This window comes from Sciurus vulgaris (assembly GCF_902686455.1).
Source record: "Sciurus vulgaris genome assembly, chromosome: 7".
In the NCBI taxonomy this organism is placed as follows: domain Eukaryota; kingdom Metazoa; phylum Chordata; class Mammalia; order Rodentia; family Sciuridae; genus Sciurus; species Sciurus vulgaris.
In genome coordinates, this window is record NC_136467.1 from 139,714,809 (window position 1) to 139,858,987 (window position 144,179).

At 40.8% G+C, this 144,179-nt stretch overlaps 2 protein-coding genes across 3 annotated transcripts; both read left to right on the forward strand.

The window, feature by feature from the left end:
• The first annotated feature begins 11,554 nt into the window (after window positions 1-11,554).
• On the forward strand, window positions 11,555-58,087 carry DSP (desmoplakin). 2 transcript variants are annotated; one of them, XM_079148804.1, is made up of 24 exons: window positions 11,555-12,108; window positions 24,782-24,884; window positions 27,561-27,709; window positions 28,589-28,763; window positions 31,874-32,002; window positions 32,894-32,944; window positions 34,036-34,197; window positions 35,592-35,696; window positions 36,788-36,883; window positions 37,611-37,736; window positions 38,295-38,447; window positions 39,870-40,024; window positions 41,103-41,229; window positions 42,194-42,395; window positions 43,074-43,300; window positions 44,235-44,401; window positions 44,827-44,965; window positions 45,973-46,166; window positions 47,879-48,041; window positions 48,564-48,647; window positions 49,142-49,249; window positions 49,858-49,956; window positions 51,081-53,375; window positions 54,759-58,087. In XM_079148804.1, exons 1-24 carry the CDS (start codon window positions 11,912-11,914, stop codon window positions 57,996-57,998), a joined length of 8,646 nt encoding a protein of 2,881 aa, XP_079004930.1. In that variant the 5' UTR covers window positions 11,555-11,911; the 3' UTR covers window positions 57,999-58,087. The 2 variants fall into 2 exon arrangements, with proteins under 2 accessions (XP_079004930.1, XP_079004931.1); XM_079148805.1 differs by having other exon boundaries at window positions 11,560-12,108; window positions 51,081-51,578.
• A 4,361-nt stretch (window positions 58,088-62,448) lies between these two features.
• SNRNP48 (small nuclear ribonucleoprotein U11/U12 subunit 48) lies at window positions 62,449-81,101 on the forward strand. Its single transcript, XM_079146691.1, has 9 exons — window positions 62,449-62,648; window positions 65,891-66,004; window positions 66,298-66,358; window positions 67,372-67,446; window positions 72,390-72,578; window positions 73,244-73,365; window positions 77,216-77,304; window positions 77,823-77,987; window positions 80,112-81,101. Exons 1-9 carry the CDS (start codon window positions 62,493-62,495, stop codon window positions 80,158-80,160), a joined length of 1,020 nt encoding a protein of 339 aa, XP_079002817.1. The 5' UTR covers window positions 62,449-62,492; the 3' UTR covers window positions 80,161-81,101.
• Window positions 81,102-144,179: the final 63,078 nt, after the last annotated feature.

Genomic DNA, 144,179 nt, shown 5'->3' on the forward strand with positions numbered 1-144,179 from the left:
CAGCTTTTCAGATAGAGTGCAGGCTAAGTGGACAGAGGAATGGAGAGATGTATTATTAGGGTTTATCATCCAGTGCTTGGCAGGATAATCAGTGCTATCAAGTTCTGCCCTCCTGCCCCCAGGACTTTCCAGCCTGTTCTGGACAAACAAAACAATGAGCAAGGCGTCCAATCTGAATTATATATCACAGCTGTGGAATCCATTGTTTTTATTGTATTTTTCTGACTCTAAAGTTATTGTAAATCAAATGTTTTGACTAAGTTTTTTCCCAGCAATTAGGTCATCGCAAAGACAAAAATTTGGAAAATACAGAGAAGTATAAAGAATCTGTTCATTATTCCCAGACCCAGAGGTAATCATTGTTAACCTTCTGGAGCAATTACCTCTGTAGATTAGCATAAGATGAGAACCTGGGAACTACCCCACTGTATATTTGCAGACCAAGGTCACATAGCAAAATGGTTCACAGCACTGTTCTTGGAGTGAGACAGAACTGTATTTGAACCCTAGCCTTGGTCAGACCCCCTTGGAAAGTCAGTCGCCCTCCCCGTGCCTCAGATGTGTCCCGGTAACACCTGGGTTTGTTCTGAGGCTTAATTCAGGAAGAACAATTAGCAATTCCAGTGTCTGTGGTACTATAAGCAGGTGCTTGGTTTGAGGCAGGGATCTTCATTTAGCTCAAAGGTGGGGACTTGGAAAAGCACCCAAAGAACAGCAGTGGGGATTCCAGGGTCATGAACGTGGAAGGGAAGATGCCATTTTTGACCTGAAGACAACCCGGTGTATGACTTCTGGTGTGTGACAGCTGGAGCTTGCCCTGGAGGTCTGGGGAGCCCTGGAAAGTAAGCATCTGCCTGTCCTTTCAGCGGGATAGGAGGTTTATTTATCCTTTTCCAGCAGGGAAAAAAAAAATGCCTTTAACATGAGACAAGGACGGGTAATTGTGACAATGACAGTGAACAGACATTGTTATCTTAGGAACCTTCATCTTGGCCGCAGCAACTCTCTGGGAAGAATGGCATTCTCTTTCTCCCGCACTGATGACCCAGCCAGAAGGGCACTTATTTGAATTCCCCAAATTTCTGTTTCAAAAATGATGGGGCTGGAGATGTCGGTCAGCGGTGGAGGGCTTGCTTAGCATGTGTGAGGTGCTGGGTTTCATCCCTAGCACTGAAGGGGTTAAAAAAAAAAAAATATATATATATATATATATATATTTTTTTTTTACATGCTGATGACTGCAGGTTTTGTAAAATGCACAGACAACCAGAGTGACTTGGCTTCCATTCTCCAAAGCAATGCTGAAGATGAAAGGAAGCAGAGCTTCCAACAATCTGAGGCACAATGATCTGCTGGCTAGAATTCTCTATATATCTGGTGAAATGAACGATGAAGTGTGCAGTGGAATAGGAACACGTTCAAACACAAATGCAAAAAGTTGGCCTCCCATTGCTAGTGTTCTCGGTCAAGTTGGTGGATGATGTAATGCCACTAAAATGAGAGCATAGGCCAGGCGCGGTCAGGAGGCTGGGGAGGCTGAGGCTCGGGAGGCTGAGGTAGGAGAATCGGCGCAGGTTCAAAGCCAGCCTCAGCAACTTGGTGAGGCTCTAAGCAACTTAGTGAGACCCTGTCCCAAAGTAAAACATAAAAAAGGGGCTGGGTATGTGACTCAGTGGTTAGGAGTCCCTGGGTTCAATCCCTGGTACCAAAAAAAAAAAAAAAAAAAAAAAAAAGAGGATTGACAGAAAATGAAAGTCATTGGACCCAGAAAACAGAAGGTCCAACCCACGCATGGCAGGCAAAGGAGGTGAAGGTAAAGGGAGATCCCACAAGAGCTGAGAAGCTCACCTGGCGAGCACTCAGTTCACATTAGAGTAAGCCAGAAGATTCTAGGAATGATTTCTTTGAGCAACAAAATTAATATAATAACTGATGTGAATGTTTGTATTGAGAAGATAATTACTCAACTAGGGGAGAGTTGAGGTAAATTAATGATAATAACAGAAACTAAGTAAAAAATAGGGCAATAGTTATAACTCTGGGGGATGGGGAAGTTGTAAAGGAAAGGAAAAGCTTATATGATAAATTTACTACTTAAAAACAAACTAGCAGCATTGTTTACCATAGTTAACAGATGAAAGCAATCCAAATGTCTGTCAAGGGATGAAAGGATAAACAAAATGTGGTGTGTACCGACAATGGAATATCATTCGGTCTTTAGGAAAGAAAATCTGACATATGGTATAGCCAAGAATGAATAAATGGAATGGCATCAAATTAAAAAGCTTCTGCACAGCAAAGGAAACAACTAGGAACATAAAGAGAAGCTACAGAATGGGAGAAAATCTGCCAGCTACTCTTCTGACAGAGGATTAATATCTGGAATATGCAAAGAACTCAAAAAACTTCACACCAAAAATCGTATAACCCAAATAATAAATGGGCAAATGGATTACACAGACACTTCTCAAAAGAAGAAATACAAATGGCTGAAAAATATATGAAAAAATGTTCAACATCATTAGTTATTAGGGAAATGCAAACCAAAACTAGACCAAGATTTCATCTCACATCAGACCAAATGGCAGTCATCAAGAATACAAATAATAATAAATGCGGGAGAGGATGTGGAGGAAAAGGAACAGTTTTACACTGTTGGTGGGATTGTAAATTAGTCTAAGCACTATGGAGGTTCCTCAAAAGACAAGGCATGCAAACACCATATGACCCAAGTATTTATCCTAAAGAATAAAATAATCTTACTATAGTGGTACATGCATACCCATGTTTATAGCAGCACAATTTACAATAGACAACTATGAAACCAGCCAAGGTATCCATCAACGGATGAATGGATAAAGAAAATGTGGTATATATACACAATGGAGGTTTATGCATCTGTAAAGAAAAATGAAATCATGTCATTTGCAGGAACATGGAGGAAACTAGACACCATTAAGTGAAATAGGTCAGACTCAGAAGGTCAAGGGTTGTGTGTTTTATCTCCTATGTGGAACCTAGAGAAGAAATGGAAAAGAAAGTTCGGGGTGAATCTCCTGAAAACCCAAGGAAGATCAGTAGAGGGAGATCTGGGTCTGAGAGGTGGGGAGGGAGGGGAAAAGTGTTGGGGAGTGATAATGACCAAATAATATTGTTATATTGTGTGCATGCACAAATATGAAACAACAAATCCCATCATTGTGTACAACTATAATGCACCAATTAAAGATATGGAAAAATGATTGAAAATTTATATTATGTTATGTGTACTTTGCCACAATAAAAAAAATCTTTTAAAAAATCAAACAAAAATGTCCTGTAATGTGCTCTACAAATGAATGAAATTATAATTATTTTTATCATAGTGATAAATACCAGATTAATGACTCAGAAGTTAGGGAATCTCACCTTTATTTTCAAAACCTGCTATGAAAACTACCTTTTTCTTACAAGACTGCATTTTTTTTTTTTTTTTTTAAGTACTGGGGATTGAACTCAGGGGTACTTGGCCACTGAGCCACATCCCCAGGCCTATTTTGTATTTTATTTTTTATGTTTTAAAAAATTTTGTGCTTAAATCTTTTAAAAAATTTTTGCACATTTTTATTTTAAAAGTATCATACATTTACACTTGAACAATAAGCCTTCTGTATATTAATCTTCCAGCAAATAATTTCTAAGCCTGAAGATCACTTCATAAGTTTTTAAAAAAATATTTTTAATATAAAGAAATCTAACCATGCTGTATACATGGCTTAAAAATTGCCTTCTGATAAAACTTTATATTTTACCTTCTTTTCATATAAACACACATTTTATTAACATTTATTTGTAATAATTCTGAAATCGAGAAATATTTCATGTTAATATAAGCTCCTCTATAGTTAGACAAGCTCCTCAGTAGTTAAAAAGGAAGACTGAAAAAAACCTCTTTTTGTATATTAAGGAAACATTTGATGCAAATATCAATTTTTGTTTTAAAAAGACAGCAATGCCTATTTTAAACCATGAGATTATTGTCTCCCTATTGAGTAAAGCACAATCAGAGGCTGTTTAGAGATGACAGATGACGTTTCCTCTGCGTGCCTTGGTGGGAAAGGACTTGAAGATGCTTTGTTCAAGTCCACCTGAAGCCAAACTGCTAAGCAGTTAAAACTCAGGAGCTGCCAGACAGGTTTAACGAGAATGACCGTACCTCTCCACACCCGCCTCTGCAAGACAGAACTGCTTCACAGGTTCGTTGAAACTGCTGTGGAATGGAGCGATAACTTCTTCCTATATTTGAAATATTTCTGACTTGTGATGCCATGATTTAAATGTTTGACGACAATCACGTATCGAATGCACTTGGATATACTGTGCTGGGCATGAAGGGCTAGTCCTTTGGTCTCTCTTGATTTGCATCACTTTTTCTGAACTTGAACTCTTGCTAAAGGAACACTCTTTTCTTTGGAGGCTAGCAATCGATTCACTTCAATTCGAGGAGCTCGTTAAAGAAACCCAAGTAGCCCAGTTCTCTTAGAGCTTCCTAAGTACGAAAGGTCTATGGATTCCTGACGTTTCAGAAAGCAACTCTCTCTTGTCTCTTGCGGCCTTATGGCTGAGAGCAACTGAAGGATTGCTGGGAAGACCCTACAAGGAAATACCTGCATTCCTTGAGCAGGTCTGGTTTCCTGAACATGGTCACTGGTGATTGTAGCAGCTTTCCACTAAGCGATTGCTCACTGCCTCACCCCTCCTGTTTTCTCATCCATGGTGAATGCTATTTGCCATTGATGTGAAAAATTCTTAAGCAAAGGTGGATAATTCCCATGGAAAGCTCCAAGATCTGTGTTTTGCCACTTTCAAAGAGTCTTAAGCAAAACAAACAAAAAATGCCACCAGAAAATATTAAGTACCTTTTCAAGCAAATCAGACGAGGTGTTTTAAATGAGATTGGGAAATTGCTCATTATATAATGCTAAAATATGGAATGGTATATGTAATCTCATATCATTCAGGTAAAATATTCATTGGAGGAGAAACAAACAAAAACCTGGAGGGAAATCTAACAAAAATGCCTGGTATAATCGTAGATGAAAGTTTTCGTAGCTTCTTTCTTTTTTTTTGCAGGTATTTTACACACAATCACACACACACAGAAAGGGGGTGTGGAGAGATTTATTATCAGGAGGAAAAAAGTCTCCAGCTTTGAGTTCATCCTTCTAAGCAAAGCTCAAGCAAAGTGAGCTCTTGACTCTAATTTGGGTTTTGCTCCTCCTGGGCTGGGACATTGGCCAGTAAATGCAAACCTTTCTCAGGGTTTCAGTTTTCTTTGTGTAGGATGAGGTGGAGAGTTTGCGTAGGGTTTCTTTCCTGTGATCTGTGATCTTACCAAATCTCTGACCAAAAAAAAAAAAAAGGTTTGGGGGACCCTAGATTAATAGTCACTTGAAACTGAAGATGGTTTTTATTGTCAGCTGCTGCTCTATTTAAATGATCACTTTTTATGTTTTATTAATTCTGCTGATTGGTTGTTTCATATTCTGTCTCCTGCTTTAGAAACTAAGATCATTGGAGTTAGGAATTTGGACATTTTCCTTCGTCTTTAATCTTGTGTTGATATTTCTCTCTGCAGCAGGGAAGCAATGTATGTGCAATAAATACTTCATGATAAAGACTGTGGGAACTTGTCATTGCCTACAAATGTCTAGAATTTTGAAAGATGATCACTTAAGAAACTAGGTTACATTTCACTTGCCTTAGATGTCAGATTATTTATGGCTTAGTTTCTGGTCTGATTGTGTGTGGTTCCATATATCAATCCCCAATTTCACTTTTTCTAAACAATGGTGTTTGTTTAAAACAAAACAAACCAAAACAAACAAAAAACAAATACAGTCTCTCTATAAGAATGGGGCATTAATTCCAGGACATACCTTGAATTGCAAAATTCATGGATGTTCAAGTTCTTTTACATAAAGTGGCATAGTATTTTCATGTAACCCCTGCACATCTCCTCCTTATTTTAAGTCATCCAGGTTACATATAATGCCTAATGCAATGTATGTGTTCTGTAAGTCGATATTATACTGTATTTTTAGGGGATAATGACAAAAGATGAAAGTCTCTGCATATTTAATATAGACACATTTATTTTCACCCAGTATGTGCTTGGTTGAATCTGCACATGTAGAACCAGGGGTTCAAGTGGGGTTACAGAGCAGGCACTGCTACTTGAGGACACCAAGAAAAACAATCACCTAACCTTTAGGAACATGACTAAAAATAATAAGAGAAATTATTTTCAGTGTGACTTCTGCAAAGCAGGTTTATTACTTTATAGTAGCTGCATATCCAGATAGCCCATGCACCTAGTGTAGGAAAATAACAATTAATAGGATAGTTCCTTGGTTTCAAGTTGATCCCAAATTATTGCTTAGAAATGTGTTCTTTCATGCCTGATTAGACAAGAATTTTGGCATAATGGAAAGGGCTGAGATTAGAAACAGAATTCTGATATTTTAAATATTGTGTAACTCAGGCATGTGTCTAACCTCTTTAGGACTCACTATTTTCGTTTAAAGTGTGGATTTGATGTATTATGGTGCTTCTGCTAGGAGAATGCTTTTGAGGCAGAGCATCAGAGGACAGGGTCCAGGTTTAGTGTTGGGGGGTGACAAATCCCACCACCATGATCTGTTTCTATTGCTGGCTGTCATCTTGGGGTTTCATTTGTGGAAACAGGTCTGAGGCTGTAAAAGTTTTGAAAACAAGTGACATAGGGGCTTGGGACTAATTCAGTGGCAGGGAGCATGTGCGAGGTCCTGGAGTCAATCTTCAGCACCAAGAAAAAAAAAGAAAAAACCAAAACCCAAACAACTGGCATAAAGTTTCTTTCATAAAATTTTTTAAAATTTAATTTTTAATTGTAGATGGACACAATACCTTTATTTTATTTTATTTATATATATGGTGCTAAGAAGTGAACTCAGTGCCCCCACACATGAGAGGCAAATGCTCTACCACTGAGCCACAACCCCAGCCTGGCATAAAGGTTCTTGAAAGCAGTTTTCACTTCCAAAACTCTCTATATAGAATATAAACTTTGAATTCCTTCAGTAAGGACTGAAGAGCTCATCATGATCTTTTATGCAACTACTAGCACATGCTGCATCTGTGTGACATTTGCTGACATCTGGGTTTACCAGCAATAATCTGCATCCTGATGTTATATTTATAGAAGTTTGAGTAACTGTCCCAATTCCAGCAGGTTAGCCAGGCTGGCAGATCCTCACAATCATGATGAGCTTAGGAAATTGGTTTATGAGTATATTAAAAGGGTCAATTATTTGACTCCTGAATTATACTTATGGTCTATGTGGCTTGCCCACTAAAATATTATTTAGTCTGGTGGGTTAGAAGTCACTCAGCCAAGGGTGTGGGTGGCCCTGTGGGGTCCATACCTGAGCTGCCATCTTTGCACCCTTGACCTTTAGCTTCTCATCTTACAAACTGGGACTCTTCATTAAAAAGAGATTAAGACTGGAAAGTATGGATGAGTCCAACATCCTTGTTACCCAATGATAGGCATTCCAAAAAATACAGTACTCTTAAAACATAGAAGGTAAGCCCAATGTGTTAGGTATTACCTGTGCAAAAATAAAAAACGTGTCAACATTTACAGAAAAATCTCTTCACTGTAGTGACAGAAAATGTATTTGAGATGTTCTTCTCAGTTTTCTAAAACGTAAACCACCATCCTCTGGCAAATAAATATTTTCCTGTTACTAAGGAGGCTTAAACAAAGGCAAAGTCAGACAGTTTTGGACTGATGTATATGCCTTACAAACATTTCTCTATTTCTGAAGTTCTCTTTATATTGTTTGTTAAATTGCTTTCTTCACAAAAAGCTTTGAATAGTTTCAACAACTTTAGGAGAGATCAATTTTATTTCTGTAATAGTGACATCCCAAATTTCACGATTTCTAGAGGATTCTAATTTGTTCACATAAATGAAAGAGTAAGCAAGGGTATACATATTCATACAAATATGTGTATATATTCTTTTTTGGGGGGTCAGTGCTGGGGATAGAACCCAGGGTCCCGAGCATGGCAGGCAAGTGCTTTGCCACTGAGCTACACCCTTGACCACTATATATTTTCTTACTAAAAAAAAATCGCCTGCCTTTTAAATAGACATTTTCTTTACTTCACATTACATTTCATTCCTAGTTTCTATCTGTGGTTCTGATTTACTAAAATACCACTACTCTGGCAGGCAGACTGCCTGTTTTAACTCACAAGCCGTAAATCGTTCTGTGACAAAGGGATATCATTTACCAACAAAGAGATAAGGGAGTTTCCATGGAATTTTGAGCAAGTAAATGATTCTTACTTTCATTGAAATCAAGGTGTTTTGCTAAGTTAAAAAAAAAAAAATCTGCTTAGGATGTGGCTGATGACTTTTTCTAAACTGCAAGGTCATTTCTAAGATCAGCCAGCAAGAAGGTTGCCTGTCAGTGATCTCTCTCTATCAGTACAGGGGAGGTATGTATAAGTGGCAGGGAAAAAATAGCTGACCTTATTCAGGTCAGCTGGTGAAGACTGCCAGACTTTGGATCCTGAATTTTTTAAACCTGGTTTAAGAAATAAACTGCTTTTAGACTCATGCATTGTGCTCCCAGGATTCTGTAAATACACCTTTATTATAACTCGTCTAAAGCAATTGTTTTCCTAATGCAGATTTTGACACCCTATGAGGAGTGTCAGCCTTATTCACATTCCTGTGTCCAGCATTGAGCCTATTAGGTGGCTCAATAAATATTAATATGGATTTTTAAATGAATCAATATTGAGCATCTCCAAGTGGGAGGTTTACTGATTTATAAGTGGGATACAGATGGAGATATTATTAACACTTAAAATTTCGCATTTAGCCAAGAGTTTTTGGGTTAATGGTTGGTACCTTAAGCTTTATGTAATATTTCACAGTTTTCAAGAATGATCACATCTTTGATCTCATCTGATACTCACTGTTGTTCCGGAAGGTTGAAAGAATGAGTACTATTATTTCCATTTTGTAGATGAAGAAGCTGAGCTCTTCCCCAAGTAAACTGTAGCAGAAAAATCAGAAATATGGTCTCTTGGAATGTTCAAACTTTACCATCAGATGAGCCAACCTAGACAACTAATATTGTGTGCACATCTGGATTCCATCTTCCTAGTGTGTCAATCTAGTTACTCCATCCTTTCATCTTCCTGTATCACCCTTAGAGAGAATTGAAATTCATGGTTTTCTTAGACTTGACTTGTTTGGTTAGTTGGAAGTCCTTTGTGTTCAAGGAGGGCAGGACACAACAGGGTATTTAGGAAGGAGTGGTAGACAGGTAATTGGTGAACTGTGCTTTTCACCTCTAACCATTTGTAAGCAGACTCAAGAGCTGAGTCTGGGTGTTGCCTGGGACTGTGCAGAGCCGGGTTCCTGAATATCCAACATAAACTCTCAGAGGTGCTTCTTAGCTTTTGACTTCCTAGGAGGTGATTCACAACCATGAATCTTATTTTAAAGGAGAATTCTACTGTGCAATTGCATGCCCTTTTTATTGCACATTATTGGAAAAGGGGAATCCCTGAAATGTTTAAAGTTTTACTATGACGTTTTTAAGGGCTGTACCTTACTCATTTGTCTTTTGCAGAGTCTAGTATTGACCCTTGCATATAGCAGGTTATTATTATTTGCTGAATAAATGAGATGCATAGAAGGAAATCATCCTACATCAAATTTTGTGTAGTGTTCACTAACACCGGAAATGTCCTTTCTCCTCTCCAACCAATGGATATTATGGGCTGGTTATACTGAGGCTGACTTACAGCCATTCATTATATTTCAGGAGAAACACTGCATTCTATCCATTAGTGTTACTGTAATCATTTGAATGCTTGATTGCATTTACCTTTATTAAAAATGAGAGAAAATTGAGAAGATGCCAACAGGGTTAAACAGTGCTAAACTTTTATCTCATTGAAAGGGGAGTGCTATGTCCATGCCTCATCCCTAGTTCCTTTTAAAAATGTTTTATTTTGAGAAAGGATCTTGTTAAGTTAGTGAGGCTGGTCTGGAATTTACTCTCCTACTGCTTTAGCCTCCCCAGTTGATGGGATTACAGGCCTGCACCACTGAGGGGCTCCTTGTATGTTTGATTACTTGGATTTAAGCTGGTTAGCTCTGATCAACTGTGAAGAAAAAGAGCAAGATATTTGGTTGAAAGTTGTGTCTAAAAGGTTTAAGTGTCTAGAGGTACAAACAGAAAACTTCAAAAATTCTCTTCCACTTCCTTTAGAATATACGAATGTAGTAATATATACATAAATGTATATTTAGGTATATGTATATATACACACATATGTATACAGTGTGTACATTTTTTTGGTTTCTTTTTTCCAGTTCATAAACATTTCAGAAATATATTGTTTAATAAGGCAAATTAGCTGGCACTGTTTGTGAAGATAAGAAATATTTATTATAAGGCTCTTTAAATGGTGTTTATTAAAGAGTAGAACAGTTTTCCAAATGATACAAACAGCTTTTTATTGATGGTGTGACCAGGGCTATATCTAAACCTGGTTGGTGGAGACCACGGTGTAGTTAACACTCATCTACCAACTGGGAGTGGCCCTGGAACAAGTCGTTGGAATGTTCTGGCTCAGAGTTACTCATCTGTACCAAGTGGATTGGTATCTGTCCAGGGTTCTCCGTCGCCCTCAGGCTCAAGTTCCAGCAGGGCCTCTGCCACTCGCTTGTTCGCAAAGATTCAAGGAACAGGGGCTGTGGAGGAGATGTGCAGGGGCACATGTGATACAAGCAAATCCAAGGTTCTTTTACAAAAATTGGAAACCGAGTATTGAGGTTGAAGTCTGCACAATTTCTTGTTGAAAGTGACCATTAAAAGGGGAAATAAAGAAATCGCAACGTATACTTTCATATTATCCAACGAAAAGCAGCTGTAGTATCTTCCTCTTCATGCTAAATAAATTATTATTTTTGATGAAGATTTTTCCATAAAGAGGTGGTAGTTTGTAAAAGTAGTTTTTACACGTTGGAAATCAGACGCAATTTCCTGGATTACTGGAGTAAAGGAAAACTTTTAAAAAAAAAGTCTCTGGACAAAATCCCATCATCTATGGGTTCCCTTTTGAATTGTGTTTCTATTCAAAGCTTGGTTGGTATCGTTTCCAGGGATGAGCAAAAGTAAATGTTTAATCACTAATTGTCCAATTGAATGGCTCTTCCATTCCATTTTATTTTCAAGCTGGAGACGGAGGAAATCCTCAAAAGCTAAAAGCCTGTTTTCTGGGCCAGTGTGATCCGAACCCTACGCGCCACAGCCCCGTGAGAGCACCTCCTTCCCGGGGTCGCCGCGCCTGGGGCAGTCAGGTCGCCGGGACCCCGCCCCGCCTCGCGTTACTCAGGTCTTGGTGGCGCAGGGCGGAGCCGCGGGTCGGCGGGCGCAGGTGGGGAGGGGCGGCCCGAGCGCGTCCGTGACACCCGCCGGGGGCGGGGGAGGCGCGGCGGCCGCACCCCGCCCTGGGAAGAAACCGGCCAGGTGTGGCTTCGGCGCCGGGTGCCAGCGGGGAGGAGACTTGCTCCCCCGCCGACCAACACCAACACCCAGCCCCGACCCAGCTCCTCTGCGCCTTCGCCGCCCTCCGAGCCACAGCTCTTCCTCCCGCTCCTGCTTTGGGCCAGTCGCCGTCCCCGCTCTCGCTGCGGCCGGGACGGTCCTGGTGGAGAGGAGGGTCCTCGCGACACTCCTGCGCTCCGCCACCCGTTTCCCGTAGCCCGCCTTTCCTCGGGCCCCCTTCACCTTCTCCGAGCGGCCCGCCTCGCTTATGCCTCGGCGCTGAGCCACTCTCCTGAGTGTCCGCCGACATGAGTTGCAACGGGGGCTCCCACCCGCGGATCAACACCCTGGGCCGCATGACCCGAGCCGAGTCCGGCCCCGACCTGCGCTACGAGATGACCTGTGGCGGCGGCGGCGGCGGCGGCGGGGGCGGCGGCGGGGGCACCAGCAGGATGTACTACTCGCGGCGCTGCACAGTCAACGACCAGAACTCGGACGGCTACTGGTGGGTACCCGCCCCGAGCGGGAGCGCGGGGCTCGGGGTCCGGCTCGGGGCGCCCACCTTTTAGCAAAATCCTGGGACTTTGAGACTGGGAGGCACCGTTCTCAAGTGACCGACCAGGAAACCCAGGTTTAGAAGGAGAAAAATGTTTGCCGGAGGTCACATAAGCACTTGATGGCCGCGCTGGGAGCTGGCCCCAAGCGTCCTGACGCCCAGTGCTGCCACTCCGATCCAGGTGTGCGTGCCTGCAGGGAGAGGGGCGTTTCTTTCCTGCCTACTGGGACTTGATCCCACCTTTCACCCCCTGCAAGCGGGACTGGAGGCCAGAGGGGGCGTCATACCCAGCTTCTCCGCCCTGACAGGCGTGCGCACCAGTAGGGGCGCAGCGCGCGGCCCTCTACTGTCTGGGGGCTGCCACCTAAGTAACCCGGCTCGGTCGCAGTGGCCTTTGTTCCCGCCAGCTGGTGGGAGGTCAGGGGAGGCGGGGCTGCGACCACAAAACCCAAGTTTAATTGTAATCAAAAGTAAAATGGTAACGAAGTGGGACCCCCCCGGGCGCTATCTGGTGGCCGCGATCGACTCCAGGCTCCACCGTCTGTACTGATGTACCCCAAATTCCTCGTCACTTCAGGATCACAACCGCAGTGGCGCCTGGGCTACTCGGCCACCCGTTGGCATTTGTATGGAAGGTGAGCGTTTTGGGGCGCTGGGTCAGGTCCCTAAGAGGCCCCGCCTCGGACGACTCTGTTCCCTCCAAATGAAGCTTCTCTGCTGGGGCGGCAGCTAGTTGGCAACACTCGACTGGGACACGTCTGATCCCTCCGGTTGGCCACGCCGTAGCACCTGTGGCTTAGGGCCTGGGCCCTTTGTTTCTCCTTAAAAAAAAAAAAAAAAAAAAAAAAAAGACGAACTTCCCCAGTGCCTTGGTCGCATAGCGGGCTCAGATTCTGCCCTTTGATCTGCAATGTGGGCTGGGAGCTGGGGGGCGACCCTGGCTTGAGTGGCACCCGGCTTTTTTCTCCCTGGAGAGGCCCCACTGGCAAGAGGGCTGTGACGACCTCGCCTGATCGTCACGGAAGTGCACCGACAAGGTCTTTGTTATACTTGGGGAAAAGTAATGGATAGATTTTCTACCCAGTCCGGAGAGTAGAGTAGGACTCTGGATGCCCACGTGAGTCGTGAGAGTTTTGCCGCCCGCCCCCTCCCCGCCCCCTCCCCGCCCCCTGCCAGCCCTTCCCACATCGGATTTTTGGGAACGAGGCCTGAGTGCTAGATCAGTGCTAGATTATTTACCCCGCGTTGAGGCCTTGGGCAGAGGAGGAGCAACCTCAATCCGCTCCAGCGGAGTTTTGTTTTTGCAAGCGGATTTGAAAGCTGGACTATGCGAGTTGCAACCTGTTTTCTACTTCTGCTTAGACTTGTTTCCGGAGCATCTTCATACTTTTTTTCTTTTTTTTTTTTTTTTTTGAGTTAGCAAAGAATTATCTCAGTCTTGGAGCTCTTTGTTTTCTGAACAAAATGTTTCTGGGGATTTCCATTTAAAATGTGCCAAACGATAGGAGGAATAAAAATTTGGACTTTTAAGTTTGTTTAAAAAATTCTCCATCATTTATATCTGAAATTATACTTTTCTGTTGAGTCTTCCAGGATTTGGAAGGCACATTCTTTGCAATGTGTGAATCACACACACAAACACACAGTTTAAATCCAAGTCAGAATATGCAAGGATTTTCAGACATTTTATGAATTAAGTATTTATTTTCCCCGTTACTTAATATGCTTCTATTATCCGGAATTTCTTTCTTTCTCCCTCCCTCCCTCCCTCCCCCCCCCCCCCTTTCTTTCTCTTTCTTCTTCTTCTTTTTTTTTTTTTTTTTTGTGGTGCTGGGGATCAAATCCTGGGCCTCGCTTGCTTGCACTTAGGAACGTGCTGTATCACTGAATTACACCCCTGCCTCTTGTCTTTTAAATTGACAATGATCAGTACCTATTAATTGAATATTTTACTCTCTTGGCCTCTTATACACGTTTTAGAGAAGTAAAATTTTATTTAATTCATTCATTGGTTAATGAACAGCATAACGACACATGTTTTATTAAGATTCCTCCCCGTTTACTTTGGGGAGGATCAATGTTTTTTTTTATAAGATAGTATTTCTGCATTCTGTTTTTACAACTAAAAGCCTGTTTATAAACCTGTCAAGTGTTACATCCAGGAAAAACAGATCCAAGTGAAAAAGTGACCTTACTCGGAGGAAGGGTGTTTTTTTCCGCGGGTGGGTGTTGATCCGCCGCTCAGCGGGGCGTCGGGCCTGGTGGCTTGAGCCAGCCGGCTGTCATTCTTTCTCCCGACCCAGGTAATGGAGTTTCCCCCAAGCCTGTCCCTGCCTGTAGTGGTGCATCTGAATACGAAATAGCCCGTAAATGCTGACTTCTGCATTTTCAAATAATGGCGACTGTCTGGGCAGAGTCAGGCTGAGCACCCGTACCTGTTTTCCTGGTGGCGTTATAGTTGTGTGTGGAGGAATCTGTTCGCCCTTGGCTTGGGCTTTGTTGAACTAGGAAGCCCTGTCTGCCCTGGAGGGCCATTGCTCTCTGCTCAGGGAAGGACGATTAAGAATTTAATAATTAGTTTTCTGACCAAAGATTTTCCCCCCCTGTATGTTTCTTTTTTTCTTTCATTCTTTTAGCACAAAATGCTATGAGAACTACTGATTGAATTTAAACTCGTTTATTTCAAAAACTGCTGGTTTATTTACTAAATAGATTGGTGAAGTTGGTGATCTTTCTTCTTTTTCTTTCTTTTTTTTGGTACTGGGGATTGAACCCAGGGCCTCCCATATATACTGGGCAAGTGCTTTACTGCTGAGCTACACCCCTTGTTTTTTAAAATTTTATTTTGAAACAGAACCTCTCCTTAAATTGCTGAGGCCGGCCTTGAACTTGTGATCCTCCTGTATTGGCTGGGACTATAGGCATGCCTGCCTCCCCATACCTGGTTTAGATCCATGATTTTTCAAATAAGTGTATTTATCCCTTTCTTATGTAAACTAATTTGAGTAATTTGAGTGGAGAGACCCAATTTTATTTTCTCTTTAAAACGATTTTAAAACATCCCCTAACTGTTCTTTTCCAGTACTAATACTTGCCCATTTTTATGGCAGTTTAGGTCACTTTTACTTTGTAATTCTCTCTCCTTCCCCCATTATGCACCTGCTCTGTGTTATTTTAGGTTGGGTGGAATCTACAACTATGTTATTTAATTTCTTGTGTTCTATGTATTATTTCATTAAGGTTTAGTAAATTTTAAATACTTGATAATATAATAGGCAGAGCTTTGAAAATGTAAACTTTGGATCTTTCTTGTATAAAACATTATATTGACACTGTTTTCAATTACAGCAGAATTTCTATTATCTTTTTCTTGTAGTTAAAACAAAGCACTAATCTGTAGTGAAATTTGTCTACAGAGTAAGCCAATCTCACAGTTAGATCTTTTACCAAAGTGTGGATTTTGTAGGAGGATTAAAAGCAGAACATAGTAATTAAGCTTCAGAAGTATGTGGTTACATTAATGCTTACTTTTATTCAGATCTCATGATTTCAAAACTAGATAGGAGTTGGGGGTGTCATTCAGTGGTAGAGCACTTGCCTAGCATGGGAAACCGTGGGTTCAATGTTCAGCACCAAAACAAACCAACAAAACCCCCAAACATGTGATCACTACTTAATATGCTTTTTAAGGTTTATTTTTACATTACCTTTTAAAAGAAGCCTTTTCCTTTGCATGAGATGAACACCATTTGCACTGAATTGCAGAACAGGAAGGACAACTAAGGGTTACCTAGTGGGCAGAAATCCCACTTTCCCATGGTGGGGATAGAAGCTAAAGACTTGCCCAAATCCTAGAGCCCTTTCCTGACTGGGTGGGCTGGGTTGGTTGACACAAGAACCCAAGGCTCCTCACTTTGATCCTTCCCATGCCTTTGCAGCTCAACTTTTAGACTGGGCAGACCAGTAATTAAATGACTGTATCTCAAATTCATTTCAGCATTGAATGCGTTTTTCATTTATTCAAGTATTTACTGAACACTTGCATGCATGTGTTAGGTGTCAAAGACTTGAAATTCAAAGACTTGAAAGGAGTGTACTCAGACATACGCAAGTACTGTAATACAGAAGGATTGGGGGGGGGGTGCTGTAGCTCAGTGATAGAGCACTTGCTTAACACTCAGGGAGGCCCTGGGTTCGATCCTCAGCACTGCAAATAGAGAAAAATAAAAAAATAAAAGAAACACCAAGGGTTTAGGGCTGGAGAGATGTAAATGACTTCAGAATCTTCACAAGAAGACAGGGTAATAGAGATAACAACTGTGAGGGGGAACATTATAAAGGAAATAGTGTTGAATTGTCTTTGGAGTATTTCTTTTGGTAAAGATGAGTGGGCAGAGAAGAAGATGGGGAAAGTTCAAGAGGCCTAAAAAGTGCTGTCCTTTTTGAGCATCTGGTTTAAAGTGAAGACGCCATAAGAAGACATTTGGAAGGATCTTCGGAATGCCATGGAGAGGGATTTGGCTAGACAGAGTGCAGCCATGGCAGGTTTTCACTGAAGCCAGTGGAAATCTCTTCCACTGAGGGAGCCAGGAAATAAGATGGTCACAACAGAGCTTTAGGACTGCGTCTGCAGCAGCACTGTGCAGGTGGCATGAAATGGAGAGAGACACCGGGAGGAATCCATGTGGGAAAGGCCATTGCCCCAGTGAAGGAGGGAGGTAATGAAAGTCGGAGTGTGGGCTGTGGCAGTGGAAAGCAGGTGCTGGCCAGGCGGAGTGACAGCTTCAGCTAAGAGCTGCATGCAAGAGTCTGGGAAAACAGGCTCAGAGCTTGGGTGACTCATTGAATGAATATCCTTGATCTTTATTTTGGGAAATGATGGTCGAGGAAGATTCAGGTTAACTTAATATATGGCAGATAACATTCACATGTGGTTAAATGTGGGGGAAGTTGTGTTATTTTATAAAAAGCAGATCAATGGTTAATAATCCTTCCCATAACCTGGCAGACAACTGTGATGTGCCAGGTATATTATGTATGCTATCTCAAGTCTCACAACACTCCTCCCAGTCTACAGATGGGAAACGGAGGCTATAATAAAGATTATGCAGCTAGTAAGTGGCCGAGCTGGGTTTGAATCCCCGATACCACAGGCCCCAAGAAACAATCCAGCCTTTGTTGTTAGAATCCGTCTTTTCTACTTGTAAACTCTTTTCTGACTTCTTTAATTTTTTGCTTCTTTTTAATTGGTTGTGGTCCTGTGAAATATATATTTCACAACCATTTTTTTCCCATTAATACTCTTGTGGCGTTTCCATCTGCTTAGAAAAAAGAAAAAATACTCAACATGATTCTGCATGAAGCAGACTAATTGTTTATTCTGTATTAAGCCATCTAATTGTTATATAATGGGACCAAAAAGACAGGCTTTCAACACTAGTTAATTTTTTCTCTAAATATGGGCATGATTTCATTGTTCAGGAGACTGAAATGCCTTGGGAAGAAAAGAATCTGCTGATGTCTCTGATACCTCAGTGCTGACTTCTTAGGGTGGAGCAAAGGAGGGCTTGGGTGTGACTGGGGGAGTCTAACTTGACTCTCAGCTAACCAGTCTTTCCAGATGGGGAGGTTCTAGAAGGTTCTAGAAGGAGCGCTTCAGTCTGGAAGCCTTACTGTTCACAGAGTTCTGCTCCTCCCTTGGCTTTTCTTCTTCTGTCTCCTCCTGGGCTGTACTGGCTCTTGAAAACAGTCAGATGTGGCTTCTGATGTTGAAGCCAGAGCACCACAGCCCAGAAGACCCAGACCATGAGCCATTCATTCTAAGTAATATCTTTTAAAATACAAGTGCATCCCGTAATTACACCTCATCACCAGCACTTGAAGAGTCTACCGTCCTTCCAAATCTCATGAAAGTGAAATCTATATATCTTGAAGAAAATGGGGACTTTTAGTGAAATGCCAGAACAAACAGGTTTAATAAGGTTTTGCTTGGAATTAAAAATTTTCAGACATTCCTTGTGTTGTCTGGCATCTGAGAGATAAATTGACTTCTTCATGGATAACCGACAACTTGTGAAGAGTTTTTCAGGATTCTGTCAAATAAATGTAAATTTTTGCCTGGGGAAATAATTCAAAATGGAAATCCCTATTTTGGCATTGAATTTGTAGGAACCGAATATCTTCTTAGTAAAATAAATAAAGACAGATTTCTCTGAATTTTCATGTTCCTTCTGTTAAAATGTATCATTCTTGTTGAATTGTTACCTGTGAGTCTTGTAGGTCATCTAAGAACTAGAAATGTTTTGCACATAACACCTAATCCATTTTTTCTTTCTCCTCGGTTCCTTGTTTAATTTACATTTATTTTAGCTGCTAAATAAAAGCACAAAACTCGTGCATATTTTTGGGAACCATGTGATGTTCCTCTGCAGATATACATACTCCCCTTTTGTCTTATCCCCAATCTTCTGCACAGTGTTCTTCACATTATAGACAGGGACAAAGACAAAAGATGCAAAAAGGATATTTCAGAACCATGTCATAACAACAGGTCAACCTCCTGCTATTAAGAGAAGAATTAGTTTCTGCAGCACCCTGGGGCCTTTACTGACCCCTCTCAGCCTCACTCCCACACCAAGAGGGTGGTTCCTACCTGCACAGCTGCAGAAACTCCAGCTCCCTGAGTGCGTCACTCCAACCTGCTCAGAGTCACAAGCTGTATGTACAGCTGACAGGCACTGAGCTGGGACTGGGCTCTCACGGGCGACCTCAACGTCTTTATGAAGCCAGTGTAAGTGATCAGTCCTCTTCCTCCCTGTCTCAACGCAATCCATACGCACACAGGTAAAAGCGAAGAGCGAACCACTCAGAAAAGAAGTGGCACTTATGTTAGAGAAATGCCTCCTGGCTGGGGACAGCATGAAGGACCAGAGGAGGCCCTCTTTCTGAAGTCTGGAGGAAGAAAGCCTGCTTTTTACTCCCCTGTTGAGTTGGGAATGGCTCCTTAGGATAGATGCGTTCCTTGGCTGATCTCGTGAGGCTGGGGTAATGCATGGTAACATCCTTAGGTCAGTCACAGATTTGTCTTCGTTTGTGCTCTGCTTTTCTTAGCTAAACAAACGCATATTAAGGCCTTCTGTATGCAAACCCTGTGTTGTCAGGTGCACGTAGGAGTCAAGATGACTAAGATATGGGACTTTGCTCTCCAGGAGCAAGGCAGCCAGGTGTGTAAACACCGAAAGTTGAAGTGGGAGCAGAGGTGTGAAGAGGTGAGTTCCACCCAGCAGGCAGCATTTGATCTGTAACTCCAGAGGGATGGACAGGGACATTTCACCTGTTTAGCGAGTCTTGGAGGTAGTGAGGTATCATCCTCAAATGAAAAAGTAAAATTATATATTTTTTCCTTTTATTTAAGATCCTTAAAAGAAACTCAAACAATGTAGTATGTGGGGAAAATGCTTTGATAATGAATGATAAAGAGCTAAACAAATAGGTCTTAAGATATTAATATACTATATAATTGTCTTTTTCAATGCACATATGTGAAGCAATTATTCCATGAATCTGAATACAGAAAGACATAAGACTTTGTTTCAGGCATGTATCCAAGATTGTGTGTTGATGGAACAAACGAAAGAGGAGAGAGAGGAGGAGAGAGATGGAAAGAGGAAGAAAGAAAAAAGGAATTCAATGGGAGAGAAAATATATGCACAAAACCAGATGAGAGTCTATGGCATGGATATCTAATGAGCAGTTAAATTTCTATAGAATAATTTTTGTAAAACAGAGAGCAACCATTTAAAAATATTTTTACTTTGTAATGTTATCTGCACCTTTTTAAAATGTTTCTTTTGTATTTTCTTTCTCTAACATTCTGACAATGAGTGTTAGACTAATGCCCCAAGACAACTAATTTTGTATTCTTACTTTTTAAAGAAAAGAATGTTATTTGACCGTAGTAAGGCAAAACACAACTCTATGGTATTGCTGACATCTTTATGTGGGATTAAACTTTAGACCATGTTTTCCTTTAATCCATTGACAAAGGGATCTTTATAAAAATGCTTGGAACCATTACTTGTTTGAACAAGTTTTAGAATGAACTTTAAAAAAGAAAAGTCTGTAGCCTGATGGGGTTGTGCACACCTGTAATCCCAGCAATTTGGGAGACTAAGGCAAGAGGATTATAAGTTTGAGGCCAGCCTCAGCAATTTAGTGAGGCCCAAAGCAATTTAGCAAGATCATGTCTCAAAATAAAAACTAAAAAGAGTTGGGTTATAGCTCAGTGCTAAGACACCCCCCACACCCTTTTTTGGTACTGCATTCAACCCCCAGTATCTGCCCCCCCCCCCGCAAAAAAAAAAAAAAAAAAAAGTTCGTGCAGGCAACTGCTTTGTAGTATGAATCATTTGTCTTTGTGAGTTTGAAGATAAAGCAATTTCAAAAAAGTTAAAAGTTTGAAGGATGAATTTGCTTTTTTCAAGGACAGTTGTCAATTTTTATTTAGGGGGCTGGGGTTGTGGCTCAGTGGTAGCTTGCTTGCCTAGCACACATGAGACCCTGTGTTTGATCCTCAGCATCACATAAACATAAAATGAGGGTATTGTGTCCACCTATAACTAGAAATATATTTTTAAAATTTTTATTTGGAAGAAAAGTCTTTTAATTGATTTGATGCAAATTGATTTACTTATTTTTTTTTTCCCCAAAGAAGCATATGATGTCTTCCATCTGAAATGAGATTTAAAGATGGAAACTTGAGGTTTCTTAAATCAGTTCCTGACATGGTTTATAATGCTTCCCCATATGTATTAATGTTTAATTTTTTTGAGGCTAGAGATTATTAAAATCCTATGCACTTGTCGAATGAGTACATTTATTTAAAAACTATTTCCTCTTATGTGATAAAATTTTGCATTTTCCCAAAATCCATTGCTGCATGTGTGACAGGTGAACATCTCACATTGGACAGTGTCGATGGATTAAAATCCTTTCTACCTACAATTCCTTCTTGATTTAAGCACATCCAGTTTGATGTGGTTTCTTCATTGGAGGAACGAGCAAACTGAAAGGTCATGGTGGATTCTTTCTTCCCCAGTCACTGAACCTTGGTTGGCCTCAGTCTGTCTTTCGTGATGGTCTGAGCCAATCACCAGGCACACAGCTGGTTCCCTGTCTCACCGACCTGTGTTTTCAAAGGGTGTTTTGGCCACACCTCAGGTGGAAGTGGGACAGAGTAAGTGGACTTGGTTTAGGATCGGATGCGGTCTTGAGAAGTTACATATCATAGCTCCCCTCCCCCCACCTCCATGGATTTGCTTTCTGTGGTTTCGGTACCTACTGTCCACCACAGTCCAAAAATATTAAATGGGAAATTCTAGGAGTAAACAATTCAAAAGTTTTAAATACCTCTTATTACACATATTGTCGTAATTGTTCTATTATTGTTAATTCCGTTATCACACCTAATATTTAAATTAAACTATCATGTGTGAACAGGAAAAAGACAGTATATTTAAGGTTCAGTACTATGCAAGATTTCAGGCATCCACTGGGGGTCTTGAAACATCTGCTTGCATTAGGAGGGATACTATAAAAGGTGAAATTTGGTTAATGAGATTATAAGATTATACTTTCCTATAGCAAGTAACAGTATCAGAGATATTTACTTTCATTATCTCAACAAATTAGGTTTTCATCTTTTTGACCCTTAAAGAAATCTGATTTCTATGCATTCCTCTTTTCCATACAGTTGTTAATGTATTTACTGAAATGCAAAGAGTGTAACATGGTGAACTTATGCAAGTCTTTCAGTGAAGTGTGAATTTTTGAGTAGTATTAACAGCATATGGAGTTACTTTTTATTTTTTTTTTAAAGTTCAGACATGTGGGAGTGAGGGGGAGGATAAGGAGCCTTGTTTTTATGGGAATGCCCGTCCATCTTTAGAAGTAGGAAATGTCTCCTAAAACTTGGAGGTGGGAATAAAAAAAAATAGAGAAAGACCACCAATGTTTTAATCCAGTTTTTAATTGCTTCACCTCCCTTTTTCTTGAATGCAACTCCTTTCTGGATACATTTATTCACAATGGAGTTTGACCTCCATATGTGTGTGTGTGTGTGTGTGTGTGTGTGTGTGTGTGTGTGTGTGTGTGCTTGTGCTAGGATTTGCACCCAGGGCTTTTTGCATGCTAAGGATGCACTCTACCATTAAGCTACACCCTAAGACCTTTTCTCTTTTAATACATTTTTATTTTGGAATAGTTTTATATCTACAGAAAAGTTGCCAAGATAAGTCCAAAGTTCTTGTATATGCCTTACCCAACTTCCCTGATCTTCCTCTGACAGCTCAGTCCATGCTAGTTTTTACAGTGGCACACCTTTTTAAATGTTGAAGAAACTCTGGCTTTCATTTTATATGCTTGGGACTGGCCTTCTTCATGGGAATCACCCTCAGAACCAAATTGCTGAACAGAATTTCCAAACATTTCCAAAGAAAAGTGCTCTGATCCTGCCTCAATAGAGAGAACAGATGTACTTACATTCTATTCCTTAGTGGGATTCTGTGTGAGTTTTAAAGTTCTTTCCTTTGTCGCTTGAGTTTCTTTCCTCTATATTCTAGCAGGTACATTGGGAAAGTGTCCTAAGACATTTGGAATTTTGTGCAAGTTAGGACAATAGATAACAGTTTTGTCTGTGTCTTAACAGTTCAAAACAATGTGCCAGATTTCCTTTGCAGTTCTGAGTGAAAGAAAGACTGGTTGCTTTCATGAAGGAGGAGTGGGGAGGCCATCCTGGTTTTGATAGGTTGGGCCTTTCAGCAGCACATTGTCTGGGCCTGCCTGGAAGGACTGGCATCATCATTTGGGAGTGGTTCCCAGGGAGGGTTGGGCTCCTCACCCACATTCAGCTAGTGCTGACTTGTTGGGGAGCTTGCTTGCAGGGAGGGACCCCAAATCAGTGGCAGTTAAAGAAAGAAAGTGCTTCCGTATGGTGGATGATGCATAGTCAGGAGTCCTGGGAGACGTTCTCACACTTTTGTGATTCTACTGTGCATAGTACAACCATTGTTTTTAAAATTTTTTTTTTTTTTTTTTTTTTTTTTGGTGGTGCTGGGGGGTGGAACCCAGGGCCTCATGCTTGCTAGGCAAGCGCTCCACCACTGAGGTACACCTTGCAGCCAAAACTGTTTTTTTTTTTTTTTTTTAAAGAGTGAAGTTCTTTCTTTAAAACATGGGGGGGACACAGGAACACACACAGAGGAAAGTCCAGTTTGTCAGAGAGACCGCAAACAGAAGCAGGTGCAAACTGGTCCTAACTGAAGGACCAGACACCTCTGAAGCCCTCTGAGGAGCACATCTTGTCTCATAGCATACTTATGAAGCCTTTTCATGAACATCAAGCAATAATGTGACATGCTTTAAATCTCTCCCCCCTTTTTTTTTTGGCGGTGCTGGGGATTGAACCCAGGGCCTTATTTGAGACAAGCACCCTACCAACTGAGCTACATCCCCAGCCCTCTCCCTCTTTTTCTATTTTGCAGTGCTGGGAGTCCAACCCAAGGCCTCGCATGTGCTAAATCTCTGACACTAAACCATACTAGGCAGTGGTGTGGCATGATGTATCTTGGCAAATTAAAAAGTGAGACTCTTTGGTTACACTGTGCTTTTGAATGGATTCATTTATGTTGTGGAGCAAATTAAATTTCTCTAGTCTATTTCTTTAAAGTGTGGACAATCTATGACAGTTTTTTTTTTTTTTGTTTTTTTTTTGTTTTTTTTTTTCCAACATCACCCTCATTTTAAGGTCTCTGCCACTTGTCTCCAGAAAAGTACCTCATTTGAAATGTATACTGAAGGAGCCTTATTGTTGAGAAAAATATTGATTCTAGGAGCATCTTGCAAAAAAAGGGTCATTAAAAATACTTAAAATTTCCATCATTTCCTTACCGTCATTGTCTTTAAGTGTGACTGCAGAAGGTACTTTTGTACAATTAGCTTCTCTCGTCTCTTGCTTTTTTCTTTGGCCGGATTTGCTGGTGACATCTCCATGCTTACTGTCTGATGCTGTGAGGTCTTCCTGCAGAGGAACTGAAGGTGTTGGGGACATGGCGATATCAATGGCTGTGAGCTGAATTGGGAGGGGGTGATAAATAGACAGAAATAGCTCCCTGTCAAGACCAGAAATATGTTTTTACATTTCAAAGGCATATTCTGGATGGAATCATAGACCTGGGAGAAAAAGTGCTGTGAAGGACATTAGAAAAGTTGAAAAGTTCCCTGGATTAGAAAATAGTATTATATCCATTTGAATTTCCCTGATTTTAATAATTGTTCTGTGGTTTTATAAGTGAATGTCTTTATTCTTAGGAAATATGTGATGATATAATTGAGGGTCAAAAGGCATGATTATTCTCACATGATTCATGAAAAATATATACATAAATAAATGCACACATACAGACAGGGGAGAAGGAAATACAGCAAAATGTTAGTACTTGGGGAGTCTGGGGGAAGAGGCTCACAGGAATGTTTTTGTCGTGTGTCAACAACTTTTCTGAACATTTTGAATTTTTTCAAAATTGAAGCTATTGTATGTCAGATTTCTTTGTGTTCACCTCCTCAGTCAAACCGGCACCATGTCCAGGCACCAGAACCAGAACACCATCCAGGATCTCCTGCAGAACTGCTCCGACTGTCTGATGCGGGCAGAGCTGATCGTGCAGCCGGTAAGCATCCTGTTCTCCCCACTTTCCTGCAGTGGGTTCCCCGCTGGGCTTAGGCTCTCCTGGTGCTGACCTGCACCTCCCTGTTCTCTGACCTGTTGTCCCTACTATGCAGTTAGAGGTGGTGGTTTTCAGGACAGGCTCGCGAGGGACATAGCCTTAGTCTGTTTTCTGTTGCTAATAATACAGTGCCACAGACTGGGGAAAATTATAAAGAAGAGAGGTTTATTTTGACCCCCAGTTCTGGTCCATGGTCAAAGCGGGTCACACGTGGTGATGAATCCTGGGGCAGTGTGGACATCACATGGAAGAAACAGAGAACCTGCAATCTGGCTTTTATAACAGACCCACTCTGAAGATAGCCCATTAAACGATTAATCCATTAATCACTTGAATGGATTAATTACCTCTTAAAGTTCCGCCTCTCCGTATTTCATCATGGGGATCGGACCTCAGCAGATGTTGACACTACCGATGGCCACCTTTCTGGAATTGCCGCATCCTATTGCCGTTTGTGTGACTTGGCCATCTTTTCTCTTCCTAGAAATGAAACCTGTTGTGTTGCTGTCCTGGAATTGAGATAGATTGTCATAGGCACCAGCAAGTTAATGAGATTACTTTTTAAGGGAATGTGACCATGCCGGAACCATACTCAGTTCTATTCGAGAAACATAGAAATATGAAAAAATAAACAATTGTGAAAATTGAGGGAAAGGGGTGTCATCTGTGAGAACCTTGTGCTCGCTCTTACGATAACTGAGGTCTCTTAGTTCTCACTGAATAGGGGTTAGAAGTCATGACTTCTGTGATATTTGCTGGGTAAAGTCTTCATTTAAAAATGCCGTAGCATTCTCATTTGCTCCAAGTTTCTGAAGAACAGACTAGAAAATGATGGGGAAGTAGCTACCTTTTCTCTTCTTTTTCCAAATGATTCTTTTCAACAATATAATCAAGTTCCAGTCTCCCCAGGCCAGCACTAATGTTGGGGTTAAATCTGGACCCTACCTTATCACAGTAGTGCCCCTATTAAATGGTCTATATTTGAAACAGAGATTTATAACAAGCAAATTTATGGCTTCTTCTATTTGAAGAATATCGCAATATTCTAATTTCCTACTTTAGATATAATGTGGATTCTTGTTCTGTTTTTTTTTGTCCAATTTAAAAAAAAAATCTTTATGGCAGAGTACAGTGGCACATGCCCATAATCCCAGCAACTCAGGGGGCTGAGGCAGGAGGATGGAAAGTTTGAGGCCAGCCTCAGCAATTTAACCAGGCTCTAAGTAACTTAGTGAGATCCTGTGATGTGATCCTGCAATATGTATAATAAGAAAAATGTTCTCACATTCTATTTATGTATGATCTATTATAATGTATAAATGTATTCTACTGTCATGTACAACTAATTAGAACAAATAAAATTTTTAAAAAATAATAAAATAAAAACTTAAAAGAACTGGGAATTAAGCTCTGTGGTAAAGTGCCCACAGATACTGGGCTCAATCCCCAGTACCAAAAAAAAAAGAAAAAAAAAAATCTTTGCTTAGTCTATGTAAAAATAGATTTGGGGATCAGCAAACCAGCTTGGTCCTGGTTCTGGTTATTTCAGGCCTCTGGTTTAAAACATACTCCCATCAATGCTCCTCACCATGCCCAGATTCCTTTACACAAAGCTAAACAGGAGGTGTCAGTGACAGCAAGGAGCATATACTCCAGCCCTGGACGTGTAGTGACTGTGGTTATGTTTTACACATAGTTCTAGAAATATATATGGTTCACGTTCTGAGTTTATTTCTACTTACATGCTTTGAAGTGCAAAAGAAATGGCAGGGAAATGATATCGTATTTACCAACATTGCTGCAAAGGTGAAATTCTAGAGAAAGCTCCTGTGTGGCCCTGAAGCAGCAGGGGAAATTTCCTCTTTAAAACAAAACAAAACAAAAAAACCCAACTTTTATTTTGAGATAGTTGTAGATGCATAAGAAGTTGCAAGAAGAGTTCAGGGTAGGGCTGGGGGTGTAGTTCGGTGACGGAGTGTTTGCCTAGGCCCAGGGTTCAATCCCCAGTATCATAGCAACAAGAAGAAATACATAATAGTACAGAGCAACCTTGTGTGTCCCTTCCCCTGTTGCTGACATCTTAGAGAACAGAGAGCTTCCTCAAAACCAGACGTGGATTGGCCCAGTACAGTTAACCAGACAGAAGCTTTATTTTTAAGATCTGGAAAAGTCTTGTTCTTATAAAATGAAAAACAAAACAAAATAAAACAAAATTTTAAAAAAGCAAAACAACCTCAACTGGTGTGTAAAAGACCCTATGTGGTAAAATGGCAATGTTCTTACCACTGTGAAATTCTAATAAATGAGAGTTCCAGGTCAATATGAAAGATTGACATTCAACATTGAAGCAAGGGGAAGATGAGCGTTCTGTCAATTTACCTTTAAAATCCAAGTGCAAATGTAAAAGACAACCCGCAAATTGTAGTTCATGAATCTCCCCCTGTTTACTTCCCCGTCTCAAATGGATAAGATCTTTTTTTCAGTTAAAAATGTTTGTACTTCCGGTGGGGTGCTTTGTATTTGCTATATTTACTGTAGGTGATTTTGCTTTGCTTAATGCGCATGAAGCCTTTCTTTCTGGTCACGTGTGTTGTCCTTCCCGTGAATTCTGTCTTTTAGGAACTGAAGTATGGAGATGGAATACAGCTGGCTCGCAGTAGAGAACTGGATGAATGTTTTGCGCAGGCCAATGACCAGATGGAAATCACGGACAGCTTGATCCGGGAGATGCGGCAGATGGGCCAGCCCTGTGAGGCTTATCAGAAAAGGTATTGTCCACAGAGCACGGATCAGGCAGGCGCCACACACCCTGTTATGATCAGTCCCCATGAGCGGGTCTTCCTCTGAAGGAAGCAGACACCTGCCCGAGGAGAACCTACCTTCCTTAGCCATTTGTACCTTCACGATCTGCAGTACAAATGGACCCAAACGCTGCCTTCATCTTTTGCGCCATCACAAAGTTGCCGTGAGAAGAATTATCAGACCATTGTGTGACCTTTCGAAATTCTAGATCTTATTTTGAAGCACCGAGTTCATTAAATGTCAACTGCATTTCCATCTAGAGGACAGCATAGCCCTCTGGTCCAGCATCTGACTTTTTAAAAGATTCTCATATCAAGTTTGGTTTAATGAATATGAAAGTGAGAATCTTGGACTTGGATGTGAAGCTGGGATGTATAGTCTGAACTTGTTCCCAGGCCACTTGGGGTCCAGGGTAGTAGGAAAATCCCCAGGACAAAACTCATGAGAAATCGAAAGGTGCTAAACCAGGTTTGCCAAAGACAGTGACACGTACCAAGATGTTTCAGGCTTTGAATATCTTCCTAGGACTTAAAATTATTTTTAAGTTTTTTAAAATTTTGGAACAGGGTTTCTCCAAGTGCTGCGGGTGGCCTCGAATTTGCTATCCACCTGCTTCAGCCTCTCAAGTTGCTGGGATTACAGGTGGGTGCCACCACGGCTGGCTGCACTTAATATTTTTGTATGTGATGAAGTTTTAAGTCATGGGATAAAGAAAAACAATCTTCACATTAAACATCGGTGGCCTTCACGTTGACCCCCGGGAGATGCAGAGGAGGGGAATTTGTTCGGATGTGTTTTCATAGGCTGCTTCCCGGCATGAAATCGTTATTTTCCTTTCCTTTCAGGCTGCTACAGCTCCAGGAGCAAATGCGAGCCCTTTACAAAGCCATCAGTGTCCCTCGAGTCCGAAGGGCCAGCTCCAAGGGTGGAGGAGGATACACTTGTCAGAGCGGCTCCGGGTGGGATGAATTCACCAAGCGTCTCACTGGAGAATGTTTGGGATGGATGAGACAACAAAGGGTGAGCAGTGCCCGGGGGACAGTGTTGGTCCTTAGACCCCCAAACCTGGGTAGCCTAGGTGTGTAAAGGGTGGCAGGCGAGGACTTCGGTGACAATGACCGCTTGCTGCCATATGCTAAATGACATCATTGTTCTACGGATGTAACTGACCTCATCTCTATTGCAGATAGCTATTTAAAAAAAAAAATATTGTGGTGGTTCATTTAAAATATTCACAAATTGGAAGCACTGGGAATGGTCAAACTGGATGTTCTGGTTTGGGCTCCTCGGTTGCCTGCCTCATGGTTTTGAAGTGTCAGCTGTCTGATCGGGCAATCATCCCGTCACTGGTGTGGGAGTGAATTGAAGTAGTGGCAGCAGAAGTATGTGCTGATCCTTTCCCTCGAACTGGGGTTTCTCCAATGTCTATTTCAATGCTAATTATTGTTTTGTTGTTTTATGTACTAATTATCGCCCTATAATGAACAGGTGGCAGGAGAACTACGCCATAATCATGGAGATGGGAATTTTATAATGAAAACCTACTCCTAATGAACCATCTTTCTCTTGAGAAGGTGGATATGTTAGAATGATACCTTGTGGAGAGATTGTTATGCAACAGCCTTGTGGTTCCAAGAGCTTGATTAGTTGGTGGACCATTTCAGCCCTGGTTCAAAAGCGTCTCAGCCACAGTGTTGCTTTTTCTTTATTTGACACTAAGGTCTCACAGTGTCTCCAGGCTGGTCTCCAATTCCTGGGCTCAGACAGTCCTTTGGCCTCAGCCTCCCGAGTAGCCAGAACCATTGCACACTCTACTACACCTGGCCTTTTAGAATTTGGATGTTTGTTCTTTCCTAAGGGCTTTTTTTTTTTTTTTAACTGAACATTCATTCACTCATTCATTCATTCAGTTAACCTTGTCTCTTATTTTTATAAAGGCCATAACTATTCGAGAAGGTGGTGTATAGACAGGAGAAAAGCTAGGAATAATCTCAGAAACTTAAATACAACCTGTCAGTGTGTTTTCAAATTCTCATCAAATCTTTGGATGCACATGCCTTGAGGATTTTATGTATTCACTGTGCCAGAAATGAAGGACTCAAAAATTATGATTCGTAGTCCCGAGGATGAAAATTGTTGAGGAAAATAAGGTACCCCCAAATGCTAAATTGTTGCCATGTGAGAGCTGTAGTAACTTTTTGCTTAGTTGGGGGTCAGTGGTGTCCCAGTGGCAGAAGAGTTGATGGGGTTTGAACCACACCTTAAGGATCCTGAATGGCAGGCCAAACAGCCTCTGAACCAAATTAATTATGAAACATCACAAAGCCTCATGTCTTCCAAGTCAGTAACGACAGTTGTGTAAAACAACAGCTCACACTCTGCCATTTTCTGTATTCACGTTGGGCATTGGGGGCTGCTTTGGAAGAATATTTCATAGCAAAGGCTCAACATTTTTAAATTTCAGAAAAGGCATGATGGCATGGACTGAGTTTGATGTCATTTTCTGAGTCAGTGATGAGTGATGCTTTCAGATCAGGCAGGTGGCCCTCGTCCCCTACAAAGCAAAAGTCGATCATTTAACTGCAAGTTCACCCAGGGATTCCCTCCAGCCCTTTTCCTCCCAGGCCTTCTTCCCACTCACATAGCCTGCATTCCTCACTCACTCCTGGGAGACCCAGCTGCAGGCCCTGCTGATAAGGGAGCCTCTTCCCCAGCAGCTCAGTGGGAGACAGCCAGGATTGTGTTGCTTCCCTGACTTGTGTTTCTGCTGATGGACGAGCCAGATACCATGCAACTGGTCAGTAGAGAACAGCATGAGCTGGAGCCCAGTCGCTTTGCTAACTTCCTGGCACACGCACCTGCTATTTCTGTTGTAAAAGCCAGGACAGCCGAGGGAGATAAGGGTCGAAGTCCCGGGGGAAGGGGACCTTCATTGATCTCACTTGGAAATGGCTCCCCTTTCTGACACCTTGCCAAGTGCACTGGAATATGGATGTGACTTAGAACAATGTGCATTATGTTCCTGCTGACATGCCAGGCTGGGATGTTTGCCTGTGGCATGCCCGGGAGATGGTACAGGTGATTTGAAAATTTACATGTACTTATGCAAAAGAAAGTTGAGCTAATAGACTTGTGCCAGAATGAACCCTGTGGAATGATGCGTTTGATATTTTTTCTATATTTTATGCAGCCTTTTTACGTAGTAATAAATCTAGAGAGGTTTAATTTTTAAAAGAGCTAGCATACACCCACAATCTTAATTTTACCAACATTAATTGAAGACTTTGAGTTTATATAGTAACTTCCTTTTGAAATGGGCCATAGGGAATTTTACATCTTGAAAGAGAATGATAAATGCTGGACTTCTAAGTCAACAATAAACATTAGTCAAAGCAATTTAGTGCTGGGTTGTCACTCAGTGGTAGGGTGGTTGTGTAGTTATGTGCAAGTCCGTGGGTTTTACCCACAGCACTGCAAAAAACCAACAAAACTTAATTTAAAGAATTAAACAATGACAGATGCTTTTAGGTTAGCTACTTAGCTTGGGAAGCGCTGCACAATTATGCTTCATTAATGATATTTGATGTACACTTAAAATTTCTGAATAAAGAAACGTGGATATTTTATAACTTCATTATATCATACACATGTGTATACACATGCTAATATCTAGTCACAAATGAACTTGCATGTATACACATAGATTTTTTTTTTTTCCCTTTGGAAGTCATGATACAGGTTTCGAGGAACCCATTTCTGACTTTCTTCCTTAGTCCAAATAAGTTGAGGAATGTATTTGGCAATCCCTGTTGTTAGGAAATCTTGAACCTTTAATAAATATTTTGACTTCAAACACACTTGATATTTACATCTTTAGTTTTGCTTTTTTTTTTTTTTTTTTTCCTTTCCTTTTGGAGACGGGGTCCTGCTCTGTCGCCCTGACTGGCCTTGAATGCTTAGGCTTAAGGGATCCTCCTGCCTCGGCCTCCCAAGTAGCTGAGTATTTTCAGTTTCATCTGAAACAGAGCTATGTTTGTCCCTTGGTACTTTGCCCCTGATACCATAGAACACTCAAGTCAGTTGCAAACAAGAGACGTTGATGGGCACCTCTCTTCTCCTTCCCTCTGCAGGCAGAGATGGACTTGATGGCCTGGGGGGTGGATCTGGCCTCGGTGGAGCAGCACATCAACAGCCACAGGAGCATCCACAATGCCATCGGAGACTACCGCTGGCAGCTGGACAAGATTAAAGCCGACCTGGTACTTTTCATTGTTCCATTTTAGAATCTTTAAAAAAACAAAACAACAAACCCGAAGGATTGTGTAATTTCCTTCACAGGCAATTTTATCTGAAACAGGCTTCTTATTCTATTTTTCCCAAGAGACTGGAAATTTTTAAAAATCCCATTTCTTCAGGGGAAGGGAAACCAGATAGTCCTACTGGATCTCGAGGAGGAGTGGACAAGGGCATGAGAACACTCATGTGTTCGCAGTTCGTAAACAAGTGTTCCCTGGGGGAACGTGGGGCGGTGGTCTGTTTCTGCAGAAAGCAGAGCATCCCTTCTAATTGAGAAAACGTGATGATCGTACGGTTCATATCCTTGGCAGATCCTTTGCTAGGTGGATTTCCTGACACCTCTCCAGTGCTGGAAAAAAGTTAGACTTACAGCTGGGTCAAGAATGACCCCATAAGATATTAATCTGATCTGAGGTGCTCAGTCTCCTCCTAGATCTCTACACTTTTAAATCACTAATTTTCCACGTAGATCAAAGCTGTTCATCCTCATTTCTTCTTCCGCCACCTCCTTTTTTTTGCCTTATTTTTTTCCACTTGAGGACCTGATCAACTTTCTCCCCTTCTTTCTCTAAGATCTAGAACATTCTACATCATAATTTTAGACTTAAAAAAAGGTGTAAGAAGTAAGTCTCTAAATGGCAGAGGTCAGGCCTTGCTCTGTGGCCTCACTGCGAGGCCACTAAGGGTCAAACACCTGAGAGAAGGTCCCCAGGGGTAAAAGACCTCATAGAGCAAACGCTTCTTTTCACTGGGACCCGAGGCCAGTATAGACAGAAAGGAGGTTTAGAAGGGCAGCTCCTTCTCTACAGACCCGAGGAGAATTAAATAACGACTTGCTGTTTGTCATCTTTTAGCGTGAGAAGTCCGCAATCTACCAGTTGGAAGAGGAATATGAAAACCTGCTGGTAAGTGGACTTATTTCTGAACTGCATGTAGTCTCTGTTTTTAGTTCAATTAAAGTTAAATACTGTTCACTTCCTGGGGTGAGGCACCTGCTCAGTGTCCCACAGAAGGCTCGGGAAGGACTCTTACTCCCCTGCTCATGGATGCTAATTTCATTGCCACAGCCAAGTTTCCTTTAGAAGCATTTTAAAAGTCTTTTCTTTTTTCCGCAGACAGTGCCAACAACTGTTCTATTTTCAAGTTGTGTCACCTAAATGATGCTTGTTAATAAATACTTGTAGCTGAAGTAGTAAAGTGTCGCCATTTTGAATCACAGATTTTAGAAGTATTAGCAAAAATAAGGTGTATTTTCTTCAGATAGGTTTCCCATCAGATAGGTGATCCCCATCTTTTGACGGATTCTGTATCAGTCACCTGATTGATAAACAGAGAGATTTCTATTCTACCTGTTTGTGTCACTTTATTTTCACTTTTCCAATATTTTCTATTTGGCAGCAATACTTTTTAAGTAATGTGGCTAGGTAATAGAACAATGTTGCTCTTGGGGCTGAGTTGGCATCTTGGATTTTGCAGGGGAAGGTGAGAGTAGGAAAAACTATTATTGTTTAAAACTATCATGGGCTGGGGAGATAGCTCAGTTGGTAGAGTGCTTGCCTAGCAAGCACAAGGCCCTGGGTTCAATCCCCAGCACCGCAAAAAAAAAAAAAAAAGTATTAAAACTATCAAATGCAAACATTGGTATCTAAATCAAGACCCTTTAAGGGTTGGGGGTGAAGGTCAGTGGTAGAGTGTTTGACTGGCATTCATAAGGCCCTGGGTTTGATCCTTAGTACCATAAGAAAAGACAAAGAAGGAGGAAAAAAAGATCCTCAGGGATTAGACTGCTTGAGTCTGATTTTGTCTCATTCATCACAAGTTTGGACTGGTCCCCTTCCTATGCGAGGTGGCCAGGGAACCCATCAGGTTTATAGGTTTTACCTGGTCTCAGAAAAATTTTGGTGAAGAAACTATCCAGGCTCATCTGTGAAGTCTGCAGAGACCACTCTTCATCTGCTAGTGTCATTCTAATGCTTCTTTTGAACTTGTCCTGCAGAAAGCGTCCTTCGAGAGGATGGATCACCTGCGACAGCTGCAGAGCATCATCCAGGCCACCTCCAAAGAGATCATGTGGATCAATGACTGCGAGGAGGAGGAGCTGCTGTATGACTGGAGCGACAAGAACACCAACATCGCTCAGAAACAGGAGGCCTTCTCTGTAAGCTGCCTGGGTAGCTGTGGGCACTGCCTCCGGGCTGGTGCGCTGGGAGCTGTGGGTGGGGAGAGTGGCCTTTTAATAACTTAATCAGCCACTTGTAACTTGGCCTCAGACAACTATTCCTTTCCTGAAAACTATTCATTGAAGTAAGAGGGGCAATACACTTGTTGTTCATTTATATCTTAAGAGGCAGGGTCTTCTTATGTTGCCCAGGTTGGTCACAAACTCTTGGACCAAAGCGATCCTCCTTCCTGGGCCTCTTGAGTAGCTGGGACCACAAGTGCACACTACTGCTCTGGCTAAATAACTTTTCCACCAATAAATGGTTTAATATCCCAGAAGATAGTAAGTAGTTCATTAGGTAGGGTGAGAATTCATTCACTCAGATAACCTAGGGTAGGGTAGCACCGTACTGTTTTAGATTAAAACTGGAAATCAAGAATTAGAACAGGTTGAGCATCCTTCATTCAAAAATCTGAAATGGGGGGTATGAGAAGTCATAGGATGAGACAGACATCATTACCCTATGTACACGTATGATTACGTGAATGGTAGGAATCTACATCATGTACAACCAGAGAAACGAAATGATGTACCCCATTTGTGTCCAGTGAATCAAAATGCAGTCTATAAAAAAAAAAAATTAAAAAAATAATTAAAGAAAAAAATCTGAAATCCCAAGTGCTGTAAAATTGGAAACTTTCATAGTGACCACATGATGCCCTCAGTGGAAAATTCCACACCTGATCTCATGTGAAAGGTGGCAGACAAAACCCAGGCACATGAAAAAATATCATAGAAAATTACTTTCAGGGGGCTGGGGCTAGGGCTCAGTGGCGGAGCACTTGCCTAGTGTGTGTGAGGCACTGGCTTCAATTCTCAGCACCACGTAAAAATTAATGAATAAAATAAAGGCAATGTGTTCATCTACAACTAAAAATATTTCTAAAAAATTACTTTCAGCCTATGTATACAAGGTGCGTATAAGTATGTAAGTGGATTTTGTGTTCAGTTTTGTGTCTTGTCCTTAGGATAGTTCATTAGATATATGTCAGTATTCTAAAATCTGAAAAAAATGCAAAATCAGAAACACTTTTGGTCCCAAGCATTTTGGGTAAAGGACACTTGACTGGTATTCATTGCAGCTCTGTCACCCCAACAGCATGATCTTGGACAGGGAATGTCACCAATCTGATGCCTTGGTCACATATCATCCTATCATAAACATGCTACCAGCCTTAAAAATGCTGTGATTCTTGAGGAAAACCGAACATGATTCTTTGATGCTGTTCATTTGCAAAAAGCAGTATCGTGCTTCTCCTGCTCTAAATGTTCAGGCGTGAGAGAGGCCTGATGGCGACTTGTTCTAAAAATGTGTTCTTCTCTTTCCATAGATTCGCATGAGTCAACTGGAAGTCAAGGAAAAAGAGCTCAATAAGCTTAAACAAGAAAGCGACCAGCTTGTCCTCAACCAGCATCCAGCCTCCGACAAAATTGAGGTCAGCTCCATGAGATTTAAATTTTAGGGAGATATTAAATAAAAATATAAATAAAATTTTATAACATTTTAAAACTAAAAATTGTATGAAATATACTTTAAAAATATTTATAATATAAAAATATTATAAAATAAAATTTATATTTCAGGGAAAAAGGGAAACTTTTTTTTTTTTTTTTCTTTTTGCGGTGCTGGGGATGGAACCCAGGGTCTTGTGCTTGCAAGGCAAGCACTCTACCAACTGAGCTATGTCCCCAGCCCTGAGGGAAACTTTTAAAGCATGACTTTCTAGATGCATGGTTCTTCTCTATCATAAAGCTCTGCCAACTTTTTTCTATTTTGGGATCCATACTCTAGGCCTGGGGTTTGAACACTTTTTCTGGAAAAAATGGATAATAAGTGTTTCAGATTTGTGGACCATGTGATCTCTGGCACAATTCCTCGACTCTGCATTGTCTTGCAAAAGCAGCCGGAGGCAGTATGTAAATGAGCTTGGCTGTGTTCCAATGAAACCTTGTTTACAGAACCAGGCAGTGGGCCCTGTCGACTTGGGCTATAGATTGCTGAGGTCTTCCAGAGACAGCTATCCATGGGCTGTGCTCAAGGCTGATATTAGGTGGGAGCTCTGATATATGGCCATGTGGGTTGTTAAATCGAAGCTTCCATGTTGGTGGTTGGTTAGAGTGTCTGCCTTAAATCCCTGGTTCTCCTGCTGGCTGCCTGCACCTCCCCATGATCTAGCACTTGTACAGGAACAGGGCTTAATGTGGCAGAAGGACCTCACTCCAGTGCTATCCCCATTGTCTGTTTTAATTGGTCAGTACCTGTTCCATTCCGGCAAGACCCATTTTGACTAATAGTCCCAGTGGTAGCTACTTGTGAAAACTAACTTTAAAATTTTATTTCTCCCATACCAAGAGTTCTCTAGTGGGAAATTCTATTTTCAATCAGTAGACAATGTTTGATAGACAGGTAGAATTAGACAAAAAGGTATTTCATAGCTTTTGCAGAATCACACACCTCTGCAGGAATAGGCACCTTTACCTCTGTACTGCAGAGAGGGGAAAGATAGCTGATGTTTTCTCCTTTCAGGCGTACATGGACACTCTCCAGACGCAGTGGAGTTGGATTCTGCAGATCACCAAATGCATTGATGTTCATCTCAAAGAAAATGCTGCCTACTTTCAGGTTTTTATAATTAATAATTCCATTGACCTTTTTAGGTCTTACTACCTTATCTTTTGAGTATGTTTTAAAAAGCCCCAAAAATAACCTTGAAAATATTGCATAAATTCTATGTATTTGTTGTCAGTTTACAGAAGCATAATTTGTAACCTGGGCACCAGTCACTGAGTCTCCTGCTATCACATACATAAATACTTAATGTTCTAATTCTTTCCTTTAGCCACTTACCAAGGAGAGGCTTAGGGATGATAGTGCTTGAAACATAACTACTAAATGATTGTATTAGTCAGCTTTCCATCACTATCACAGAATACCCAAGATCATTAATTTATAAAGAGAAAAGGTTTATTTTGGTTCATAATTTTGGAGGTACCAATCCATGATTGATGGGTCCTGTTACTTTGGGCCTGTGATGGAGGCAGCTTGTCATGGTGGGGAGCATGTGGTGGGGCAAGACACTTATGTACTAGCCAGGGAGCAAAGGGAGGAAGAGGAAGGGCTCAGGGTCCCACAGTCCCCTTCAAGGTCATGCCTGCAAATGACCTAAATACCTCCCAGCAGGCCCCATCTCCTGAAGATTCCCTCAGCACCCAATAGCACCACCCTGGGAATCATGCCTTCAAAATATGGGCATCGAAAGGCCATTTGAGATCCAAATTATAGCCATAATATTGCTTATGAAGTCATTTTCCATTTAGTCACTTATGAGACTCACTCTCATCTCTAACAGTTTTTTGAAGAGGCCCAGTCTACTGAAGCCTACCTGAAGGGCCTACAAGACTCCATCAGGAAGAAGTACCCCTGTGACAAGAACATGCCCCTGCAGCACCTGCTGGAACAGATCAAGGAGCTGGAGGTACCGTTTCAGAATTTAGCAGCTACACCCAGGGGAGATGAATGCACCCAGTCGCAGCCCACACTGTTGATGGGTCTTGTTGTCCAGTGCACACCTAGAGCTCAAGCTAGCATCTTGCAGTGGCTTTTCTCAAAATGAACTTTGCATGCTCAGTTGCTGTTGAGAGTGTCATTTGCCTCTGAATCTGGATTATTTGCTGAAAATAAAAGCCTAAAAGGTACTGGTTACTTCCTACGAAATAACCAAGTTCCCAGAACTTCCTTTTTCTTTTCTACTTTCCTTTTGGGAAAACACTTCAAATTCCATCACTATGGTCCCTTCACTCAGGGATATTCTTTCCTGCCTGCTTAATTCTTGGTTACTTTTATAAGCCTCCTAGAGAGGCTTATAAAAAGTTCTCCTGTTCCCTGCAGACAAATTTGTGGCTTATTACAGCTAATGCAATTACAGTGACATTTAATTAGTAACATCTTGGAAGCTATATTAATGTCATTTGAAGATCTCCTGTAATAATTTCAGGGTATCTATGCTGAAGGATAATTTGATTTGCAATTGCAGAAAGAACGAGAGAAAATTCTTGAATACAAGCGTCAGGTGCAGAACTTGGTAAACAAGTCCAAGAAGATTGTACAGCTGAAACCGAGGAACCCAGACTACAGGAGCAATAAACCCATTATCCTCAGGGCTCTCTGTGACTACAAACAAGACCAGGTGCGTACACAGTTATTCAAAATGATACAAAGCTTTTCTTTTTCTTTTCATAAGATTTTTGTCAATCAAGAAGAAAATTTAATCTCACTTTCAATAAGCAGCATAGTCGTGTCTTTATATATAAAGCTGCAACCTATTGAACAAATGCAGTGGCTCTTTTGAGTCAGCTGATAGTTGCCAATAATTAGGACAATAGTTCTTTCCTTCTTTCTTCTTTTTTTCTTTTGGTGCTGGCATTGGATGCAGAGCCCATGTTGTGCTAAACACGTGATCCACCACTGAGCTAGCTCTGTTTTCTTATAAAATCATGGAGGATGTTAGAAACATAAAATATCAGATAAACTTTATCAGACATTGAAGTCTGTTCTGCTATGTGTTATATTTTAAGAATTTGTGTGGTGAGAGAAGGAAGAAGGAAATTTGAGTGGTGACTAAAATACACAAAAATCGTTTCTTTTTTTTGCAACTTTTAGTTTTTTTTTTTATTTTTACAGACTGCATTTTTTTTATTTTTTATTTATTTATTTTAAAAATTTTTACAGACTGCATTTTGATTCATTGTACACAAATGAGGTACATCTTTTTGTTTCTATGGGTGTACAGATGTAGATTCGTACCATTTGTGTAATCACACATGTACATAGGTTAATGATGTCTGTCTCATTCCACCATTTAAAATCAAGTTTTACCAGTTGAGATAGTTGTCATATTTTAAGTAGCCTGGGTGGGGTGGGGGAGTGGTAAGGGGTGCTGGGGATTGAACCCAGGGCCTCTGTATGCTAGGCAAATGCTGTACTATCGGGCTATACTCCCAGCCCTTAAATAGCCATTTTGAGAAGCTATGTAGATACGGGAGCTACTTTATAAATGTAGCTAGCTATTTAGAGGCTGGTGTTAATTTATAAAAGAAGCAGTTTAGATGCTGGGGTTAATTTTAAAAGTTATTTTTCTGGACACCAATACCATAATGTGTTTTCGTTTCTATGTTTAGATTTTCGGAGCAAATGAGTGAGCCCTCCTGCCAATATTAAATCCTTAATATTAAAATATTAAATACTATTAAAGTCTAGTATACAAAACATGAACTCACAAAATGGAAACACACAGGGTCAAGTTTTGCTTCACCAAAGGAGTTCTCATGTTACTGGTGACTTCCCCATTTCCCCAGATTATCCATGGAACGTCACTTTCCCTAATTCACCTGCAATGCAACTCACTTTCTAAATGCAACTTCTGGGCTCACATGAATTATTTAAAGCATCCATATTGTTGGGTTTTATAACGATTGGCTTCATTGGAAGGGGAAAAAAAAACGAGAGTGTCCAGAGTTGACACGCTTTCATCTCTGTTTCTTAACTTTGAGAAAAAAGATGGAGATGTGTTCTGAAGAGCAGAGCTGAGGTGCTGGCTGTTTCCTTACAGAAAATCGTGCACAAGGGGGACGAATGCATCCTGAAGGACAACAACGAGCGCAGCAAGTGGTACGTGACGGGCCCGGGCGGCGTGGACATGCTGGTCCCTTCCGTGGGGCTGATCATTCCTCCTCCGAATCCGCTGGCGGTGGACCTCTCTTCCAAGTAAGTTGTCAGAGATCCTGGTAGCCCGGCCTGTGTGCAAGTGTGTGTGTGTGTGTGAGAGAAAGAGAGAGAGAGAGAGAGAGAGAGATGGGGTGGAGGTTGGTGAGGGGTTGGGGGGGCGGCATATACTGATCAGCATTTTTTTTAAATCATAATTGCTTCCCAGAAAAGGAACCATGTGAAGTCACCTTTACTTTGTCTTGGAATTTTATGTTGAAGACTCTATGGTTATTATTGGAGAAGTAAACAAAAAATTCTAGCCGGGTGCACTGGCACACACCTGTAAAACCCAGTGGCTCGGGAGGCTGAGGCAGGAGGATCACAAATTCAAAGGCCAGCCTCGACAACTTAGGGAAGCCCTAAACAACTTAGCAAGACCCTGTCTCAAAATAAAATATAAAAAGGGCTGGGGATGTGCCTCAGGGACTTAGTGCCCCTGGGTTCAATCCCTGGTAGGGAAAAAAAAAAAAGAAAAAAAAAAAAATTGACCATGTAGGGGTCACAATGAATCATACTTGTCACATATTTCAAAGTTGTTGCTTCGAGGTTCCTCTTTCCTTATTAGCAAATCAGTCATTTTGCATGTAGTCACAAATGTAAAATGGCTTTAATAGCAGTATTTGCTCATCAATAGACAGGATATTTTACAGATTGTCCAGAGCAGATTCTCTTAAACCTTTCAGTATGGAAATCTGCAACCATACATGGAATAGAGAGAGTAGCTCAATGAGTCCCCATGTCCTCATGAACAGACTTTGGCTGTCATCAGCATCAGGTGCACCTGCCCTGCTGCCTCAGACCTCTGTCCATCAAAAAGTTGCTGGCAAACAACTCAACCACCAAAATCGTATTGCATGTTTCATCCAGGATGATTTGGAGGAGCTATTATAATGTAGATGAAGTAGAGAATGTATCTGTAGGGAGTCGATGAGTCCAAATCCATCGAAATGCAGACAGTGTTAAAAATTGAACATGTACCTGCTACTTTGTAAGGGATGCATTCAGCGGTGTAAACACATCTGTTGGGGTTGAGGTGTGAAAGTCCTACCCTAGCCCGTTTCTCCCTTGCGCCTCCCAGGATTGAGCAGTACTACGAAGCCATCTTGGCTCTGTGGAACCAGCTGTACATCAACATGAAGAGCCTGGTGTCCTGGCACTACTGCATGATTGACATCGAGAAAATCAGGGCCATGACTATCGCCAAGGTATGTCCCCAGGACCATTTGGGCTACCTGGAGGGAGCACTCTGCTGCTCACTGCAGTGCCCTTTCTACCAGGCAATATTTATTTTCAGTCCTGGGTATCGAACCCAAGGCCTTGTGCACACTAAGGAAGCACTTAGCACGGAGCTACGCCCCCAGTCTCCCAGTCAAACCTTGGAGCTGGAAGTTAACGCTTTTGCATCTCATCAAGAGAGGATGCTCAGCCTTCCGTAGAGGTTCTGATCTGTCTGGTGTAGAATAGGAGGGGCTGGTGGTGTGGCTCAGGGCTAGAGCTCTTACCCAGCATGCACGGGGCCCCGGGATCATCCCTGGCACTGTGGGAAAACCAAACAAATCAAAAGCAGCCAGGAGAAGTGAGCATATGGTAGCTTATGAGACAATCAGAAATGTTGATCAAAGAAACCGATGAACTAGAAATGCCCATGGAAAAGGCATTGTAAGGTTCTGGAGCCTGTTCTCTGGTGAACTGAATATCACAGAAGTCAAGGGCAGGATGGAACTCTTAGAAGAACACTGAAAACATTAGTTACTCCATATCAGGGGGTTTTATGTTGTCTGAAGAATCTTATTTTGGGTGTTTTTTGGGGATCAGGGATCAGTAAGGAGAGGGACACAGAATGGGCAAATTTGGGGGTCCCTTCATGCCCCTTTTTACAGTCAAAGCAGCTTTGCTGTGCTCTAATATATTATTTAAAGAAAATAATTAATTCTTTAGCAAAAAAATAATCAGATTAGGCACTGAGGTGCATGCCTGTAATCCCATCTACTCAGGAGACCAAGGCAGGAGGTACAATTTTGAGGCCAACCTAGGCAACCTAGTGAGACTCTGTCGTAAAGGAAATTTTTTGAAAAAGAGCTGGTGTTGTAGCTCAGTGGTAGACTGCTTAGCTAGAATGTACAGGACCCTGGGTTCATGGTAAATCACTTCTTATGACTTAATTTCCAGCTGAAGACGATGCGGCAGGAAGATTACATGAAGACCATCTCTGATCTTGAGTTACATTACCAAGAGTTCATCAGAAATAGCCAGGGCTCCGAGATGTTTGGAGATGATGACAAGCGGAAGATGCAGTCTCAGTTCACTGATGCACAGAAGCATTACCAGACACTGGTCATTCAGCTCCCTGGCCACCCCCAGCACCAGACAGGTCAGCTGGACCATCTTACTCTTTGTCTCAAACACATATGTGGTTTTAAAAAGAAAGTCATTTGTATGAAATTTGTATCAGATCATTTCTTTGAAAGCTATTGTCTTAGTCTGTTTTATGTTGCTATAACTGAGGACTCCAAACTGGGTAATTTGTTTAAAAAAAAAAAAGGCTTATTTATCTCACAATTCTGGTGGCTGGAAAGTCTAAATGGCATGGTGTCTGGTGAAGAACCTCTGACTGAATCATAACCGGAGAAGCAAAATGCAGAAGGGGCCATGTGCATGGGGTGGCCTCTCTTTAGAACAACATGCTCTCTGGAGAACTAACCTGTCTCCAGAGCCTTAACCAATGCCAAGAGAGGGACATTAATCCTTTCTGAGGGTGGAGCCCCCATAATATAATCATCTCTGACTAGGGGCCCCACCCCACCCTTTAAAAGTCCTATCACTTCAATCCTGTTACATCGAGGATCAATATTCCAGCATATGAATCTTTGGGGGATTAAGCCTTATCCAAACCATAGCAAATATATATCTGAAGTCATTTATACACTGAATTTCTGGAGCCAAATCAAAGGCAGTAGGCATACTTTTATTCAGTATGGATATTTTTTGAGGCCTAGCATCCTGCCAGCTGGGAATTCTGATTTTTGTGGTCCTAATTTATTTTTTACAGTAACCACAACTGAAATCACTCATGTTGGTTCCTGCCAAGATGTCAACCATAATAAAGTAATTGAAACCAACAGAGAAAGTGACAAGCAAGAGACATGGCTGCTGATGGAGCTCCAGAAGATTCGCAGGCAGATGGAGCACTGTGAGGGCAGGATGTCACTTAAAAACCTCCTGCTGACAGACCAAGGGTCTTCACATCACATCACAGTGAAAATCAATGAACTCAAGGTAGGGATCCATTAATATTTTGCTTGATTCTGCTTATATTTTTACATTTATCTGTACATGAATTAAAACCTCATGGTTAGCATGTTTATAGGCAAGTATACCAGTCTGTTTTTTATTGCTATAAATAGAACTTTTTAAGGACAACAATGATCCTAAAAATCACAGCTGTAATGCAGAGTACTAAGCACTTTTTGCCAAAATTGTGATATGTTCACAGTGGAATATTATGCAGTTTTAAAAAAGAAAAAAATTCTGCTAATTGCAACCATATGAATGAACCTGGAGGAGGACATTGTGCTGAGTGAAATGAGCCAGACACAGATAAGCAGTGCATGATCCCACTTAAGGGTAGAATCAAAAAAAAGTGTCAGCATCATAAAAATAGAAAGTAGAATAGTGATTACCAGGAATGGGGCCCAGGAGGAAATGGGGAGATATAGGTCAGAGGATACACATTTGCAGTTGTGTGGGATAAGTCTAGAGGTCTAGAGTCCTGCAGAACAAGGACTATAGGAAATAACACTGTGGGGAGCTGAGGCAGGAGGATCACAAGTTCGAGGTCAATGCCAGCAACTTAGTGAGGACCTGTCTCAAAATAAAAAGTAAAAAGGGTTGGGGATATAGCTTAGTGGTAAAGCATCTTGGGATTCAATCCTCAGTACCACACACACACAAAATCTACAACACATACACAAAAAAGAAAGAAATTAAGTTAGCTAAGAGTAAATTTGAGGGTTCTTACACACACACACACACACACACACACACACACACAACCTGTGGAAAGTGATAGATATATTAATTTGCTTACTTGAGTAGTCATTTTCCATATGTAAATGAAAGTTCCATGTTGTACACCTTAAGTATATAAAATAAAAATAAATTTCCAAAAATCACGCAACTAATAAGAAGAGCTTTTCTTCTTTTTTGACAGAGTGTACAGAATGATTCCCAAGCAATTGCTGAAGTTCTCAACCAACTTAAAGATATGCTTGCAAACTTCAGAGGTTCTGAAAAATACTGCTATTTACAGAATGAGGTGTTTGGACTGTTCCAGAAACTAGAAAATATCAACGGTGTTACGGATGGCTACTTAAATAGGTAAGCAGAGCTAACACTAAAAGACGTTTTGCTTTTGCCAAGTGACAGTCTTGAAGACTTCGTTTACTGTTATGTGTGTGGCTTACCGGGGGCTTTTGCCTTATGGATCCTCTTATCACTAGAGGTTTCCTTAACACTTCTCTGTGGTTTGGGGAGAGTGACCTCCAGCGTAAGGAGTTAATTTTGCTTTTTGGCTGTCTTAGAACTCTCCTCACGTATCTTAGAATTAAGGCATATTTGGAATTCTTCAGAGAATGTGAAATAGTGATCTGAATTACAAGAAAGAAAAAGATGACTGCTTCCACAGCTTATAAAATAGGCAAAGTAAATTGGATCATTCTTTTTCATGAGTAGTGGCAGGAACTCAGTGCTCACCCTGTGATTATGTCACCAGCAATTTTTTCTGCTGCTCTTGCTCTTTCCAGCTTGTGCACAGTGAGAGCGCTACTGCAGGCTGTTCTCCAAACCGAGGACATGTTGAAGGTTTACGAAGCCAGGCTCACCGAAGAGGAAACCGTCTGCCTGGACCTGGATAAAGTGGAGGCTTACCGCTGTGGACTGAAGGTAATGCCGGGTGCTTGTAGCAGCAGCTCAGTTCACAGGAAGTAACAGGGACCAGCTCCCACTATAAAGCCTCACTTAGTTTCCATGAGCATTATTTTGATTTTTTTTTTTTTCCTCCTGGAATTGAACCCAGTGAATTCTAATGCTGATTTACACCCCAACCTTTTATTTATTTATTTATTTTAAAATTTTGAGATAAGGTCTTGCTAAGGTGCTGAGGCTGGCCTTGAATTTGCAGTCTTCCTGCCTCAGTCTCCTAAGTCACTGGGATTACAGGCATGCACCACCCAGCTGGCTTGTTTTAACTTCCTGAAATGCATTTTGCTTTCAGAAGAGTTATAGATTTATGGAAAAATCCGTAACTGACAAGATAGTACAGAGTCATATATCCTGTACCTAGTTTCTCCTGTTTTTAACACCTTAACATTTGTATATTTGTTATAATTAATGAATCAATAACTATATTAATATGAAATAAAGTTCATACTTTATTCAGATTTCTTACATTTTATGAGTTTTGAGGATTACTGGATTTTCATTGCCATACATAGTTGGCATCAGTTGTCACCTCTGGAACTCTTGTTTCCCAGCATGCATTAGCAGGAACTTTATAAGAAAGTAATTTGTGGTGGGATTAGTTTGGGTAATAGAGTCCAGCTGATTTCTTTACTTTGGGGCTTCTCAGAACCTTTTATGTGTTCATAGGTATTATAATTATTCAGGAATAAAATGTAATGCTTATCATTTCTCAAGCCAATTTATACACTCAACCCTTTGTTACAAGGGTAGCAAAGGGAACTAGGTCATTGAAATAAATACTGAGAAGTAGTAATTCAGTGAATGTATTTTCCTAGGTTTGTTATCACTAAGAAATATAAATAAAGACTTTGATAAACCTTCTTTAACTTTTTTTTTTAATTTAGTGATTTGTGGTGTGGCAGAGTGGAAGAAGAGATTAATTTGCATGTGCTCATTTTTTTTTGTTGTTGTTTAAAAATCTCTTGCAGAAAATAAAAAATGACTTGAACTTGAAGAAGTCGCTGCTGGCCACCATGAAGACGGAACTGCAGAAAGCCCAGCAGATCCACTCTCAGACCTCACAGCAGTATCCACTCTATGACCTGGATCTGGGCAAGTTCAGTGAAAAAGTCACACAGCTGACAGATCGCTGGCAAAAAATCGATAAACAGATAGACTACAGGTGTGCCAACCCCTTCCCACTTTCTTCTCTTTTGGTGGTTCCAGTGGATAATACCTCTTGACGCAGGCACTATCAAAAACATTGCTTTTGTTTTGTGTGGCAGTGAAGCCTGTAAGTGCTCTTTCCATGGACTGCCTGTGGGCAGCGTTGTTTGCAATGGAGAGTAGATCCCTATGGCCTGCCAGGGCCCTGGAAAAACAGCAGAAGTCATTTGACAAGCTCTTTTAGGCTCTATAAACTCCTGAGATGACCATCTGAAGGAGGAGTTGCTTTGAGTGAATTTTTGTCCCAAAATTAAATTGTTCGCAAAGGAAATGCCTTACTGCAAATGAGGATCTAAAATATCTACCAATCAAGGTCTACTGAATTTCTTTACTTATTGCCCAATTTTTGTGTTTTTTAAAATCATCATGGAGATGTTACATACAATTCACTCATTTAAAAACGTGATTCAGTAGATTTTAGCATATTCAGAGTTGTGCAAACATCACAACCCGATTTATTTTTTCTTTTTTTTTTTCCTGGTGCAGGAGTTGAAACTCAGGGCCTTTCACATGGTAGGCAAGCGCTCTACCCCTGAGCCACATCCCCAGCCCTACAACATGAGTTTTGAACATTTTCCATATCTGTTAGGGGCCAGGCTGTATGGGCAATGACCAAACAGACTCCATTTTACCCTGAGACTCCATGTCTTGTAAGAAATGTTTCTCCCATGAGAAAACTCTCCTCTGCCATCCTGATCCTGCTTAGCACACCTTGCTTAGAAAGGCAGAGGTTTCTGTTCTTTTTATACAGTGTGAAATTGTTCTCGTTTTCGTTCCCGCTCCCGCCTTTTTTTTTTTTTTCCGGTGGTGGGGATTGAACCCAGAGCCTTGTACTTTCGAGGAAAGCACTCTACCAACTGAGCTATATCCCCAGCCCATGGCTCTTGCTTTTCTTGGACAATGTACCTGTCAAAGAATGATGGTCTAGACATTAGTAACCATTTTTTAACTTGTACTCAACTTGGGTCTTTTTGACCCACTTCCCCTTCTGCTTATGATTTTAGATCTCATGATGTCTGTTTATGGATTTAAATCATAGCAACAGCCACTTGTGATTAACATACTGACATGCTTTACTTATGATATAAAAGGTGCACTTTAACCCTTGGAGGGGGTTGAAGGGTGTTGACTTGCAGCCCGCCCCTCTGTCCTGCCTGCTGGTGAATCCAGATCAACAGCTGGTGAATAAAGATGGTTCCATCTCCTGCTTTAAGATCGACTGGGTGGTTTATTGCAATCTCACCATAACATGTCTCATGGCAGTCACTCCCCTTTATCTCCCAGTGCCCCAGATCTAGACAATCACAGAGCTACTTCCTGGCACTCTTCATCTGTCTATTCTGGGCCCTCCATATAAATGGAATATAATATATGGCCTTGGATTTATTTCACATCATAGTATAATGCTTTCAAGTCTTATTCATAGTGTAGCAGTTCTTATTTATGACAGATAGTATTCCAGTGTTTGGCTCTTCTACATGTTCTTTTGTTGTTTAATGGGTATTTGGGTTGTTTCCATTTTCCAGATGGAAGATGCTGCTGTGAATGTTCATGTGTGTTTGTGTTGGACATGTGTTTACAGCAGAATTGCTGGGTGGCTCAGTATGTGCATATTTTAGGAACTAATAACAGTAATCATAATAATTTTATTCTATCTCTTTTCCCCAGATTATGGGACCTTGAGAAACAAATTAAACAACTAAGAAATTACCGTGACAACTATCAGAGTTTCTGCAAGTGGCTGTATGATGCCAAGCGCCGCCAGGATTCCTTGGAGTCCATGAAGTTTGGAGATTCCAACACGGTCATGCGATTTTTGAATGAGCAGAAGGTACAAGTCATTTTGTCGTCCCGAAGTTGTTTTAAGATTAATTGGGTGTAGGCTGTGCTTTCTTCTGGTTTTCACAGCAATACCTTCATTTGAAATAATAATACTAATTTGAAAGATTTCATATTATAAATCCATTTTGCTTTAAAAAATGCCCAGGTGAAAAGTGACTTGAGGTATTTAAAAAGGAATGCAATTATGAATGCAGAAGTAATATAATATTGTTCTTCTCATATTCTGTTAAAGTAGCTTTATAAATTGAGGTGATAAAACCAGAAAACAGTCCTGCCTAGAAAGTAACCTTTTATAAATAATGATGATGGTGATGATTCATATAACTTTTTTTTTTCCCTAAATGGAAAAAAAAATGTTCTTTTCCTAAATATAACTGAAAGCAAGACGCCCATATGTGTAGTTATAAATGAAAGAAAAAATAAAAACTAGTCACCATGGTAAAAGAGTGAAATAACATTTATTTTAAAAACTTTATGTTTTAATATTTGTAAAATTACATTCTTTGTATAGAACTTGCACAATGAAATATCTGGAAAACGAGACAAATCTGAAGAAGTGCAAAAAATTGCTGAACTTTGTGCAAACTCAATTAAGGTATGTTGGTTTCATTGAGAATGTTGCTTTATTTGCTTTAAAGATTATAAACTTTTGAGGATGGTGATTTATGACTTCTCTGTTTTCTCTTTCCTCAACAAACCATAAAAGTTTGTTTATCCATTAACTCGAATTTATGGCACATTGGCGATGTCTCTGGAACTAGTTAGTCTTTATTCTTAAGATTAGTGCTTTGTGCACAATTCTCCAATTAACATGTAAAAATGTACATGCTTTGTTTAATAACATAATTATCAACTGCTTAGATCCTACAGCACAATACAGTCTTTGGGGTTGGTGATTAGAAATAATTTAAGGATTTAAATCTGAAATTGTAGCTGTTAGTGACTCCTTTTAAGTCCATTAAGAATGTTTTTCTAAGGGCTATGTGTAGTTTGGTGGTAGAGCGCTTGCCTAGCATGCTTGAGGCCCTGGGACTTGGTCAGGAGCACTGCAAAAAAAAAAAAAAGTTTCCTTAAACTTTTTTTCTGTAGGATTATGAACTCCAGCTGGCATCATATACCTCGGGCCTGGAAACTCTACTGAACATACCTATCAAGAGAACCATGGTTCAGTCCCCATCTGGGGTGATTCTGCAGGAGGTACATGTTGTACATACCTCTTAGAGTTCAGCCTTCCCTCTGCCTCTCTTTTCCCTGTTTCTTGCCTGTTCATCCTGAATTCACCCCTGCTGCTTCACACCCACTAGAAAAGTTTTAATAGCAGGTTATGCCCCCTCTAGTTTGAGTCATCAATGCATGATACATTTTAGGAACTGATCCATGGAGTCTAAATGTGTCATTATATATTAGTCTTTGCAGAAATCAGACTTAGATTTCTGGGTTTGGTGAAGGAGACTTCTAAAAAGTGGGAGTTATATCAGAGAAAAAGACAAGTTTTCCCTAAAAATGTTAGAGAATATCAACTATCAGATGGTTTAGGGGAAAAAGTACTGGAGCAATGAGGATGGAGTATAAATGTTTTGGGCTCTTCATTTTGCTGTTCTTCTAGATTTTGGAACAGGCACACATGAACGAAAGGAATTTATTTTTTAAATGATCATGTTACTATGCCATTATCTTAGAAGGCAAAATTGATCAGCCTGCATAGAATACATATAACTTTTAAAAATGTAATGCAATATATATATATGTATATATATATATATTTTTTTTTTTTTTTTTCTTTTCTTTTCTTCCTTTTCTCCAAGGCTGCAGATATTCATGCTCGGTACATAGAACTACTTACAAGGTCTGGAGACTATTATAGATTCTTAAGCGAGATGCTGAAGAGTTTGGAAGATCTGAAGGTATTGACTTGATTTCCTTGGGGCATCAAAAAAATAAAATAGAGCCAGGCACAGTGGTGCATCCCTGTAATCCCAGCTACTTGGGAGGCCAAGGCAGGAGGATTGCAAGTTTGAGGCAATTTAGCGAGATTCTATTTCAATAATGAAAAGATCTGGAGATGTAGCTCAGTGATGAAGCACCCCTGGATTCAATCCCCAGTACCAGAAAAATAAGAATTAAAAAAAATAGAATAGAATGTAATTATCATTGCCTCATTAAAACGTGGCTTTGGAAACTGATAAAACTGAATTTCCTCTAAAAATTTAATGTGATACAGTTTGTGAGTTTGGGATTAGCCTATGCTCCTCTAAATGGATTTAGATAATATTTGCAAAATTGTAGTCATTTTGTTTCGCTGGAAAAAAAACAATAACTTATAGGTATTTAGTCAAGGATTTCTTTGTGTAAATTTTTGGATAAGCACATCCTGGACTAGCTGGATTTGAATTTCTCATGTTAACTATTTAATTTACTACTCCTTTCTAATACTGGAATTGAGTTTATAGGGAACATCTGGCAGGGTGTGGACACACACACCTCTGATCCCAGCAACTCAGGAGTCTGAGGCAGAAAGATCACAATTCAAGGTCAACCTCAGCAACTTTTGTGAGATGTTTAGTAGCTTAGCAAGACCCTGTCTCAAAATAAGAAATAAAAAGGGCTGGGGATGTGGCTCAGTGGTCAAGCACCCTGGGTTCAATCCCTGGTGCCAACAAAACAAAACAAAAACCCCACAAACAAACAAAAAAGAAAGAAAGAGGAACATCTTCTGTGAAATCATAAGCTTTTGATCTTGAAAGAAACTATTTTATAGATGAGGAAATGGGGGCTCAAAGGTGACATGTCATTCTGGGTTTATGCAAGAAGCTGATGGAAGAATGAGGCTGATGGTGTGGATTTCTTGAGTTGTTGTCTAGTGGTTTCTGCCTCCTCGCTATGAGTGTGTCTGTGTGTTGGGGGGCGGATTAGGATGGTTGTGTAAAGAGCAAGAGTGCATATTGGTCTGGGCGGGGAAACGTACTCCTTCTTTCTTGTGATGCAAGGTGCTTCTCTTTCAACCTAATTTCTGTTTTCACTTCCACAGCTGAAAAACACCAAGATTGAGGTTTTGGAAGAGGAGCTCCGGCTGGCCCGAGATGCCAACTCGGAAAACTGCAACAAGAACAAATTCCTGGATCAGAACCTGCAGAAATACCAGGCGGAGTGTTCCCAGTTCAAGGCGAAGCTCGTGAGCCTGGAGGAGCTGAAGAGACAAGCTGAACTGGACGGGAAGTCAGCCAAGCAAAATCTAGACAAGTGCTACGCCCAAATAAAAGAGCTCAACGAGAAGATCACCCGGCTGACCTACGAGATTGAGGATGAGAAGCGCAGGAGGAAGACGGTGGAAGACAGATTTGACCAACAGAAGAACGACTACGATCAACTGCAAAAAGCAAGGCAATGCGAAAAGGAGAGCCTTGGCTGGCAGAAATTAGAGTCTGAGAAAGCCATCAAGGAGAAGGAGTACGAGATAGAGAGGTTGAGGGTTCTTCTGCAGGAGGAGGGCGCCCGGAAGAGAGAATATGAAAATGAGCTGGCAAAGGTAAGAAACCACTATAATGAGGAGATGAGTAATTTAAGGAACAAGTATGAAACAGAGATTAACATTACGAAGACCACCATCAAGGAGATATCCATGCAGAAAGAGGATGATTCCAAAAATCTCAGAAACCAGCTTGACAGACTCTCCAGGGAGAACCGAGATCTGAAGGAGGAGATTGTCAGGCTCAATGACAGCATCCTGCAGGCCACCGAGCAGCGGAGGCGGGCTGAAGAAAACGCCCTTCAGCAGAAAGCCTGCGGATCGGAGATCATGCAGAAGAAGCAGCATCTGGAGATTGAACTGAAGCAGGTCATCCAGCAGCGCGCCGAGGACAACGCCAGGCACAAGCAGTCGCTGGAAGAGGCTGCCAAGACCATTCAGGACAAAAATAAGGAGATCGAAAGGCTCAAAGCCGAGTTTCAGGAAGAGGCCAAGCGCCGCTGGGAATACGAAAACGAACTGGGTAAGGTAAGAAACAGTTACGATGAGGAGATCATTAGCTTGAAAAACCAGTTCGAGACCGAGATCAACATCACCAAGACCACCATCCACCAGCTCACCATGCAGAAGGAGGAGGACACCAGCGGCTACCGGGCTCAGATAGACAATCTCACCCGAGAGAACAGGAGCTTATCCGAGGAGATCAAGAGGCTAAAGAGCACCTTAGCCCAGACCACGGAGAATCTCAGGAGGGTTGAAGAAAACGTCCAGCAGCAAAAGGCCACTGGCTCGGAGGTGTCTCAGAGGAAACAGCAGTTGGAGATCGAGCTGAGACAGGTCACTCAGATGCGAACTGAGGAGAGCATGAGATACAAGCAGTCTCTCGACGACGCTGCCAAGACCATCCAGGATAAAAACAAGGAGATAGAGAGGTTAAAACAGCTGGTAGAAAAAGAAACAAACGAAAGGAAGTGCCTGGAAGAGGAAAACGTGAAATTGCAGAGGGTCCAGTACGACCTGCAGAAAGCCAACAGCAGTGCGACCGAGACCATAAGCAGATTGAAGGTTCAGGAGCAAGAGCTGACGCGCCTGAGAATTGACTACGACAGGGTTTCCCAGGAGAGGACTGTGAAGGATCAGGATATCACACGGTTCCAAAGTTCCCTGAAGGAGCTGCAGTTGCAGAAGCAGAAAGTGGAAGAGGAGCTGAATCGACTGAAGAGGACAGCGTCCGAAGACTCTTCCAAGAGGAAGAAGTTGGAAGAAGAGCTGGAAGGCATGAGACGGTCTTTGAAAGAGCAAGTCATCAAAATCACCAGCCTGACCCAGCAGCTGGAGCAGGCGTCCATTGTTAAGAAAAGGAGCGAGGATGACCTCCGGCAGCAGAGGGACGTGTTGGACGGCCACCTCAGGGAGAAGCAGAGGACCCAGGAGGAGCTGAGGAGGCTGTCCTCCGAGGTCGAGGCCCTGAGGCGGCAGCTGCTGCAGGAGCAAGAGAATGTCAAGCAGGCTCATGTGAGGAATGAGCATTTCCAAAAGGCCATAGAAGATAAGAGCAGAAGCCTAAACGAAAGCAAAATAGAAATCGAGAGGCTGCAGTCACTCACAGAGAACCTGACCAAGGAGCACCTGATGCTGGAGGAAGAACTGCGGAACCTGAGGCTGGAATATGATGAGCTGCGGAGGGGCCGCAGCGAAGCGGATAGCGATAAAAACGCCACCATCTCCGAGCTCAGGAGCCAGCTGCAGATCAGCAACAACCGAACCCTGGAACTGCAGGGGCTGATTAATGATTTACAGAGAGAGAGGGAAAATTTGAGACAGGAAATTGAGAAATTCCAAAAGCAGGCTTTAGAGGTATTCACAAATATTTGATCACAGCTTCACTGTTTCTTCCAAATGATCCACTCTACGGTCATCTCTTCTGAACTGTGTGCTCTTGCTACTGACGTGGATGCTTCCAGAATGTCTAATTTTCCTTTCTATTGCTTAACTACTACCTATCAAAATCCAGATAACTGCTTTAAAATAATTTTAGTGCTATTCACCCTTCTGTCTTATCACTTGTCAATCTGTGTGGAACCTGTGTTTGGCCAGGCTCTTAAGAACTTTAGCATGGCCAGGCGTGGTGGTGCACACCTGTAAACCCAGTGGCTTGGGAGGCTGAGGCAGGAGGATTCAAGTTCAAAACCAGCCTCAGCAAATTAGTGAGGCCCTAAGCAACTTAGAGAGACCCTGTCTCTAAATAAAATATAAAAAGGCCTGGGGATGTGACTCAGTGATAAAGTGCCCTTAGTTCAATCCCTGATACAAAAACAAACAAAACAAAACAAAACAAAACCAACCTAGCATAAGAATAAGATGTAAGATCACTTTCTCTGGCTGTTCTCTCCTTTCTATAAGGTAGCTCTTGGCTGGGGTGGAGCTCAGCGGTAGAGCATGTGCTTTTAGCATGTATGAGATCCTAGGTTCAATTCCCAGCACCAAAAAATTAAAATAAACAAACAAAATTTAAAATGAATAAATAAGTAAGATAGAAGGTAGCTTCTTATTTAGTGAGCTAGGATATGCATTTTAAAATCAAACTTTTCTCAAATCCATATTAAAGCATTTTTCTGTGCAATTTTAAAATCACTTTTTCTTGCTTGCTCAGATGATTTTTTTGCATGCATTCTATTTCTTTTTCTCATTTTTTAAAATTTGTGCATTATGTTGTGTTCTATTTTGATCACGATCCTAATGTTTCTGTTTGTCCTTTCTTCTTTTAACCCCTAATTTAAAGATAACTTCTTTAACTTCTAATACATTTGACCTCCACAGACAATATTTGTGTGGGGTTGGGTGGGGGGGTGCATGTAGATGTGTATATTGGTATTGCTTTCTTAAATACGTTAGCATAACTGTAACAGGTGAGAAGTAGGTATCACAGGAATGATAACCTGGACTAAAACTCTCCATATTTTTTCAAACCATAATTATTTTTAAGTAATTTCTCCTAGTTACTTCTATGGGAAAAAAAGAGAAACAGTAAGTATGAAGCCATTTATACTTGTAGCAAGATATATTTACAGAACTTCTCCATAAATTTATAAGATTATAAGTTAGCAGTATATCTAGGGAAAACACAGAAAGGAAAAACAAGTAAATGAGTTTAAAAAAATACAGGAAAGAAAGTTACATGATGATAGACATGTGATATGATCAAAATGTTATTTTCTCCCTTCTCTTTTTAAATTCTAGGCATCTAATAGGATTCAGGAATCCAAGAGTCAGTGCACTCAGGTGGTGCAGGAAAGAGAGAGCCTTCTGGTGAAAATCAAAGTTCTGGAGCAAGACAAGGCAAGGCTGCAGAGGCTGGAGGATGAGCTGAATCGTTTGAAAGCATCCCTGGAGGCAGAGAGCAGAGTGAAGCAGCGCCTGGAGAGCGAGAAACAGCAGATCCAGAATGACCTGAACCAGTGGAAAACTCAATACTCCCGCAAGGAGGAGGCGATCCGGAAGATAGAGTCAGAAAGAGAAAAGAGTGAGAGGGAGAAGAACAGCCTTAGGAGTGAGATTGAAAGGCTCCAAGCGGAGATCAAGAGGATCGAAGAGAGGTGCAGGAGAAAGCTGGAGGATTCTTCCAGGGAGACACAGTCCCAGCTGGAGACAGAACGCTGCCGGCTTCAGAGAGAGATAGATAAACTCAGGCAGCGCCCCTATGGGTCCCACCGAGAGACCCAGACCGAGTACGAATGGACTGTCGACTCCTCCAAGCTGGTGTTCGATGGCCTGAGGAAGAAGGTGACGGCGATGCAGCTGTATGAGTGCCAGCTGATTGACAAAGCAACCTTGGACAAGCTGTTGAAGGGCAAGAAGTCAGTGGAAGAAGTTGCTTCTGAGATCCAGCCTTTCCTTCGGGGCGCAGGAGCTATTGCGGGAGCGTCTGCCTCTCCTAAGGAGAAATACTCTTTGGTAGAGGCCAAGAGAAAGAAACTAATCACCCCGGAATCCACTGTCATGCTTCTGGAGGCCCAGGCGGCCACAGGTGGTATCATTGACCCCCACCGGAATGAGAAGCTGACCGTAGACAATGCCATAGCTCGGGATCTCATCGATTTCGATGACCGCCAGCAGATTTACACGGCAGAAAAAGCTATCACTGGTTTCGATGATCCATTTTCAGGCAAGACAGTGTCTGTTTCAGAAGCCATAAAGAAGAATTTGATTGACAGAGAAACTGGAATGCGCCTGCTGGAAGCCCAGATCGCTTCAGGGGGTGTAGTAGACCCTGTGAATAGTGTCTTTCTGCCAAAAGATGTTGCCTTGGCCCGTGGGCTGATTGACAGAGATTTGTATCGGTCCCTGAATGATCCCCGAGATAGTCAGAAGAATTTTGTGGATCCAGTCACCAAAAAGAAGGTCAGTTACATGCAACTGAGGGAAAGGTGCAGAATCGAACCCCACACTGGTCTGCTCTTGCTGACAGTACAGAAGAGAAGTATGTCCTTCCAGGGAATCAGACAGCCTGTGACCGTCACTGAACTAGTAGATTCTGGTATATTGAGACCATCCACTGTAAACGAACTGGAATCAGGTCAGATTTCTTATGATGAGGTTGGTGAGAGGATTAAGGACTTCCTCCAGGGTTCAAGCTGCATAGCAGGCATATACAATGAGACCACAAAACAGAAGCTTGGCATTTATGAGGCCATGAAAATTGGCTTAGTTCGACCTGGTACTGCTCTGGAGTTGCTGGAAGCCCAAGCTGCCACTGGCTTTATAGTGGATCCCGTTAGCAACTTGAGGTTACCCGTGGAGGAAGCCTACAAAAGAGGTCTGGTGGGCATAGAGTTCAAAGAGAAGCTCCTGTCTGCAGAACGGGCTGTCACTGGGTATAATGACCCTGAAACTGGAAACATCATCTCTTTGTTCCAAGCCATGAACAAGGAACTCATTGAAAAGGGCCATGGCATTCGCTTACTGGAAGCACAGATCGCAACTGGAGGGATCATTGATCCGAAGGAGAGCCATCGTTTACCAGTTGACATGGCGTACAAGAGGGGCTATTTTAATGAGGAGCTCAGTGAGATTCTTTCAGATCCAAGTGATGATACCAAAGGATTTTTCGATCCCAACACTGAAGAAAATCTTACCTATCTGCAACTCAAAGAAAGGTGCATTAAGGATGAGGAAACGGGGCTCTGTCTTCTGCCCCTGAAAGAAAAGAAGAAACAGGTACAGACGTCACAGAAGAATACCCTCAGGAAGCGTAGAGTGGTCATAGTTGACCCAGAAACCAACAAGGAGATGTCTGTCCAGGAGGCCTACAAGAAGGGCCTGATCGATTACGAAACCTTCAAAGAACTGTGTGAGCAGGAATGTGAGTGGGAAGAAATAACCATCACGGGGTCAGATGGCTCCACCAGGGTGGTCCTGGTGGACAGGAAGACGGGCAGTCAGTATGACATTCAGGATGCTATTGACAAGGGCCTTGTTGACAGGAAGTTCTTCGAGCAGTACCGATCTGGCAGTCTGAGCCTCACCCAGTTCGCTGACATGATCTCCTTGAAAAATGGCATCGGCAACGGAGGTGGCATGTGCACTAGTGTTAATGATGATGTTTTCAGCAGCTCCCGACATGAATCAGTGAGTAAGATCTCCACCATCTCCAGTGTCAGGAATTTAACCATCAGGAGCAGCTCTCTTTCCGACCCCCTGGAAGAATCCAGCCCCATTGCGGCCATCTTTGACACAGAAAACCTGGAGAAAATCTCCATTACGGAAGGTATAGAGAGAGGCATCGTGGATAGCATCACCGGTCAGAGGCTTCTGGAGGCCCAGGCCTGCACTGGTGGTATCATCCACCCGACCACTGGCCAGAAGCTGTCTCTTCAGGATGCGGTCTCCCAGGGTCTAATTGACCAGGATATGGCCACCAGGCTGAAGCCTGCTCAGAAGGCCTTCATTGGCTTTGAAGGTGTGAAGGGGAAGAAGAAGATGTCGGCAGCAGAAGCAGTGAAGGAAAAATGGCTCCCCTATGAGGCAGGTCAGCGCTTCCTGGAGTTCCAGTTCCTCACTGGTGGCCTGGTTGATCCGGAAGTACATGGGAGGATAAGCACAGAAGAAGCCATCAGAAAAGGGTTCATCGACGGCCGAGCAGCTCAGAGGCTGCAAGACACCAGCAGCTACGCCAAAATCCTGACCTGCCCCAAAACAAAATTAAAAATATCCTATAAGGATGCCATGAACCGCTCCATGGTAGAAGACATCACAGGGCTACGCCTTCTGGAAGCGGCCTCCGTGTCGTCCAAGGGCTTACCTAGCCCTTATAACATGTCTTCAGCTCCAGGCTCCCGCTCTGGCTCCCGCTCTGGCTCCCGCTCTGGCTCCCGCAGTGGCTCCCGCAGTGGCTCCCGGAGAGGAAGCTTTGATGCCACAGGAAATTCTTCCTACTCTTATTCCTACTCATTTAGCAGTAGCTCTATTGGGCACTCGTAGTCAGCTGGAAATGGTTGCTATGCCTCGGATCCATTTGAATGAATGTCTATTTTATTACGTAACAAAAAAAAAAAAAAAAAAAGGAAGAAGACCCTGTGCTTGCAGTGTAGTGATAGAATTTTCTATGCTTCAAAATAGCCATAGTTGAAATCAAGTAAGAAAGGCTGTTCTGGCTTTTTAATCTTTTCAGTTCATCTTAACTAATGCGGTACACTTCAATGTAGTGTATTCAAAATGGTAATCACTTGTACTGAGAGCACAAATTGAATTTAGAATTTGTTTCTTCTCTTCTGTGTTTAGCTTTTTGGTCAGTTCTTGAATTTTTTTTTGCCCATTAGGCAGGTTTATATTCCTGGAGACAAAACTTAGGTCCATCTCTGATGTGTTTATTATCACTCTGTTTCTCATCTACATATTTCCATTTTCTGTATTAGGAGAAAATTACTCCCCCCTCCCACCACACCCTCCCTACCCCAAGCATTTTGGAGTGAGTTTCCTTTAGTTTAAGAATGTAGATTGTGTAACCCATACACCCTTTAATACACTTGTTTGGCTTGGTATTTCTTTGACTATGTGCATGATAGCAGCAACCTTTGATTTCCTTTGGTTGGAGTTTCCTGTTTTTTTGCTTGTCATTTTCTATGTACTTTAAAAAGGGGTCTTTATGAAGTTTGCTGTTCTGGCAATAAACATTTAGACTTTGGAAGTTTTGTGTGTTGATTTAATAATATGTTCAATAGTATGTACACACAAGAGCATTTAGCAGCAGTTTTGTTTATCACAAAACAGGCCTAAATAATTTGTTTACTAAATAACCTACTATAAGAAGGACATTAAAATTTTATGTCCCTTTGCAATTCTTGTTAGAAAGTGGTCTTCTGAAGATAGTTCTTTCCATATTTCTCTACCTGTTATGAACCTGGTGGAGGGAAGGAAACCAGTGGAAATAGGATACTTCAAAAGTTAAAACCCTGTTCTAGCTTATTCTGGACAGTGGGTACCACTAAGCACTGGCAAAAGTCACTGAGATAGCAATGAAAAATCACTAAGTAGCTAAGATGCCTTTTTTGGATATCTTCAAAATACATAGTGTTTCCCAGTGGCTTGGGAGGCTGAGGCAGGAAGATCACAAGTTCAAAGCCAGCCTCAGCAATTTAGTGAGGTCCTAAGCAACTTAGTGAGACCCTGTCTCAAAAAAAGAAAAGAAAAAAATTAAAAAAGGGCGGGGGGAATGGGGATGTGGCTCAGTGGTTGAGCACCCCTGGGTTGAATCTCGGGCAACGATAACAACAACAAAAAGGCAGTGTTTTGTTTTGTTCCCCAAGAGGAAGGAATTGTTCTTGAATCTATGAAAATGATTCCTGAAGAGTTCTTGAAACTTTGGTTGAAGAACCATGAAATATAGGCATATTCCTTTGGATCAAAGAGAAACTAATGAAATCCAGACATTTTTCATTAAATTAATGACTTTACTTAATACCTATGTCCGGCACTGTGAAGATTCAGTGGAATTTACAAGTCCCCTGATTGCATTTGCAGTCTGGGGGGAGACACATAAACAGTCAGTGGCACAATTTTTATATGTCAGTAGTGTATATTAATAGAATTAAGCAAATCTTGTAGTACAGATAGAAAATCGGAAGCAAACGAAATGCTAAAATCGTAGAATAAGAAAAATCGTTAAAGGCAGCTTCACTTAAGTAATTAGGGCTTTAGGTACTTAGGGTGAAATTACCTGCATTCTCAACAAATGGACCATTTTTCCTTCAAAACATCTTTCATTTCTTCTTACCTCTCTTTTCCTCCCCTAATGTGGAGGAATTGAAATTAATTTTATTCACTGGATATTGAGTTCTTTATGCCATACATCATGCCAGAAGCCAGGGGTCCCATGCTAGGAATAGATGGTACAAAAACAGCCCTTGTCATCTAAAAGAAAGAAGAAAAACATAGCAAATGCTGTGGGGTGGGTGTGGAAGAGCAAGTTCCTTACACGAGAGCTGGGAGTCTCAGTCACTTATAACAAGATGCTGCAGACTGAGTGGCTTAAACAACGATATTTTCTCATAATTCCGGAGGCTGCAAGTCCAAGATTAAGGTGCTGTCAGGGTCGAGATCTTTTCTCCTGCATGGTCACCTTCTTGATGTATGCTCACATGGCTTTTCTTTATGCACACATGCAGAGAGGATTGGTGGGGAGCTGGGGGTAGAGGAAGGAGAGGGAGAGCTCTAGTATCTCTTACTATAGAGACATCTGTTTTATTAGATTAGGCGCCCATCTTCTCCTCCTTTACCTTCTGGAAGGCCCTATCTCCACACACAATCACTTTGTGAATTGGGGCTTCAATAGATGATTTTTGGGGAGAGGACCCAATTTAGTCCATAACAGGCCTATTCCAGAATGGGTCTAGAGACCGCTCCAGGAAAGTGATAAAACAGCTTAAGAACAGCATCAAGGTAGAGCAGTTCCCCAGGTTAAAACAGTAACTAGAGAGGAATATAGACAACTGACAAATCTTCCCTACGCCCGCCATGCCGCTGTTGGTGGTCACTAAGCTCTGAGATAAAACCAGCTGTGTCCTAAAAAAAAGTACATGCCTGACCTGGGCTGAGTTTTGACGTGTTTCACATACACAACACACCCACTTTCAATTAGAATCATCATGGAACATCCAAAATTAGTGTACACATTTTCCAGATCACTTGGCTAACTATGGAAATGAAAATAAAAAGTTAAGATACTGTGGACAGAATATGAAAAAATTACTTCTAGAGCTCAACTCTTACCCCACATCTGCTTATAGCTACTGGCCTACTTCTGTGTTTTATGGTGCTATTTATAATATTTTTACCACTTTTTAAAATGTTGGAATTATGATATTTGCCTTTGGAGATAATTGTTCAAAATTTTCCTCCATACTTCCTTTATCAGGGGTAAACAAAGTGCAAAGGGAAGCACAGATTTCACAAGCAACTTGAAAAAATTGAAAATGTAAAAAAGATTAGGTTCAGGGAGTTAAAACCATATAGGAAAACTAAGAGCTGATCTCAGGTCTTGAGAAGGAATAATACAAAGCATGGGTGATCAAAGCAAAGCACCCAGACTAGCGGGGATATGTCAAAGACCCACAAGGGGAGGCTTAATGTGGTTTCCACTGGCCAAATATTGGACAATTTGAGTATCAACAAGAATTTTGATGATAATAGAGTCTATAACACTAAAATTGAAAACCTTGAACATTTAAAACCCCTTGATTCCATGGTGAAATAAACAACAAAAGTGTAGAAAGAATGCCACCTAATAAGTGTACAGGACATGACACTGTAAGGGAATCATCATTTATAACATGTAATAACAGACTAGGTGAAGGATTATATGAGGTAGTTGGGGAATGTGATATTTTTATGGTCTCAAGATATACCCAAGTATGACCACAGACTACCATTATGGAGAGGAAAAAACACCATCAAAGTGGAAAGAGTTAGCCTGGGATCTTAGCAATCTGGGAGGCAATAGGATTGCAAGTTCAAGGGCAGCCTCAGCAACTTATTAAGGCCCTAAGTAACTTATTGAGACCCTGTCTCAAAATTAAAAGGGCTGGGGATGTACTCAGTGGTAAAGTGCCCCTGGGTTCAGTCACATTTAACTTTACTAATTGGAGAATCTAAGTATATGTCTCTTTGGGATGTAGTAAAAAGTATACATCTCCTATGTAGTAGTCTTGTCTTGTAAAAATGGGTCGGTGGGGCGGGGGGGTGGGGTGGGGGGTGGGGGGGTGGGGGGGTGGGGGGTGCAGATCTGTCAAATCCAGAATGAGGAACATTCTATAAGACAACTGGCTCATCCCAAAATTCAATGTCTTAATATAAAAAGGAGAAGACTATTCTAGATTAAAATTAGAACAGTAACAAATTATAGCTCATTGGGTTGAAATAATGAGACTGCTGGAAGAGGAATTTGGGGGATCACTGGGGACATTTGAGCTATGTACAGAATGACTTCATGAAATTAGTTTTCTGAGATTTGGTCATGCATTATGATTAGGAAGGAAAACGTTCTGAGGCTATGCATGCTAACATTTTGGGGGGAGAAAAAAATTGCAACTTACTTTAAAAGAATTCGGCAAAAATTTAAGTGCAGGGGCTTGAAGTGTGAAGACGTGAGACCCAGAGAAATCAAACGTGGCAAAATGTTAACAATTAATGAGTCGGAGGACTATTGATATGAACACTCCTTGTACTATTCTTTAAACTTTTCTACGTAATTTTTTTCTAAAAAGTTGAAAAGAAGGAATGCTGTTCAGGGAAGGCCAGAGAGGTAAGCTCCCACCCGCATGGCAAAGGAAGTCTTTTCAAATGACAGGTCCCGCCCTCCGCGGGGCGCTTCTCTATTGGCGATTTGAGTCACGCGGTGCATAGTCCCGCCCACTGTTCCCAGAGGCCCGCGCGCGGCGGACTATTCGCTCACTTCCTTCTTGCAGGTGGGCTACGGCCATGGAAGACGAGCCACCTCCCCTGGAGGAGAGACGGAGGCTGCAGGAGGAGCTGAGCGAGTTTGTGGAGAGTTGCTGCCGAACGCTGGAGGAGGTGACCTCGTCCCTGGGCTGGAGCCTTGATCAGCTGGACCCCGGGGAAGAGGAGGCGGAGGAGGTGAGGGGCGCGGTCGCGGGCCTTTCCAGGGACTGTCCGCCCTTGCGGTCTGCTCTGGCCAGGGGGAGATACGCGCAGGGAGCCGCGAAGGGAAGGGCGTAGGAGGTTTGCGGAGCCATCGGGGGCGCCCAGGACCCGGAGCGGCCCGGGCGCCCCGGGCTGCCGGGCTGGGGCGCACCACGGCCGCTTGAGCGCTCCTTTGCGACATCCGCAGCGGCTCTTCTGTGGGTTTAAGGAGAACTGAAAGATGCACTGGGTAAGGAGGGAATGGCACATCACGCGTGTAGAAAATAAGCGAATGGGCCTCAGTGATGCTTGCGGAGGTCTGGAGATTTGCTTTGTCATCTGTGGTAGGATTCTGCAGTTGCACCAGCTTTGGTGTCAGAAGGAACTGGAAGTTCACCTATTTGCCTTTCTCTGCCTGAAAACTGGACCCTTCTGTTTGGGACAGCACCGATTCTGGAATTATTAAAGGATGTCACTGAGAGATGATAACTAGCAAATTCACTTGAACGGTAGAATTGTTTTTTAAAATGTAGGCACCCTATTCTAGTGAAGAATCCTGGATTGTTTTGTCTTTGTTTTGGGTGAATTAGAAAGAAGAGTTGTGGTCCATAGTGGAGTAATTTCTGGGTTTACTATGCTGTAATGATTTTTCCCCTGGTTTAAGTCACATGTCTGATTCCCCAGACATTTAAAGTATTTGGTTTGTCTATAAACCATTCACTGTTCGTTGTGTTAAAAACTCATTGAAAATTTTTAAAAACTTAATTGTTCATGTAGAGAGATATTTGAAGCCATCAAGTGGGGCCTGCCAAAGCTTTCCATACCATTGCAGTAAAATTGAATTCCTTGTATTAATACGTAAATAACGTTTTGTATATGCCACTTACTATACAGTTACCTTGCTTAATAATCATAACTGTACACTGGTAACATTTTACAAATGAGGAAACAGAGGTGGTAATTTGTTCAAGGATACGTTGGTACCAAATGGCAGTTAGGATTTGAACTCAGGCTTTTTGACTCCTGAGAGTGTGTAGGCTTAATGACTATGGTGTATTTCTAAAACTCCTTTGTAAAATTCCTGTGGGCGTGCATCTAACTTTTGCAAACCCAATCTTTGATATTCAAGAGAGTGACTTAAAAATCCTGGTAGGTGACATTCATAACTCCTAGAATAGACACAATCCAGATGGTTAAGCTCTACTTTTCTGTGATATTTTAACACTGAAGTTTAGTGAACAACAGTGACAATTGTTTGGTGATGGTGAGGAGCAATACAGAGAAGTCAGTTATTGCATTATAATGTAATTGCTGTAGTACAGGTTATGGTGGGCTGCGATGGGTTAGCAAAGGTTTCCTGAACAAAGTAAATTATAAGCTGATGAAAATTAGTGGAAGAGGAAGTGTGACCAGCCTGTGTAGAAGTCCAGACACAAGTGAGTGACCAGATAGGAAATCTCAAGTAGTTGAGGATATTGACAGCACAGGGTGTGGAGATGGAGAATGATGGTAGTGGGCAGGACCAGACTGGAAAGGTCCTTGTCAGTCATATTAAAGAATCTCGATTTTTTTTTTTAAATGAGGGAAGTGGGAAAGGCATAGAAACATTTTAAGTCAGGGCATGTCTAAATTCTATTTGCCTGTTAGCAAAATGCTGTTTTTTTTTTTTTTTGTTTGTTTGTTTGTTTTTTTAGCTGTAGGTGGACACAATACCTTTATCTTATTTTTGTATGTGGTGCTGAGGATCCAACCCAGGGCCTCATGCTTGCTAAGTGAGCGCTCTACCGCTGAGCCGCAACCCCAGCCCGCAAAAATGCTGCTAACCACTTACATTTATTGAACACTTACTAGGTCCAGACCTGTTTGAATGCTTTATGTATAGAAACTCATATATCATTCTTTTGCTCTGTCTCCACAGTAGCTTTGTGAGAGCGGCCCTGCTATTTCCATTTTTAAGGATGAGGAAATTGAAGTAAATAGAGATTCCTTGCCCAGTGTCATACAGCCAGTAACGTCAGAGCTGGGGTTTCGAACTAGCTCAGTGTGGAGAATGGAGTGGAGTATGTCAAGACTGGAAGCAGAGATAGGAGCAGTTAGGAGGAGGCCATCATAACCCCGATATCTGAGTTAGGGAAGCTGCAGTAGTGATACAGTATATGGAGAATTTTAGAGATACTTAGGAGTAAAATTGACAGGACTAGGTTGTCATTTGGATATGGGTGACAAGGGAGAAGCAGGAATTTCTTGCTTGAGTACATGAGACCTTTTGCTGAAGTAGGAAGAAATGGAGGAACGGGTTTGGGGGTTAGGAGACCATGAATCTAATGACTTTAGTTTTGTTCAAATTGAATGTCTAGTGTTTTCGAATAAAATGTACTCAAAGGAGAAACGAGGTCCCATAATGTAGATTTGAGGAGTCATTACTCTGTGGTGAGGATTGAAGCTGTAAGATCTGCTAATAAACTTATACCTAATGGTTGAGTTCACTGGTAGACTTACATGAATCATGTAAAGGGGGACAAGATGAATCAAAATGCACACTTTTAGAGGAGACCAAAAAGTAGCCAGAGAGGTGGAAAGAACATATAGATTATATCAGGATGGCAGAAATGGACATGTGGATTGTGACCTTCCAAAAGTCCAGTTACTGTAAGGACAATGATGTGTTCTTTGGTTTTGGTAGCACGAAAGTTGTGTGTGAGCTGCTGATGTTCTGTCAGTGAAACGTTGGTGGCAGTGGATGAGGAATGGCCTAGCTGAGGTTGTTGAGACGTTGAGTGTAATCATATATTTTGAAGAGTTAGTCTTCAAAGAATTGGAAAGAGGGCAGAGGCTTTAGGCAGTGGGGAATTGAGGGAACTTGTTTGTTTTAATACAAACACACCCATGTGGGAGTGACAGAGGCCTGCAGAAAAGGAGGTACTAGATAGAACCACTTAAGTAGTAAATATTTAATGTTATAATCATTTAAAAATATTATGTACCTTTTTCTTTTTTTTTGGGGGGGGGGGTGTACCAGGGGTTGAACTCAGGGGCACGCAACCACTGAGCCACATCCCCAGTCCTATTTTGTACTTTATTTAGAGACAGGGTCTCACTGGGTTGTTGAGCCCCTGTGGTTGCTGAGATTGGCTTTGAACTCAATCCTCCTGTCTCAGCCTCCTGAGCTGTTGGAATTACGAGTGTGCACCACTGCGCCTGGCTTATGTACCCTTTTCTCTGTTTGCTTTTTATAGGATGAAGTTGTGATTTGTCCTTATGATTCCAATCATCACATGCCAAAATCATCTTTAGCAAAGCACATGGAATCTTGTAGATTGAGGAAGCTGGGCTATACCAAGGAAGAAGAGGTACTATATGTTTACTTTATTACACACACACACACACACACACACACACACTTATATATGTACAAAATGTAAATTATGCATTAGTAAATTCATAGTATTTAGAAGTATATTAAATAACAGCTCATATTTGCCTATTTGTGGGTAGGATGATACCTAATTTTACAAATTATTCTGAGAAATATTTAAATGGTACTAACCTATTGTTAGTTTTTTTCAAGTCTTAAAATAGTCAATTATCTGGTCCTCAAGAACACTAAGTTTTATCTTTTGTTTTGTTTGTTTTTACTATTTAGGATGAAATGTATAATCCTGATTTTTTCTATGAGAATGTGAAAATTCCTTCAATTACTTTGAGTAAGTATTAACTTATTAGATTGTAATTTAAAAATATCAAGATATTAATTTTTCATTTTTGAGTTATCAAAAAAATGGATTTTATAAACATGCTTATGATTAAGAAGGACATTTAATACCTTAAGAGAATGTAGGATTGACCAGGTGTGGTGCTACACACCTATAGTCCCAGCTGTTTGGGAGGCTGAGGCATTAGGATTGCAAGTTCAAGGCTAACCTGGGCCACTTAGTGAGACTATGTCTCAAAATAAAAGTAAAGATTCTGGGGATGGCTCAGTGGTAGAGTGCGAGAGTGCCCCTGGGTTCAATCCCCAATACTGTTAAAAAAAAAAAAAAGGACTAACTAATAAATGGTGAAACGTTCATGTAATCCAAAATTTAAAGATCAGGCTTATGTTAATAGGCAGTGAAAACTCTGAAAAACTTTATGCAGTGGCACAAACCTTTTCTTTCTTGGTTATAACAAAAATCTGAGCCCACAACACAAATTGAAAAGAGTGAGAGTGGAAATGTCTTCAAGTACTCACAGCATATGGAAAGTCTTGGATTCTAGATAAACAGAATGCTCTGATTCAACTCTTGGTTTTGTCACTTACTTATGTATGTCTTTTAGTAAGGTAATTAACTCATCTTTTTTCTAGATTACTTTATAAATCAGGGATGGTGATACAGGCACTTTGTGAGGATTAAATCATATGTGAATATAGTTAAAATAGTGCCTGGCACTTAACTGAACTTCAAAAAATATCATTGGTTGCTCAGATTTGTAGCTGCTATGATTATAATGTTTTCTGAACTGTTTGAAGTCTGGTCACTTCCTGGCCTCCAGAAAGATCTGAAAGAATTCTGTATTCAAATTACGGAGGCAGTACTATGGATGTTTCATCTATTACAATTCTGGAATGCTTATCAGTATGCCCTAAGAACTTGACTGGATACCAGCTAATCACTTAATTGTGAACACTGATGATTTGAAATATGTTTGTGGATTTTTTGGTTTTTGTTTTGGACAGATAAGGACTCACAATTCCAGATAATTAAACAAGCTAGAGCTGCAGTTGGAAAAGATGGTGACTGTTACAATCAAAGTAAGTGGCATCATAGTTTGAGCTAACTAATGGATTAAATTATTTTTCTCTTTCAAGCACATTACAAATTTTCAAGAAAAACCTTGTGAAATAGTTACATGGGAAAGGCTAAGTTTTACATTTAACATAAAGCTAATCTGCTGTGTTTCAACGTCATTTGTTACATAGCTCCTGTTACCGTAGGTGAGATTGCCTTGTGGATAATTTTTTTTTTAGTTATTATTTAGTAAATAAATGCTATTGGGTCTTCCCCTGAGAGTTCCTCACTTGAGATTGTTGAAATGTTGTGTAAAGGAAAAGGCTTAGGCTAAAAGAGATTCATCTCCACAGCTGCCCTTAGCATTACCCTGTTAAATGTAATTTTAATATCTTTTTAGATCTTGGACCCCTTTGAAATGATGGATGCTAGGGATTCCCCTCCTCAGAAAAAAAGCACCAACAACGTTTTACATGTAATCTTGGAGGATTTGTAAATCCTTTCATGCCCAGCTTTGGAGTTGGATTAGAGTTTTTACATGTGATTTTGATAGATACAAGATGAAAATTTTAAGCCTAAACTTTTAGGAAATTCAAAGAAAACTTTGATCTATCAAAACAGAAGTAAAGTTAACAAAGAACTTAGATTTTTGGACGGAGGTATGTGTAACATCTAGCCAAAGCACGAATGGTTCCTCTTATAAAGATTTCTAAGCTGTCTTTGAATACCTTCTAGGTTACTTGCTCTGGACATCTTACCTGTTTTTCTTCACTCTTAACAGGCCATAGTCTTGGTTAGTTTTCTCTTGTTGAAGTTCACAGTCTCTATCAGACATTATGCTCTGAGTTGCAGTGTGGCTTCAGAAGGAAGACCATCTTGCCCTTAGCCTGCCTATACACCTTAAATTAGTTCTTGCCAACAGTCGGAGACATTTTTAAAAAAATTTCCTGCTTTGAAGATCCCTCTTTCATGCCTGTAGGCTTAATTCTGAGGTGCTTTTCTTTTTTTTTTTTTTTTTAAACTTTTGAGGGAGATATTTGATTATCATCTTATTGGGTAACTTACTATTGAACTGTGACCTTGACCTCTGTTATTGATTCTACCTGTGATCCTTGCTTAGTTAATATACCAATAAAAAATTAGAGGGTTTTTTTAATAGGGGTTAACTTTTAAAAGGTTTAATTTGACTCTTAACTGATTAGATAGGTTTGTTGAATTTAGAGTTGTAAGAGTACTTGGCGTTTATCTAATGAACAGGAAACAAACTATCTGATAGAGATATAATAAAGTTCTGGTGTGTTTGCTCTAAAAGTCTTCAATACCAATTGTGGAAGAATATTACAAACTTCAAATCCGAATACTCATAACAGTGCTTTCACTATTCTATTTTGTCAAAGCCCAGTTTAAAGAATTTAAGCTAACTGCTTAGCATTATAGAAATGACACCTTCTTTGAGTTTTTTATTTCTTATCTATCTGTAATATAATATTATCTTGTAGGATTGTTTAGAGAGACAGAGATGATAAATGCTAAACTAGCTCTAGTTACAATCATTGGTAGCTGTTATTGTCTCAGTAAAAATTAATGTATAGAAAGCAATATTAGTATAATGAAATGGATGAATAATTTATAAATGTCCCATGTTTATAAACTTAAATGACTGGATAGTAGGACAGATTTAGACATTGCATTTAATTAATTACACAAGCAAAGACTAACTTTGAATTTTTCATATGTAATTAAGAACTTTTAGTTATTTTGATCTATTTATTTTATTTTTTATTTTTGGTGGTTTTGAGGATTGAACCAGGGGCACTCTACTACTGAGCTACACCCCAGCCCTTTTTAGGTTTTAATTTGAGGCAAGGTTTTGCTAAGTTGCTGAGGCTGACCTCAAACTTGCAGTCCTTCTGCCTCAGCCTCCCAGGTTGCTGGGATTATAGGAGTGCAGCACCTACCTGGCCTCTTACAGTATCTTAAATTAAGATTTCTTAGAAGAACTATTTTTTATATGATTTGTAACTCCCTTTTTAAAATTTTTTTCTATCCTGTGTGGAGTTCTACAATTTCTCAACAGAGATTATTTTTGTGGCTCACTTATGTCTTAGGTATTTTTAAACCTTTTGCCACAGAACAAGAATGTCTTGAATTATCTTCTTATTGATTTATGTACTTTGAAGAGAGAATGATTAAGGTGAAAAATTTTGCACTTCCCCACGTAAATAATATTTTACTCGAAAAACACTAAAATGTAAGTTTTTTGCAAGGTTGTGTGGATACTTAAGCTCAGTATACAGAATTCTCAATCCATTAACCTTTGTGCAAGCTTGAACAGACTTTAGATCTACATACATACTTTCAGATATAATCATACTGGTTAATTTTATAACCAAGATATCAATTTCAGTCAACTAATATTTTTATATTTAGTTCATCTTTTTCCTGTAATATTAAATGTTGAAATTGCTGTACTTCATGAAGTGTGAGAATGACCATAATTTCAAGTCCAATGTACTATGAAAGAACCTTAAAGAGACAGGAGAGACCAGATCTCTTCCAGCTGTGACAAGTCATTTGACTTCTGTGGGCCTTAATTTATTTGTCTTTCATGTTAGAGAATTGTTTCTATGTGAATTCTCCATAAAATTTTGAGTTTGTAACCTTAAAACAATATCTTTTACTAATATTTAATATCAATATGTCATATGTTTAAGACGCCCTTTGATGGCAAAAGTGTTTAACAAGGAAGAATTGAGAATTTGAGCCATATAAGATAGATTAGCATTTAACTTTGGGATGATAAGAAGGACAGAGATGATGGCTGCACAGCAGTGTGATTGTCCTTAGTGTCTCTGAACTGTGCACTTGAAGATGATTGAAGGGGGGAATTTTACGTTATTTATATTTTATCACTTTTTTGAAACTATAAAAAAAGAATTATGACAATGATAATTACAAATCATTGAAACTTACATTTTGAAAATTTACATTTTGTGTACATGTAAGCTTGTTTGTGTGTTTATCCTTTTTTCTTTTGTCACAAATATCTGTGTTCTAAAAGATTTGAATGCAGTTTGTTGCTTAACTTTTCCTGTACTTTTTCTTTTTCAGTAATTGGGGTGAGTATAAAGAGGAATTAGAAACCTGAATATACTCCTTATTTAAAGATATGCAGTATCCTTTTTGCAAATGATATCCTTTTAAAAGTATCAAACTTCTCAACTTTATCTTAATAGCTGTCACAGTATTGTAGTCTTTCATTTGAAATCTTGGTTGAATGTCAAGATGTCTTAGTCTTTACTGTAAAGAAATTTAAGATGAATGAATCAAAGAAAACTCCAATACTTTTTTTATTGTTGTTTAAAGATAACAGGCAAAAGTTTATGAGGAGCTTGTTTGTAATGTATCATTGTTTTCTAATCTTCGTATTTTTCTCCCAGATTTTTATGGTCCACATTCAAGAAATTAGGCTTATCAAAGCCAATTTTATATTATAAAATTAAATGTCTAAATACCTGGCTACAAAAAAGGACTTTTCCTGCCAACATTAGAACAAAATTGATTGACTTGAAAGGGAACCCTTCCTGGTTAAGTCGAATCCCTTGACCAGTAAAAATGACCTTGTATCATGCATAGCTGTTAAGCACAGCCTCGGATTCCAAGCGGCTCTTCATAATTTATGGACAAATGAAAAGCCATCTCTTTTTTCGTTATAATGCTTAGTAGTTCATAGTATGCTCTTATTTGAGTTCTTCTTTCTTCTCTTACCTAAGAAGTTAATGAGGTTAAACTTTTATATATCTGGGAAGACCCATTTATTCTACATTGTTCTTGGAGCCAGAGTTACCTCTTTAAGATAACCTAGCAAACAACAGAAGTATTCCTTTAGTAGTAGTTATTCTTTGTTTGCCTTGGTGAATAATGAAGTCTAGAAAGAATTGTTTTAAATTGCTTTATTTACAGTTACAATCATTTTATTTCTTTGAGAACATTTGAATCTCAAAACAAAATATTTCTTCAGTGTTTTAATACATCACATCCAGGTATTGTATTTACTTTTTTCATTAATGAGCAGATTTGAGAAAGTTCTGTAATTATCAGGGGGCACTGATGTTACCTTATTTCAGTTAATTTGATTAAGCAAATATACTTCCTCCTCAAGAAATTAAAATTAGTTTAGTGTCAGTTTAATATATCTTTCTTTGGTCTGAGCAAGTGTGGGATTTCTCCTAAATTGTTTTTTGATCCCTAGCTCTAAGTCATTGCACAGTGGGTTGTGTTTTGAATATTGAACATCTAGCTTGATGTCTTAAAAAGGACATTTTTTTTGTATTTTTCATATCTGTAGTTTATTTTCAAAGGGCCTACAATGTGTATTACCTAATAAAAACATTTTTTTCAGCTTCTATGAGGAAAATTCTGTGCACATAAAGTAATATCTACTTTCATAATATGGGTAGTCTTTTAGAAGTGGTTATCCAAAAGATGTTCTTAGCTGGGTGTGGTAGTACATTCCTAGAGACCCAACTACTTGAGAAGCCTAGAGAGGAGGATCCCTTATCCCCAGGAGGTTGAGGCCAGCCTGGGCTACATAGACCCTGTAACATACACACAGACACACAAACAAAAAAGAAAGAAAGAAAAGAGAAAAAGAAAAGGCTTTTCTTATGAACTAATTATTTCTTGTGATTATTATTGCCGGCCTTTATGGGATCTGTCTTAATATTGTTGGAGAGAATAGCAAACATCTGTGATACATCTTTTCTGTGGTTGTAGTATTTAGGATAGCCATTGTTTACTGCTTATCATATAAATTGATATTTTGTGTATTTAGGGATTACTATGTAAAAATAGTTTGTTAATATTGCATTATTATAGCACATTTTTAATCTATTAAAAAGTAGTAGATTTTTAGTCCATAATGCTTCATGTATTGTTTATTCTTGTGGTTTTATTTTTACTTTAGGAATGTATTCTTCATTGCCTGTTGAAGTTCCTCTGAATCATAAACGGTTTGTTTGTGATCTAACCCAAGCCGATCGTCTTGCCCTTTATGATTTTGTTGTGGAGGAGACGAAGAAAAAGCGCTCTGCTTCTCAGATCATTGAAAACGATAGTGATCTCTTTGTAGACTTGGCTGCCAAAGTTAATCAAGGTTTGATCAATATCATATGTTACATTTCAAAATTGCCATCCCCTCCTGTGCCATCTTATGATTGTTAATCTGATTTTATTATCATGCCGCCTTGAGTTGGAGCAAGGCAGTTTTTTATAATGTGGTATTGACCTATAAATGTATTTACTTGTACATGAAGTTTTCCTGTGACTTGAGATATTAAGCATATCTTCCTTCTGTAAGAATGTTACTTAAACTGCTTTTACTTTAATTTCTGTAATGTAAGCACTATTATGTTTAATTAATGGTCAGAGAAAAGGAATAATATAAACAGCCCATATATCTATATAATGCAGGGTTTATGTGCTTTACCTTGAAACATAAAATATAAGATAATAATGGGCACAGTGGTGCATCCCAGCTACTCAGGAATCTGGGGCAGGAGGACCACAAATTGAGACCAGCCTGAACAACTTAGATCCTGTCTCAAAACAAGCAAAAAAAGGGCTGGAGTTGTGGAGATATAGCTCAGTGGTAGACTACTTGCCTAGCATGTGTGAGGCCCTGGGTTTGATCCCAGTACATATATACACACACACATATATATGCATGAATGGAAGGGATTGTGGTATTCCTACCTGCTAATTCTTACAAATTTAAAAGCTCTTATTGATATAATTATAATTATTTTACCCTTTCATTAGACAATAGTCGAAAAAGTCCAAAATCTTACCTTGAAATCCTGGCAGAAGTGAGAGATTATAAAAGAAGACGCCAGTCCTATAGAGCTAAGAATGTTCACATAACCAAGAAATCATATACTGAGGTAAGTTTCACGTAATATATAGAGCTTTGTTGAGAAGAAAAACTTCTTGTGAATAGTTTTCTAAATCTGTTCTGTGAATTTCCTCAGTTTCTTGGAGGTTTTCTGAAAAAAAGTATCTTCTGGGTGACCATGACTAATGTGTATTTGCTCCATTAATTTCAGACCCACCCTTTACTAGGCAAAGGCTTTTCAGAGTACGTAAGTAAGTAAATAAATAAATAACATATCTTATATAAAGAGGTGGTGTATTCTTAAAAGTAGTCATGTTTTAGAAAGTAGTATTGTACCAGGATAAGAGAATGAGTTTTGGCATTCCATAGACCTTGACTTGAGTGTTTTTTTTTTTTTTTTAATATTTTTTTTAGTTGTTAATGGACCTTCACTTATATGCAGTGCGGAGAATTGAAGCCACTTGCCTCACACATGCTAGGCAAGTGCTCTACGAGCCACAACCCCAGCCCTTGACTTGAGTTTTGATACTTCTATTTATCATTGACTTTGTGAATTGTGCAAGTTATTTGAGTTTTTTAGATATAATTTTTTTTTCATTTTATAATAGTACAAACTTTGCAGGGTTATGAGAATTGAGATAACGCGCAAAAACACAAATTTCTCAATAAGTATTAGCTGTTACTTTTTTTTGCAGAAATCTTAATGTGCTTTTATGTACTTTACTAAATATTTGGGTTTAAGAAATGTCTTGGTATAAATTAATGTATCAATCTTTTGGTGTGTATCTAGACTTATTTTCAGATGTCATTTAATGGGTAGAGTTGATGAATATTTTTGGTGCATGAATTGCCCAGACTGTACAAATAATTTCCTCATGGAATCCTAATTCTTCCTTTGAGTTGTTCTTTCTTATTTGAGAGACCTGTAATCTGACCTCATTTTTTATTGGTGTACATAGTGGTGGCATTTGTTGTAATATATCCGTGCATGCACACAATATAAACAACATAATTTGGCCAACATCGTTCCCCAGTATTTCTCTTTCTCTTTCCTCCTCCTGTTCTCTTTCCTCTACTCTGTTGATCTCCTTTCGATTTTCATGAGAATCCCCCTCTCCTACTTTCTTTTCCTTTTTCTTCTCTAGCTTTCACATCTGAGAGAAACCATATGACTCTTGACTTATTGAGTTTGGCTTATTTTGTTTAACATAATGGTCTCTGGTTCCATCTGTTTTCCTGCAGATGGAAAAATAAAGAAAAATAAAATTTCATTTTTCTTTATGGCTCAGTTAATTCCATTGTGTATATATACCACATTTTCTTTATTGTTCATCCATTAATGGATACCTAGGTTGGTTCCAAAGTTTGACTCTTGTGAATTGTGCTGCTATAAACATGGGTATGCATGTGTTGCTATAGTATGATAGCTTTATCTTGAGAATAAATACTAAGGAGTGGTATAACTATCTGGCCTCATTTTGCCAAGCAGTTTTCTTTTGCTTTAGTTATGTATCTCTTAGGCTATGTCTAATTATACATATTTGTTCTTATTTCCTTGCCTTAATATATATTGTTTTCTCACCTAAAATGCTCTTCATTTTTGCCTTTTTAAATCTTGATTTGTATGTGGACCACCATTTCCATGAAGAGCTGGTTGACTTTGAGCAGTTGCTGGTTTATTATACTAATATTCTTTTTGTTTATTTATTTATTCTTTTTAGTTATACATGACAGTAGAATGTATTTTTACATGCCATACATACATGGAGTATTATTTCCCATTCTTGTGGTTTATTGTACTAATATTCTGTACCACACAGCTCAGCACTGAATTTTATGCTATTTTTGTCACTAGAGTATATGTTTTAGACTCTCCTAGTACAGGTCTTGGATCATGTTATACTACCTTGGTGATTCTTATAGTCCCTCGGATACTTGGTGATACATCAGTTGTTTCTTATCTGTTCTCAGAATCTTTTGATCATGTTGCTGTTATTTCTTTACAGTTTCATTGTTAACCTTTTATTATTGGAATATTAAACATATACTGAAGAGGATAGCATAGCTTAAGGAACCTAACATCGCTCAGCTTTGGCAATTACTGACACATGGCCCTCAGGTTTTATTTATCCCCCAACTCACTGTCCATCTCCCCCTGCACTCAGTAATTTTGAAAGTAGATCCCAGATATTTTTCATCTGTGAATACTTGAGTGTTTACAAATCTTTTAGTGATTTGTTATATCTCTGGTCATTCCTGGCTTCCTTCATGTTTTACATATTTTTCATTTGCTCTGGATTAGAATCTGAATTTTGACAAATTTTTCTATTACATACTGTATTTATTTTTTGCATGCTACTGTGGGGTATGTAAAAATGAATGGCCCAAAGGTCCCACACTCAAGGAGCTTCTAGGGTAGCAAGTGAAGTTTCAAAATATAGATTGTGGCAAGTGCTAAAAATAAAGGTGAAATCAAAGTGTATGGAGGACAGAGTGATTCTTTTTAAAAGCTGAGATTGGTGTGAGCATCAGAGAAGCTGGCGTTTGAGGAGAAGGGAGAAGCAAACCTATGCTAGGTGGGTTCTGTGGATGAAGGAGCTCATGTGTTTAGCAGACAGAAGACTAGTGGGGCTGCTAAGGAAGTGCTGGAGCTTGAATTTGACCCCAGGTGCATGTCACCTAGCTCTCTGCTGGGTTAGACTGGGGCAGTCTTGGGTTATTCACAGGAGAACACAGTGGGAGGAGAAGTGGCGATAAGGATTTCCCAGGTGGACACACTCGCATTACTAAATGTGGATAAAGTTCAGTTTTTCAGAGATTCATTAGTAATGCAGGTTGGCCAGAGCTTAGGGCTTCTGAGGAACTATCCAGTACGAGGCAAGAACGGCGTCTACTGTGTGATGTAGTGAAATCATGGAGGGATTTCACGGCCTTGTTACGGAGACTGGACACTATCCTGTTTTACTTTGGAAGCTGTTAATAGAAAGTTTCTCTAAAGTGGGGAAAAATGCAGTCAGGTCTGAACTATAGTGTCTCTCTCTGAGATTGCCTGGTCCCCTATGCCTTTGAACTTAAAACATTTCCTAATTAGGCATGAGAGAAGGATCAGCTTCTATTTTAGTTTTGTCTTTGACTTTCTCATGACTAGTCCTGGGCTTGATGGTGTGGGTAAAATAGAAAAGAAAAATTTTCAAATGGTTCTTAAAATTAAGGGGTTTACAGTCTCACTGGGAAGGTATCTGTGACATAACTACAATGTTTCTTGACTATCTTGACTTAATTAGAAACCTTAAAATTCTTTGTAAATGTTCTCTAACACATAAATAAGTCACAAACAACTCCCATATAGTCTTTGCCCAGGTTACCCATTGTTAGCATTTTGCCCCTGTGCTTATCTTTTGAATTGCTCTTTTTCTTTCTGGACATTTTTCACCTTCTTCATCTCTATCTGTACGCCTTTTTTTTTTTTTTTTTTTTTTTTTCATGAAAGATTTAAGGGTAAGTGTCATCCATTTTAGTCCTTTATCTCTAAATTTTTAGTATGTATTTCCTAAGAATAAGGATATTTTGTTACATAATCATAGCATAGTTATCAACTTCAAATTTAACATTGAAATAATACTTTCATCTACCATTCATAATCCAGTTTGTCAGTGCCCTTTTTATATTCTCTAAAATGCATTTATACCGTAGTCTATTATACCATAGCTCTTAGTAAATTTTCTATTCATCGTTAGTGATTTTTCTGACTTTTTGCACTTAATTTTTTTTTTTTTTTGGTGGTGGTGCTAGGAATTGAACTCAGGACCTTGTACAACTAGGCGCTGAGCCATATCCCCAGCCTTAGATTTAATTTTTATAACAATATTATCTGATATTTGGTGCTTTCTTCTCCCAAGGTGATTCGGGATGTGATAAATGTGCACATGGAAGAACTCAGTAACCATTGGCAGGAAGAACAGGAAAAAGCAGAGGATGATGCTGAAAAGTATGTCATTATCTTTATTGGTTAAAAAAAAAAAAATCCTTTTTTTTTTTTTTTTTTTTTTCTTTTTAAATGCTCTAGGGATTAAACCCAGGGCCTTGCACATGCTAGGCAAATGCTTTATCATAGAGCTATACCCCCAGCCCTAAAATATTATTTTTAAAAATCTATTACAATTATATATTAAATTTTAGTATTTCTAAGACCCTTGGTAGCATACTATAATTCATTAAAATGCTTGTTTTTAATTAGTTCTCCAAATCATACTAGAGTTGTTTTACTACATTGCTTATCTTGGTAAGGGATGGTTATGAGGGAACAACCATATTAGTAAAATAGTTAAACAATAAAGCATATTATAGGAGCTATTTTTGACTTTTATATGGAATATAAAATTATGTATATTTAGCCCTTACCTGTCACTGGCGTGATGTGGAATATTGTACTGGAGGTTGGTGTGTATATGTGAAGTGGAGACCAGTAATAAAACAAACTGATTAACGTTCCTTTCTGTGTTTCAGAAATGAAGAAAGGCGATCAGCTTCAGTGGATTCACGGCAGTCTGGTGGAAGCTACTTGGATGCTGAGAGTTCACGACATAGAAGGGATCGGAGTAGGAGCCCACACAAAAGAAAAAGAAATAAAGATAAGGATAAAAACCCTGAGTCGAGGAGAAGGAAAGAGAGGTGAGTAACTCTGTACCAGCTAACATTTTTCTTCCGTTTATTCCTTCCTTTTTCTTTCTTGTGCTCTTTCTCATTCTTTTTCTTGCCAGTCCCTTCATTGAAGGGTATTTAGAGTTGGAGAGAAGGGCTAAACTTTAACATTAGTTCGTTTTGCCCTTATAATTGTGATAGCTGGAATGATACAGATTAATATTAAAATAATAAATTCAGCTAGGCATGGTGGTGCATGCCTATAATCCCAGCTACTTAGGCGGTAGAGGCAGGAGAATCACAAGTTTGAGGTCAACCTGGGCAATTTAGCCAGACTCTTGTCTCAAATAAAAAATAAAAAAAGACTGGGGGTGTTGCTTAGTGGTATAGCGCTCCTGAATTTAGTCCCTAGTACCCCCTCCACCACACACACAAATAAAATTAGTTGTGGTCTACTCATGTCCAGCTGCTTACTTGAGGCATCTATCTGGGTTTTACATTCATCCAGGCTATAACTAAACTTATCTTTTCCTCAGTCTGCACCTCTTTCCCCAGTATGCCTGTTCTGATTAGTGGACAATCCTCATCTATTCACCTAAGCCAGAAATCAAGCAGTCATTTTAGATAGTCCTTCCTTATTCCTTACCATCTTGGTCAGTTCTAAATTGCTGTCATTTCTACCTGAAGATATATCACATGTATGAAAGTACCACTCTGTCCCTCTTGCTATCTATCTAGAAAATTATGGTAGTTTTCCTAATTGTTCTACTTATTTCTAAACTTACCATATGAATCCATCCCTGCTTTTCTGCCAGAGTGAATATTCACCTTTTACAACTCCTCCTTGACACAGTTCACATCCTTTAGAATGGCTCTCACCAGCTGCAGGATCAGGGCTCCTGCCTGCTTCTTGTGCCCTGGCAACCTGCATAATTTATGGTCTGGTATCACATCTATGTCTTTTCACATTGTGTCCTTGTTGCCTGATTTTTTTAAAAGTCTACTTGCTAAATTCTTCCTTTTCCTTTAAAAGCACCCCTGAAGGTTTTCTCCCTCATTCAGGTAGAGCCATTATCTTTTCCATTTTGCCACCACCTTCTCTCGCACAGACTTGTAGTTGAACTTAATGGTCTTTGCTTTTCTAACTGTACTCTGAGCTCCTTGAAGGCAGGGTCTATGTCTTATTTAGGTTTATATACCCAGTATTTTTCAAATAATAGGGTTTCAAATGATATCCTGTCTCTTCAGGGCCTCTTATAGCTTTTTATATTGGTTTGGTAATTTTGCTTATTTTCCTATCATCCAATTCATAGGTTTAAAGCTAGCTAGGATTTAGTCCTCTTTTGATTCTTATGATATAGCTTATGCATATACAAATTAACTTCGTTACCTATCAGAAATTGTGCTCTTTCATTTCTTTCAAATTTGTTAGTCCTCTTTCTTTTAAGTGATTTTTAATGATGCTGATTAGTCTCTATAGACTTAAATCCATTAGAAGTCCTCAAAATCTAAGTATGAAATAATTTTCCTTTATAGGAGATAAATTATTAGTGGGAAATACTTCTTAAATAGGGCAAGGCTGATCTTTGATATTCACCTCTGAGGTGGGATGAATTATACAGAGTTGAGATAGGAGCCAAATAAAGGAAATCAGGAAATTTGGGGGAATTTTTTTTTAACTTATGGTCATTCTAAGAATTGAACCCAAGGCTTCATGGCTTACTAGGCAAGCACTCTACCACTTAGCTACATCCCCAGCCTCCCCTCTTTCTTTTTATTAAATTTTGAGACAGTGGTTTTCACTAAGTTGCCAGGCTATGGCCTCAAACTCATTTTTTAAGTCTTTCTGCAAATTTAATGTTCTATTGAAAATGAATTCTCTGGTTGTCTACCATATACATATTTTTAAAGTTGATTTTAAAGACAGAACTCTAAAGCATAAATCAATTTTTCTTACTCCTATTTCAGTCTTCTAGTTTTAATCATTGATTTTCCCTGTTTACTCTCTCAAGATTACTATTTAGTTCTAAATGCGTGTTTTAACTTGTCATGGTTTATGTATGATGAAAGAATGTTACTGTTGAATTATTATTTTAAAGCTCTGATATTTAAGTGTCTGTCATTTATAATACTTTATTTTAATACCTCTTTCAGGGACGGGGAAAGACATCATAGTCATAAAAGAAGAAAGCAAAAAATATAAATGTTTGTGCATATATTAATTATGCTATGTCATTATAACCAGTATGCTGATATTTTAATTGTAATTGCTTTGCATAAGAGAATGTTTTTATGATCTGTTTAGTGCTTATTATTTTTCAATAAATACTTATGCTTTAAACCATGAGTTTTCTATTACACCCTACAACATTGTTTTCTTCATATTTTAAAAGGTGGATTGCTTCTTACTACTGATTTATTTTATTCTTTTTGGTAATTTATATTAAATTCTTTTTTTAAAGTCAGTACTTAAAATATATAAGTTATTCATGAATACATTCCCATTGTAAAAGATTGAACTTTACAGATAAGACTGAGTTGCCTGGGAAAACCTTCTGTAGTCTTTGTTCCCATCCTGGAAATAAACTACTCTATCACTATGCTGGTGAGATATAGTAGGAAAAAAAAATCTATCTGTTGGAATGGGAAATGGCCTAGCTAAATAAACTATGATATGATAGATAACTTTATTAGGATAAAAGAAATAACCTAGATCTGTATTAATGTAGACAGATCTCAGAAACAATACTATGTTATAAGAGCAAGATATATAGATATATATATATTTCACATACATATATATGTATATATTTTCACATACATATATATATATCTACAAAATAATACTATATGTTTCCTATGGCTGTATATATCTGTGAATATATTTTTAAAGGTACAGAAGAATTCATACGAAACTCATAACTGACTAGGGGGGTGGATATAGATGAGAGAGATTAGGGGTGGAAACCAGGATTTGGAGGGTAGTCAAAGGAAACCTGAGCTTTATCTGTAATGTATTAATTTTTTTTCAAAATAAGATATTCATGTTTGACTTGTTAATTAAAACTGTGCTAGCATTTTGTCTTGTAAATCAGCTGTATTGAGATACTGCTTGCATATATTAAAATGTACTCATTTCATTGAGTTTGGACAAATTTGTACCCCTGTGTTACCACCATCACAACCAAGATGTTGAATAATCTGTAGCCTCCAAAAGTTCTCCAATTAATTCCTCTACACGTAGCACTAGGCAGCCAAAGAGCTGCTTTCTGTTACTACTGATTAGATTTCTTTTCTAGAATTCATGTAAATGGAATACTGCAATATGTACTCTGCCTTCTTCCACTGCATAGATTTTTGAGATTGATCCTATTGTGTATATCAGTAGTCCATTCCTTTTTGTTGTTGAATAGTAAGTTGTATTACATGTCAGAATATTCTGGTGAAACTTTGCAGCTCAAGACTAAATGGCAACAGTTTGAATATTGTAAACCCAGGTTAAAGATTTCATTTCCAAATGGAAATGAAGTCTTATTATTTGAATGAGTAACGGACAGGTTGATTGGATTTGGATCAGATCAGCTGTTAGGTTTTAGGGATAGAAGATTACCCTCAGATTTCTAAATCAGAAATCAGTAAGTCACTTGTCAATATGTAGTTGTATTACTGCCATTGTACTTAATTTCTAAAGATATAACATTATTCAGATTTTAAAATCTTAAAAGCAAGGATTTAGGTCCCCTCCTTTTGATATGGTAATGTTAAGACCATACAAAATTCTAAGGTGTAAATACTATTTATCACCATTTTGGAAATGAGGAACCTGAGGCTCAGAGTGATATGCCTTGCTCTAATTCTCAGAGAAAGTTGTAGAGCCAAACTTCCAATCCAGGATCCTGCTCCAGGGTCCACACTTGATTTTTTTACCCCTGTGTTGCATTGGCTTATGCACTGCTTGAAAGTAAACTATGCATCCCCAAAGTGCTTAGCATAATTTCTTAAATGATGTAGGTGATAAATAGTTATGTGTGAGGAGGTTAAGACCTTAGAGCTGCTTAGTTTTCCCCCAATTATACAAGTATTAAAACAAATATTAGAAATTAGTTTTTTAACCTCTATATGTTTATGAACTATGAACCCCTTTTTAAAAATTTATTTTATTTTAATTAAAAGTCATAAATTTACATAGGGCAATGTTGTTTGATTCATTCCGTTATTTTTTTCCCTTCCCCCCCTCCCCTCCCACCCCTCTTCCCTCTATACAGTCCTTTCTTCTTCCATTCTTACTACCCTCCTTATCCCTAACCCTAAACCTAACCCTAACCCTAACACTAACCCCTCCTACCCCCCCTTATATGAACTATGAACCCTTTTAAAATAAAGTAACATCATGCTAATCTCTGCCATGTCAGCAGTTCTAATGTTCCCCCAGAGGTCCTTGAATTCCTATATAAAATCCAAAATAGTAAATGTTTTACCATCCACCATTTTGTTGTACAGATCCACAAATGAGCTTGAACTTGCATTGTATCTTGATACCACTTAGTTAAGCTTCAAAGTTGATAGCATCAATCAACTTTAGGTAGCCAAATTTCACAATGACCCGTAAAATAAGATTTCACGAACATCCTAAAATTAAGACTGCTTGATAAATGCCAAATTCTTGGAGGAATCCCAGCCAACATATGAAATTTAAGTCAACTTCTGGGATCTGCTTCCTGTTTCCCCTCCACCTCCGCCAACCCTATCACCTACTCATCTCCAGGAAGAGGAGAGTAGATACTGCTGGGGTTTCCTTCTGCTGTCCTCAGTGTTTAGGCTGAATCAGCAGGGGAGGCGTATGTGAGCAAGAAGAAATTAAAGAAACTTCTCAAATATTTAGACTGACAGTGGTCACTTGATTTAATTATAGACCTCATGATTGTGCAGAGCCCAGATCACTCATTGTGGTCATCATCACTCCAGTTTTTAAATTAGATCAATGATCTACAAGTATTTGTTGTTTTTTATTCTGGCCGATTAGATAATCTCAAACCCTTTCATGCAAACTAGTTGTCAAATGGTAAATCTGAGGTAAAATGCTTTTAAGTTGACATTGAAAAATATTTTAAAAAATTTTTATTTTTTGTTATACATGAGAGTAGAATCCATTTTGATACATTTATACAAACATAGAATATATCTTATTAGGATCCCAGTCTTGTGGATGTACATGATGGTGAGATTCACTATGGTGTTTTCATATATGTACATAGGATAGTTACGTCAGATTCATTCCACTCTTTTTCCCATTCCCATCCCCTTTCCCTCCCTTCATTCCCCTTTGTCTAATCCAGTGAACTTCTATTCTCCCTGTGGCTTAGCTTCCACAGATCAGAGAGAACATTTGACCTTTAGTTTTGGGGATTGGCTCATTTCATTTAGCTTGATAGTCTCCAGATCCACCCATTTACTGGCAAATGTCATAAAAAGTCATTCTTTATGACTAATAGTCTATGTGTATATATACCACAATTTCTTTATCCATTCATCTATTGAAGGGCATCTAGATTGGTTCCATAACTTAGCTATTGTGAATTGAGCTGCTATAAACATTGATGTGGCTGCATCACGGTAGTATGCTGATTATAAGTCCTTTGGGTAGGTATATACCAAGGAATGGGATAATTGGATCAAATTGTGGTTCAATTCCTAGTTTTCTGAGGAATCTCCATACTGCTTTCCATAGCGGTTGCACCAATTTGTAGTTCCGCCAGCAATGTATGAGTGTACTTTTTTCCTCACATCCTCACCAATCTTTATTGTACTCTTGATAATTGCCGTTTTGGTTGGAGTGAAGTGAAATCTCAGTGTAGTTTTAATTTGTATTTCTCTACTTAATAGAGATGTTCAACATTTTTCATGTATTTGTTGCCTGTTCGTATTTCTTCTTTTGAGAAGTGTGTTTAGTTCCTTTGCCCATTTATTGATTGGGTTATTTGTTTTTTTGGTGTTAAGCTTTTTGAGTTCTTTGTATATCTTGGAAATTAACACCCTATAATAAGAAAAACAGCATGGTATTGGCACCAAAATAGGCATGAAGACCAATGGAATAGAAGACACAGTCAAACTCACACAAATACAGTTATCTCATGCTAGACAAAGGCACCAAAAACATACATTAGAGAAAAGATAGCCTCTTAACAAATGGTGCTGGGAAACTGAAAATTCATATGTAGTAAAATGAAATTTAGCCTCTATCTCTCACCCTGCACAAAACTCAATTCAAAGTGGATCAAGGACCTAGGCATTAAGCCAGAAATCTTATACCTACTAGAAGACAATAGACCCAACTCTTCCTCATGTCGGTTTAGGAACTGACTTCCTCAACAATACTCCCAAGTGCAAGAAGTAAAATCAAAAATCAGTAAGTGGGATGGTATCAAACTAAAAACCTGAGTCATAGCAAATTAATATTTTAAATCACCTATTTTATAATGCAAAAATAATAATACTATAATCATGTGTAGGTCTTTCTTCAGTCTTCTAAGGACGTTTTCTTTTTTCCTTCAGTGCTGGAGATTGAACTGAGAATCTCATGCATGCAAGGCAAGTGCTCTACCACTGAGCTATAATCCCCAGCTTCCAACAGCCCTTGTGTTTTCAATTCTATTTTTACTCAATAAGTATATAACATTTTATAGTTAAGTGAGTTCATAAAAGTCAGAGTTCTAGTGTAAAGCTTCGTTGCGTTTTCTCAGAATTTATTATATAAAATCTATTTATGGTTGGTTTTAGTTTATTTATGAGGCCAGTTTCCTTTTATGCAGCTTGCTTTTTCAGTTGATATAATTGGTCCTGCAGGTATATTAATTATTAAACTAAGGCTCTTTTAAACCACACTTGTTTTACCACTTTAATGATTGTGCCTTCTGCTCTGGTCACGAAATGGGGCATTTGAAGTTTTACGAAAAGTGTTCATGGCTTGTGGATATTTGAATCAGGACAAGTAATTTCTAGTACTCCCTTTTAGGGAGGAGAGATTTGCCAGATTCAGGGGGCTATGAGCTAGATTCGTCTTTACTAAGTAAGCTGTGTCACTTTCCCATTTGAAAAACAGTAAGGTTGTCTAAGAAAAAGTACGCTACCTTAGAATATAAATTTCTAAAGTTTAATGAGTCTTTCAGTTTAGTAATATAAAGCAGGGGACACCTGGTTTGCAGAACTGCTCCACCTGCTGTCTGGACATTATTAAATGAAGAAGGGCTGCAGGTTCCAGGGAATCCTGCCTTAGGAAGATCATGTGCTGTGGCATCAACTGAGGGTCGCTTGAGTGCTCTGTTTCTGAAGCTAATTTCCCATAGTCATGGGACTTAAGTAACACCATTTTTCCTCCAGCTTCAAGCATGTTTCCTAGTCAAGAATCTGAAAGGCAATTAAGGGAGCTTTCAGGAATACAGAGAGAGATGAAGTGTGAGCGTGGGATTTGTTTGGTTTTGCTGACACTAATACAGATAAACATCATTAAGTAATAAATTCTTCACATACTGAAAGGAACAGCCTCGATCAAAGGCAGTGGGGGGGGTGCTGGGGAGATAGCTCAGTTGGTAAAGTGCTTGCCTTGCAAACACAAGGCCCTGGGTTCAATCCCCAGCACCGCAAAAAAAAAAAAAAAAAAAAAGGCATTGGGGGAGGAGCTGGATGCAGTTCAGGTCTGCCCCTTCCGGGCTCTGTGACCTTGGGCGAATCAAGTCTCTCCGTGCCTCCCAGTCCTCATCTATAAATTGAGAACAACATGCCCTCCAAGGGTTGTGGTGATGACTAGAGGCAGTGGCTTTCCTAACAGTGTGTGGCATATGGTAAGCACTAAATAACTGCGATTTATTGTGATTTGTAACAGGTGTGAGCTTTTCCTTTCCACTCTGGGTCCTATGTTTGGCTTCACTTATGAACAACCTGGATGCCTCTTCTTGGGCCCTCAAAGACTTTCCTTACTCTGTAGTATTAGCAAACATGCCAGACACCATTAAAGATTCTAAAAACATGTTTGATGGGGATGCTTTATTATCATATGTATAGCTGGTACACACTGAATGGTATTTCAGTGTTAAAATACTGAAATACATAATCTGGTCAATAACTGCTGCCCCAAGCCCATCTACCCTCACCCTGTTTGTTCTAGAAATTCCTGACGCTCTTCTAGATACCACTGTGATCTAGTAAATAAAGAGCCAGTCCCTGGCCCAACTGGGGGTCTTGGAGCACCATGCCACATGGCCAAGGAAGGTTGGTGGCTGTTTGATGACAATGTATCAGCCTCTCCCAGATAATGATACACATTAGCAACATGGGACTTACTGTTCTCCTTCTCACTTGTTATACATTGGGGGCTATGTGTGCAGGTTGCTGTAAAGTGGGAATATTAATCAGACTATTAATCATAGACAAAGTTACATACACTTGAATCAGCCAAAGCTATCTGTAGATGACATAACACAAAGGGTGAAATAGAAGTATATTGTTTTAAGGTTCCCACACTATACATAAAGTAGTATAACATTATTTAAAGATATATTATGGTTTATATATGTAATATATATATTTATGTGTGTCTGTATATACATGTGTGTGTGTATCACAATAATCTTAAACTTTTATTCATTCAAAAGAGAGGTCCAAAATACATGAAATAAAGATTGATAGGATTAAGGGGAGAAATAAACAAGTCACAGTTACAGGTGTAGATTTCAATTCTACCTGTAATTCCCAGCACAAATGGAAAGTTGGTATAGAGAGATCTTGAACAACACCATCAACCAACTTGATCTCACCGACAACAAGGTATATTTTTTGCCACATACACTTGTGATATTCACCAAAATAGACCATACTGTGGACCGCAAGATGACTCTCAATGCAATGAAGCAAGTTCACTGTGCAGTGGTTACAAGTTGTCTGAGTCTGTTGAATCAGAACACACACACAATTTACATGAAGCAGATTTCATACTAGCAGACAGCAAGGGACAATAGAAGCCCAAGATTCAAGGTAAGCCAGCTGTCTAAAGCCCAGGAAAGCTACTCAAGGAGGTTGGAGTCTTATCTGTGTGTGCCCCACTTGCATTTCAGCTGAGGGGCTCAGAAAGCAACCTATCTTGGGTTGTATTCCCAGGGGTCACATATTACTGAGCTGGAGTTGAAAGACATCCTGTTTTCTAGAGTGGACTAGAACAGCAGCTGGGCTGTAGCCAGTCTCTCCCTGTCTTAGGGTGTTGCATTCCTAGCACATTCTACTGTCATTCTTGAGAGTTGTAAGGAAGGGGAGAGGCACTTGGGTTGGTCTAAGGGCACCTAAAGAACTGTCCTGCAAGAACTTTTGAGAGGACTGAAATCATACAAAGTGTACTCTGACCACAGACTAGAAATCAGAAACATAACTGAAAAATCCTCCAATACTTGAAAAATGAAACTGCATATTTCCAAATGAGTCATGGATCAAAAATAAATTATAGGGCCCATCAGGAACTGTTTATTTGAATCAAAATGAAAAATATCAAAATGTATGAGAAATAGCTAAAGCAGGGCTTAGCAAAAAATTCATGACATTGTTTTTTTTTTTTTTAGAAAAGTTCTCTAGTTTAATAATTTAAGTTTCCACCCTAAGACACTAAAAAAAGAAAACAGAATTAAGCCCAAATCAAGCAGAAGGAAGGTGTGTTAGTCATGAGTTCCCAGAGAAACAGAACAAATAACATACATAGACAGATTCACATGAATATGGAAACTGACACGTCTCAAGTTCTGCAGGGTGTGTTAGCAAGGTGGAGGTCCAAGAGAGCCGATGGATGGTGTGATTCTTTTCCAAAGGCTGCAGGATCAAGCCCCAGGTAGTTACAGTTGGCATTTCAGTTCAAAGGACATCAGCAGAAAGAATTTTCTCGTACTGGGGGGAGGGTCAGCCCTTTTGATTGATGCAGGCTTTCAACTGATTAGATGGGGCCCACCCCATGAGAGAGGGTCATTGACTTTACTCAGTCTGTGGATACAAGTGTTAATCTCATTCAAATTCCCTCATAGACACACCTGGAATAAATATTGTATGCCCCACTGATCTGATCAAGTTGACACATAAATATTAAAGAAAGAAAAAAATAGATAACAGAAATAAGTCAAAATGAACAACTAAGAAATAATGAAGAAAATCAATGAAACCAAAGAGTTATTCTTTGAAAAGTTCAATAAAATGGATTAGCTTCCAGGTAGATAATCTAGCCAGATCCTGGTAAGAAAAAGAAAAAAAAAAAGTAAAGTATGACATATTTTTCTAACATAAAAAAAATGAGGGGCTGGGAATGTGGTTCAGAGGTAGAGTGCTTGCCCTGCATGCATGAAGCCCTGGGTCCAATTCCCAGCAATGCACACACACAATCAATAAGTTTTTTTAAAATGGTAACATTATTATAGATCGTATGGACTTAAAATGATAAAAGGAATCATAAACTTTATACCAATAAATTCAACAATTTAGATAAAATGAATTCCTTGAAACAGAAGTCCCCAAGTTTAATCAAGAAGAAGGATGATCCGACAGTCCTCTAGTTGATAGGTTGAACCCACAGTTACACATGCTCCCACAGAGTTTCCCACAAAGAAAACTCCAGTCCCAGATAACTTCACAGTTAAGTTCAAACAAATAATTAAGGAAGAATAATATCAGTTTTTCAAAAAATCCCTCTGGATAATAGAAAGGGAGGAAAACTTTCTTAGCCACATTATGCTGATACCAAAACCAGATAAAGACATTCCAAATAACCACAGACCAAAATCCCCCATGAATATGGGCACCTTAACAAAACTTTGGCAAATTTTGCTAACAAATGAATGTGGAAATATATTTTATATTTTTAAAAACAGGACCAAGTGAGTTTCATTCCAGGAATTCAAGTTTTGTATAAAGTCAAAACCCAATCAACTTAATTCACGATATTAATAGACTAATGGAAAATCACGTTATCATAGATATAGAAATACGATAAAATGTAATGCCCGTGCATGATTAATAAAACATTGAAAACACCATAGCACACTCGAATGAAAGGAAACCTTCTCAACCTATAGAACGTATCTGCAAAAACCTAGATCTAACATGTCATTAATGGTGAACATTGAGCCATTTCCTCCTGAGATAAGGGCAGGTTCTCTTACCACTTCTATTCAGTATTGTGCTGGATGTCCTCGTCAGTGCAATAATGTGGCAGAAAGAGAGAAAATAGAGATGACATGATCATCTATGTGGACAACCCTAAGCTCTTTCCTAAAAAAGAAGAGGAAAATAAAATCTACTAAAACTAAGAAGTCAGAAAGACCACATGCTCAAAATACAAAAATCCATTTTATTTGTATATGTTACCAATGAAAATTGGAAGTGGCATCAAAAAGCATAAACTACATAAGGATAAATTTAACAAAATATGTGCAAGACATGTATACTGAAAAGTTTGTCCTTGCTGAGAGAAATGAAAGATCTAAATAAGCGAAGAACCGTAACAACGAATCAGAGGGCGTCAGTATTGTTAAGGTGCGTTCTCTCCAGAGTGAACGACAGACTCAGTGGAATTTTAGCGAATCCCCACTCCCCCTTTTGTTAACGCATGAAACATTTGTATTATAATAAAATATGCATAACACAAAATCTACCATTTCAGCCATTTACAAGTTTCAGCTGAATACCGTGAAGTACATCTGCACTGTGCAGCCATTACCAGCGTCCATCGCAGAACCTTTTTAGTATCCAAAGAGGAAACTCTGAACCCATTAAACACCAGCCCCCGGCAGCCATTGTTCTTTCTGTCCCTATGAATTTGACCACCCTTGGTACTGCATGTAAGTGAAATGACAGTATCTGTCCTTTTGACTGGCTTACTGTACCACATGTCAGAATTGCCTTTCTGTTTAAGACTGAATAGTGTTCCAGTGTGTGTTGATAACACATTTGATGGATCCGTTTATCTGTTGCATCCAGTGTGTGGCTGCTACGGACATGAGTGTGTACAGATGGATTTCAGCCCCTGCTTTCAATTCTTTGGGGAATATATCCAAAAGTGAGGTTGCTGTAATTCCAATCACAGAAATTCTGACTATATTTTTTTGAGGAATCCCCATACTGTTTTTCATGTAAAATAGATGGAGTTTGAAGATGTTGGGCTAAGCGAAATAAACCAGACACAAAAGCACAAATATAATTCTATTTCCACAAGGTACTTGTTTCCATCTGTGTGACTGAATACTCTTGAGTATTTCATGGAAACGGAATCATACACTATTTTTCCTTTTGAGTCTTGCTTCTTTCACTTAGGATAACATCTTCAAGCTTTATTTTGAAGCAAGACAGTGGGCTTTTAAAATTTTTATAGAGGGGCTGGGGATATAGCTCAGTTGGTAGAGTGCTTGCCTCGCAAGCACAAGGCTGTGGGTTCAATCCCCAGCACCACTAAATAAATAAATATAAAAAAAAAATAAAATTTTTATAGAACTTAAAAAAATTTATATGGAAATGCACTGGACCTAAAAGAGTCCAAACAGGTCTTCCTTCCTTCCTTCCTTCCTTCCTTCCTTCCTTCCTTCCTTCCTTCCTTCCTTCCTTCCTTCCTTCCTTTCTTCTTTCTTTTCCTCCCCCTCTTTCTCCCTCTCTTTTTCCCTCTTTCTCTCCCTCTCTCTTTGTCTCTCTGTTTCTTTTCAGAACAGAGTTGTAAAATGCATACTACCTGATTTAAATATTTATTATGAAGTTATAGTAACCAAGAAAGAGTAGTATTGGCATAAGGACAGAAATACAGCTGAGTGGAAAAGAATGGGAATAGACACACAAATAAATGATCTATTGATTTTGGATAAGTTGAATCACAAAGTGACCCAATGAGGTGCTGAAACAATGAAATATCCATATGGAACATTACTATGAATCTTGAATTCATAGTGGTAAAAATGCACCATCATTTTAGGAAACTGGTAGGTTTTTAAAAAAAATTTTTAGTTATCTTTATTAGCCCACAGTTGTTTTAACTATATTTTAAAACTGATTACAATTTTTCTCATTGATGAATAATAATTGTACATATGTATGGGGTACAGTGTGATATTGCAATACATACAGAAAGTTAAGCTTGCACTTACCATGGGATCTAGACCAATCCTAGGTTTCCAAAGATAGAAAATATAAGTTCACACTAAGACTGGTCCACAGACGTTCTTACCAGCTTTACCCACAGTAGCCCCAAACTGGCAAAAACCTAAGTATCTGTCGGTGGGTGAATTGATAGGTGCAAGGCTGTTTGCTCATCTAGCAGAAGGCTTTCCAGAAGAAGTTGCAGAGATCTGGACAAATCTCAAAGGCGGGCTAAGTGAGAGGACACTCACATAGAAGAGTAGGTACTCTGTGATGTCACTTACTTAAAATTCTAGAAAAAGTGGCATTATGGTGACAAAAAGCAGATGAGTGGCTGCCAGTCATGGCAGGGTATGGGGGAGGACCACAGAGAGGCCTGAAGGAGCTTTCTAGGGCCATTGGGGAATGTTCCAAATCATCATTGTCCCATTGGTTATAAGACTGAACATTTTTGTTGAAACTTTCAAACTATACGCTTAAAATTAGGGGATTCAATTGTATACAAAGTATATCCCAGTCATTAAAAGAGAAGAAGAGCAGTATGGCTTCCCCTGCCAGGAATTTCCAGCCTACCCAAGGAGTCAGGTCAGGCCTCTGTGAAACTTAAGACAAGCACTACCAGGAGCCAGGTATTGTTCCGCCAAACATGTCACTATCCAGGGCAGGTGACTACCCCAGGCTCAATGACAGAGGCAAGTCCACCTTTCTCCAGGGAAGACATTAAAGACTGAGGCTTTCCAATGATCAAGTGCAGGGGAGCCTAAATGTCACCTTCACCCTGCTCAGTCCTTAGTAGGCTCTTCGACTGGACCTAGGAACCTAACTGACACAAGGCAGATCAACAGGGGAAAAGCTTAGAACTTCTATTAATTTTACATGTGTGCAGAATCCTCACAAGAGAGCAAACATCCAAAGGGAAAGAAACATAAAAATAAATAAATAAAAAAGTTATTTAAAAAAAGAAAAGGACCAACTCAGAAAACTTTTTTTTTTTTTTTAATACTTCCAGACAAAGGATGATAAATCTTAGGAAGAAATGACAAGACAGAGGGCAGTAAATTCTGGGTAAGTCACGAGGAGACATGTGGAATAGTGTGAAGCCAGTGGGAAATAAGACTTTAGTGAGTTTATTTATACCTGGCATTGCAGGATCAATTAGTCACTGGCAGGAAAGGTTATCTTCTCGTGTTGCTACAGGAAGACAGGTTTCTTGCCAGAATTTTTATGGCTTACTGTGGGTGCAACAGGGTAGTTCAGATGGCCCTTTTAGCAATGGCTGCTTCTCAAGTGCCTTCAGCTTGAAACCATCGACAGGTCAAGCCAGGTCATTTTGGGGTAGTATGTCCTCAACTCCTTTACAAGTCGGCGTGGGCTTTCCTGTCTCGCGTATTCCAATCTTGAAAGGCTCTGGATTCTTCTCTGTGTGAGACAGTTTAAAGCAACCATGTTTTAAAACACACACTGTGTGCCCTGCCTGGCACCAGAGAGTGGAAATAAACACACTTTGGGGCTATTGCTTGGAAAATAAAAACCTATGCTTGAGTAGCACCAGAAAACTGATCATCAGGGTGAATAAATGGAGACTAAGTATGGGGACATTAGGGTGTGGCAGAGAAGGATGGTCGTGGGTGTCTCCCCACAAGTCGTGGGTTCTGAATAGCAGTCTTATGGACACGAAGTGGTAAACTTAGTGGTCCTGATAATAGCCCCAAAAAGCAGAAAGAAAAGCACTTGAAGCAGGGAGAGGAAAGGGACAGAATGTGAGAGGGAAGTTGAGCGCGGGGGAGGGAGGAGGAAGGGGATCCTGCAGACACCACCTCTGAAGAGCAATGACCATCTCCCCCTTCCCACCCCAGTCCTCGAGTTTAAAGAATTCATTTCATTTCTTTGGAGAAAAAGTAGAATTTGGCCAGAGGGAGAAACTTAACGACATTATAACAGTGAAAAAGACCTGAGCCATTCCTGATAAGGCACAAGGGGTTCTGGGCAGGGATGATGGTCAGAAGTGTCCCCGGCTGGGGCAAGCGGGAAGGAGGGCTTTATGATCCCACATCTGCCATTCAAAGGATGCAGGCGCCCTTCTCCCTCCAATACTCCAAAGGCCTTGAGTGGAGTCTCCCTTTGACCAAGGTCAAGTTGGGGGAATTTCTCAGGTGGAAGTGGTCAACAGCCATCTCTCAGCAGCTGGGGGGAAAGGTCTGAGTACCGCACCACAGTGTCCACTCCAACTGATGGCCTCCTTCCCTCTTCACCCGGTGGATAAGTACGGTCCTTGTCAATCCCCATCACAGGGAGGAAGCAGTGGAGGCTTGGAGAGACCGAGCAGCTCACAGATCTCAAAGCCAGTTGTGGAGGATATGAATCCAACCCTCACAGCAAGACCCAGCTCCTATCCCCAGAGTCTCATGGCCATGGCGTGACTCCATGGGACCCTAGTGCTGCCCTTGAGCGTCTGATAGTATATTATTTCTTAGATAAGAAAGAAAGAGGCTGTAGTAATATTTCCAGCATCTAAACCAGGAAACCTGCCTGGATCCTGGCTGGTTAGACTCTGCCGCCTGCCCACATAAGAAATAAGCAAACTATTTAAAAAGGAAAAATGAATTTCATGCAGTTTGATCCAGTTTGTTTATTTCGTCTGTGGGCAGGTAAGCCAGCCTGGGCAGTCAGGATCCAGACAGGTTCCTTGGCTTCACTGCCAGTAACAGTGAAACTTTCTCTAGAATGAGAAAAACGAGGAAGAATGTGTTTTACAAAAAACAAAACAAAACAAAACAAAACAAAAAAAAACCACAGAGGGAATAAGAAGGACCTAACTCTTGTGGTGTAGCACAGCTGGGGGAGGCAAAAGAATTTGCTGCTTTAAAATGTTTAGAGATTTGTACACAATCTATACTCAGACTGCATGATTTGCCCAAATATCCAGAGAAGTTGGTAGAGAAAATAGGTTTAGCTCCCATTGCAGAAGTGAGGATATTGAGATCTGGGGACCAGGGCATAGATGTGTCTCCTCATGACATTGCTCCTCTCATGTGTCCCAGGAGGCTCTGCAGAAGCAATTCAGGACCCTGCTGCCATCACCCTTAACGTGGAGGTAAGCAGGCAGATGCTGGTTAAACGAAGAAATCCTTCTGCCTCCTTGCTCTCTTGAAGGATCAAAATTGCTCATAGAAAGCTGGACGTAAAACCTTTCATAAAATTTCTGAAATGTCTAGGGCTTCATTACTGTTAAGAAGGAGCACTAGATCTGTAGGAGGGAAAACAACCTCAGCGAATCTGCTAGAGAACCGTCAGAGGCTGTCTCAGTTGAATAGAACCTTCTTTTCTTGCTTATCTAGGAATTTCACTTTCTCAGCTACTTTGCAGGCCAGGAACTTCAAAAACCCATCTGTGTTATTGCTGGGTAGATAACAGTGGGAGACATTCCTGTTTGAAGACAAAGGCCACCCAGGAGAAAAGACACAGGTTAGCCTTCCCCTCCATTTGGTTCTTTCCTAAGCTAACAAGGGAAATATTTTTCTTTTTTCTTTTTTCTTATTGAGTGCTTAACCTCGTGCTAGGTTCTTTAAATAAGCTCTGCGGGATGGGTGTGGTGGATTGGCACTCATTCTGTAACAGAGTCCCTTTGAAATTAAGAGCCCTGAAATGTTTCTGCCCCGCAACTTACTGGATGTTATTTTCTCCATCTTGATGGAAGGGAAGAAACTCTCCCCAAAGCCCAGGCTGTTCCAACAAAGGTTGAAAAGCAGGAATTGGGATATATTCTCTGGCTAGCACTGCCTAGCTAAATCTCCATATACATATTTACTGACTGCTGTTTCTATAATTTGTAACCACTTCTATAGGGCCAGTCGGGACTGTTTAACTGCTTCTCCTCAGTTTGGACCAAAACTACAAGTAAATTCATTTTTTTCTTTTTACCTTTTTTTCTTATTCGTTATCTGTCAGCCAGGATCCAGGCAGGTCCTGGACTTGGCTGCCAGTAACAATTCTACCCTCCTAGCTTGCTTTTCTGAACCATGGCATTTTGGGGTTCCATTGCAGCAAATTATCGGGGGTGTACCCTTGAAGAGGATATTGGAACTCTGGTCTCTTCCTGTTTCTCTCTTTTTGCTTGTACTGTGTTGCCACACTCCCAAAGCAAAGGGTCCAAGCAACCATGGACTGAAACCTCTGAAACCATGAACCAAAATAACCTTTTTCTCCTATTAAGTTGATTATTTCAGGTGTTTTGTTACAGGAACAGGAAGCTGACTAACATATATGCCCTTTGAGTAAAGGATCATTATATTAATAATAATAATAGCACCATTATAGAACAATTATTGTATATCAAGCACTTTATATGTATTATTTCTATTTATCATGACAGCACTGCATGGCACATATTATCTTGCTCACATTATGTTTTGTTGAGTTAATTTTTAAAGTTATTTTTAGACTGGGATAAAGAGTAGAGTAAAAAGATGACATGCTGAGTGGATCTTCTTCATCCAGAACATGTTTCCCTCACCCCTGCTGTAACATTGCAATTGACCTTGACTTCCTGGGGTCCTGGGGTGAGTTTCTATAATTCTTTAGACAAACATTACTTTTCTGCAAGTTAAACATCACAGCAAGTCACATGTTTTGAGTTATTTGATGCACAGGCATTACACACCCTGATGTTATCAGAGGATCGCCAGATGTCCTGTGTTCTGTAACTTGGGCTAGGGATGTAGCTCAGTGATAGTGTGCTTGCCCAGCATGCATGGGGTCCTGGGTTCAGTCACCAGTCTCACACACACACACAAGGATTTTCTTTTGTCCTTACTTTTACCCAAGCTTTCATTAAATTCATGAGCATCATCCCTCTCTCTCATATGGTTTTAGTTACTACTCAGTACTAGGGATAAAAATACATTATCTTAGTATCTGGCATCAGAATAATAGTGTATTTTATGGGGGTTCATATATACATTGTGTAATAATCAAACCAGGATATGCAACATGTAGTCATTGCTTTCAGTTTGTTGTTGTTGAGAGAACTTCAAAGTCCTTTCTTCTAGCTATTTTGAAATATAGAATACCATAATGTCAACTATAGTAATCCTAATGACCCTGTGTGACAGGGAACACCAGGAGTCTCTTCTATCCACTTGCCTGTACTTTTGAAATGGCACTTACTAAATACTGTCTCTTCTACCCCCATAAACTTTATGGGGATGTGAAGGAGTCACATCTTGAATCCCTTGGTAGAGAAAAGAGTTTCTGGCACATCACAAGAACTCAAATGGCCTGTTGATGATAACTTCACACACACACACACACACACACACACACACACACACACACACTCGCTCACGTCAATGTGGCGGGGGGTGGAGCATGAGCTACTGTCACTGTGCTACTGAAGAAGAGCTGGAGAGGATAACCTAGTCCCAGTAATGGATGGATTGTTCGATTGACTGATTAACCCATTAATCCATCCAACAGACATCACGTACACTTACCATGTGTCAGGCATTTTGCCACAAGGCATATAAAGTCTTTGCCTTCGTTAGTTAGAATTTCCAACTAATGGAAGAAAATTAAAAAATAATTTCCCAGATAAATGTATCATCACAAGGAGCTGTGATTAAGATCTGGGAAGGAAAATTATACTAAGGCTGTTTTATTAGATAACAATAGTAATGCGTGCTCCTTTCAACGAGATATTTTTTTTAATGCAAAGAAAACATATTCATATGGTCTCTGACCTCTGATTCAAATCTCAAAGTCTTTCTCCCTCTAAAACCTAATAGTGTGAACAACCAGAGCAAGAGCAAAAATTCATAAAATGGCCATGAAATGAAGGAAAGGGCTGATTGTCAGGAATGAGGCAAGAGAAGAGAACCCAACAAACTCTGCAGTTCCATTGGTTTTCTTGCACTCTTCACATGGCTTCTGGCTGGGGGAATTTAGTAAACGGATCAGGACAAGTGACCTTCGAACTGTAGGGAGGTAGGAGACAGCAGCTGGTCAGGGAGGAGATGGTGTTTGAAGTAGGTGACCTTCAAACGTCACCATCCAGGAGGACACTGGAGGAGGGCCAGGCTATGCAAATGCCACCAGTTACAGGTCAACCGTGGACTTGGGCAGCAGAGGGACAGAGTGGCTGGACAAAGAAGGAAGCCTGGTGATGTCCCAAAGCCAGCACAAGGGATGTGCCAGGAGGAAGCATCCATCTGCCGAGATGAGACTACTGAGTGATTCCATGGGGTGAGGATCCCATTGGATCTGGCAAGATGGAGGTAATGGGTCCTGAGCTGTGAGAATCTCAATGAAGTCAGCTACTCCAGTGAATGACTCTCAGGCCCCTTGAAAGTCACGTGACCGGTAGGGTTCCACTGCCATCCATTCATAGTGCTTGGCAGAGATATCGCAAGACTGTCCACTGAGCTAATATTGCAAGCACCGTTCATGATTACCTTCCTAAAAGTGGAACTGGGTGATCAGCACCTGCGATGTATCATGCATTCTTATCTTTATGCACCTATGGTTTCCTCTTCCACACTTTTCTCAATGTCTCTATCCAAGACTAGCTTCTACTCTCTTGCATGAAAAAGCTGAAAATCGAGGATGGAAAGAATATGTCTATGGTGAAGAAAAACCCCAATGTCCACCCCAGTTTGTCGATGTAGACAGGTGACCTCTCTCTTCTAGAAGGTCCCATCCTTCTTTAGTCTTCACATTCTTCTCTCAACTTCAACCAGGCCCAGCCTGCAGACTTTGCCTTTCTTGAGTTAAGGATGCTTGCTGGTTCTGGGTGAGTAATCTGGGGCTCATGAGGCTGAAATGTTTTCTGGAAGGTATCATCTGTAGCAGGCAGGTCATGAGCTGACAGGATGTGTAGTCCTTTATCCATTTGGTATCACTATTTCTTGTAGTTGTGTGTGTTCCTTTTTTTAACTTTCAAAATCATGAATTATTATGAACTGTCAAAGTAAAAAATACAGAGATGAATTTCCAGTAAAGGAACTTCTTTTTGGTAATAAAGAATAGTGTGGACATTGTCAGAATCAAAATGGAGTCACTTGTACCAACCCTAACAAAAAAGTAAATAAAGCTGATCGGTTAGGAAGAAAGTGCTCCTGGTCACCATTGCCTGTCAATGATTATCACAAAAGGTTAGCAGAACCACAAGCTTGCACAGAGGTTACTGAAACCTTATGCCAAAAAGTCCTTCTACAAGGACATCTGCCCAGCAGCTGTCTGTTCACCTTGGGCTGATTGCCACTCTCTTGTTTCAAAATATATGAGGTAATGCCTGTAATCCTAGCCACTGGAGAGGCTGAGGTGGGAGGATTACAAGTTCGAGGCCAGCCTCAGCAAGTTAGACAGACCCTGTCTCAAAATAAAAAGTAAAAAGTGAGGGGGATGTAGCTCAGTGGTAGAGTACCCCAGGGTCCAATCCCCAAATCCAGGGGGAAACAAAGAGATGTAATCTTTAAAAACTCATTTTTGTCTTTAAAAACTTCCCTCTGCTTCAACTTCCGTGAAGGTACCCACAGCTGACTATGGCATGTGTAATCTCTTGGCAATGCTTTGATACTCCCAAATAAATATCGGTGTTCTTTGTAGATTTCTTTACATTTAAAAAAAAAAAATTAAGTTGAGAGTCTATTTCAACTCAGGACACACATGCACAGGTTGGGGGGACCTCTATTGCCTGAGGAATAAAAAGGTTGGGGTTTTATTAGGAAAATAAAAAAGCTTTGTGAGGTGTTTGAAAGGCAGGTCATTGGCACTCTGGTGTTATGCAGGAACTGGCAAGCTCCACCTGGCAAGTGGTTGCAGTTCCTGGGTAAAACGATCTAGTTGCATTGTGTCGGGCTTGCAAGTCAATGCATTAGTCAAGTGTTCTTGTATAAGCCTCTAACTGTCCCTGTTCTGCTAACTATGCCTGTGAGAGTTCCTGTTGTCAGGCAAATTGTGAGATCTCTCCCTCCATGACCTTCCCCAGCTCCATCTGTCAGGGTTGGCCACAGTGGCTCCATCTTGAATCTGGCCACATTCACACAAGTGCCTCATACACATTACTGTGTATTGGCAGAACAGTTTTGGTTGCACTGATTTATGTTTTCTCTCCCACCATCTTTCTGTTTCTTTTCTCCAATTCAAGCAGCTAACAGGTTACTTGGGCAGAAAGTAGAAGTTAATCCCAAAGTCTGCCCTTTCCTGCTTTTTATTTACATAGCTCTTTTTTGGAACTGCATCCTGATCCCAGGAGTGAGATAGCCTTGGAAGGGAAAGGGTTAGGGGATTCCCAGTCTTATCCAATATTCCTGTGTCCCAAGAGTCTCAGGAGTATCAAGGACACTGGACATTTGGAACTGTTCAGGCAGCCTCCAAGATTGACTGAAAAAAACTTAGAAAATTTCTAACACAGAGGCATGAGCATGAGACCATTGGTGTCTCGGAGGCATCAGGGCTGATAACTGCTGGGCCCTGTTCTTTGTCTTGGCCCCAGGTAAGATGGTGGCACCATGTCATTTCTCTGAAGTCAGGAAAAGAACCCTAAGAGTGACTGAGGATGTTCCCTTCTAGTCCAAGGAATATGAACATTGAGTCCAAATTCATTTGACCTAAAGAATATCTCAGGAATGCATTTTTGGCATACTCTGACTTGAAGTCTGAAAAGAGTTGTGCATGTCCCACAGTATGTTAATTCAAAGAAGTTAAATTAGTCAGTTCTTGATTTTGTAGCATATAGACCTAGAACCTACTTCTAATTCCAATCTGCTTTTCTTCCTTTAAACCATTTTCTTGTTGATTTTAACTAAATAATTGCAAGATTTTCTTTTTTTCTTTGTCTCCTTTCTTCTGCTGCAAGTTAAAAATCACAGCTAGCCACTTTGGAAAACAGTTTGGCAGTTTCTTATTAAGTCAAACATGCCCTTACTTTGTGATTCATTGATCTCACACTCAGGTATTTACCCCAAAGAAATGAAAGCACACGTCCATACAAAGGCAGTTGCTTGAATGTTTATGGGAAATTGATTCGTAATAAACAAAGATGGGAAACAACCCAAAGGTACAGTGGGAATCTGGAACTCAATTTGCCATATCCAGGAAATCCACTCAGCACACTGAAGAATGCATTGTGGGTACTGTAACTGCATGGACGCATCTCAAAGGTACCATGATAAGTGCAAAAAGCGAGACACAGACACAAAATCGTGCTCACTTCTGCACAGTTACTAACCCTGCAGAAGATGGGCATGGCCCCTATGCAAAGATGAGTAATTCATGAAGTGTTCTATATTTTTTTAAAAAGTCCATACTGTGTGATTCTTCTAATATACATTTTTTTTTTTTTTTTTAATAAAGGAAAACCACAATGATAGAAAGCAGAATGATTACCAGGGGCTGCGTCTGGGTTGGGGAGGGGAGTGATTACAAAGGGGCACCAGGGAACTCTCTGGATGCTAGAATGTTCTATATTATGATTGTGGTGGTGGCATGACCAGGCACGTTGGTCAGAAAGCATCAAATGGCGTATGCAAAACTCATGCATTTCATCATATGTGAATTATACGTCAAAAGAACAGGCCAACTAGGGCCTGATGATCCGCATACACATAAACCCAGTCGCTTGAGAGACTGAGAGGAGGATCCTAAGTTTGAGACCAGCCCGTGCAACTTGGTGATACCCTGCCTCAAATTTTAAAAAATAAAATAAAAAGGACTGGGGGTTGTCCTTTCAACTCTGCGGCTGAGTGCTCCCCTAGCATGTGCAAGGCAAAGGTACGATGCTAAGTGCAAAAATTCCCAGTACTAGAAAACAGATCATCAGGAAGGAAGGCGAGAAGATGAGCGTGAGAAGATGAAAGTGATAGGTAGCAGGTAGACCAGAATGGTGGGAGTCTGAGTTTGAAGGGTCAGCCCTATAGCCTGAGCCTGCTGACTCTCAGCACCGAAGCCCTGACCCGAGGCCTTCCTGAGCCAGCTCTGATTTACGAAGGTAGTTGCATGTGACAACCCTTGACTAACAGAGTGACGTATTCAGGACTGACCTTCCTTCTCAAGGCTGAGCAATGCAGGTCAAAAATTCCACCAGCAACCAGAAGAACATGAGTCACCTTGAGTCAGTGGAGCCTGGATAATGGGGGCCTCTGTAACCTTAACAACAAACCTAAATGACCGAGAGTCGCCTTTAGGTAGGAACATGAGCTCTGGAGTTTCAGAAATCTGGTATGTCAGTCAAGAGCTGGGAGTGAGGCTTGGGCAAGACTCTCTAGAATAATTTCCCCTCCTGTCCAATAAAATTGAGCTTACAAAGGAGTGAATGATGGGCTGTTCTATCTGGGAGGACGCCATTCTCTCTCTTGAGCGTCTTCTCCCTTTTCTTCTTTACCTTCTAAAAAGCTTTGCTATACTTTTACTAAGTCTCGAGTCTGACTTGAAATCCTCTCATGCGAGAACACAGAGCCCAGAACACAGCGCCATTTCCAGTAGTATCTCAGGGAAGATCTTATCTCTGGTTTCAAGGGGATTGAAGGACTAGTCTCTGAATGCCTGTGAAAAGGATTCCCCAGGTTGTCAATGTCGATTTTCTTGGATGCTTTCAAATTATGTAATGCAGCCTTCTCCACCCACCCCCACCCAGAGGGGTCCGGGAAAGAGGACTCTCGCCTTTTCCAGCCTTCTCCAGCATCCTTCCGTCACTGGTGAGAAACCACACTGTTGTGGTCTCACACTACCAGCTGGCTTCCAGCCCCAAGCACAGCCTACCCAAACCCTTCCCCACAGTCCTCCTCTCAGGTAGGTGGTAATAGGTTCAATTTTCCTTTGCTTTGGTCACTCTCAGAGCTTTCTTGTTGACCTTGGGCAATCTTGATCACATGTATTAGTTAGGGTTCTTCAGAGAAGTAGGCCAACAGGATTGATCTATCTGGATCTCTCTGGATAGATTTAGATCTCTAATCTATCGATATTCAGAGTGTTAGTTTAAGGGTGTTAGTTTAAGGAGTTGGCTCCCACAATTGTTGTGGTGGGTGGCAAAGTTGAAATGGGCAGAGAACTGCCTGCAAATTCAGGTAAGTGTTGACCTTGTAAAGTTTTTTCCCCATTTTTAATGGTGGTGCTGGGAATTGAACCCAGGGCCTTGTGCATGCGAGGCAGGCACTTTACCAACTGAGCTACATCCCCAGCCTAACCTTGAAGTCTTGAGTCAGAAGTCTGGAGTCTCCGGCAGAATTTCTGTATTGTAGCTGTGAGGCGAGTTCCTTCAACAGATTGGAGGAGGCTCACCCACGTTATGGAGGGTCAGCTGCTTCACTCTGCTGATTTAGATGTTAATCCAGGTAAAGCATACCTGCACAGAGCCTCTAGGCTAGTGTTTGACCAAACTGTGAAGCACTGCAGGCTTGCCCAGGCGACATCACAACACGGGGGCGACGCATCCTCATTAACCCCTTCCCGCCTATTGAAAAGGGTTAATGGGGAGTGAGTTTGGATCCTGATTCTGCTGTTGTCCTGCCTTGTTAACTTGAGAAAGTTACCTGTCTTTCTTGGCCTTCACTTCCCCAGCAGGAACCAAGAGTAATGATAGGGTTGTTATATATATTAAAACAAGTTAATATATTCACATAGCCTAGAGGAATATCCAGCACATAAGCAAATTACATATGCCAAGCACTGTTCTAAGTATTTTATATATATTAACTACTTTTCAATAACTTTTGGGGGGTATTGTGGATTGGACCCAGAGGTGCTTAACCACAGAGCCACCCCCCCCCCCCCCCCCCCCCCCCCCCCGCCAGCTCTTTTTATTTTGAGACTGGGTCTCACTTAGTTGCTTAGGGCTTCACCAAGTTGCTAAGGCTGGCCTTAAACTTGTGATCCTCCTTCTTCGGCCTCCTAAGCTGCTGAGATTACAGGTGTGTGCCACTGTACCTGACTCAAGAAAATATTTTTATTCATTTAAAAATTACTTTTTTTTTTTTTTTCCAGTGCTGGCGATTGAGCCCAGGGTCTCAAGCATCCTTGGTAAATGCTGTACCACTGAACTACATTCCCAGTCCTTAAAAGTTCCATCAATGTGTGAAGAAAATCCCGCCATCAAGGCCAATGAATGACTTGAACCAAGAAGGGAGGAAGGGAGCCACAACTTTTCAGTAAATTAGATGGAATATAAAGAATCAGGGGTTTTAAACTTCACAACTTCCTTCCTTATCAACTTTTAATCAAGTTCTAGCATTTAAGATACATTTTACAAGCTCGATGTTATTCTTATTTTTCTATTTTATTTGATCATCAGTTTGGCAAAGGCCTTAGATTTTTCTCTTTTTGGTAGACCATAAACAGCTTCCCCCATACATTGTAGTTTAACCCATGTTCATCTGTGGACTGTGGGAAACCTGGCTATGGGCAAATGTGCTTCAAGATCCAAGTAAATGACTTACAGAAACTTTTAGTAAATTTGATGACTGTTGACTTTAAATTCAGACAACATAATGAAATGGTTCAGGGCAGGGGCTTTAGCCCCTGGTAACAGTTGGGAGGGTGACTCTCGGCCCACCCACCTGCAGTGACATCTATGGTCACGTTGCTTGCAGCCCTGAAGTCTCAGTTCCTCAACTCAGTCATGAAAATGATAAAATAGATTCATAGATTTGTTTAAGGTTGAAATGAATTTTCCAATAGGGAAAAAGTGCTCAATAAATGAAATTATTCTACTCTTGAGATCATTTTGTGATATTTATAACATCTCAGTTGTTTGGGGCTGGATATATTTATACTTTGCTTTACAAATGAAAAAGTCATCAAAGACAATAATAATTCATCTTTTAAGCTCCTATGCATATACATTTATTCACATTTCTTAAAAGCATGTTTGTTTTCACTGAAAAACTTTCCATAACCCTTTGCCATCTCACTCCAGTAAGCTCTGCTGAGATCACCAGTGATTTCTCCATTTCCAAATCCCTGTGCTTCTTTAAATTACCAGGTTTCTGTGCTATGTTTAACTCTATCTACCCTGTTGTGGGCTGAATTTTGTTTCAGTCTTGGTCCTCAGCACCTCAGAATGTGACTGTGTTTGGAGACAGAGCCTGAAGATTAAGTGAGGTCATTAGAGTTAGCCCTAATCCAGTGGCACTGGTGTCTTTATAAGAGGAGAGGTCTGGGCTAGGATTGTGGCTCAGTAGTAGAGTGCTTGCCTAGCATGTATGAGGCACTGGGTTCAATTCTCAGCACCACATATAAATAAATGAATAAAATAAAGGTCCATCAACAACTAAAAATTATTTAAAAAAAAAGAAGAAGAGGAGGAGGTCAGGACACAGACACACACAGTGAAGACCATGTGCAGACACGGGGAAGATGACCAGGAGAGAGGCCTCAGGAGAAACCACTCCTGATGACATCTCGATCTTGGACTTCTAGTTCCTAGAACTGTGACAAAATATTCCACTGTTGAAGTCACCCAGTCTGTGGTGCCTTACTATGGTGGACCACTAGACTGATACTCCTGTTTGAAACTCACTGCTCCCTGGGACCCCACAGCTCCATGTTATCCTGTTTCTTTTCCAGTTGCTCTTTCTGGAGGGGCTTCTTGTCCTTTGCCCATCCTATCTACTGGTGAGTCTCAAGGTTGACGTCCTTCCTGCTTCTATATGCTCTGCCCAGCAGATGTCACTCACTCTTCTGTTTTGACTGTGTTGTCAACAACGAGCCCCGCAACTTCAGCCTCCTCCTCTGCTCCAAACATCATGATTATGAGGAAAACTGCCTCTTTCCCGAATCCTCTTACATCCTTCGGACTCTAATCTGCAGCTAGTGTCCTCAGCCACCTCCAGTCCTGCTCCTAGCTGCTGTCCCTGTAGGAGGATTAGAAGCCAGACCAGGGAGGGGCTTCTCTCCGGAGAGCTTACATTCTCCTTTGAATGTTCATGTCTCTGCTTTCCTAAATTCTCTGTTTCTGATTGGCACATGCTGAAAATTTTTTCCTTCACATATTCCAGGGATCCCACTTGTCGTAAGTCAAGGTCTCCTTTCCAGGAACTCCTTGGACATTTGGTGACCAGAAAGGTGAAGATTTTTTTCATTGGTGATCAATACAGCCCCTCTCCTCCTTGGAGGCGGGCTGGAAGTTCAACCCTCTAATCACAGAGTTGGTTTCCCTAGCAACCAGCCCCCTTCCAAGGCCATCCCAGAGCCCCCAGCCAGCAGACCTCTCATTAGCATCCCAAAAGACACACTGCTTCAGAGATTCCTGGGGTTCAGAAGCAGTGTCCAGGAACAAAAGCAAGACCCTATATGTATTTCTTACAAATTCCAGCGTCACACTTTCCTGCTCTGGTTCAGGTCAAACGTCTGCCTACGTTGCTGCAACCACGTCTTCATAGTTTTTTCTGCCAATCTTGGTTCTCAGTTCAGTCCCAGTGATAGCTGCCCAGAATTGCCTGGACTTCTGCCAAGTTCTCCTCTGATCCCCAATAGAACCACCAGCCCTTGAAAAAAAAATTTTAAAGACCATATTGTCATTTTTTCTTGTTATCTTTTAGGAGCAAATAGGTTCAGAGTACAGAGATTTTGCTTGTACTTCCTGTCCCAAGACAAGCATAATTTCTCCCATTATCAATATCCTCACCGGAGTGGAACACCTACGACTGATGAGCTACTTTGACACAGCATTATCTCCCGAAGCGCAAGGTTTATGTTAGGGTTCGGTCTTGGTGGTGTACACGCCCACGGGTTTGGACATGTGTATGACATATGCTCGCCATTACAATGTCATACAGAGTAGTTTCACTGCCTGAAAAATCCTCTGTGTCCTACATATTTATCCCTCTTTCCCCCCAACTCTGGTAACCACTACAATCTTACAGCACGTGTCCCCTGCCCCCAACAATGTCAGTGTCATATAATTGGTATTGATAGGGGATAGAAAGGTTTGAGTGGAGGGAGTAATTCTATAAAATAGGCCCTCTGTGCTGACCCCCACATTCTCTCTTGTAAAAAGCAATTTACCCTCAACTCTGCCTGGATTAAGCGGACAGGATGTTACATTCCTCAACAAACAGCCTGTTATCTGCAGGAGAGATGCAGGTCCTAAATACTGTTTAAAAAAAAAAACAAAACAACAACAACAACAACAACAACAACAAAAAACTCAAGTTACTCTAAAGGCTTGGTTTTTTTTTTTTTTTTTTTTTTTTTTTTTTTTTTTTTGTGATCCTTACACAGATGAGATTCTAGAACTCAGGGAGATAAGGATAAGTCTCCCTAATCATAAAATCTGTAAGAACAGGTGCCAATCAGAACCCATCAGCATGGACCAAAGTGACCTGGAGTTGTCAGTCACCTAAAGTCTGATGTCCTCCTGCTGTCAGTGGAAAGTCAGGAAGTGAACCTGAGTGGGCTCTCTGGAAACTTCCCTGGGACCCCCAATAAAATTGGAGGGCAGGAGGGACACCCCATCCCTGTTCTGTATGAGAGGACCCACTCTCTCCCTTGAGAGCGTTCCCTTTCTCCCTTTCCTAACCCTTCTAATAAACTCTTAGCCTGAGTGACATGTCTGAAATCTTCCTGGCATGATTGCAAGAATCAGGTGAAAGGGAAGCCTTTGCAGCGGGCTCAGTTTTGCAGGAGATCTATACCCATAGCAACATGATATAGAATTATATATTGGGATTGGCCTCTTTTACTTAGTAACGTGCATTTAAGTTCCCTCCATATCCATTCACGGTTTATTAGCTCATTTCTTTCTTGCACTGAAGAACATTCCATTTTTATTTATCCATCTGCCTACTGAAGGACCAAAGTTGCTTCCAACTTTTGGCAATTATGAATGAAGATGCTATAATGTCTTTGTGCGGGTTTTTGCATAGTGGTAACTTTTTAGCTGGTTTGAATAAAAATTGAGAAGCGAAATTTCTGTATCATATCACAATAATGTGTTGAGTTTTGTAATAAGCCACCAAACTGCCTTCTAAGCTGCTCTACCATTGTGCATTCCCACCAGCAATGAACAAAAACTCCTGTTTCTCCACATCCTCAGCAATAATTGGTGTCTGTTAGTGTTCCTGATTTGGGCCATTCTAATAGGTGTGTTAGTGGTATCTCCTTGTTTTTATTTTTAATTTTAATTTTTTATTGTAAACAAATGGGATACATGTTGTTTCTGTTTGTACATGGAGGAACAGCATACCATTTGCGTAGTCATACATTTACATAGGGTAATGATGTTTGATTCATTCTGTTATTTTTTCCTTCACCCCCACCCCTTCCACCCCTCTTTTCCCTCCTTCCTCCATTCTTGCCCCCCTCCCACCCCCCATTATGTGTCATCATCCGCTTATCAGTGAGATCATTCGCCTTTTGGATTTTTGAGATTGGCTTATCTCACTTAGCATGATATTCTCCAATTTTATCCATTTGCCTGCAAATGCCATAATTTTATTATTCTTTATAGCTGAGTAATATTCCATTGTATATATATACCACAGTTTCTTTATCCATTCATCAATTGAAGGACATCTAGGTTGGTTCCACAGTCCGGCTATTGTGAATTGAGCAGCTATGAACATTGATGTGGCTGTATCTCTGTAGTATGCTGATTTTAAGTCCTTTGGGTATAGGCCAAGGAGTGGGATAGCTGGGTCAAATGGTGGGTCCATTCCAAGTTTTCTAAGGAATCTCCACACTGCTTTCCAGAGTGGCTGCACTGATTCGCATCCCCACCAGCAATGTATGAGTGTACCTTTTCCCCCACATCCTCTCCAACACCTATTGTTGCTTGTATTCTTGATAATCACCATTCTAATTGGGGTGAGATGGAATCTTAGTGTAGTTTTGATTTGCATTTCTCTTACTACTAAAGATGGTGAACATTTTTTCATATATTTGTTGATTGCTTGTAGATCTTCTTCTGTGAAGCATTTGTTCATATCCTTAGCCCATTTGTTGATTGGGTTATTTGTTTTCTTGGTGTAGAGTGTTTTGAGTTCTTTATATATTCTGGAAATTAGTGCTCTATCTGAAGTATGATTGGCAAAGATATTCTCCCACTCTGTAGGCTCTCTCTTTGCATTGCTGATAGTTTCCTTTGCTGAGAGAAAGCTATTTAGTTTGAATCTATCCCAGTTATTGATTCTTGCTTTTATTTCTTGTGCTATGGGAGTCCTGTTAAGGAAGTCTGATCCTAAGCCAACAAGGTGAAGATTTGGACCTACTTTTTCTTCTATAAGATGCAAGGTCTCTGGTCTGATTTCGAGGTCCTTGTTCCATTGTGAGTTGATTTTTGTGCAGGGTGAGAGACAGGGGTTTAGTTTCATTCTGTTGCATATGGATTTCCAATTCTCTCAGCACCATTTGTTGAAGAGGCTATCTTTTCTCCATTGCATATTTTTGGCCCCTTTGTCTAGTATGAGAAAATTGTATTTATTTGGGTTTGTGTCTGTGTCCTCTATTCTGTACCATTGATCTACCTGTCTATTTTGGTGCCAATACAATGCTGTTTTTGTTACTATTGCTTTGTAGTATAGTTGAAGTTCTGGTATTGTGATACCCCCTGCTTCATTCTTTCTGCTAAGGATTGTTTTAGCTATTCTGGGTTTCTTATTCTTCCAGATGAATTTCATGATTGCTTGCTCTCTTTCTGTAAGGTACATCATTGGGAAATTTAATTGGAATTGCATTGAATCTGTATAGCACTTTTGGTAGTATGGCCATTTTGACAATATTAATTCTGCCTATCCCAGAACATGGGAGATCTTTCCATTTTCTAAGGTCTTCCTCAATTTCTTTCTTCAATGTTTTGTAGTTTTCATTGTAGAGATCTTTTACCTCTTTGGTTAGATTGATTCCCAAGTATTTTTTTTTTTTTTTTTTTGAGTTGTTTCCCTCATTTCCCTTTCAGATGTTTCGTTGCTTGCGTATAAAAATGCTTTAGATTTATGCGTGTTGTTTTTATAGCCTGCTATTTTGCTGAATTCATTGATGAGGTCTAGAAGTTTTCTGGAGGAGGTTTTTGGATCCTCTAAATATAGAATCATGTCATCAGCATATAGTGACAGCTTAAGTTCCTCTTTTCCTATTCGTATCCCTTTAATTTCTTTAGTCTGCCTAATTGCTCTGGCTAGAGTTTCGAGGACAATGTTGAATAGAAGTGGTGAAGGAGGACATCCCTGTCTTGTTTCTGTTTTTAAAGGGAATGGTTTCAGTTTTTCTCCCTTAAGAATGATGTTGGCCATGGGCTTAGCATAAATAGCCTTAACAATGTTCAGATATGTTCCTACTATCCCTATTTTTTCTAGTGTTTTGAGCATGAAGGGGTTATCTCCTTGTTTTGATTTACATTTCCCTGGTGACATATGATGTGGAGCATATGAAAATATGCTTATTTGCTATGTATATATCTTCTTGGTGTTTTGTCTGTTAAGATCTTTTGCCCATTTTTCAACCAGGTATTGGTTCTGTTTAATTGTCATCTTTTAAGAGTTCTTTGTAAGCTTTGCACAATTTTTTTAAAAAATGCCATTGTCATTAAATCTATTATTATTATTATTATTATTATTATTATTATTTTGTGGTGCTGGGGATTTAAACCAGGGCCTTGTGCATGCCAAGCAAACACTCTACCAGCTGAGCTATATCCTCAGTCCTCTTTCACTATTTTTAATTGACAAATCATAACTATATATATATATACACAAATCATAACTATATATATATATATATATATATATATATATATATATATGGGACACAATGTGATGTTTTTGCACAGGTATGCAATATCAAATAATTAGGCCAAGCTAAGGAAGATATCCATGTCCTCACTTATTTATGCTTTCCTTGTGGTGAGACAATTGAAATTCACTCTCTTAGCAGTTTTGAAATACACAAGGCATTATTACTAACTGTAGTTAGTACAATACAATAGTACACTGTGCAATAGATCATTAAAAATGTTTTCTTTCCTCTTCTCTAACTGAAACTTTGTTCCCTTTGAACATCTCTCCATCCTCCTCTCCACCCCCAGCCTCTGGTAACCACCAGGCAATTCTCTGTTTCTATGAGTTCCACTTTTTTAGATAAGTGAGAGCATGTCAACACCGTGCACCCTTTGAGTCTGGACAGGTATCATTTCTTCCAGAAGACCTTTGTGGCCCTCTTTGGTGACACTTCAGGGACGGGCTAATTGGGAAGATGCTATTTAAGATGAGGACAGATGAGGAGACAGTAACATGCCCTTCAGAGCACCTGCTGTGCCCTTAAAAATATAGTCAAAATCAGCTTCAACTTTTCCCAGTTTCCCCAAAGGTGCTCTTTAAGGGTTTGATGTATATGAAGCTGTCTACTGCCACCTAATGGCAAAACGTTGAAAAGCAACTCCCCCACAAAATCCTGTGAACTTAAGGCTGATGGTTTTTCCAGTTGGTCTTTTCCTGGAAAAATGGATGAATTACTCTGTACTTGACCTAAGAACAGCACCTCCTCTTGTGCACTGGATGCCATAGTCTCCCATGTACTCGAAGACACTGCTCATACCCTTCTCCTGTACCTGGCATCATCGATTCCCTCCCTCTATTGACTGGTTCCTAGCAGTACTCAAGTCTGCTGAGAGTCATCCACCTCAGAGCAAAATGAATCCACAGAGCTCTTACCTTAACCCTGCGATCCTTTCTTGCCATCGCCCCAGTTCTCTGCCCTCCCATTACTACAAACCTTCCCCAGGAGTTTTCTACATTCATTTTCGCTTTCTCTTTTCTTTTTCTCTTTCTTTCTTTTTTTGAGTCTATTCCCAGTCACGGTTTTGTCCCCAAACTGCTTGGCTAAGGACAGAAAAAGACATTCACAAATCTGATACTCAAATCTCAGCCTTCGTTGTTCTGTTTGTGGTGCTGGGTATGGAACCCAGTACCTTGCATGTGCCAGGCAACTTCTCTACCACTTGAATTATAGCATAATCCATTTTAAATTAATCACATTTTTATGGAGAAAAGCTGCCTTTGCTTATTATTTCTCTATCTAGATGGAGATAGCAAGTCAGGTTTTCTCTGTCTCAGAATAAATCATGTCAGCCTTTTGCTTATGTAAATGTGCAGAGGGCTTTGCATACGGGGGATAGGGCAGGGCCTTTTTGGTGACTCGATGAGGCTGCCTTTCACTGTGGTCATCAAAATGAAGGAAGATAAGTAACTTCCTGTTATGGACTGGATATGAGGTGCCACCCACAAAGCTCCTATGGGGGAATGATTGGGTCACGAGGGCTGTAACCTCATCAGTCCATCCTAGTTGGAGTGGGTGGTAACTGCAGGCACACGGGGTGTGACTGGAGGAGGCGGGTCCCTGCGAGAGTACCCTGGAAGGGTGCATCTTGCCTGTGGCCTTCTCCTCTCTCCCTCTGCTTCCTGGCTGCCGAGAGGTGAGCAGCTTCCCTCCACCACACCCTTCAACTATCATGTTCTGCTTCACCTTGGGGCCCAGAGCCATGGAGCTGACTGGTCATGGACTAAATCTCTGAAACTGTGATCCAAAATAAATTTTCCCTCCTCTAAGTTGTTCTTGTCAGGGATTTTGGTCACAGTGATGCAAAGCTGACACACTTCCTTAGGGAAAAGGGGTGGAAACCCCAGACTTACCTCTTTGGAGGGTGGGCACTCTGACTTCTCCAGGCTGAGCTGGCTCCTGCTGTGGCAGGTCTAGAGGCGGAAGGATGTCTCCCTGTGTGGCTTCTGTTCATGAGGGAAGGGGAGTCTGCCCTGGTGACCTGGCCTCGGTTATCATGGGGGAAGAAGTGGTTCTGATACAGTGTTGGGCAGGGGCGTCTACCTGCCTGGGGTGAGGTACATGCTTCTGAGTAGGGCCGTGGAGATCTGGGTTGATTGTGAGTGTGGAGCTCCCCATATAAAGACATCCTTGGAAAAGTGGGAGTTGTCAGCCTTGAAGAATCCGTACATCTTGAAACCCACAGTAGTGACAGTGGCTTCTCTGGATCAGACAGGATGAGTGCATACTTAATTGTAGCTCTTGTGATCTTTAATTCCGGGCCGGGCAACTAATTCTGGAGCAGCTGTCTTCTCAGGGGAAGGGGGACTGTGGTTCTCTTTAGCCCCCAAGGGCATTGTCTGCAATTTGCTTAATGTCACTGGATGGAACCGGCCTTGGAGACCCAAAGAGGCATGTGTGGTTTGGGGATAATAAGAAGAGTTTGGTGGGAAGCCACAAGCAGGGGGCATTGAACTTCCTGCTAATCTGGCATGGTGGAGCCTGAGCCGGTTTCAATTTAAAATACAAAAGCAACACTGCCTTGTGCCCTGAGCTCATGGGGCGGTTTGTTCTGGTCATGTAGCAGTGTGGTGACCTCCCACAGGAGCAAGCAGGGCTCAGCATTCCTGCCATCTCCTTCCTTTGTCTGTCACATTGCCCATACCCCTCATGGCCTCCCTCCTGCCACCCAGGTAGAGGACTTCCTGGGCTCATCCATGTCCTTCTGTTCCCATCCCCTGTGCTGGGAGAACAGCAGACGACCCCAGCCTGGTGCCACTGGAGGAGTGTGGACCTGCCTCTACCCTCCACCATGTAACTTCCCTCTTTCTTCGCATCATTTTTTGTTCTCCTTAAGCTAACAGACTGGCCACGTCTCCTTTTGAAATACAAAAGCGGCACTGCCTTCCTTGTGCCTGCGCTCCTGGGGCGGTTTCTTCTGGTGTGACAATGTGGTGACCTCCCACGGAAGCAAGTGGGCGCAGCCTAGACAACAGAAACCAACTCAGAGAAGCATCTTCCGCCTCTCTCCTCCGAAGCTGCTTCCATCTCAGCCTCCAGAGTGATGAGGGCCTAGTGCTAACAGGAGCTGGGTTGCCCTAACTGCCTCCCCGTTGACTTAAAAAATACCTCAAAAGCATAAAACACACACAAAGGAAAAGACACTCCAAAACGAAAACATGCCCCCTCCAACAAAACAGAGAGGCGCAGTGACCACACGGGGCTGGAATAACAAGTTAGGGCAGCACTGGGATAGAATTCAGCCACCTGACCACAGAAGGCCCAGCCCTTGCTCCAGTGCCTGGAACAGGAAGCTCAGGGGTGCCAAGGACGAAGGGTCGGAGGAATCAATATGTGAGTACAGTGGGCGCTTGGGTCCCACATCCATGGATCCAACCAGCCTTGGATTAAAAGTATCCAGAATAAAAATGGCATCTGTACTGAGCAGCACACAGACTTTCTTCCTGTCTTTATTCCCTAAATAATGCAACATAATAACTACAGACACAGCATTTACATTGTATCAGGTCTTATAAATCATCTAGAGGTGATGTAAAGCACGTAGGACCTTGGGATTAAGTTCTATGCAAATACTGCACTATTTGATAGAAGAGACTTGCATGTCTATGGATATTGGTGTCCAAGCAGTGGGGGATCCTAGAACCAACGCCCCCCCCCCCCCACCTCCCCGCAACTCCTGCAGATCCCAAGGGATGACTATGCATGAGTCCACAAAAGTGAGATTGAGTTCTGGCTTTAGAGGGAATGAATGCCAGTCAATTCAACATCAGGCGCAAGGGGAAACAGTGACTTTTTTTTTTTTTTTTTAGAGGAAAAAGTATTCAAACATATGAAATCTAAATTTTATTATAAGGAATGCAGAAATGATACCTACTAATTGAAGAAAATATGGAAAATTCACACAAAGTATAAAGAAGAAAAATATAAATACTAGGAAATTCAGTACAATTTGTTCTCTTTGGAAATGCATTATCTCTGGGGAAAAGAATGCTATAGGCTTCTGTCCCTTATGTCCTTGAATGAATTTCGAATCCCTTTTGAAGTTATTGTGATTAACGTTTAAGGTTAGGGGTGCCAACTGCTCATCAGTCGCCCCTCTTTAATTCATAGAGAACAAATCCAAGGGACCCAAATGGAATATTCATTGGATTAGTGGCCCCAAATAGGTGGTCACAGACCCTCAAAGTGCCTGGTCGTGTGATGCTGACTGGAGATTGGACCTGGACCTTTCTTGTCCTTCCCCAATTTGAATTTGTGAGAATGGAAAGGAAGTAGTGTTCTTCAGAAAAGCAGAACCAGTAGGATATGTGTATATCTATTATCTATTTATTATCAATCAATTAATCAATCATCTATCTATCCAGGGATTTATTTCAAGATATCAGCTCATGCAATTACGGCAAGTCCAAAATTGGCAGTGTGGACTACCAGGCTGGAGACCCAGGAATGGGCTGATGACCTAGAAGAAATTCAAAGGCCCTCTGCTGGTAGAATATCTTCTTTCTTGGAGGAAGTAAATCTTTTTGTTCTATTCAGGCCTTCAGCTGGTTGGATGAGGCCTGTCCACATTAGGTAGGGCAATCTGCTTTGCTCCCATTCACTGATTTAACTGCTTATCTCATTTAAAAAAAAATCCTCATAAAAATGTCTAGAGTAATTTTTTTGGTACCTGGGATTAAACCAGGAGTGCTTTAACACTGAGCTACATCCCCAACACTTTTAATTTTTAAATTTTGAGACAGGGTCTCGCTAAATTGCTAAGGCTGACCTCCATCTTGCATCCTCTTGCCTCAGCCACCTGAGTCACTGGTATTACAGATGTGCACCACCAAGCCTGGTTATCCAGAGTAATTTTTGACCCGGTGTCTGTTTACCATGTCCTAGCTGAGTTATCACATAAAATTAACCATCAAAACCAGCTAGCTGTAGATGTCAAGGCCAAAGAATGATCCTGCTCCCCAGTGAGAGGCTCTGGTTGGTGGGAATGAGGTAATCACAGGAGATGTCACAGTCCTTCAACTCAGGAATCTTAATGCAAAGGCGTGGACAGACCCAGGCACTACCTTGGATGCCTTAAAAACAGAATTGGGAGCAGTTCCCATTTGCTTGGAGCCCTCTTTAAGACAAAAAATATAACCTTAGGTACCATGCCCTGGAATATGAACCTCACCACCCTATAGTAAGCCATGTGTGAGGAATTGTGCAGGTGGAGGAAGAGAGGGAGGATGGAGGCTGCTTCCCAGCACTCCTGGAGCAGGTGGGAAGCAGGTATCAGTGGTTTGCATTTTAATAGGTGATGGAAGTTAAGGGTGAAGTTGGACGTTTTTGGCTACTGACCTTCCTTGCCTCTGAATCATAACTCTACCTCCATGGAAGCACAAATATTTGAGCTTGTCCATGTTCAGATGTCTTTCCTCTAAATCAGGAGTTGGCAAACTTTTTCCATGGAGGGCCAAAAAGTAAATATTTTAGGCTTTGTGGGCCATATGGTTTCTGTTGCAATTACTCATCTCTGTGGTTGCAGCACAAAACAACCCTGGACAATAGGTAGATGAGCTGGTGTGGCCGGGTTCCAGTGAGGTTTTACTTACTGAGGAAGGTGACAGGCCAGATTTGGCCAGTCCAGGCTGCAGTTAGCTGACCGCTGCTCCAGACCACTGATTTTTGGGCTTTACAAGCAGGATCTTTTCTTCAAATCATCTTCAGTAACATCTATGATATAAACCTGTGCAGTCTGCTCATTTAAATGCTCATCCCTCCAAAAAAAAAAAAAAAAAAAATTCTCATAGAAATATCTAGAATGATTTTTGATTAAATCTCTGGTTACCATGTCCCAGCCAAGTTGTCCGGTATGAAATTAACCATCACAACCGGCTAGTGGTAGGGGTCAGAGCCAGAAAATGCTCCCCATTGATCGCTCCAGTTAAAATTCTGGTTGATGGGAGGCCACCTACAGCCTGGTCTTTCTCATGGGGACCCCAAAGGAAGCTCCAAGGAGTTCCTTGGGTCACTACCCCCGATGGCCTCTCCCATTTATGCTAATGAATGACCCTAAGTGCAATGTTACTTATAACGAATGATATTGTGAGACCCTCGAGGACTCAGGTCTGGGCTTTTTCATTTTTCCTCCTTCCTTCTAGAGCCCAGCATGATCAGAGGCCCAGTGCAGCTGTTTCATGCCATATATTTGAGAACTTGGTCTAGCCTGGGTCAGTTCCTGACTCAGGACAGCCAAGGCTGAAAAGAGCGGAATTCATTTTCTTCCCAACTTGACCCTCATTCACTGGTTGTCAGTGAGAGAGGCCCATGTCTTCACTGTATCACTCTGAACTTATTTCCTGACCAAGATTTCTCTTCTCTACAGATATTAAGTTTAGGTTTGGCCTCAATGTTTTTGGAAATAACCATTCATGGTTATCATGGAAATTACTAGAAAGAAAAGACCAGTAGTGGTAGCCTATGTGTGTGAGCATGCAATTGGATGGGGTCAGGGAAGGGCTGGTCAGTGTCTTTGGAAAAAGAAAACATGCTGCTCATAAAGGGAATACCATGATACAAGTTCCCTTACTTATTCCCGGAACAGTGTTCTGCATAATACCTCAGTGTGGGGTGAGTTAAGTAGGTTCAGGGAATCCTCATTATCCCAGCACCCATGATCCAAGTTCCTGAAGTTATAGAGTCAGTTGCACCAAAATGCAGAAGAATACACATCATGAAAGCATTAACTAAAGGACTGGCCACCTATAAAATCTTCCTCTGTTCAAACATCCATCCTAGATACCAAATACCTCTGATTACAGTCTGGTGTTATAAACACTCAGTGATACTGGGCCAACACAAACAACTGATGTGAATCTGGCAACCAAGGTTAATATTTTTCATGAAGTCGATAATAATCATGGTGGATCATTGCTCAACTCTGATGCAAAGTCATGGGCAGAGAAGGCTCAGGAAACCCATGCAGGTTAAGGAATGAGGAAGAGGGCTGAGAAGAAAATCAAGAGGAGGTTCTTCCAAAGGGAATGACTGAAATAGCAAAGGAGAAAGAGAGACTGTGGGAGAATTGATGAAGTGAATTTTTTGGGGGTAAAAATGGGTTATAAAAAATGAAGGAGGTAAATCTTAAATAATCATAGAACTTTATCAGAAATAATAAACCCATCCCCAAAGTTCTGCTTTCTTTCTTGTTTATGTTGAAAGTGAACTGATGCCTGAAATTGCAACAAAAATTTTGTTAGACTTAAGAACACATACTTTAATTTTTGTAGATACATTTTCAACCCAAACTAATTTTTCATTATTTGTTAAGAAAAATAGGTGCCCTCTTTTAACTAGGTTCTCTATTTATTTATTTATTTTTCTTTTGCACATTTTTATTGGCTCATTTTAGTTGTACATATTGATGGCAATTGTTTCATATCTGTACTTGCACACGAGGTAGCAATATAATTTGGCCAATATAACTCCCCAGCACATTCCTCTCCCATTCCTCCCAATCCCTTGTTCCTTCACTCTACTGATCTCCCTTTGATTTTTTTCTTTTTAAAAAATTGGTTGTTTTTAGTTATATATGACAGAAGAATCCATTTTGATATCATTATACAAGCATGAAATATATCTTATTCTAGTCAGAATTCCATTCTTATGGATGTACATAGTGGTGGGATTCACTGTATTGTTTCCATATATGTACATGGAAAAACTATATCAGATTCATTCTACTGTCTTTCCTTTGCTCATGCCCCCTACCTCCCCTCCCTTCTCCATTGTCTAATCCACTGCACTTCTATTCTTCCCCTCCCTTCCTCTCCTTATAATGGGTTAGCTTCCACCTATCAGAGGAAACATTCTACCTTTGGGTTTTTGGGGCTGGCTTACTTCACTTACCATGATAGTCCATCCATTTGCTGGCAAATGTCATAAAGTCATTTTTCTTATGGCTAAGTAATACTCCATTGTGTATATATACCACATTTTCTTTAACCATTTATCTATTGAAGGGCATCTGAACTAGGTTCACTTTAAGTCACTTTGTCTTGGTATGAATTATGCTCAGATAATGAACGCTGTTTCCTTAATGCTGGGGTGGAAAAAAATCTTTCCTATAAGCAAGACACAAAATGCCAAGGAAAAAGATCATCAGAATTTTCCACAAAAATTGATAAGTAACTTTAGGTAAAAATATGTGTAATGTGTATAATCATAAAAAGCAAATAGGCATAATATAGAGAAAGCAAATACAACTCAATAAGAAAAAGAAAAGTAACCCAGAGGTAAAATGGGCAAAACCCATGGTTCATGGATCCAGAGAAAAAAGGGATGGGTGGGAACTGGCTGAAAACATGTGAAAAGTATGACTTGAAGGGAATCAGGGAAGAGCAAGATAAAGCATCCAAATATCATTCCAACCCATGGATTGAGAGGAGATAATATGAAGTGTTAGTACAGGTGCAAATCGATACGCGCTTTTATACCCATCCTTACCCTTTTATAATTTAGTAGCATTTAGCAAAATTGAAATGTGTGTCCTTTGACATAGCAATTCCACTTCCAGGAGCAGGTCGACCCCGCAGAGATACTCACACGAGCTCAGGCAGAACTACCCACCTTGTTTATTAAGGTATTATGATAGAAAATTTGGAAATCACTGCTATGACTGCTCATCAGAGCTGATACTTACATAAGGCCTTTTCTTAAATGCTCTGCTTAAAAGGCTCACAAAATCCTCCCTGAGAGCCCTGCAGGTAAATGAATCATCACCAGTGCACAGAAGAAGCACCTGACATAGAATGGAACAATTTGTTTGAGGTCACTCAGCTGGCAGAAAGCAGCATCACGTGACCCATCTGTTCCATAGCATCTACTGCACAACCCACCTCCGGTGAAGGATCCTGTCCTATGTAAATCACAGGCAATCCTTTCAAGACCAAGACAGGTTGTAAATGAACAGGTGGGTGGCAGTGTCGTCTCATTTTTGAAAAATACAAAATGCCTACCTGTGGTTTATGGTGTGTGTGTGAGTGTGAGTGTGTGGATGAGGGCATCCGGAAGAAATACACAAACTCTTAACATGGTCATGGCTGCCAAGGAGCATGTGATATGGGGGCAGAGGATGGAAGGTGCTGGTGTAGAAAAACTCCTCATTTCTACTATATAAATCTTTGCACTGTTGACTTTTTAAGGGATTTTATTATTTGTATGATTTTTAATTAGTATACAAATGAAACACTGAGGGATTGCGGGCACTGCTGACCCCGTTTATGGGCAATTTCATTTGAGGCTCAATGGTTGGTTGCATGTTTTTCTGGTGACGGGTAGATGCACTTGGGCAGGGAAACCGCAGTGGCAGGGGAGAGTGGAGAGAACACAACTTTCGCCGGCATGTTCCTTGACTGGAGCCAGCCTTGGTTACGGTGATGAGAGAAGGTAGGGACATTTCTCGCCTATCGCAACCACACTCACCATATGTAAAGTACCTGTTCCTAATTGTAATACTCAAACCTGCCAGCAGTGCTTGTTCTCATGAATGCTATGTTGGTTTTAGTGCAGCACACAGGGTGTGGGGAGGAGAGACATGGGAATTGACATGATACCCAAATGGGCAGCCATATGCTTAATATAGCTACCTCCTTGTGGATGGGCAATCCCAAGCTCATGTACAATACCCCTGGTCTCACTCAAATACAGATTTGAAAACTGAAATAGTCACTTTATCAGACTCTTTTGCAGCTAAAGGGTGGCCATTTGAAGCAGTCCATGTGATGTCCCCTGCTGTCACTGTGGGGTTTCCAAGTAAGTTTCCTAAAGGTGTGGACTAGACTGGAATGGCCCACTGGACTTCAGGTCCTTCCCCTTCTTCCTGACCAGACCACAGATGTGATGCCTAGGACATGTCATTGCCTTTCTCCAGGTAGGAGGATGAAAGCCAAACATTGTATTAGCGTCTTGGGCTGCTGGGACACATTGCCACAATCTGGGTGACATAAAGTTACAGATGTTTATTCTCCCACAGTTCTGGAGGCTCAAAGTCTGAAAGTAAGGTGCCAACAGGGCAATCCTCTCACTAAAGACTCCAGAGGAGGATCCTCCTGATATCTTCCTGGCTTCTGGTGGTGTTGCCAATTCTTGGTGTGTCTTGGCTTATTGCTACATCACTCCAATTTCTGCCTCCATTGTTATATGACCTTCCTGGGTCTGTGTTCCTTCTCTTCTTATAAGGTCACCAGTCATATTTGATTTAGGGATTACCCTACTACCGTATAACCTTATTGTTTTCATTTGATTATATCTACAAAGATTATATTTTCAAGTAAGATCACAGTCACAGCTACTAGGTTTTAGGACTTGAACATATTTGGGGAGGAGACAATTTGATTTATAAAACACACTAAAGGTGGAGAATGGGAAGATGGCCCTTGGATAGCTCATTGTCTTCTCGTTTTGTGAATCTAGTACATTCATTATTTACTAAAGCCATAGTTTAGGTTTTCTTTTGCTGGCAGCTGAACACATTTTTAACTGACATATTCCTACCTGCTATACTTGTCCATCTATCCATCCATCCATTCATCCATCCATCCATCCATCTGGTTGACCAATCTTTAGAAGGCATCTATAGTGTGTCAGACAGGGAGCTAGGTCAGAGTTGAGGCTGGCACAGCGAAAGGACTCAATATATATTAGCTAAATGTATGAAGGGAAGACAGATTTGGTTTGTGAAACTTATAGCTTGGAGTATTCACAAAAAGTCAATAATTAAAACGTGCGATGGGGTTTGTGTCTAACTCCAACTTGAGGTTTAAGAGAGAATTCCTGGTGACTGAGAGGGTGAAATCAAAGACCGAGGAAGTGAGAAAAATTTACTATGATTGAAGCATGGAAGACAGGGAAAGGGGGATGAAGAGAAGGAAGTGGTGTGATAGAGAAGTGGGTGGAGTGAGGACGTGAAGGTCAGTCTAGAGAAGCATGAACAACTGGGATCACTCTGAATATTTGAGCCCTAGAATGCTAGAGTGTCCAAAGTGGGTCTTTCGTATGTATCCTTACATTCTCGGGCCAGGGGCTGTGTCACTGGGATGTCTTTTAATTTTTAAGTTACCTGTGAGGTTCCATGCACAGCCAAAGGAAAAGAACCTTAAGGTGCAAACTCCCCTTTGCATTGTGAGATACTGCTCTGGTGAGTGCCTGATTCCTGAGTCAATGGAGTCTGAAGAGCCCTGCCTTGTATTTTGTGGAGCATGTGTTGACACTCATGGGATGTTTCCAGTAGGTCTTGCTTTTGCATATCATCCTTCTGCAGCTGTGTTTTCCAGACGATGCCAAATGCTCACTCCTGACACTCAGATTCTCACCTTGCATCTGGCCGGCCAAGGGAACAGACATAGGTAGTTTCCACAGGCTTCTTTTCCTTCATGTCTAAAATGAGCCTAAAAATTTCAGACTGAGATTAACAACAGTGAGATAGAATAGGTATGGTGACATACTGTAATGAAAGTTATGTGGCGATGATCTTTCTATCTTATGCTCTACTCACATTGGTGGGATGCGTGAGAAGATACAGGGCTGATGTGAAGGTACAAAAATAATAACAATAGTCAAAAAAGAAAACTGGGCCTGTTGGCAGGCTGACAATGGCAGGTTGGTTGACCAAGGTACAGGTGTTGAAGGTGAGGAATGAGGCTGTGCTTGGCCATCCCTCAACCTTGTGGCTCCCCTCCCAGCATCCCTCCCCTCCAGCAATGCCCAGTGCTTGTGGATGCTGAGGAAGAGAGGGATTTCAGTTCCTCAGCTGGAACTCACCTCAAACTAAGGTGATGGGGACTTCTCTGAAGGAGCTGGTGGAGAGGATGAGGGTACATTTCCCACAGGTCTGAAGGGAAGGTCCTGTGCATTAGGAGTTGAGTTTGCTCTAAGGTGGGTGACAGCCAGAGTGGGAGAGGCAACCAGAGAGGGCGTAAAAAGGATAGAGAAACCAGACCCCGGAACAGCAGGTCTGGAAAGCTGTGGGTAGCATCCTGACTCTGGGGCACTTCCCTGAGACCATTAGAAAGAAAGCCTAAGGAACAACCCGGTACCTATATAAATCCTGTGACGACCACTGGAGAAGAGGATTCTGGGAAAAGATGGGCCTTTCAGGGATCCAGTGCTAACTCAGAACTCCTGGAAATGGAGGTGACAGAACTTGAATCTTTTCAGCAAAAAGGCTGGTGAGGCCTGGGGGTTTCTGATTACATATTTTTGGGGGGGCAGGGCCTAAAAGGATGAACTTGTGTTTTATAAAGAGGAGTCCGGGTGCATAATATACATATACCCATAACATGGTTTTAATTAAATTATAGTTTAGGAAATAATGGGGTGCATAGAAGATGCTTCCCACACCCAGGAGTGCTCACCCACCTTCGACACGAGGTAATCACAACGGACATTTCCATCTCTGATACTCAGTTGTAATCTTTTCCCAGTCAATTCCCAGGAGACAGATGTTTTCAATGTAGTCTTGAAAAGCACAGCAATAAAATCATTTTCAAATTAGCATGTTGGTAGGGCCAAGCGTTTACAATCCAGTTTGAAAAAGTGGTTCTGCCTCTGCCTGTCTGCATCTGGAAGATGGGATTGCCCAACTAGCATTATTGTGTTATCTTTTTGTTCAACTTTTATGTTCACATTCTGGTTCAGACATAACATTCTTTCTTTGAAGCTCTCTGCAGAAGCTGACCAAGTATTTATACTTTTTAAAACACACAGTTCCTTTTTTCTTTTTTTGGTGGTCAAAAAGTCTGCCTTTCTGATGAGACCTCATTTCATCTTTGAATAGATGTGAATCTCCTTAGAAGGCAATTCTAAAAACTGTTTGATGGGTTAAACCCCTAAGAGAGTAAAAGATTCTAAGAGAGATTTTTTTCTTTGTGGTACCAGGAATTGAACCCAGAGGTGCTCTACCACCGAGCTACTTCCCCAGCCCTTTTTATTTTATCTTTGAGTCAGGGTGTCACTAAGTTGCCCAAGCTGGCCTTGAATTTGCCATCCTCCTGCCCCAGCCTCCTGAGTCACTGGGATTCAGTCATGTGCCATCTGGCTGAACTCCAGAGAGATTCTTGATCTGTTTAACTTGGAGAAGATTTGGATGGATGGGGGAGAATGACAGAGCAAGGATTTGGAGTTGGCCGAGCATTAAAATTGGTCACTGAGGTATTCAGGAGGAGCAGGTGACTTCTGAAGCATGCTTCAAATTGTTCAAACTTTCTAGGCTGAGGTCATCCACCTCAGGAGTCTCAGGACCAGCCCACCTGTGGCCTATTCATGGGGGTGCAGGTTGTCTTGTACCTGAATCTTCATCTGGGCTCCAGTCTGCTTTACTCAGCAGAGGGAGGGCATTGTGATGGCCACTCTTTTTTCGGTACTTCTCTCTACCAAGAGCTTGAGTCTACTTCCCCCTTCTTGAGTCTGGGCTGGCCTGTAATGCTCCAACAACAGCGTGGTAGGAATGACTACAGCAGTTCCAAGTGCAGGCCGTGAGAAGGTTTCAGCCTCCACCCTGCACTCTTGGAGTCCTGAGCCATGTAAGCAGTCTCCCTACTGTTCTGGAGAGAACACCTGGAAAGACGTGAGACTGTAATGGAGAAGAAGAGTGGTCTATCTGAGCCAGTCTTCCAGACATTCCATGAGGCACCAAGCTTGTGAGTGAAGCCTTCTTAGATCCTCCAACCTCCTGGCGAACACTATAGTGACCCGAGACAACAGCTCAAAGAGCAGAAGAATCGCCCAACTGAGACCTACCTATATTCCTGACCCACCCAATTGTGAGCCACCATTTTTGTTTGAAGTCATTACATTTTGGATGGTTTATTTATGCAGCAACAGACACTTAGGGAGTATTCAGAGAATTGAGACGACATCAAAGTGCATATTGATGAGGTCTATTTGTAGGCATTGCATGCAAGTGAACAAGCCCAGAAGAGAGATTCCTCTAGACATTCATCTCTTTTCAGAGGAGAGTACTAGACACCCAAATTCAAGGATATTAGTGACCAGGTCACAGCTATCTGCCTGAGTCTCTGCCCTTTTTGCTAAATCTCAGCTCCCCTGTTAAGAGACTTCCAGTAGATAGGTTCCAGCAGTCCAAATCATGCAGGTCTGAATCTCGATGATGCACACAGCTTGGGATTAAGCCAGGACTTGCTGCTGTCAATCCCAGTGTCTCACTTGTACCCAAAACCAGCATCTCTGATCTGTCAAATGCTTCTTCTCCATCACCATGGTGACAAAGAAGTGGCAGGTAATGTTGATCTCCCACCAAATGTAAACCTAATCAATGCTACAGTTGTTTTTGGCTGAGAACATTCAGGATGAGAATCTCATGATGAGTAGTACAACTATAATTCGGGGGAAAGAAAAGAACCCAGTGGAATGCAGCTTTGTAGATAAGAGTACAAACTATTTTAACAAGTTAGAAAATGTATCAGTTGCTCAACCCTCAGTATTTATCACACAGAGAATAAAATAAAGACAACCAACTTTATTCATCATGAGTGACTCCTGGCCCTGAAACCATGGGCACTGATGTGACGTTAAGCTACCTTCAGCGGTTTTGTGCTTGCTAGTTTGTCCTCTAAAGGTAATGGCTAATGAAAGGAGTCTTAAGAAGTGGCCTGAATTTTGAGGTAATAAGGGAAAATGGTATTAAATTGATGAATATAACGATCTCTATTTAAAGACTTTATCAATCCTTTCTCTGTTATTAGGAGACATGGTGTGAAACTAAATTTTCTTTCAATTTTTTGAAGTTCTCTTTTGTATTTTCTTTTTTTAAATGAAATGGTATTTCTGGATAGAAAATGAAAACCTCAACTGATTTAATTTCTCCAGAAATGATTTAAAAATCACATTTGTTATGTCTCTTCACTTCATAGGAATGCTCTGGATAGGTATTGAATTGATGTTTTTGGATTCTGTGATGGTGGAGTCTATGTTCTAGGAGACTCATAAGCTCTCTATGAGAATTTCATATTTTCTATGTTAATTTCTATGAGTTTATAAGATAATTAATATTAGCATATTCTGAATTGCCAGAATAACTACATTATATAAAATACTGCCATGTACTTCCAGTGCCTCTGTTTATTTGAATTGAATTGAATTTTTTTTTTTTTTCAGATTGAACCCAGAGACATGCTACCACTTAGCAAAACCCCCAGTCCTTTTTATTTTTAATTTTAAAATGACCTAAGTTGCCTAGGCTGGCCTAGAACTTGAGATCCGCCTGCCCCAGCTTCTCAGATCACTGGGATTACAGGAAGGCACCTCTATGCTCTCTTTGAATTCAAGTTATAAATTAGTTTTTATTCTGTAGTTGCATAATAGTTGCACTTGAGTCCTTGCTAAATATTTGCATATATATTACTTTCTTAAGCTCTTTTTTTTGTGCCAGGTACTGATCTAAACACTCCCTGCAATTCAATGAAGATACTGCATTTATACTCATATTGTATATAGGAAACTGAGGCACAGAGACACTAAAGTGTAAGTAACAAAATGTTCAACTCAAAATTTCCTAAATAATAATAGAGGTTTGTTGACTCAATAAAAGCCATGAGTTTCAGGTGTGATTTGGCCATTGTAGTGGGTCAGTTTCTCTGCAATTACCTTGTCTTGGTCGAAGTCAATGTGTTGCTTCACTTTCTTGTTGGTTATTGCCAGCATCACAAAATGGTGGCCTCCACCTGTCAGAATCAGCATTACCTTGTCTATCTCTAGGGAGGAAGTCATGTCCACAGCTGCTACTGACTTTGCTGTGATTGGGTCACACTTAATGGTGAGTATTCCCTGCACGGAGTGATTTAGACTTGACATCATCACTGGGTTAGCTGGGATGGGACTATCATGATTGGCTCCTTGGGTCACCAAGTCTACCCACAGAGTTGAGGGAATTTTATTCTCACGTGAACTACCTGGCTGCTACACAGTAGAGGGTGACAGAAATGGGGATGGGGGGTGGGGTGGAAATAATCACAGTTCTCATCCTGTTAAGTAAGTTGTCAAAGGTCATGTGGTTAACAGATAGCATCTAGAATTTCAACTCAGCTTGAACCCAGGGACATGCTACCTTAGAGTCTGTATCACAAATCTAAGTAACTTTATATTAAAAATTATGTAACATCAATTCCATTCAATATTTAGTTGTAAGAAGTTGAGAGAAAAATGGGAATGGTATTTTAAAGGCAGAATGAGAAATGATAATTCTATATTAGTTATCTGTTACTGTTGTAACAAATCATCCCTAAACTTTCATGATTTCTGTGAGTCAGGAAATCAGGAGGGGCTTAGCTAGGTGGTTCATGCTTCTTTTTCTCATGGGGACATGGCCAGACAGTGACTGAGCTGTAACAGCCAAGGCTGACCAGACATCTTTCTTTTTTCATGTTGTCCCTGGGACTTTCCATGCAGCCTCTCTGCATGGGATACTCTGCGTGGGATACTTCTTAGCATCGTGGCTTCAGCAAATAGGTAGTTGATAGGTCGAGCTGGAATTGCAAAGGCAGGTGACCTAAGAGAACCAGGGAGAAACTATATAATTTTTTATGACTTAGTTTCTAAAGTCATGTAATATCCTTTTTCATCAGAATTATAAGTCCACCCAAACTTAGGAATCAGAAACGGGGAACCTAACTCAGTGTGGGAGGATTGTCAAAGTCACATTGCAAGAAGGGCATGTGGGATTTTGTGGTCACCTTTGGAAAATATATCTGCCACAATTTCTATACTTCTATTCTTCATGGATTCTCAGGATCTTTCGCACAGAATTAAAACTTAGTAAGTAGCCTAAACAGACACTCACAGCTGTTGCTTCCAAATTTCAAGACTGCTTTCAAACTTGGTTTTGATGGAGAGTAGTGACTCCTTCCCCACCATATTGTACGATGCAAAAATACGCTCCTGCATACCATGTTTTCAGCTGCAAGAGCTTCATTTCTTATGTCTGTGAGTTAGAAAGTGATAATATTGGGAGCTTGGATACAGATGAGGAAGATAAGTGAATGGCAGATCTGGAAGGAAGGAGTTTCCACCAAAATTTGGGAGAAAGGAAGATAAGGAAACATTTAATCCAGGATTTCAAACACATTCTCCTATGTATGGGAGAGAGGGACATAGCAGAGACACTGAGGAACTGGTTGGTCCTAATTCACCTTGAAATAATGCTAGGCATGTCAAGGTTGTATAAATCTCAGTATTGGGAAAGGGTATTAAGAAATACCAGCTAACCGATGCTGCAGAAGAATACAGTCTAAGCATCTCAAACATCCTACTTGGTCTCTATCTCTAGAATCACTGCAAGAATAAAAGCTTCCATGTCATAACAAAACATGAAAAATAATTCACATACTTAATATCAGTGATAAAGACAAGGAACAAGTGTTTCATTATATCCAAAAGAAAGGTCACTGCAAAAGGTTTCTAGTTTTTAGGGACTGGAAATAGAATTCAGTGATAGAAAAGCATGAATGTAGATTTAATTTGCATAAAATATCATTGGTAAATTAAAAGTAGAACTGCCGTATGATTCAGTAATCACACTTCTGGGTATTTATTCAAAAGAAGTAACGAGATCTGAGCTCTTATGTTCACTGCAGTGTTACTCACAAGAGCCAAGAGGTGGATATAACCTAAGGGTGCATTAGCTGCTGAGTGAAAATGTGGTATATGCCTGCAATGGAATATTAATCTGCCATAATATTAATGCTATACCATGGACAAACCTGGAGGATATTATGCACATAAGGCAATCAAAGAGGGACAAATACTACATGGTTTCTTTTATTAAGATAACTAAAGTAGTCAAACTCATAGAAAGAGAAAGAGGAATGGTCATTGCCAGGGACTGGGGAGAGAGAGAAATGGAGAGTTGCTATTCAATGGAAATAGTTTCAGTCATACAAAGTGAAAAAGTTCTAGAGAGCTGTGCAACACTGAACCTGCAGTTAACAATGCTGCGCCATACACTTCAGAGTTTATTAAGATGGTTGATTTCATGGTATGTATTTTTCACATCAAACTATCATTGGTAATTAATTTACTCCATATGTTGTCTGTATGTTTAATTTTTGTAAATAGAATGTTATAATGACATTCATATGTTTACTTATAATTTCTCCCTTCCCACCCTATTTTTGGCTTAGCATTTCTCAAAATTAAACCATACCCCAGGGCCCTTAGGAAACTAGCTTTCATGATGGGGGGCGGACACTACACAGATAACAGCTTCTTAGGGTAATTGTATGTGGTTGTGATTTAGAAAAATTAACTATGTGCATCTGAGTCTATAATGTGAGCAATTTTCTGAAAGTGTTTTACCGTAGAAGACATGGAACTAAGTGGGAGCTCTTTTAATTAATTGCTTGCATGGTTGGTTACCCTTTCATTGCATATGTTTGCAACCAATTTTCAGAAATAACTTTTGCACTTCAATTCAATCACACAAGGTCAGGAAAGTGACTCGAAAAGTAAGCTTGCAAGAGCAGAATGTCAATACTGCTAAAATTATTCCAGGTCTCAAAAAAACATTTCTAACTAAGGTGGCTTATTCTTTTTTTAAAAAACGACTTCATGCTTTAACAAAATCTACCTGCCATTTCTTCATAATAGAATAAAAAATGTATTTTTAGACTATAAGGAAAGCTTTGACACTTTCTGAAGAGACCAGTGACTGTGAACTTTCTGAACCAGGAGGTTCTGACTTCAGTTTGTGGGTTTTCCCTTCTTTTGAAAATGAATTTTATCATTTATAGTGAGGCTTTATATTTTTTTAAAATCTAATTGTTTGAAGTATTCGCAGATCAAGAAGCTACTGAGGATGGGTAGAAAGAGTCTCAGGATTCTATAAAGATCTCTACAGTTTACTGCATCCAGATCTTTAGAGATGGACCGTTCTTATCTCTTTTCTTTCTCACATGAAGAAGAGGAGGCTTGTAGTCCGAGGCCTGATCCGACAATGCCATAGTATACTGTAAATCCAGGCAAGAAGCCAGAACACCTGGGGCACTTGGTTGCAGCCACGGTGACCTTGGCCTCCATATCAGTCAGCTCAGGCTGCTATAACAAAGCACCACAGTCAGGGTGGCAGAAACCCCAGAAGTTTATTGCTCACAGTTCTGGTGGCTGACGGTCAGAGATGGAAGTGCTGGTTGATGTGTTGCTGTTGCAGGACTCTTTCCCTGGCTTGCAGACAGCTGTCATCTCACTGTGTCCTCACATGGTCTTTCCTCAGTGAATGTTTTTGGAGGGAGGGAGGAAGGGAGAGAGAGAGAGAGACAGAGAGAGAGAGAGAGAGAGAGAGAGAGAGAGAGAGAGAGAGAGAGAGAGAGAGCAAACTCTTACTTTCTTCTTCTTATAAAGTCCCTAATTCCATCATGAGGACCCTGGCCTCATAATCTCATCTAACCCTAATTACTTCCTAAAGGCCTCACCTCCAAATAACCACATTGGGAGTTAAGGCTTTGGTGTTTAAGTTTTGGAAGGATTCAATTTGGTCCATAGCAGCCTCCTTAGTTACCTTTCTTCTGGAAGATACTCTGGGTTCTGATTTTTCTGGAATACTTTCAGGAAAGGAATTACTTCTCGGCATCTTGGTTTTAATATCTGAAAAGTGATTCTTGCCAGTAACTTCTCAGGAATGTCAATGTTTATTCATCTAATTTCATGTTACAAAAGAGCAAATCTACTTGATTCCTTAGCTGTAAAAGTTTACCCGAGTTTTATTTTAGTGCCTGTCACCATTTTTATTGAGAAATTATTATTATAAACATATGTTCTTATTATTATTCAAAATTCCATTTAGCTTGTGGGGTCCACTTGTCATAGAATGAGCTGCAGTCTAGATGTTTCAAGATCTTTTTTAGATGGCTAGGTGTCTAGAAGCTCAGATTTTATCTCTGGTCTGGAACTTGGAAAGCTAAATTGTCAGTTCTTCCTACCTTTAAAGTCCCTTCAGCTGGGCCCTGTGGCACATGCCTGTAATCCCAGCGGTTTGGAAGGCTGAGACAGGAGGATCACAAGTTCAAAGCCAGCCTCAGCAGCAATGATGAGGCGCTAAGTAACTCAGTGAGACCTTGTCTCTAGAGAAAATACAAAATAGGGCTGGGGATGTGGCTCAGTAGTCCAGTGCCCCTGAGTTCAATCCCCAGTACTCCCCCAAAGAAGTGTCCTCCCCCTGTAATATTGGGAGGAACAGATCTCTCCCATCTGTTTCCTTCTGCCCTCTTGGACTTCTCAGAGCTGTGTCCCACCTTTTCTACTTTGGATTCCACTTCCTTCATAGCTGATCTCAGTCTGGAACCCATCAACTGCATTGCTCTGGGTCTCGGCACACATATGCTTGAGTGACAGAGTGTGCTTATGTGTGAAAGGATGTTGATTGCACAGGATAAAATTATCTAACACCAACCAACTTAGGGAAAGGCAGAATGTATTAACTCCCATAACAAAGGGTAGCGTAAAGGCTCTCTACCACTTGGGTCTGGTGAGACAGAAGAATCTCATAAGTCAGGCAAAGCGGGTTATTAATCATGGACAGGCGGCATGGATGAACAGAAACCTAGAGGCCATGGTGAGCCAGTGCCCCAAGGCTCAGGAAAGCTGCCTAGGCTGAAAAGAGTCTCCTCTGCACATGCTCCATGTTGCACAGTGGCTCAGTGACCCACAAAAGCATCCCACTGTGGGTTTATATTCTAAGTGAAGCTGGAATCCCTGAGAACAATTGTAGCAGGACGTCCTGTACCAGGAGGGACAAAAACATAGCCTGGGCTGTCCCAGACAGCGCCTCCTTATCTCAAACTGTTGCGTTCTTAGTACATCCTAGTTTTTCTGAGAACTTCAAGCAGGAGGGGAAAGATCTGGCTGGGCAAGGATCTTTGGGGACCTGTCCTGCAAGTAGAAAGAACATGAATGCCCAGAACCAGGGCTCTGTCTTTTCTCATGCAAGTGGGACACCATTACTGTCCTAAATTGTCTATCCTATGAGGAACCGTAGGACTGAACTATGGCTACTGGTGGCATTGGCCATACTTCTTCCCGACTTCCCCACCTGAGAGGAAAGGACTTCTCCCAGTTTCAACTGAACAAACTGGATATGGATTCTGGTTGACCTGCTTGTCTCCTGGCCAGTTTGATGAGCACTAGGGCCAAGAGCTTCCCTAGCACTCTTGTGGCCATAGGGATGTCACCATTGGGTCCACACGGACCACCTGCTGGAGGGAAGCAGTTTCCCCAAAGAAGAAGGGAGAATAAACCCACTACCGCTGCAGCAGCTGGCTCGGCAGCCACCCTCATTTCTTAGTCTGTTTTGACTCCAGTGAGATAGGCCTCACACCTCTTTTTATAGTTCCAAGGAGCTTCTCTTTACAGCCCGAATAGTTTATGGGTAGATCAGATTTTATGGAAGGGATGGGGGAAGCTAAAGAACACACTGCCTCATGTTGGGAAGAACTGAGAACCACGTGCTGACACTGGCATGGTGAGAGGGCAAGCGTGGGAGGTGGCCAGCCTCCCACAGGGGGTGCTCTTCTGCCCTCGGGCACCCCAATCTTTATGCCACGTGCATCTTTCTTCTAAGCTTCATCTTGGTGTTCCATCTGCCCTTTGGGAAACCCTGTCATGGGGATTGTTATGCTTCAGGTTACACCTTTCTCCTCCTAAAGCTACTTTCACAAAGTCAGCAAGCCCGCCTAGAAGTGGTGTCCCAGGGGCTCAGGGAGGAACAGGCTGTGAACACCCAGGCACTCTAGAATAGTCCAGGCCATGGACTTTGGTACCGCAGTCTGCTTATATCCTGTGTCAGACTTTTTTATGACCCTGTCCTGGAAGACTTGCCAAGACAGCTGTATACCCTGCTTATCAGTGAGAGCTGCAGAAGTGTGTTTTTATTTTCCTGATTGTCTTGCAGAAAGAAAGAAATTAATATTTCCCTCATAGTTTTTAACCACAAGTCCTACTTACTCACAACAGAATTCTGTTCACCTTGGATTCCAAAAAGTCTCCCTTTGGATCTGTAGGGAATAATAAATAACTAGACTCAATGGTTGGTCCCTTGGCTACTGAAAAGATCCTGCTAATACACTGAATGTTCTGTTTATGGGATTAACTTCTTAAATGAGTTCGGGCTTCCTCATCTCTGACTTGGGAAAAGAGGCTGTGGTGTTGTTTTTCTCTCTATTATGCAAGTCATTTTTACTTTGGGTGGGTGTCCACAGCAAGCTCAAAACTTTCTTTGAAGTTTATGAACTAGTATAAACTTTTAATTTTACTCTATTATGTATTTATTTTATTTAATGTTTATTTTCATTACTGAGGATGGAATCCAGGGGTGATTTACTACTGAGCTATATCTTAAGCCCATTTTTACTTTTTATTTTGAGACAGGGTCTTGATAACTTGCCCAGGCTGGCCTTGAATTTGCCATCCTCCTGCCTCGGTTCCCCAAGTTGCTGGGATTATAGATGTGCACCACTGTGCCTGGTTCTGTTTACTTGAAATAATATTTTAAAGTACTTTCTACTGAGGAAAAGATTTTTTTCTATAAGATATGTCATATTATTTCCAATTATTCTCTATCTTTGAGTAATTCTTGGCATTGAGTTTGAGAAGCACTGCTGTATGAAATGATGTCTTTATAACCTCCTGTCCCCAATCTCCAATTTTTTGGAGCAATCTTGAGAGCTCAATACTTTGTAAAATTGAGTCTTTGGGACACAAGACCTCTTCCAGATCTTAGAGGGGAGTGGTGAATGGCAAAGAATTTTCCAGACTAGCTCAGGATAGTTGGAGTTCAAGGTAACACTCTTTGGCATATGCAACACCCATACCTTCTCTCAGTGACTCCCTGACTTGGGGCTTCCACTTCAGGTACTCACTGGCCTCATGTGAATCATTCATTCAGATGTTCTCAGCTGAGTTCAGCACCACCAACTTCTGGGAACTCTGAATGTTACTCTAGAAAGCAGGGGTTGGGGGTGAATAGCCTGGGTTGGGCGTGTACCTGAGTCAGAACATCCCCATACCTATGCTCTGGATCTGGTGGATGTGTTTTGCTGTTCAGTATCCATTCACTCTTTTCTGATAACCACATCCAGTGTTTCAGTGACCAAAACACCTGACAAGAACAATATAGAGGAGGGAAAGTTTGTTTGGGGCTCACAGTTTTGGAGATCTCAGTTCACAGATGGTCTATTCCATTGTGAGGCGAACATCATGGTGGGAGGGTGTGGAGAAGGAGAGTAGCTCAGTGCACATGGCCATTAGGCAGCAGAAAGAGAGCCCTGCTCACCTGGGACAAAATATAAACCCAAAGGCATGCCCACAGTGATCTACCTCCTCCAGTCACACCCAACCTACATATAGTTATCACACAGTTAATCTGTATCAGTGGAATAATCCACTAATTAGACGAAGGCACTCATAACCCAATCATTTCACCTCTGAACATTCTAGTATTGTCTCACATATGAGCATTTGGGGGACCTCACATTTCAAACACCCATATCCCTCTGGGGACCCACCACTAATAGAACTCAATTCCATCTCCCTCAGGTGGCTTTGATTGCATCAAGGTGTGAAACATAAGACTCGAGTCATATATTACACCAGGATATTCCTATTCCCTGACCAGGGATCAAGTGTGATACAGTCAGAGCAAATATAATGAAAATCCTATTGAGCTTAAATCCTAGAATATACAGTCTAGAGCCTCTGTAAAAATACGTCGTTGGCAAAGGGGCAAAATATGAAGAAAAGGCCAAAACAACAGATAAGCCATGGTCAACAGATCATGTAATGAAGAGAAATGGTACTAGCAACACTCTTGGGCATTTACAGCAAACTGTTCTTGAAGCCAACACTACCCCTGAACTTTTCAGCTATCTTAGCTAGTAAATTACTTTCTCTTTCTTTCTCTGTCTCTCTGTCTCTTTTATTTCTCAAGTCTAGTTGGGTCAGGTTTTACTCTTTTGGAACTGAAGGAATTCTAGGTATATGTTCCGTGTAAGCCAAGGTTTTGCTTCAATGTGCCATGGAAGAAAAGGGGCAAGGGAGATTCTGCAATGGACATCCAGATGGCCACCCAAGGACCAAGTCCAATGCCAGGAAGTATGTGCTGCCATTCCCATTGAGTAGAACGTGACAGGTGCTTTGGATTGGTGGGCCATGTAAGTTTTTTCCCATTCTTGCCTTTCCCAAATGGTAGCTTATAGTAGTGATCTTGTCATCTTTCCACCATTGTCATTGAGTGGGTCAGGGACTGTTAAAATGATAATTTGGATCTGGACCATTTTCTTTTGGACAAGTAGTGAGTGTATTTTAAGAATGTGCAGACAATTTGCCAGGTGTGGGAGTGTATGGGTGTGTGTGTTTGGGTGGACGGTAACAGATTTCAGTTGTATCTTTCCACCCAGTGCTGTTTGCCCTTATTTTGACAACCACATGTGATTTCCCTCTTGGAGGTCACCCTTCCCAATTCCCTTGATTATAAATCCACATCTGGGTTTGGAACACCCAATTCCTTATCTGTACACAAACTAAGCAAAGCTAGACAAACATGATGAGGGTTTTGCTAGACTCTAGGAAAGATGCTCTTGTTCTTTCTGTCTGGAATTGAAGCTTAAAAAAGAGAAGAAAAGAACTGGAACATCTATAGCCATCTTGTGACCACAGAGAGAGTATTTGAGTATAAAACTTTCCTTACAGAGGACAAGAAGTCAGAGCCAAAAGATGCCAATGCTAAATCTTGATGTTATATTTTAATCCCTGTATTATAGTATCCAAAGTCAACTCTGTGCTTGAACTTTTCAAGTAAATGAGTCTATACATCCCAATTGATCCTTACATTTTCTCTTTGGTTTTCTGCCACTTTCAACTGGAAGGGTTCCAGTGGACACTCTGGACAAACATCCATGCTGCTGGAGATACCCTGATGTCATGAAAGGAGACTTTCTTGCTTGGGTACAGGTAGTTTAGTTTGGGAGGTAATTCCTGGAAGTAGAAATAAGGGAATAAGGAGAAGGAAATGGGAACTTCCAGTACCACTGGAGACCTGCAGAGAAACTGTGTACCATGCAACTTTAAATTGTCCTACCAGAAGACAGGGAGTCTGTGACATTCATGCGCTGGTCCCAGTTCCTGTTATTTGAGGGCTATCCCCAGAGGTCTTAAATCCAGTGTACATATGGATTGCAAATAACTAAGGCTAAGTTGAATTCCATAGTTTTGGAGAAAGTTCTGAGCCAGCAAAGCAGAGGAACCCTGAAGAATGCACTTGATGTGGGATTTTGGCTCATCTTGATGCACAGACATGTCCATCAAGATTCCCTGAAACTAGGTGAACCAAAGGGATGGAAGTGTGTACTGTGCAGCATGCATCAGCTACAGGATCTGTTTCCCACGTTCCTCTTTTGAATTTTTGCAATAACAGGAGTACTCTAATTTTTTTTCTAGGAATTGAAAAACCTCCTCACCCCTACCCTCTAACTCTTCCGAATGATCAAATTGATCCATCCAACACCATGGTATAGGGTAACTCCTCACAAGAGGATTCCAGAACAATTTACCTTGGTCCCCACCCCTACTCAAAGAAGCTGATTTGACCAAGAAAAATTTACCTGTGGAATATTAGATATTTCTAAAAATCAAAATCCTTCAAGCGGTGAAGACTAAAACATGTCTGGATCCAGTACTCAGTGACCAGAGAATCTAACTGCCCTCATCCGGAGAAGCTGAGACAAACCAGAGCAGCTAAAGCTCCCAGATGATGAGGTCAGTTCTGTCCTTGAAAGCTTTGAATCCCAAATCTAATCTGTGCTAATAAAAGCTGGAAATCAAGTTGAGAGGTGTCACAGCAGAATATGGGAAGATGACCTGAGGGTTTTGTCTTAGACTCCTTTCCTTCTAGGAAAAAAGTAGCACTTAATGGATGTCTCTTCCCCAGAGTCTGTAAATAATTGTGTGTGCCTGTGCGTGGAATAATTAATCAGTAAATTTAAAAGTTGTCTTTGTGGCTCACTTGACTGACAGCTGGGGTGACACTCAGATACTCAGCCTTCTTCCTGTAGTTTCCATATCGCTGCATCCAACCAACTTGGATTGAAAATATTTTAAAAAAATACATCTGCATTGAATATGTATAGATTTTTTTCTCGTCAGTCTTTATCCCCTAAACAATATAATATAACCATTATTTTCACAGCATTTGCATCATATTAGGTATTATAAGTCATCTAGAGATGATTTAAGGTATGACAGGGGATGTGCATAGGTTCTATGCAAATACTGTGCCATATCTGCAAGGGACTTTAGCACCCGTGGGTTTTGGTGTATGAGGAGAATCCTGAAGTCAATCTCTCCTGGATACAGGGATATGACTGTTATTTGTTTCTGTCTTGGCTTTGAGATACATCTGAGAGGAAAGTGGCTATGAAGACCGATGAGATCATTACTTCAACTGCTATCTGCTTCTAAGCCTGCAAACTGCAAAGCTGTGATTATCTAACTCTGGGGTGCCTTGGGAAATCGACCTTTGGGATAGTAGTCAGGGAATAGACTGAGTGTGTACATGTATGTGCAAGTGGGTCAGAGTAGGATCTTTCCCTGGACAGACCCTTCAGGTCACCTCCTTACCAATGAACAGTAAAGACAATTCTCACAGGTAACCAAGCCTTCTCAGGGGTTATTGCCAAGGTAGGAGAGACAGCCACCCAGCTCTGTCTTCTTTCTGCCCTTGTTCTTTGCTTAATTGTTTGAATGCTTTTGCTTTTAAATGATCTCGGTAAAAGTGAATGTAATTGAATTCTGCCACAAAAGTTGCCTTGTCTTTAATCAAAAGTGTCTTGTGAAGTAAAAACTTATGGCATTGCCCATAGGATTAAATGGCTCCCTTTCTTCGACCCTTCTAAACAGGAAGTAGGAGGCAGCAGAGACCTCTCAGTCCAAGAGATTCTTAAGACTTTCCTGCTCTTCTCCCACCCCAAATTTCAGACATTTGTGATGGGCTGACGGGTCTGGCTCCATGGGAATGTTATAGGCCAGACTATGGGGGGAAATGACTGGACAGACTCCATTTTGCTCTGAGACTCCATGTTATGTAGGAAATAAGCTTCTCCCATGGGAACACCCCACCTCTGTGCCCATCATCTGTTGCTTAGCATGACATGGTTAGCAATACAAAATGACAATTCTTATGTAATGAAAAATTGCTATCTTTTGATTTCTATTGCTCCTAAACAATGTACCATGTGAACGGTGATTGTGTGGATGTTAGTAACCATTCTTTAGTTTGTACCTAGGTAAGGATCATTTTGATCCACTTCCCCCTCTGTTGATGATCTCATGATGTTAGTTTGTAATTTCAAATCCTAGCAGCAGACACTTATCATTGATTTAATTTTTGGCATAAGAACCCCTACAACCCTGTGATCGGGGCTGTTCTCCCAATAGCCATTTTTTGGAGCATTGTGTGAGACAGACAGCCGTCGGGCTTAATAAAGACTCTCGAATTTGGGCTTCTCAGTGGTGATCGGTCTGTTCTTAAGTTGCGCCCCATTACACATTTATCTCCCTATTTCAAATAATCATAATATTCTTCTATGTTCTTCAAAGGACCCAAAATTCAGGAAGGGAAGGTTCTGACAAAGTATAGTCAGGAAAAGGAGAACCCAAACTTCAGGGTTGCATTTGTGCTATATTCCTACTCTGAAAAATATGGATCATTGCTTGCAGAAATTTCTGGAAGCTCTGCATTTGAAATGGTGCCCTTTGTTACAATAACTATAACACTTTCACTTAGAACAACGGAAGACCCAGCTGTGTTAGCCTCATTCCTGATCCTTGAATTCTCTTGGAAACATCCACATGGACATTGTGCTTAAAGGTCCATCCTGGACCTTTAAGAGTTATTTTGTAGTGTCACCCCACCTTCCAAGATGGTTTATACCAGGCCCTGTGCTGAGTCTCAATTCCAGCCACAGTCAACTGTAAACAAATATGAGATTTTGCCTTGCAGAGCATCTTAGCCATCCTAATGAGGCCTGTAGTGTATGTCCTAGTTCTGCAAAGTGTTATTCAAATTCCATCATGTCCTCAGATATACCCTAGAGAGCATTTCAATAGCTGTATTAATAACAGATACAAAATCAGACAGAATCTCAGTAACAGAGAATCTCACAGGCCAACCAAGAATAGCTGCTGTTCTTCCTTCAGAGAACCAAGAAACTTTTCAAGGCGCAAGTTTCCAGAAAACAGGAGAGGTCACTTAAACAGGAGATGTTACTAGTTTTCTCACTGTTAAACCTGTACCACTTGCCTTTGCTGAAAGCTGGAGCCCTGTTTGCAAGGATGTCTTGAGTTACCGTGCAATTAACTCCACTGTGTCTGGTTTATCCACTTTCTCCTGTTTCCTGTGTCTTCTCTATCACTACCCCACCATCCTTTCTTCCCTCTATTCTGCTCTGTGGAACCAGAATCCATATTGGAAAAAAACCTGTAGTCCTAGTGGAACCATGACTTTGTTGTACAGTAAGGCTCAGCAAATATTTGATTAATAAATGGAAATGTGCTGATTTTTATATTTTTGGTAGACATTTAGAACATTCTTGGACATACAGTCCATTAGATGAATGGGCCTCACTTCTTTAATTGGGAGCACTGCTTTAAAAACACAGAATCTACCTGGGATTCTATTTCCCACTCCAAGGCTGTTCTGAGGACATGCCTCCGTGGTGGTGCCTGATCTTACCTAAGGCCAGGTCTCTCAAAAGCCCTGGGTCTCAGAACTTGCACTTGAGGTTGTAACTTTTTGAAAGCGATTATATTCAGTTTTATAATGTACTCATTCTTCTTTTAGGTATAAGAAATGCAAATTAAACGTACAAAAGAGAACCAAGTGGGTCTGCCTCCTGAGCAGAACAATTTGGTAACTACTGACAAAAAAAGAGAGAAATTAGACCAGTCTCCTTCATTACAGAAAACATCTTTTATGTAAAGAGTCATTTTATGCAGTCATTTAATTGATTTGATACTTCCATACTGTCTGTATTATTTTTGCCTAGTGTTGGACTTGCTTTTGGTTTTAATTTTCTTTTTGTTGGCATTATTATGCTGAATCTCATTTCTAGATTTTTCCTATTATCATCCTCAAATTCAGAGCTTGGGTTGAGTAGAACATGAAATTACTGTTACATTCCCTAAGTGTCTCTAAATCCTTATCTGTGGCATCAGCTAAAGACTGGTGATGATGAATATGTGCCCTAAAACTGGATGATCCTCTATGTGGCAGAGAGAAGTACGCTGTCTCCTTTTACCAAGAGGATTTGACTGTTTTTTTCAATAATGTGGCATATGGGTGATCCCAACCTGCCTGCAATAGAAGAGCCAAATAGACAGTATGGGTCTTGATGTCTTTGTCACTTGGTAGTGAATCAGTGTCTTTATTAGACTAAGAAGTACTACCAGTGTCTGAGCAAGACAGTTCTTTGGTGTGGAGGATTGTCTTACGCAGTGTAGGCTGTACAGCACCCTTGGGTCCAACTCAGGTGTCTGTCTCACCTGCCATTTTTCACAACAGCCCAGACTGTTCCCGCACCTCCCAAACACCTCACTGTTGCACTAAAGGAACGAGGACTTATTTTTACATGGAAAATCCACATACACCTTCTTGAAGAATCCTAGAGGACAGAAAACAGATAAGTAATGCCCATTCTCCACTAGAAGCAGCTTATTCTACAAAACGTGATTTGTGCTCTAGATTGGAAAACCTCTTAATTCAGGCCCACAATGGCTCCAGAAAAAATTCTCCTAAGGGACTACATATGCCTAATTTCATTTCAAGGTTTGACCTTGTCTCTAAAGTTCTTCCTAAACTACTCTTCTTATGGGGATTGGATATAGATACATAGACTGAAATGGGCTTTCCCCAAGATCAGGTCTGATCTATGTGTAGCTTGGGTTGAATCTCTGGATTCCCTTGGCCTGTACTAATTTCATGGGGTGGGGCACTGTTATGATTTGGATATGGAGTGTTCCTCAAAATCTCCTGTGGAACCAACCTAGATGCCCTTCAACAGATGAATAGATAAAGAAACTGTGGTATATAGACACAATGGAATATTATTCAGCCACAAAGAAGAATAATATTATGGCATTTGCAGATAAATGGATGGAATTGGAGAATATCATGCTAAGTGAAATAAGCCAATCCCCAAAATCCAAAGGTCGAATGTTTTCTCTAAGTGGATGATGATATATAATGGAGGTGGGGGGTGGGGGATGAGAGAAGAATGGATGAACTTTAGATTACATAGAGGGAAATGAGAAGGGGGAAAGGGTGGGGGTATGAAAAATGGTGGATTGAGACAGACATCATTACCCTATGTACATGTATGATTACATAAATGGTATGAATCTACTTCATGCACAACCATGGAAATGAAAAGATGTACCCCATTTGTGTACAATTGCCGCTTGCTGCCACCAGCGGGACAGATAACACGTACTCTTCAGAAGTTCATGAAGCAGCTTCTGCTTTATTCGGATAACACCCTCAATATATACAGCCAATGGTAAACGCTTCCTGTTTTTCTCAAGGCGCATTCAGCACACCGTTTGGCTCTGCCAGTCGCCATCTTTGGATGCATGTGGCGTAACCCTGGGCCCCGGGTCTCGCCCGCCACATACAATGAATCAAAATGCAGTCTGTAAAAAAAAAAAAATCTCCTGCGTTGATACAGGACTATTCAGAGGTGAGATGGGTAGATCACATGAGACTTAACCTAATCCGTCCACTCTAGTTTGAATGGACTGGGTGATACCTGTAGGCAGGTGAGGCATGGCTGGAGGAGGGGAATTCTGGGGGTATGCCCAAAAGGGTTTATCTTCTCTGCAGCTACTCCCCACTCGATCTCTGCTTCCTGGCTACCAGGAAGTGAGCAACTCTCCTCTGCCATTACCTTCTGCCGTGATCCTCTGGCTCACCTTGAGCCCAGAGCAATGGATGTGTTCGACTATGGACTAACCTTCTGAAACTGTGAGCCCCAAATAACCCCAAATAAACTTTTTGTCACCACCCACGGCAACAGTTGCGTGGATATTGTTACCGCCTGCAGCAACAATTGTGTGGGTATTTATCGGAGGTGGACTGGAAACGAACTACTTCTACTATCTTTCTTTTTAGTGGGTTGCTTTCTTGCTTGTTTGCTTGTTCCCTAGCTTATAGAGGAAGTTTTAGAAAAAGAGAGAGAGAGGAAGAAAAGGCTTTACTTAAAGGAGAATCTTTGCTTATCGGAGAGGCTATACTTTCAGAGATGCTACTTCTTCTTAGAGTTCTGTTGCTTCTTCTTAAAGGTGCATCCTACATCCTGTGTCCTAAAGGTGCGTGCTAGAAGTGCGTGCTAAAGGCGTGTCTATGGTGCATCCCGCTACTGCGATCTGTGATCTGCGATCTGCCATCTGCCTTCTGCGATCTATCAGAGGTGCTGCTTATACGAACTTATCGGGTTATCCCTGGTGCTTCCTATAGGTGTGTCTTATATACCTAAGGCAGCCAATCAGCTTAGGATTAGCACAATTGAGGCACACCCCTCGGTACCAATCAAGAAAGAATGAGGAATATCAGTTGACCACTAGCACAAAGGAGACATTAACTAATCAGGCAAAAGTAGATCACGCCGTGTTAACACTAATTATGCGCCACCTCTTAGCTCAATGCCAGCCACCATCCTTAGTGTTACCCAAACATGTTTTCTACAACTTTTCTTCCTCTAAGTTGTTCTTGCTGTGTATTCTGATCACAATGATGCAAATTTGACTAACACAGGCACTCTTATTCACAATATACTTTTTAGTTTCTCTGTAGGCATCCTAGTATAGGGTGGCTACTAACCATATGGCCTGTGTTATATGGTGGTGGTGGGTGGTGAGAGATCCTGGCTTGGTTAGGAAACAAAATTAACAAAACTAATGAAAACTTAAGGAACAAAATGCTTATTATATGTGACTACGCATTGTTTTAGAATGTTGTTGACATGGGTCTTGGAACTGTATGCTCATAATCATAGTGCTGTCATGGGTGGAAGTAAATTCCAATCTAGGTTATTTTTAGAGAAAATTGTAGTTCTTTATTTCTTCTAAAATAGAATGGATCATATTCCCAATGCCTTTGTGGCTGTATCATGTTAATGAAGATTGTACAAATACAAGGCCCTAACTCTGGGTAGATATGTATTTGTATAAGAGGGCAGGTGGTTGGTACATGTATATACTTTCTGAAAAAGTTTAACATTCACTTGCTGAGTAAGAGTTATGGGTAACACATTCATTGCTAAGTACAGAGTGAATACAAAAATCATGACCAATAAGATATATTTGTTCCCTTCCAAACAAGAAAGAGTTCACATGTACAAAAAGGGCAGCTAAGAAGCAATGTAAGGAAGTTTAGGTTAATGGACTAAATAGTCTTAGTCCATTTTGGGTTACCCTAACAAAATACCTGAGGCTGAGTACTTTGTAAAGAAAGTTTTATTTCTCTCACTGTTCTGGAGGTCCAAGAGCATGGTGCTGGCATCTGCCTGACTTGTGAGGCCCTTCTGTCGACATTGTGGCAGATGGTGGAAGCTATGTGCAAGGGAGATTGGTCACGTGGTGAGACAGGAAGTAAGAACAAGCCAAGACAACTGAACTCACTACATAACAACCACCTCTCCTGGTACTAGTCTAGCCCCAGCAGAGGCAGATTTAATTCATTCATGAGAGTGGTACCCATGGCCTGGCTACCTCCTATTAGGGCCCGCCTCTTAAAGATCACACCACCTACCAATACCTTCACCCTGGGAAACAAGGTTTGAGCAAATGAACCTTTGGGGGACACACCCAAACCACATCCAAACCACAGCAATGGTCAGTGTCCCAGTGTTCAGAGAACCTTCTGTTGGTTCTGGCCACATCATATGCTGTGGTGTAGATGTGAGATGTCTCCCAAAAGCTCATATGCGAGAAAATGCAAGAATGTTCAGAGATGAAATACTTAGGTTATGAGAGGCTTAATCTAACTGATTGATGAATCCACCGATATGATATCTTTTTTTTTTTTTTTTGGTACTAGAGATCGAACTCAGGGGCACTTAACCACTGAGCCACATCCCCAGTCCTTTTTTGTGTTTTATTTAGAGATAGGGTCTCACTGAGTTGCTTAGCACCTTGCTAAGTTGCTGAGGCTGGCTTTGAACTCATGATTCTCCTGCCTCAGCCTCCAGAGCTACTGGAATCATAGGTGTGCACCACCAGGCTTGGCTTAATTCACTAATAAGGATTAACTGGGCAGTAACTGTAGGCAGGTGGGTGAGGCTGGAAGAAGTAGGTCACCACTGGTGTACCTTTGGGGTTTATATTTTGCACCTGGACAGCAGAGCTCTCTCTCTCTCTCTCTCTCTCTCTCTCTCTGTTGCCTTCTGTTGCCGTGTACTGAGCTGCTTTCCTCTGCCACACCCTTCCTCCATGATGTTCTGCCTCAACTCCAGCCCACAGCTGTGGAGACAGCTGACCATGGAAAGTCTTAATCCATGAGCCAAAATAAACTTCTCCTCCTCCACATTGTTCTTGTCAGGTGGCTAGTCACAGCAATACCAAATCTGACAAAACCATCATAGTAGCTTCAAGCCACGTTACTACACATGCCACATTAGAATTGTCTACCTGTGGATTTCAGTGGAATCATTCCCGCACATTCTTCTAAGTGCAGATTCAATGTTTTACAATAAAACCTCCTGCATTATCATAATTTTTTTCCAAATAAATGAAAACTTGAGTTATATGAACACCTTTGGGAATATATTTTTCTGTACAGTCAAGTTTCCTAGATAACTATGGATGCAGTCCTTCGAGGTGTTAGGGTGGAACACTTTGTTACCTTGAGTATAATCAACATTTTTTTTTTTTAGATGCAGGGGAATGAAACCCAAGCCTCTCACATGCTAGGCAAGCACTCTTATTACTGAGCTACATTCCCAGCCCCAATTAATCATTTTTGATTCAGGGTTTCTAGGTGCTTCAATTCCACTTCAGTTCAGCAAACATTTATTAAATGGCAGTTCTGGATAACACTGCTTCAGCCTTACAAGCGCTACTGACTGAGTCTCTACTTTCCCAGGATCACAGGCTAGATTAGTGAGTCTCAACTCTGGCAAACCATCAGAATCATCTATCAAGTTTTAAAAATAGATGCCTGCGCCTCATTCTGGACCAACTGAATATGAATCTCTGGACTGGGACCCAGGTATCAGTTTTTGTTCTCAG

What these genes read in the sequence shown, in the direction of transcription:
- SNRNP48 (XM_079146691.1), top strand. Translation starts at nt 62,493, where the DNA reads ATGGAAGACGAGCCACCTCCCCTGGAGGAGAGACGGAGGCTGCAGGAG. An exon ending in GGCTGCCAAAGTTAATCAAG is followed by an intron (nt 72,579 to 73,243) that starts GTTTGATCAATA and finishes CCCTTTCATTAG; the next exon opens with ACAATAGTCGAAAAAGTCCA. An exon ending in GCAGAGGATGATGCTGAAAA is followed by an intron (nt 77,305 to 77,822) that starts GTATGTCATTAT and finishes TCTGTGTTTCAG; the next exon opens with AAATGAAGAAAGGCGATCAG.
- DSP (XM_079148804.1), top strand. Translation starts at nt 11,912, where the DNA reads ATGAGTTGCAACGGGGGCTCCCACCCGCGGATCAACACCCTGGGCCGC. An exon ending in ACGGATGGCTACTTAAATAG is followed by an intron (nt 44,402 to 44,826) that starts GTAAGCAGAGCT and finishes TGCTCTTTCCAG; the next exon opens with CTTGTGCACAGTGAGAGCGC. An exon ending in GATAAACAGATAGACTACAG is followed by an intron (nt 46,167 to 47,878) that starts GTGTGCCAACCC and finishes TCTTTTCCCCAG; the next exon opens with ATTATGGGACCTTGAGAAAC.